The sequence below is a fragment of the Nelumbo lutea genome, chromosome 5 (assembly GCF_056320005.1).
Source record: "Nelumbo lutea isolate HS-2025 chromosome 5, American lotus-T2T, whole genome shotgun sequence".
Classification (NCBI taxonomy): domain Eukaryota; kingdom Viridiplantae; phylum Streptophyta; class Magnoliopsida; order Proteales; family Nelumbonaceae; genus Nelumbo; species Nelumbo lutea.
In genome coordinates this window covers 36,044,410-36,175,000 of record NC_142688.1, presented here as the reverse complement: position 1 = coordinate 36,175,000, position 130,591 = coordinate 36,044,410, and the positions used below count along the sequence as shown (strand labels likewise).

Genomic DNA, 130,591 nt, shown 5'->3' with positions numbered 1-130,591 from the left:
TCAGTCAGTAGTGTTACAAATTCCTTGAACTGTTCTGTGACTTTTTTCCCTACCCATTGTGTGATTCAGGATCTGGCCTCGGGGAGGACGATTGGTAGGGGATGTATGGTTGATGGACTCTACATGCTGGAGAATACGGATGGCCTTCATGTTCCAGAGTCTATGAGTCAGTTCAAAAAGAGTAAAATGTATTTGTGGCACTGTCATCTGGGTCATTTGTCTTTTGAGACCTTGAAATTGGTTTTCCCATAACTGTGTAAGTTAATGTCTGTTTCTAATTTTTCTTGTCAAACGTGTCAATTAAGCAAGCATTGTAGAACTCAATTTCCTCAAAGAAATAGCAAATCTGAGTTTCCTTTTCACATTGTGCATTCTGATGTGTGGGGCCCTGTTACTTTACCTTCTGAGAGTGGCTACAAGTACTTCATTACCTTCACTGACAATTATTCCAGATACACTTGGGTATATCCAATGTGAACCCGTGAGGAAATACCAAAAATTATCCAAGATTTTCAGTGGATGGTCTTCACCCAATTTCAGACCGAGATTCAAATATTCCAGTCAAACAATACAAAAGAGTTTTTTCATAGTGACCTCACAAAGTTCTTTGCTTCACATGGCTCTCTTCATCGGAGCTCTTGTGCCCGTACGCCACAACAAAATGGTGTGGCTGAACGAAAGAAACAACACCCCCTTGAAGTGGCACGGGTTTTACTACTCCACATGAATGTTCCCAAACGATTTTGGCTTGAGGCTGTCCTTTGTTCTACATTCCTCATTAACCGAATGCCCTCTCATTGGTTAGAGTACAAAGCCCCATATCAACTTCTCTTTCCTAAGGCCCCTCTTCTTTCTATCCCTCCTCGTGTTTTTGGTTGTCGGTGCTTTGTCCAAAACCTATCTCCCACCCGGGGGGGAAATTGGACTCTCATACTATCCCGTGTATATTTCTTGGCTACTCATTCTCTCAGAAAGGGTATCGTTGCTTTGATCCTGTTTCTCGGAGATTATATGTTTCCATGGATGTTACCTTCTTTGAAGATGAGCCCTTCTTTCCTGTTTCTCCTCAGGGGGAGTGTAGGCATGAGGAGAAACTAGTTCAGCTTCCTCCTCTTCCTAATCCTTCTCCTTCTCCCCCTTCTCTTCCTGATCCTCCACCTTTCCGTGTTTTTTCTCGCCATCATAAAGGCCAACCAAGTTCAAGAGCTGTGGAAAATCCAGAAGTTGTACCTCAAGTGCCATCAAACTCCTTGGGGGAAGATCATACTCTCTCAAGTAACTTGACTCCCAATGATAGTCCTGACCTTCCCGTTGCTAATGATTGTGACCTTCCTATTGCTCACAGGAAATGTGTTAGGTTGTGCACCACAAAACACCCCATTTCCAACTTTGTCTCCTATGAGAACATCTCACCTTCATTTCGTGCCTTCCTTACCTCCATTGATAGTATCACTATTCCCAAGAATGTGGCAAAAGCTCTCTCAATACCATAATGGACAAATGCCATGAAAGAAGAAATTGATGCTCTTCATGAGAATGGCACTTGGGAACTTGTTGATCTCCCTAAGGGTAAGGTTCCAGTTGGATGTAAATGGGTGTTCACTATTAAGCATGGGGCTGATGGAACTGTGCAGAGGTATAAAGCTCGTTTAGTGGCAAAGAGTTTTACTCAAGTATATGGAGTTGATTATGCAGAAACCTTTAACCCTGTTGCCAATCTGAATTGGGATCTACATCAGCTCAACATCAAGAATGCCTTCTTGAATGGTGACCTTGAAGAGAAAGTTTATATGGCTCAACCCCCCGGTTTTTTGGCTCAAGGAAGTGAACAGAAAGTGTGCAAGTTAAAGAAGTTTTTATATGAGCTGAAGCAATCACCAAAAGCTTGGTTTAGCAGATTTCATACGACAGTTCAGCAAAGGGGATACAAGCAATGTCAGTCAGATCACACACTGTTTGTAAAAAGGGTAGAAGGTAAAATGGCTGCCCTAATAGTATATGTGGATGACATAATTGTTACTGGTGACTGGAAGGATGAAATTCAAAGTTTGAAGGGCTTCCTTGCCACTCAGTTCGAAGTGAAAGATCTAGGACCTCCCAAATACTTCCTTGGAATTGAGGTTGCCCGATCAAAAAATGATATCTTCATCTTCCAAAGGAAATATGTCCTAGACTTGCTTAAGGACACTAGAAAGATTGGGGTTAAACTAGCTGACTCTCCCATTGACCCCAACCATAAGTTAAGTGACAGCCAAGGTGAACCTCTTAAGGATGTGAAGCAATTTCAGAGGCTTGTAGAAAGATTGTTATACCTCTCTATGACTCGTCCAAACATAGCATATGTTGTTGGTGTCCTCAGTCAGTTCATGCATGCACCTAGGTCCACCCATCTTGAAGCAATAGAGAGAGTACTTTGGTATCTTAAGAAGTTCCCAGGTGCTGGTTTATTATTCCAGAAACATGGACATTTGAGGGTTGAAATTTACACAGATGCGGATTGGGCTGGATCTCAAAGTGACAGAAGGTCTACTAGTGGTTACTGCACCTTTGTAGGAGGGAACCTTGTTACTTGGAGGAGTAAGAAGCAAACTGTGGTAGCTAGATCTAGTGCTGAAGCTGAGTACCGTGCAATGGCACACGAGTAGCCGAAGGTATGTGGATAAAGAGTCTATTGGGAGAGTTGGGTTTTCCAGTTGGTAAACCCATGACTCTACTCTATGACAACAAGGCAGCTATCAGTATCGTTGCCAACCCGGTACTGCATGATAGAACAAAGCACATTGAAGCTGACAAGCATTTTATCAGAGAGAAAATCATCACAAGCGAAGTATGCACTCCATACATCAGCTCTGAAGACCAACTAACAAACTTATTTACAAAAGGGCTAAACCATTTCAGACATCAAGGTCTCTGTGACAAGTTGGGCATGATTGATGTCTATTCCCCAACTTGAGGGGGAGTGTTAACAGATGTATTATATGTACTATTCATAGACTTAGTACCTACAGGGGTATTTTTGTAATTCTGTAGACATATTGTTATGTACGGCAAGAATAGTATAAATGCAAGGCTTCACTCGACTGAAGCTAAGTTTTGTTGAGGCCTTAACTCTGTAGCCTCTTCTTCTTCTTCTTCTTCTTCTCCTCCTCCTGCTCAACATATATTGTACAGAATTTTTTTGATTGTTGTATATCGTACAGAATATTACTATAAACACATTGCAGGTACTATAATTTTCATTAAATTTTGAATCAAACAAAGACAACTATTTTCATCAATAATGTGAAGAAAATTATTTATCTCTACATTTTGTAAAATCTAGAACTAAAAGGATACTAATAGAATATCAAATAGTTGAACATTTAGTAAATTACAGATGGGATTAAAATGTCAGATAGAATTTTCATTGCCAATTGTCCTATTTGCACTCCCCCAGGGACTGAAATTATCCTATTTATCAGCATGGAGCAGGTAGTGATACTGATCCCAAGAAAAAAAAAGGAAAAAAAAAAGATAATTATTGAAAACAAGTGTTAAGACTGACAGTTAGGGTTGATAATATCAGCTTAAGAAGGACAATGGACTCTTAGAGTGAAGAGACAAAGGCTCTTGCATCCCTTCTGACTAGCTAATTCAGGTGGGTCACCAGATCATCCAATACAGCAGCAAACATTTTAGCTAGAGAAGGGGTGGGCAGATTAAAACTAGTTTCAGATTATTCACGGTCTGGCATACTGCAGACTACTTGATATGTAAATCAAAAAATTGCTATTAGCCATTTCTATAACAGGGGTCTTTTTGATAGATCATTAAATTCCTTTTAATCAAGTTACTGATTCAAATTTTCAAAAACTAAAAAAAAAAAAAAAAACTCCAGCCCTTATCTTTCAACAATACTTTTATTTTTGACTTCTTACTGAAAGAATTCAAAGCACAGATACATCTTATTTTTAGGTCAATGCAGTACACAACAAAATAGCCCACTTCAGCAAAACAAACACTATCTAGTAATCTGTCAAAATTTCAACACAAAAAATTCCTTATCCACTTAAATGTTTAAAACCACAGAAAATGGAAGAAAACAAACCTTATCTGGGAATTGCTTTGCAAGCTCTATCAATTGGAGACGGCCAACCTTTCCCTGAGCTCGACCCAAGAAGTTTGCCAAGTATTTTCTCTTTGATAAGGGCAAGGGTTTGACTAGGGTAGCACCATTTCTTGTCATCCCATCATCAACATTTCCAGGAATTATGATATCCTTCCATGTATTAAAAGCACTTGTGTCTCGCTTGTCTGTACGGTCACCCTATAGTAACACAGAAAAGAACAAAATTTGTTAAATGTGAACCATTTGATTTGATACAATGTAAGGTAGTTGATTTCATTTAGGCCTATTCTTCAATTCAAATGTTCAGGGCTACATTAGCCACATTGAGTACTATACCTTTCCCAGTCTGTTGGGGTATGCAAGGAACTATCCAGCTTTTTAAGGAAAGATTCATTTTACAAGGAATGAAGTGGTTGACATTTGTTCAATACTCATGGAGCACCTTTTTCTTTGGTTCCACAATCCACAGGGCTACACAACCAGTGGGTAGCCCATCCCCCAAACCCATAACCCCCCACCCTGGGGAAAGCAGGATTCAATCCAAATCTCCACTACAGAATCTCATGGTTCACATTTATAGGAGTCCTTGGTCACTATAATATCCAATGATTGGGCTGTCAACGGACTCCGAAAGCCCAAAACCCAATCTGAAATCCTATCTGATAATCTCAGATTCAGATGATCTGTTTACATAATTGGTACAGGTTCAGATTTTACAATCTGCATCAGATTAATAATCAGATCAGATGCAGATTTAACTCCATCCAATCCAATTAAAATGCAAGCAATTATTTTATAATATTATTGATTTAATATATAAAATTGATATAATTATATATAAATATAAAAATATTATTTTATATATTATTTTATATTATATAAATTTATATATAATAAATTAAATATTTTTATTTATATTAATTTATTATGTATAAGTTAAAAAGTAATTAAACTTTTATTTTTAAAGTTTTTTCTTTATTTTTTAAAAAATGAAGCAGAGTCAGATTAAATCCGAATCTGATCCAAGTCCAATGGGATTCCAATCCAATCCAAGATCCCCAAATCAGATCAGATTTGGATTTCAGTTTCCATTAATTGTGTTGGATTCGGATGTTGCTGAATCCAATCCGATTACAGCCTTATCTGATGATTAAGACTTTTTAGGTTCATTCAAGTTTATTGAAAATGTGTTTCCATTTCATATCTGGTGAAATCTCTTCATCCTCTCTTATAATCCCTCTCTTTTTAATGAAACTTTACCTTACTATATGATATATATACACACACATACTGAAGATCCAATTAGTTCAAACTCATCCAAATGTCCAAATTAGAAGTATGAAGTATCCATGCTAGTAACACTACTATAATATTCAAAACTAGTAAACAACACCTTGATATTTCAATACATACCAAGAGAAATTAATGATTATGCGATAGAATCTCCAGAATAATGTCAAAGTCTTCACTAAAGAAATAAGAAAGTGGCAATAATCTCTCTCCCTCTCTCCAGATATGCTCAAGAATTTCAACTACCTGTTCATCCTCTTGATTCCCATCTGAGTAACTGGGTTCTCAACCTCTATTTGCAATGAAATCATCTTCTTGTTGCCTTCAAGAAAGATATGAGATGCCTTAACTTTTAGCACGGAAAAAGATATCATCCTTCAGCCTCCAGGTGTATATAATTGATAAAGCATAACCATGGAACTACTGTGTCAGTCCTTGAATGACAACCTATTGCAAGTTTAGCATCACCTTCAATCAAAACCTTCCTCCAGCCTTAATATCTCATTAAAATGGGAGCTTCATCTTGGCTTAGGTTTCTCTTTCTATATTTCTTTTTAAACAACTTTCTGATGTGGAGCATCCAGACCATTCCAGAATCCCAGGAACCAAAGGAAAGGCTGCCACAAATCCTAGGAATACCTTCAAACATTCGCCTTGCTAGTAAACTCATAAAATTCTGCAACTTTCTAAATCCAACACGGCACATTGTTTGCAGCCAAAATAGGGAATCACAGTTTACATTTCTGTCCCATCTTTCCTTTTCAATCGTAATACAGACAGGCTCAAGGAATCATAAGTTTTTACATCAGTTAAAAGTTGCATGTTTGTTACATTTTTTGCAGCTTGATTTTTTTATTTTTTGAAACAGGTGAAGTATCATTATATTAATTTTTTGAAGATAAATAAAGAAAAAAAAAATATTAGAAAGAGACAAGAAAGGAGATTACAATGGGTGATAAGGCATCACTCCCAAAAAGAAAAAAACATCCTGCCACCACAAAATTTCCAAAACTTTAATCACAAATCGACCTAATCAAAACTCTTGAACCACCCAATTAAAGCCCAATATTGTCCATACCTAAACTCCTTCCTGAGCTCCCTCTCATATTGCTCGAACACCTAACAAGCAGACAGCCCAAAACTCCCCTTCCACCTACCGAGCAAAAACAAAATCACTTCAGGCCTTTGTCAGTTGGAACAACAACCTCTTTTCTTCTCTTCAAAGCTGTTTTTGTCTTCATAGTCCTCTTGTTAATTCCCACTCAAAATAAACCTCCCCTTAGCCTTGCAAAAGCCTTTGAAACTGGCACAACTCAAAATGTTTTATGTTCAAATCTTTTAACTGCATTGGGCATATCCTTAGCACTCTGCCCTTTCTCCAGCCTTTCATTAACTCTTTCAAGCTCTAGAACTGCATTCAGCTAAAACACTTGCTCTGCTGTTAAAATGGTGCTCATCTCCTCTGTAACCTTAGACCTCTCCTCGGTAGTTTCAATGTCCTTCTCAACATTCTTCCAAAAACCAACAGGAATTTATTCTATTTCCTCGAAGGATTTTCTTGCAAATTCCTCTCCTCCCAAGAAGAAAAGCCCCAGCTTTTTACCCATCCCCACCTCAATGTTAACAATCATTTCCAGATCAGCTTTCTTCTTTTTTTTTTTTTTTGGATCAGCAACACAGAAAAATTTTCATTAATTATGAGAGAAACATGATTACTACAAGAGGTCGTGAAAGGAACCAGCTATAGAAGCTGTCCCAAATCAGTACTACATTTGAGCCATTTCACTCAGGCTAACATGTCTTGTGACAGCCATTTGAATTTTCTGAATTCATTCCTCAAGTGCCATGCCACCCCCTCCCCTTTAACCAGCCACTTAACCACAGTTTTAGAATCTCCCTCAATAATCAGCCTACCAATACCCAGTTATTTTGCCTTCTCAACCCCAAAAACTGCAGCCAAAAACTCTGATCTTGCCACATCACCCTGCTCCACAGGGCCTATAAAGCAATTATGTTCCCCTTTTCATCCCTAATGACTCCCCCAATACCTGAGGCTCCTACATTACCCAAACAGCTCCCGTCAAAATTCAGTTTCTTCCAACAATTTATTGGAGAAGACCAAACCTCAACAGATCTATGTCTTGTAGTTGAGGATGCAGCGATGATACCCCAAGCTCTGAAGAAATCTTCAATCTTGAAGTCCGAAAACAGCTTCAAACTTTTTGCCCAATGAGCTACCCTCAATGTTATAGTTTCAACCAAGGTTTCCTTGCTTCGTTCCTTCTCTTCAAATATTCTTGCATTTCTTTCCTCCCGCACAGTCCAAATTAGTGCTGCTCTAGTGCATCTCCACAAGGTCCTACCCCTCCTTTTTGTACAGCTAATGCTAGTAGGGCTAAACAAACCTTCCAACCTATCAGGAGAAGACTAACTGCATCCAAAGAAAGAAGTAAACCAATCCCAAAGAAAGCTAATAAAAGGGAAAGAGATAAGAAGATGAATCGCAGTCTCACCATTCAACTTGCAAAGAACACACCAGTTGGGGGACAAACACCGATTTGGTCTCTTCCTTTGAAGTAGATCATAGGTATTAATGCTTCCATGAAACACTTCCCAACAGAAAGCGCTAATTTTAGGGGGAATGGGAGTACACCAGATTTCCATGACTGGGAAAGAATAGGAAGAAGAGGTGGCAACCAGAGAACGAAAGGACTTGCAAGAGAACTCCCCATCAGAATTAGGACCCCATACTTTAGAATCCGCGCCACCTTCACACAAGAAAACTGAATTCAGCAAGCTCAAAAGATCAATCATAATAGAAAGTTCAGATTCTCTAAGGTTTCTAATGAAACCAAAATTCCAATTCAATCCTGTAGAGAAGTGATGCTGAGTAAGTCAGTCAGAGAAGGGCCTACCTTTAAACCTGGAAATATCAAAGAGAGAAGGGAATCTAATACCCAAAGGGGTATCCCCAATCTACACATCCTCCCAAAACCTGATTTTTTTACCATAGGCCAAGTCATACCTGATATGATGTAAGAAGGTAGGAAGAAAATCATGGATGGCCTTCCATGGGGCAGCCAAGGTAGCCCTACGGAGACATCCAGCATCCCACCCATTGCTTGATATGCCATGAATACTCGCCACAACCTTGTGCCATAACCTCTCATTTTCATTAGGAAACCTCCATAACCATTTGCTGAGTAAAGCTTGATTCTTCATCTTAATATTACCAATAGATCAGCTTTCTTTTCAATTTCGTGAACTTCATCCAGCATAATCACCTCTTCGTTTTCAACTTCCAAATCTCCATCACAAGGTTTAGTTCTCTAGGTCCTTTTCCTTTGATAGACCTTAGTTCCTTCAGCCCCACACCTTTCCAGCTCATCCCTTCCTTCCATTCCATTATTAAATCCTTCATTTTTCTGCTTCTTCCCCAACCTGTTCTGATTGCTTATTTTCTTCCTTAATGTCTTCTCCACCCCTTCCTTTCCCGTTCCTTTCATCCTAGCCGTATCGCTTTCCTCTTCACAAGTACCAGTTGTACAAGAATCTCTTCTGTCTTCTTTACTTTCCTGTTGACATCCGTTACCACCAAGAAAAACCTGTGTTTCGTCTAGGACCTCCACTGTAATCCCCTTGTTGCTTTCAATCTCAAACCCCTGAATCTCAACTAACCTGATTGCAGGATTTCCCATAGCCTCCCATCCGTTCCCTCGCTGTCTAGTCAAAGAGGAAGACAATGGACCAGAAGAATCATCCATCAACACCCTCCCAAAATGACCACTGGATCACTTAAAATCCCATGTGCCTCCTTTATGTTCAGCCAATCCTCTATGGCTCCATATTTAACCCAACATCTTTGTCCAGCCCACCCTCTATGGGCTCCATTTTAGTAGAACCAACTAAATCAAGAAAAGTATAGGGTATACACGGTTCTGTACAAAAAGAGTTTGTACAGTATACACAGCATCGAAACCCCCAAAAAAGTGTATTTAGAAAAAAAAAATGAAGTACAACCCTCTCCACTAAAACTCTCAAGAGAAGATAACCAGCTTTTAATCATTACTACTGAAAATTTGATCACAGCTTCCTCTGGATTTGCCCTCTGCTCAAAGATTCTGCTATTTCTTTCTATCCATATTGCCCAAAGCACTGCCATGGGTACAGCTGCCCAACATGACTCCCTCTCTTGGACATTCCTTTAACCTGCCATCCTGTTAACAGATCCCCAACCATATTGCTGAGAAGCACCAAAGCGTAGGGATGATTTTGCAAAAGTGAATCCATATTCTGTAAGAGAAATTGCTAAAAAGAAAGAGGTGATTAGAAGATTCAATCTCCTTATTTCATAGAGGGCATCTTATGTCCTGCATGTTAACTCCTTTTCCAGAAAGCATCTCCTTTGTCAGACATCTCTCTTTTACCACCACCCAGGCAAAAAAACTTCATTTTTGATGGAGCTTCTGCTCCCCATATAGCCTTGTACGGAAAAGATTGGTCCTGCTCACCATACAAACCATGGAAATGGCCTGACTTTGTCCATTTCCACTTTCTTCTACCTGAGGCTTGCATATTGAAATGCCAATTGTGCAGTAATGCTAACAGATAAGAACTGCAACACCCAATTATTGAAGTTTCTTCTAAAAGCAGGAGACCAAGATATGGCTGACCCTTCCATAAAAGAAGTCTCTGCTACTAATGCACAGATCTGGAAATCTCTTCACACCAAGGATCTTTCCAGGTCTTCTCCAGATGACCTGATTTTGGCACTACTATGAAAAATTTTTAACTACCTATCTAATAAGACCTATGTTTGGAGGGCATGGCTCCAAAATGTGGACAGAAACAGGGGTCTGGAAACACCCTACTGTGTGTTGCACTAAAAGCATGCACTTAAACAATCACATGCATACTAAAGCTTCCATGTTTTTCTTTTCATTTGATACGTCAGCTTGTTCCTATAGTTTCGCCTTTTTTTTTGTGATTGTAAGGGGCTCTTAAATCTTTATTATACTAATAAAGCACTTTTGATAATTATTGCTGATTAAAAACGAAAGTAAATTTGATGGCATGTCTACTTGTAAAAGACAAGTGTACTTAGAAGAATTGCTGCATGTACTCTACAAATGGATGAAGTGACCAAGTCTGACATGCATCAGATTGTGACACTCAATGGATTCTTGAGGGACACTTCTATGTAACATTTTCCTTTGTTTATTTGCTTATTTGAAATAAATGAATAACTAAAGTATACAATGAATGCTATTTCCCCATAAAATGTTATTAAGTAAAAAAAAATTATGAATTTTTTAACTTTTTCCTATAGGTATAAAATGCCAGAGTTCAAAAAAGGTGGGCTATTTTAATAGATTGTACTTTTCTTTAGACATGTCTGTGAGTCCTTGATTTTTCATCTAGTTAAATCAGACTCATATATGAAGTCCTCTACCTTAGGGCCAATAAGGGATTGATCTTTTACCTTTATACTAGTGTAAGTTCACATGCTATGCACATGTGCAAGGTAAGGATATAAGCTAATAATATGTTGTCAAATTTAACTTTTATGACCTGCACCCAAATCAAGGCAAGTACCTGCTTTATAATAGCATAGATAATTGAATATTGCTTTTGCACTAGGATTCAACCACTCAAAATTGAAATACCTAAAACCTGAACAAACTTTCAAACAAAAAAGTTTAAATGCTTGGTTGTATTTATATTTCTTTCAATTCCTTTTATTTGTTATTTCTCTTTTTCGTCTTATATCTTCTCCATTTTAACCAATTTGCAGATCTGTAAGTATGTATTTCATTCCCATTATCCTTGAAACAGGAAAGAAATTTCAGAACTTCAGGAGTAAGAATGTTAAAATACAGTTTTATTTTTTTTATGAATAATGTTAAAAGAAAGTATTAAATGCAGTATCTGTTTCCAAAGAGATTACAGATGAACAAAAAGCGACAAATTCAAAATACCTCAGGAGTAAGAATGATGGATCGGTTCAAATATGTTGCCCAAGACCGAAACAAGTGACCACCAGCACCACTGCATCATAGTGAAAGAAGACAGCCGTGTATAAATAATGAAAAGTTCACAAATAAACAAGTGGAGTGCATAGATACAGTAATAATAGCTAAAATTGAAATATACCCCCCTATTCTAGCATTCTGGTCTGTTGTGATTTCGCATTATCCTGCCACGGATATTAGTCACAAAGCTTTTTGCAATGGAACCATGAAATAAAGAAAATTTTTTCCTAGACCCCTGAAAACAGTATGAGTGCATTTTATCAAAATATTCAATAACCACTTACAACTTAAATCAGTGTCAAATTGGTATTGTAGAAAAGTTTTGAGACTTGACTACTGATGATGTTATGAGAGGATTGTTTCATGGTGTATCATCATTGACTAGTAGAGCAATGCTACCACAGAAATCATGTCCTCCTACCCAAGGAGTTATGTTTCATTGATAAAACCATATCGTTTTATTAAATTGGATAAAGAATGGAACACGTACAAGTATGCCAAAGCATCCCTCCACTTAGGCTGTAAAAGCCACCTACACCATTTTCTTGCTCATTATATTCAGGTTGACCCAAAAATAAATGTTCCCTATTCTGCTATTCACCCTCATTCACCAGTGCTCCAAGACCCCCCCCCCATTAATGTTGTTTTTTTTTTTTTGATAAATAACATCGATTCCATTAAAATAATGAATAGATACAAGAAGATCCCCTTAGAGGCGCGAGGAGCAGCCTCTCCAAACAGAAAATAAACAAACTACAAAAGAGAAAGCATGAATGTTGAAATTAAAACAATAGTTACAATTGTGCCCAGAACAATGTTTCCCTATTTATCCCTTGTTTTGCCAAGACATCAGCAAAAGTATTAGCTGATCTCCCAACCCATTGTACTGTTATAGACATATTTCTTGTCAGCCACTTGAATTTCTCTAACTCATTTTCGTAGCCCCAAGTGACATCCTCCGGATTATTTAACCAGTCCACCACTGTCTTAGAGTCTCCTTCAATCAGAAGCTGCTCCATGCCCACTTCTTTTGCAAGAAGTATTCCTTGTATTGCAGCTAGCAGTTCTGCCCGGATAGAGTTCCCAACTCCTAAAGGGCCAGAGTAGATCAAGACAACCTCTCTAGCCTCATTCCTCAGTACACCTCCCATCCCAGAGAGACCCGGGTTACCCTGGCTACTCCCATCAAAATTCAGCTTCAAAGAACCAAGAGGAGGGGGGACCCATCTAGTCACTGCCCTTCCCTTGTAGGAGGAACAGCTTGCTACCAACTTCTAATCCTTCCAACAATCAGTAAAAGTAAAATGGTTAAATAATTCTAGAGTCCTTAACCAATGTAAAGACCTGGACAAAATGCAGTCCTTTAAGGTTTGACTGTTTCTTCCTTTTTCTTGGAAGATTTTAGCAATCCTTTCTTCCCATACTGTCCATAACAAGGCTGCTCGTGAGCATCTCCACATTTTCCTTCCTCTTTTATGGGGCCAAGAGAAGAAAGAAGGGTTAAAGATTGTGCTATTTCTGCTGGCATATCCCAACTAGACCCAAACAAAGATAGAAGCCAAGCCCCGAGATCTACAATGACACTACAAGTAGATGATTACAATCCTCACCATGAGATCTGCAAAGAATGCACCAATTTGGTGAAATACAAAGGGCGGATCTTCTCTTTTGTAGGTTGCCATCGTGTTTACTTTACCATGCCACACTTCCCAACACAAAGCCATAACCTTGGGGGGGACCGGCCTACACCAAACTTCTTTGAAAGGGAAACTCTGATGAGAGGGAGATTGGCAGAGGAACTTGAAAAAGGAACCACAAGAAAAATACCTTTTGGGGTGAATGGCCCAAATCCTTTTATCAGGTTTCGAGGAATCAAACCAAACCTTATCAAGGAGACATAGAAGAGTAGACAAACATTTAATTTCCTCATCCCTTAATCCTCCACGGAAACCAAAATCCCAAGACAAAATTGATAAGGATAAATTCGACGGAAGGAATTTTGAGATCATCTCATTTTTATACAAGGAAACTGAGTACAATGAAGGAAAAAGGTCTTTCAAAGGGAGATCTCCAACCCAAATGTCCTCCCAAAACCAAATAGAATTACCTAAACAAGCATCATACCTGACACAACTAAGGAACTGCGGAAGAACTTTGTGAATTGCTTTCCAAGGTGTGGCTAGGTTAGCCCTCCTTGATGCACCAGCATCCCAACCACTCTCTAAACATCCTAGAATACTCTTCACTACTTCGTGCCAGAGTCTATCCCGCTCCAAAGGCCATCTCCACAACCACTTCCCTAACAGAGTTGAGTTCTTTTTAAGCACATTCCCGAGCCCTAATCCTCCCTCCTCTTTGCTTCTACCCACAACCCCCCACTTAATTAAATGGTCTTTTTTACCTTCTCCCGGTTCCCATAGAAAATCTATCATCAATTTTTCCAACTTCTTCGCTTCCCTAGACAGTATCCTAAAGACAAAGAGATAATAGGTAGGTAGATTCATGAGGGTAGCTTTTATCAAAGTGATCCTCACACCCTAAGAGATATAATTTTTCTTCCAAACAGCTAGTCTCTTATCTAACTTCTCCAAGACTGGGGTCCAGAACCTACTCTCCCTAGGGTTTGCTCCCAATGGAAGACCTAAGTAAGACAAAGGCCAGGAGGAAATGGAGCACTCAAGACAGCCTACAATCGCCTCAACCTCCTCAAAAACTAAATTTACTCCAACTATGCAGCTTTTTCCTAGATTAATTTTCAAATTAGAGACTCCTTCAAAAACTGTAATCAATTCTTTCAAATTTTCCACCTTCTCACCGAAACCTCCCTCACAAAAGATCATCAAGTCATCTGCAAACTGAAGGTGAGTGACTGGAATTCAGTTTGTGCCTACTCTCCAACCCCTTATCACATTTTCCCTATCAGCCCTAGTGATAATTCAACTAAACACATCAGCTACCAAGGTAAAGAGGAAGGGTGAAAGTGGGTCCCCTTGTCTAATTCTCCTACTAGCTGGAAAAAAATCCCTCACCACCCCGTTTACTAGGATGGAATAGTGACAAGAGCTAACACAACCAGTCATCCAACTATACCATCTATCCCCAAACCCACACTTCCTCAAAACCTCTAGTAGGAACTACCAGTCCACCAAATCATAGGCTTTCTCCATATCAAGCTTACAAACAAAGCCTCTCTACTTGAACCTCTTCATCTCTACCACACATTCATTGGCAATCAGAATCTGATCAATTATCTGACGCCCTTGGATGAAAGCCCCTTGAGCCTGACTAATAATGGAGGGGAGGATTTATTTAATCCTTAAAGACAAGACCTTGGCCAAGATTTTATAAATACTAGTCACCAAACTGATTGGCCTAAAATCTTTAGGATGGAGAGCATCAGCTTTCTTTGGAACTAGGGCCAAGAATGTGGAATTAATGCCTCGACTGACCATATGCTTCTCTGTGAACTCATTAAAAACCTCACAAAGATCATCTTTTATCACCTCCCAACAATCCTGGTAAAAAGCCATTGTAAAACCATCTGGTCCTAGAGCTTTGGACCCATCCATCAAAAACACCACCTTCCAAATCTCTTCTTCTTCAAAGTTTCTTTCCAACCACCTAACCTGATCTTCCTCCAACCTTGACCAATCAATCCCTTCGATTTCCCTCCTCTCTTCCAAGGGTCTTCTGTAAATCAATTTGAAATGTTTCACAAACTTCTAGCAATATCATCCTAGTTAGTGAATTCCTCCCCTATCTCTAACTTAGACACAAAATTTTTTCTCCTCCTCCCATTTGCTACATCATGAAAAAACTTAGTATTCCCATCACCTTCCTTAATCCATTTATGCCTCGATTTCTATCTCCAACTTATTTCTTCCCTTAGTAGGACCTCTTCTAGGTCCTTCTTCAACTGTCCCCTCAGAACTCTCTCCCCCTCCTCCATTCTAGATTGGGCCTCTCTTTCATCCAACTCTTCTATCCTAGAGATTAGATTCACTTTTTGCTCCTCAAGTCTTCCAAAATGTTCCTTATTCCAAACTTTTATGTTGGCTCTTATTCTCTGTAGTTTCTTGTGAAATCTTACCCCTTTCCATTTTGTCCCCCTCAATTCCTCATTCCACTAGAATTTTACCTTATTCACAATATCCGGGTGGGTTAGCCACATGTTTTCAAACCTAAAGGGTCTAAGTCCACTGATAAAATCTTCCACACCTATTTTTATAGCACGATGATCCGAGGTCACCCTAGGCAAAGCTCTAGACACCAAGTTTCCCCATAGTTCTCCCAATCAACATTAAAGATAAATCTATCCAACTTTTACCACAAGGGCACTTCCTGTAAGTTAGAGCAAGTAAATCGAGCTTGCACTAGTGGGATCTCCTTTAACTCACAATCAACAATAAAGCTATTAAACTTTCTCATGCTAGTTGTGATGGATTGTGGAGAGTTATTAGTTTCTTCAGAAAATCTTATCACATTAAAATCCCCTCCCAAACACCATGGACCTTCCCATAAACCTTGAATTGCATACAGTTCCTCCCACATATCATTCATTTCTCTATAATTATTGGGACCGTAGACATTAGTTAACACCCAAGTGAAGTCATTCTTTACATTCTTAAATTTGATGGAAACCGAGAATCTCCCTATTAACTCCTCCACTACCTCTACTACATCATCTTTCCAAAGTGTGACAATCCCCCCTGAGGCTCCCCAAGATGGGGCTGAAATCCATCCTACTCCTCTAGACCTCCACACACTCCTCACCCATCTTCTATCCAGCCCTGACAACTTTGTTTCTTGCAACATAACAATGTCAGGCCTTTCCCTTTTAAGTAAGTCCTTAATCACCCTCCTTTCCCTTGCACTCCCTAAACCCCTAACATTCCAGCTAACTATCCTCATAGGCACAAACCAATAGAACACCCTCAACCTTAAACCACAACCCCTTACCTCAATCCCTTTCTCTATCTCATCTACCACTAAACTCTAAGTTCCCTTCTATGTCACAAATTAATCTTTCCACCTCTGACCTTTTTTTTCTTTTCTTTTTTCTTTTTTTCCTCCCTCCTCTTATTGAATGTTTCCACATGTTCACTCCTTTCAGCCCTTGCATCAGCCTGATTCCCCTCACCAAAAACCTCCACTAATGAGGTCTGAAGTTCTCCTCTAACAGGGTCATCCCCTTCCTTTCCCCTACCCATGACCACTTCATTGAACCCATCCATATATTCTTCATTTTGTTTGAGTAACTCAAACTCTGTGCAAATCAGTCTCTGAGCTTCATCTAATTCTTTACTCTTTTCTTCAAGATTGCCTTCCCCAACTCTCCCTTCTTCTACCTCTAAGCATACTTTTGTCGTACATTCTGGATGGGATGCTGGTACATCTGTTTCAGGCATACCATACTGGTTAGTATCCACAAATAAACTGACAATCATACCTGATTGGTTAGGGAGAGCATTCGAGAAGCTAGGACTGAACTGTTTGCCAAAGACGACCGAGTCTGGTGTCATTTCCTTGCAAGGGAACTTTTGTAAAGTGTTCATGGTAAAGTTAACAGCAACATCTAACTTACTCCCTTGAAGACCCAACTCCAGTACTCCCCTTTCTGGTTCATCATTTACCAAGTTCAATAGAGAGGGTTGAGTTTTTCCATTTAAATCCCGAGAGCCCTGAGAGATTGCATTGACTTCCTCAGCTTGAGATAGACGGAGTTGTCCAGCATTTACAGCGCCTCATGTACTTCTTTCTTCCTCCTGTTAATGTTGTTCATTTATTCTTTGTAATATAAGACAATTTTTAAGTAGGGAATTATAAATTTGTTTCTTGATGGATATTATCCACCTTGCTGTAATACCTGAGTTTAGGGGTGAGCATAGTTCGGTTGAAACCGAATAACCGAACCGAATGTTCGGTTTTGGTTTGGTCAGTTCAGTTAGTTTGGGTAAACAGTTTGGTTCAGTTTTAAGTATGGTTTTGTTAATATTGGGTTTCGGTTTCGGTTGTGCTATTTAGAGGTTCGGTTAACTGAAATAACCGAACTTTTAGGGGTAAATGAGTAACTATGTTGGCCATTAGGCCAAAACCCTCGAGTCCTCAACATGTTTGTTGTTTGAATTTTGAGTTTTGACTGTTTGAGACTTTGAGTTTTGTATTTTCTTCGTCTTCTACTCTTTTCTTCGCCTTCTACTCAGTCTGGCAGACTGGCACCTCACCAGCGGTAGCGCAAGTGATACTCCGACAACAGCGACTCTGCGACTCAGGTGCTTTTTTTTTTTGTTCTTTTCCCCTTTTATTCGTCATTAACTATTTAACCAGTCCCCCTTTATCCTTCATTTACCAGATTGTGGATTCCAAATTTCCAATCTGGTTCAGTTTAGTTCTTTTTTTTTTTCCCCTTTGTTACCTACCCCAGTTGCAGCGGTGACCGGTGAGCTAGCTATTCAACAAATCATCCGGCACAGGTGAGTTTGAAGCAATTGGGTGTTTGGGCCTGTACAGCTGTTTAATCCCATTTCATGATTTGGTGGTTTAGTTTGCTTTGAGTTGTTTAATCCCTTTTCATGATTTGGGTTATATATTTCCATACAATATGTCCAGGTTCTTCAAAATAATAAAATATGGCCACGTTGGGTATTGGCTAATCTGTTAGAAACCCTAAAATGCAATCTAATGACAAATAAAAGAAAGAGGAAAATATTATGGTCGGGGCACTGTTTCTCAGTTTGATACAGAATTGTTTTTGCAGGAAGTCATAGCACAGTCAATGGATTTCGGTTTTAACCGAAATAACTGGAAAAAAAAAAAAACTCAGTTCGGTTTGTTCGGCATTGTATAAGTTCGGTTCCGTTCGGTTTTCAAAAATGTTAATCGGTTTTAAAAGTTTGGTTTGTTCGGTTCGGTTTTTAACCAAACAAACCGAATGCTCACCCGTACCTGAGTTTGATTTTAATAAAATTTCTCTTTATTGATCAAAAAAAGATGTAGGGAATTATAATTAAAATTATAGAACCATTTTTTATGTACAAATTAAGAATTTAAGATTAAGACAATAAGACCCTAACATGGGCTTGTTTGGGCTTGCCTCAAGAGGTTTAGTACAAATCAGCTTATGGAACTAGAGTAATGCGATTAGAAAAGAAATAAAGAGATTGGAAGTTCCACATGCTTGCATTGTTGAGTGCTTGAATATGTGCTATATGTTATGTTTAATTTTATTTTTTACATTTTTACTTTGCATACATTTTATACGTTATATTTATATATTTTATTTTGAGCTAATATGATTTTTAAAACATTTAGTTTTAAATTTAAGTATACATTTTCAATTAATATTATTTTTAATCTTTTTACAAATTTTCTGATTTTCTTTTTGAATTTTTGTACATTTTTTTGAAAATTTTGCCTCTTGCTTCCAAAAGACAGGTGCCCCACCTTGCACTTTTAAAACACTGATTTTTGGAAATTCAAATACATTTTTCGGGGGGGTGACAAAAGAAACATGATTGAAAGCATATGCATCACTGCACGGAGAAGTGAGGACATAACCATTGCATGAGTAGAGAAGAAAGGACAATCCACTGGAGAGAGACAGAGATAGTGAAATAGGATGAGGATAGTGGGGACCCATGGTTTAGGCAGGTAAGGATATAAAACCAGGTAATGGGAAAGATGACAGTAGATGCAATACTTTGGAGGTGAACTTAGGCAGTGGCATCAACCGGTTCCAAGATCTCATAGGCCAAAAAAAATATCCATGAAATTTTGCTTATTTGGCAATTTTCCATCTTTCAACAGACAGAACAGACATGTCATGGACCACATGGTTATGTGGGCCACACATAGACTCAATATTGTTCTTCATGGTTAGAAAATAATCTTTATATATCAGAGTTCAACTTTAGCCAGTTTAACAATATCGAAGGGTGGCAATTTAATAATTGGCAACTTACTTGATGGATAAATGGTTACCAATTGGTTGGTGTCAATTGAGATATATTGTACAGAATTCCTAGATAAATTGTTGTTGATCCTTTGATATCTAGGAAGAGTATAATTTGGAATATGTGCTTTCTTTGCAAGAACCATGATGAATAGATCTCTTATTTATTGTTTTATTGCCACTAGTTTCCAATCAAATTTGGCATAATTTCATCAACTTATTTGGTCATGCATGGGTTAGTTACCAAAATGTAAGGAACTAATATAGGCATGTCCAAATAAAGGTTTTAGCAAATGTCTTGTTTTCTAAGCAATTGCATTTGCAGTAGGATGGAGAATATGGAAAAAGGAGAACTAGAGAAGTTTTTAGAATATGGATTGTTTATCTATTCAGCTTTCAGGTAAAACTGAAAGAACAATATTTCTATGGGAATAATGCCTTAAGGAGTTCAAAGGTCTGAAGTTTGGAACTTTAGCAGGTACCTGCAGCAGTCCTGTCACATTCTTTTTTATTTTTATAGCACAAAGATTGCAATTATCAGACATAGTATAGTACAAAAACATCCTTCAAACGCACCTCTGATATAGTTTCAGAATAAAACCACACTTTTTATCAACAGAGAGAGAGAAATGTGTTCTACCTTGGAAAGATGAATACATGGTTGCGCCCACCTGATAGTCGGAAATATGGCAATTGACTTAGAACCTGAAAGTAAAAGCTGAAGAGGCAATCAAAACCAAAGCAATCTCCTTATGCCATCAAAAGGCGTTCTCAAAAGGACTGATAGTGAAACTACAAAATTTGTCAACAAATACCAAACAGAATAACCACATTTCAACTATGCGAGCTCCAACTTCCATTTAATGTTGCATAACATCTAAAAGAGGATAATCATTAACCATTAGTGTGTATGTGAAATCTAGTTGTTCTGGTTATGATACAGACCCCCTTGATCCACTTTAATGAGATATACACATCCGGTGTTTGTATAAAGAGGACGGTTTACCTTCACATACGTCTGGTTTATCTCCTTATCGTTGAGACCCCCCATCATCCGAACACATTTGACATAAGCAGGAACAAAAAACAGATCCGCTTCTTCTTTCTTCAATGTCCGAAACCTTGACTTCAGAAGCAGCCTGTGAATTTTGACCTAAAAATCAGGAAAATAGCGTTTTAAAGAAAACTAAACAAGTTCCCTTAAATACATCTTAGCAAGGGAGAATTTTTCTTGAGCAGGAACGAGGCAACTATTAAAGATAAATAACAAAAAACGATGCACTCGAATTTTGCCGAAAATGAAACTACTTTCTCAAGAAATACAAAAAATCAAATGAAACCCAAAACCTTGTACAAACTTTGATCAAACAAAATACTCAAACAATCACCTGCGTTCCCCACTGCCCTTTCACACAGGAATCCGCAGAGATCTTACCATCTCTTCCAAACATCAATTCCTTCAACCCATCAATCTCGTTCTCATCATATACGTAGATCTTAAGATCGAGGTGTGACCCACAACCATGACCAGGCCAGGAAACGAAACCGCCATTACCAGGCAAGAAGAGATCGTGGGACCGCTTCAGCTCAAAGGGGGAGTAATTGCATGAATTGAATGTTTGATCGAATATCCTTGTAACGAAGAACGTCGTCACAACCAAAGCTAGTGCTCCAATCTGGTGAGTTCTCGTGCATAGAGATTGAGAGGCCAAGACTCTGTTTTTGTTGGTTAAGCTTCCCATCGACTAAGCCGAAAAAACAAAATATACAGTTCAAGTGGAAGAGTTCGTTGAGTTCATGTCGTGATTGCTAGCGACTAGCGAGTGAAAGTTGGATATTACGCTCTTGGGTTCTGATAGCGCAATTTCGCAGAGCAATACTATCGGCCTTCGGGCTGAGCGTGCTACAGTAACCCATAGCCCCAGCGTTCTTTTTGCAGACAAGACTCGGACCGAGCCGAGTAGCCCTTTTGTCACAAGTGATTCTTTCGCCGCGCCATGAAGCACCTACCTTCATGCCATCAAGTGCCTATCGTGTGCTTTCATATTGTCAACATGTGTCATGGGTGGATTATGCATGTATCTGGACCGCCAATGACTTTATTGTAATTATATAGTATGATTTTTTATCATTTTAATTATCTTTATGTTACTCTCCCAAAAGCTTAACGTACTCTTTGAGGGGATATAGGTAGTCAAGTGAATGAAGAGCATGTAAAGGTTGAGCATGAGATCCCCTCGACATTGAACTGTGTGTTTATATTTACCATCCATTAATACAATACAAGTTGCATTTTGTCTAATTTGTATGCCATCTTTGTTGTCTTTTCTTTGTTGTTGCTTGTTGCTTAGCTTACTCATCGCAATCAAGTGCCACACGGGACCCCAACCACTAGCCCCGTGACAGTTGGTATCAGAGCAGGAGCTCCTACACATATTGGACCCTATCTTCGCCCCTACTTCAGCACAATGAAAAGCAATCGGGACATTGCCGATGACGCACCACACGGGCGGCACCAAGCCCATGACACTGATGAGGCTCCACTCAACGAACCTACCAAAACACAAGCCCTAAAGGGCCACACAACTAAATCTAGCAAGCGCAACAAAGTAGTCGATCAACTAGCCAACATGGACATGCGCATCCTATGTTGTGAGGCGACAATGGGAGAAACCCGAGATCGAGTCGATGAACTCCACCTCAACCTAGAGATTGTTGAGAATGCAGTGGTGGAACTAAAAAGACGTTTCAATGGCACCTTCAAAGACATGCACACCACCATACAAAATTTGGGAGCAGGGTCTTCCCAAAGTAGCCTGCAGGGCTTGCTAGACACATTTCAAGCGCAATTGGACAAGATGAGAGACGAGATGACTCTCCTAAAGAGGGCGGTGGCCAACTCATCTAGCACTCCCTCCACCCTAGCTTCCATGCACATCAAGATTTGTGAGCCAACACCTTACTCAAGTGCTTAGGATGCTAGGGAGCTTGACAACTTCTTGTGGAAAAAGCCATCCAGCCCACGTACCATGAGTTTGAGTGGGGTAGATCGACAATCAACCTCAACAAAGGAAAAGCTAGTGCGCACCGACAATCCCCTCAATCACCAACAAGGGAAGAAGCCACAAGGAGCCCAAAGCCATCAGGGCAACCAATACACTAGGAGACCAACTACTCCTCCCGCACCTTGTTACATTTGCAATGGAAAGCAATGGACTAGCAATTGTCTTGTGCAGAAGAAAATCAATGCCCTCATTGCCAAACTCAGTGATGATGAAGACAGTAATGAGGAGAAAACACAGCGGCGCCAAGAATATGCGCCCTTCAACTTATCAACGCTATGATTAAGAAAGAGGCCGCATCCAAGCGGCCCACTAAAGCCCACAAGGGGCTGAATTATGTAGACATCACCCATGGCAAGATGCCAATCCAAGCCTTTGTGGACATTGGGGCCACCCACAACTTCATTTCGCTTGCAGAGGCAAAGCGACTCGGCTTGACCACCACCAAACAAACAAGGTGGGTCAAGGCCGTCAACTCAGGGGCCAAAGCAGTAGAGGGCATGGCTCGTGGAGAAGAACTCCAAGTTGGACCATGGAAATGACCCATCAATCTATCTGTGATACCTTTGGATGATTTTTAGGTTGTTCTTGGAATAGAATTCCTCACACAGGCGGAAGCAGCATTTATGCCACACATTAGCAGCTTATTTATCTTGGATGAACACTCTCCTTGCATGGTTCCTGTATCATCAGCCCTGCAAATACATGGGAAGCAGCTTTCAGCCTTACAGTTGTACCAAGAAACAAGCAACCATGAAGCCAGCACCGTGTCAACAAGGAAGACCCCCTATCAATCATCTCACATCAACACTGGAACTGGTTGGGAAGTCATCACCAAGAAGAAGTCTCCCCCAAAACCGTTCCATTTCCAGCACCAACGCCAATGCCAGTGCCCGCGCCAACACCAACATCGACATCAACATCAGCAGAAGCCGACTTCGCAACAGAAGCTACAAGCGCCTACAATTGATGGGCCCAACAGAAAACCCAAGGCCATGTCCGATTTTGCCCACATCTACTACCACAACCACCGGGGAGAGCAAGTGCCACCCAAGCCATTTAGGGACCACATTCACATCATCCCTCAAGCTAAATCCCATAGTAGTCCCGTGAGTCACCCTTGGGGAAAAATGCATAGGAACCAACACCCTAACAATCCAAAATACCATTTTGACCCTTACTTGGCCCAAACCTTCCCCATAGCCAAGCTGAATCAGCCACTAACATACCTGGCCCAAACCTTCCCCATAGCCAAAATATACACCTCGGCCTTGGATGACAGTTGGTTCATGGAGCAGCAAAAGAACCTTCCTTCCGCAATAGTGACTCTAACCAACTAGCCGAAGCCAATCTCCGAGGACGTAGATCAAATTGAGTGGGGGAGATTGTCACAGGTGACTCCTTCGCCGCACCATCAAGCACCTACCGTCATACCATCAAAGTGCCTACCGCGTGCCTTCATGGTGTCAATATATGTGTCATGAGTGGGCTATGCATGTATCATGTAAGGGGGAACTGCCAATGGCATTATTGTAATTACATAATATGATTTTTTATCCTTTTGATGTATCTTTGTCACTCCCCCAAAAACTTAATATACTCTTTGAGGGGAGGTAGATAGTCGAGTGAATCAAGAGCATGTAAAGGTTAAGCATGAGATCCCCTCAACACTGAAGTGTGTGCTTATATGCTTGCCATCTATTAATGCAATACAAGTTGTCTTTTGTCTACTTTGTGTGCAATTTTTGTTGCCTTTTCTTGTGTTGTTGCTTGTTGCTTAGGCTTACTCGTCGCATTCGAGTGCCACATGGGGCCACAACCATTAGCCCCGTGACACTTTGTCATAAGTGAGCTTTTCACCGCACCTTCAAAGTGCCATCCACCGTGACTACTGCGTGCCAATCGTGCGTCATTGTTTATGTATTAGATGTGGCAATACATCTATTTTATATGTGGAATGCGGATGGAATTATTATAATTACTTTATTTTTCGCAATCATGATGTATATTGTACGGGGCAATACATGTATTTTTTATGGGGAATGCCAATGGTAATTAATACAATACAAATATCATTTTGACTAATTCGTGTACTATTTTGTTGTTTTTTCTTGTGTTGTATTTTGTCACTTAGGTTTATTCGATGCATTCGAGTGTTGCACGGTTGCACGGGGTCACAACCATTATCCTCGTGATAGTTGGTATCATAACAGGAGCTCCTCTACACAAATTGGACTATGTCGGCTGTCCCACATTCAGCATAATGAAGAGCAAGTGCAACATCACTAATGACATATTACATGGGTTGTCTCAAGCCACGACACCGACGAGGCACCACTCAATGAACCCACCAAAACACAAGCCCCAAAGGGCCACACAACAAAAACTAGCAAGCGTGACAAATCAGTTGACCAACTAGCAAACATGGACATGTGTATCCTACATTATGAGGTGACGATAGGCGAGGCCCAAAACTGGGTTAATGAACTCCACCTCAACTTGGAGACTATTGGTAATATGGTGGTGGAGCTAGAAGGACAACTCAATGGCACCTTCAAAGATATGCATTCCACCTTACAATACTTGAAAGTGGGGCCTTCCAAACTAGCCTTCAGGGCATGCTAGACAAGTTTCAAGCACAACTAGACGAGATGATTCTTCTAAAAAGAACGGTGGCCAACTCTACTAGCACTTCATCTACCCCAGCTCCCATGCACATCAATATTCATGATCCAACACCCTACTCGGGTGCTCAGGATGCTAGGGAGCTTGACAATTTCTTGTGGCAATTAGAGCAATATTTCTCTACCACTAGCATTATTGACAACAAAACTCAAGTACGTACAACCGCTATGAATTTGACTAACATTGCAATGTTATGATGGCGTAGGTGTTGCCAAGACATTAAACGTGGCACACAAGCCATTGACACTTGGGTTGGATTCAAGCATAAGATCAAGCGACAGTTCTATCCTAAAAATGTGGAGTACCTGGTGCATAGAAGAATAAAGAACCTTATACATCAAGAATTGCTACATGATTATGTCAAGAAATTCTCAACCTTGATGCTTGAGATATCCAACATGTCAGACAAAGATCTCCTGTTCAATTTCATGGATAGTTTCAAGTCATGGGCTAAGCTTGAGCTTCAATTAATGGTGCGGGGTAAAGTACCTAACCATAGCCATGGCCATACCTGAGTAGTTTGTTGATCTGAGGACACTTGACAAAGAAGACCAAAAGCCATCCAACCCATGTACCATGAGTCTGAGTGGGAGAGACCAACAATCAACCACCACACAGGAGAAACAAATGCACACCAGCAAGCCTAACAATTACCAGCAAGGAAAGAAGCCACAAGGAGCCCAAATTTATTAAGGCCACCGGTACATTAGGAGACTTACAACTCCTTCAACACATTATTACATTTGCAATGAAAGGCACTAGACTAATGACTATCCTGTGCGGAAGAAAATCAATGCCCTCATAGCCAAATTCAGTGATGATGAAAATATTAATGAGGAGAAGCCCATACAAGCGCCAAGAATAGATTCTCTCCAACTTATAAATGCCACGGTAAATAAAGAAGTTGCATCTAAGCGGCCCAAAAAAGCCCACAAGGGGCTGAAATATGTAGACATCACCCTTGGTGGGAGGCTGGTACAAGCCTTGGTGGACACCAGGGCCACTCACAACTTCATCTCCCTTGCGGAGGCAAAGTGACTCGACTTGACCACTACCAAACAATCAAGGTGGATCAAGGCCGTCAACTTGGGGCCAAGGTAGTAAAAGGCATGGCCCATGGAATAGACCTACAAGTGGGACCATGGAAAGGCAAAATCAAGTTATCTGTGGTTCTCTTGGATGATTTTCAAGTTGTCCTTAGAGTGGAGTTTTTGACACAAGTGGAAGCAACTCTCATGCCACACCTCAACAACTTACTCATCCTAGACGAGCATTCTTCGTGCATGATCCCAGTGACAACAACCCTCAAAGTACATTGGAAGTAGCTTTCAACCTTGCAGTTGTACCAAGAAGCAGGCAACCACGGAGCAAGTGCCAAGCCAACAATAGAGAAGACCCCCACACCAACACCTAACATCAGTGAAGGAATGGGTGACGAAGACATTACAAAGAATACATCAAAGCCAATCCAGCACCAATGTCAACCTCAACATCAATGCCAGCACTAGTACCAGCATCAGCACCACAAGCATCCAACACAGAAGATACCCAAAAGACCCAAGGCAGTCTCTAACCATAACCACTTACACTACCACCATCACCGGGGAGAGCGAGTGCCACCCAATCCACCTATGTATCCTTTCCACAGCCTTCCTCAAGCCAGCCTTTGTAGGGGCCATGTGAGGAAACCCCTTTGGGAGAAAAAACAAGTGAACCAATGTCTCCTTAGTCCAAAAACTCATTTTGACCTAAACTTGGCTCCAACATCTCCCTTGACCAAACTGAAAACATCAATGCCTTTACCTTGAAGCAACCAGGAAGGGACTTAACTTAAGACATGGTCATAAGCCTTCCCAACACAAAGAGCACCTTCAATCCTTCCACCCAACTAGACACTCAAGCCTTGGAAGAGACGAAGTTCATGGAGCAGTTGAAGAATCCTCCTCCAGCAACAATAGAACCAAATAGCAAGTAGAAGCCAACCTTTAAGAATGAAGACTGAATAGATTGGGGGAGACTATCACAAGTGAGCTCTTCACTGCGCCACCAAAGTGCCATCCACTGTTCCCACAGCATGCCAACCACGTGCGTCTTTGTCTATGTCTTGGATAGAGCAATACATGTATTTTGTATGGGGGATGCCGATGGCATTATTCTAATTATAAATATGATTTTTCACAATCATGATGTATCTTTCTATCACTCCCCCAAAAGCTTAACTTACTCATTGAGGGGAGGTAGGTAGTTTTCCAATACCGTGTAAAGGTTAAGCATGAGGTCCCCTTGACACAAACTCATGTGTTTGTGCTTGCCATCAATTAATGCAATACAAATAAACTTTTGACTAATTTGTGTGTCACTTTGTTGCCTTTTTGTGCTTCGTCGCTTAGGCTTACTTGATGCATTCGAGTGCCGCATAGGGCCCCAACAACTAGCCCCGTGACACTTTAGTAGCTTGAGCTTGGCCAAAGCTCAGCCCAATCCTAACCTTATCCGAGCCCATCCAAATTGCAATTTTGGTTTCATTGGGCTATGAGTTGCACAGTGGTCAACGGGGTATCCCATCCCCAAATCCGTAAGTCCTTCAGCATCACCCCAACCCTAGTGCAGGCGATGAATCAATCCCAAATCTCCACTACAACCTAATTGCATTTGCATGCACATAGTTAGGACTTGTGTAAATGCATCGACTTTATTTGTAAGCAAAATTAAAGATGAAGCTCTATGACATTTTTAACCAAATGGTGTTCATCTAAAATATTTCAAATATTATTGTTTGGGGTTATGTCTAGTTTATCCAATCACATCTAAGTTTTGTTTTAGTGAGAGTGGCCAATTTCCTATTGTCTAGATAAATTTGTTTTTTGTATTAATGATAATTTTTATTATTTAAAAGAAATATTAATTTTTATTGGTTTATTATTATTTTTATGTAAAATTATTAAAAAACATCATCTTATAAAAATTCTATAAACCACATTTGTGTTTTGAGTTTTAACCCTAACATAGGCTTCCTCTATTGTTTTGAGAAAAAAAAAAGTGCAAATGCCTCCTTTCACTTGGCTTTTAAGTAACAAAGACATTGAAGTTATTCAAATACCACTCATCATTACTAATACACTATTGATAACTCTATCTTTTAATACTTTAAGGGCATCATTTTAGGGGTATTTTAAACCTTAGATTGACCAATCTGTATCATTTTTCCTGTTAAATACAATGTTGTGACTTTTGAGGGCACCTATGCAAATTCTGGGTAAAAACTGGAAAACTTGTAGAGTTTTCAGTAGATTTGGGAAGCTTGTGAGAATTCCAATTGAGTGAGGGGGTGTTTCTGTGAAAAAACTGAGCACAGGAGAGTGCCTTCTATTTGCTAAACCTAGAATGATGCCCCTCTTACTGTATTAGCATACTCCCCTCTCCTTAGCAAACCCTAAGGCGCCTCCCCACTCATTCTTTTCATCTCTAACAAACCCTAGCCGCCCCTAACTGCTAAATCTTCACCTTCCACTCCTCCCTAACATATAATCTCCACCCTCCATTCTAGGGTACCCTCTTTTTAACATTCTAACCCTAGGGCACCACCTAACTCCTAATCCCCACCATTCAGCCTTTAGCCACTAGATCTCAGCTCTCTATTTCACTCTCTATCTCAGCCATTTACTCTAGGGTGCCACCCACTACTTTTAATCTCCACCTTTCAGCCCTAAGTGCCCAAATCTCCATTATCCAATTTTGGGCGCCCAAATCTCAGCCCTACATAATATTGGGCACCCTCTCCTTCTTGTCTCAACCTTAAGATCACCTTAGAACAATCCTAACCCTCAATTCTCAACCCTAGGGTACCCATATTTCTACAAAAAATAGTTGTCGCCCCCATTTTTCTCTCTAATCCCAGTTTTATCCACCCTTCTCTATAAAAAGGACCCCAAGGGCCTTGGAGAAGGGGTTGGTCAATTCACCCAATTCACAAGGCTAAGGTTTCTTAAGGAGTTAAAGGGTTGTAGAAGGGAAGGACGCCCAGATCTTGTCAGGAGGGGTTCCTGCAAATATTCCAACCAATCTACAACTACCGCCATTGGATTTAATCAACCATCCCTTTTTGTTTTCTTTATTTTCTTTTATGCTATTTTTATTTCAATAATATTTTAGATTTAATTTCTGTTTGTTTGTGTGTTTTGTAGATCTAAATTCGTCCGGTTCAAGGCTAAGGTGTCTCGAGGGGTTCGAGGGCTGAACGGAGGGAGAAAGCTTGTATTTCGTCTTCCTAGACAGCCACCGCCACTGGATCCAAATTTTGGATCACTTTTATTTGTTTCTTTTGTTGATTTCAGTATTCTTTAATTTATGAATTTTAATTATTGTCTTGTTTAATTTCGAACCTTTAATTTCAGCATTAATAAATTCCATTTTCTTATTTTCTGCAAATCCCAAATCAATTTTCTTTTTATCTATCCAGAACAAAAAATAATAATATTTATTCTTGCTTCCCTATGGGTTCAACCCCTTTCTCACCACACATTACGTTGTTTAAGGTTACATGAAGATTGGAAAATTTTATAAATCTCTAAACTAGTGTTCTAAAGTGGTTAACAACACGCTTCCGCCAAAACCAACTACCACACATAATTTAAAGTTTTAACTTTACCCTCCATTAATTTATTTTGCCAAACCATTTTCAAAGAATAATTCTCCTTACTCTTCTTGGACAAAGTAAGGTAAAAAAGGTGAAGTGAAGTAAACTTAATGCATTACATCAATAATTTTTGTTTGGAATGCTAATGAAAGGAAGGTATTCACATCATTTTTCAAAACAATAGGGGTGGTTTTTGTTAAGTTCAAAACCCCAGGGAAATTCACAGGATTGCTAAAAAACCTAAAGAGGTTTTTTATATTTTTTTTCATATTTTTAAATGGAATTTAAATTTATTTTAAAATAATTAAACTATATTTAAAATTAATATTTTTTTATTAATTTTTAAAGTTAGTAAAAATTGAATTTATTTAGGTCTGTTAAAATTTTATAAAATTTAAATCCCTTAAGAAATTTAATGAACTATATAAATTTTTACTTTTCATTGAAACATAAGTTGGTTTTAAATTAATAAAATTTAATTATAAACCTAATAATTGTTTGATAATTTTGTATTGGTTTTATAATAATTTTAAATTTATATTAGTTTTTAATTTATCTTATTCCTTTTATTATATTAATAAAAGTATTTTTATCAATAATAATAATTAATAATTATTTTTATTTTATTTAACTTATTAATTTATTTTTGTTATGGTTAATTAATTTTTATTATTTTAAAATGGATTATAATTTTAAATGGAAGTAGATTATTTAGTGCAATAATATATCATTGAATATTATAATTTTCAATATAGTTAATCTCTTTAGTAATAATTACAGCTTAGTGTGTGTATATATATATATATAGTGGCATGAGTCATTGAATGAGAGAGTTAATGGCATAATTAATGATGAGAGCTTATTAAAAAAGTTAATGGGAAAGAGAAGAGAGAGAAAGAGAGAGAGAGAGAGAGAGAGTTAATGGTGTGTTAATGAGAAGTGCTAAAAATGTTAAAGGTGATTGGTCACTTGAGTTATTTTATTAAATATTAAAATTAAGAAATAAAAAAAACACCAAAAATAAAATATAGGTGCAGAATAAGCGAGAAAGCGGAAAAGTATTAGTTTGACACATTCCATTTTAATATATAGATATAGAAGATATAGGTAGTACATACCATGATTTTTTTTTTAATTATTAATTCTCTACCGTGTCAGATATCAACCTAGCTTCCAAAAAATTAATATGCATTTGATAGTATCAGTTGATACACATTGATTAGACCTAACAAAAAGTTACCCAACTGCCCAACCTAGAAAAAAAAGGGGGGTTAGGATCCCCTATCTAGTGACCTGAACTATAAGGTGAGTAGGTCCATGGGTTGGGTTATAAGCGACTTATTTTTAAAAATACCATTGGTTTGGTCAAAGACCAATTGACCCATGTGGTTGAATCATTGACCCATTTGACGTAGACCAACCTTAACCTGAATATTTAGGATTAGGATCTAGTCTTTTGTCAACTGAACCCAAAATGACCCAAACATGCCTTGACCCAATTCAAACCCAACCCATCCCGATCCAATAGCAATGTCCAAGTCTTTTATATACACCTTGATTTCAATCTTCTTTATAATATACCATAGCTACAATCTAACAAGTAAGACCTCAAATCAACCGTAAATACAGGTGCTTCCACATCTACACCATATTATAAAGTGACTAGGTCCCATGTTAGCACCCTTCTCATTCTCCCATTCCCCCTTCTCTCTTCTCCTCTTAAACCTCTCTCCTTTCTCCCTTACCCTTTCCTAACTCTCTCTTTCCTCCCCTTTCCCAACCCAAGCCTCCTAATAGGCCATGTAGCAAGAGAGCTTTCTTTTGTTTTTTTTTAAGGGAGGTCTCTATTTTCCAATTTACCTAACCTATTGGGAAACCAAACGGTAAGGTTTCAAAAGTAACCATAGACATTAAAATTTTCATAAGCACTTAAAAGGGCCTTATCCCCATAAACTTAAATTTTCTCATGGACCTTAATATGAGTCCTTCTATTTGGACCATGCCCTATACTCTCAAGTATGTGCATGGACCTTAACATTTGGGGTTTGCTGTTGTAAATCTATTAGAATAAAGAAATGGTCCATGTGAGACCCACTATGAAGTTAAGTTTAAATTCAAATGTGAATTACAAATCTTGTTGGTTTATGAAAATACTCCAATTAGAACCCATCTCAAGTCCTAAAGATGGAAATATGGTCAATAATTAAAAAAAAAGAATAATAATCCATTATTTTCTCTATAATTGGGAAATTACAAACCCTATTCTTTATGAAAGATAACTAAAGTCAATCAAAGCACATCTTCCCATAGACGGAAACTAGTCAATGATTAAAGATGGAATATTGGATGATAAATTATTCTCTTCAAGAATGACAATAATTACAAACTTTTACTCTCTAAAAAGGGCAAGAAGAGCTAACCAAATCCTTACTCTCTAATAAGGGTCCTTATCAAGAAGGAGGGGACTTTTGGTCAAAGAGAAAACCTAAGTAAGAAGGCTTTAGGGAAAAAGGAAGCACATACACCATTTTCTTAAGAGCAAAGCCACAACACTCTTGAAGTCTCGTAGAGTCCTTCTTTTGATCAAGAATTCCAAACCCAATTGAGGAAGTAATCTATACTATTGTTTAAAGTATAAGAGTATGCTTCATCCGACCCTCGGCTTCAACTCAAATTCAAATCCTCAAGTTACGAGAAGCACTATCGAGAGAATTAGAGATTCCATCTCTTAAAAGAGTTTAAAATCCAAAGAATTTGTACCTCCATTTATTTTAAATATATAAAAAATTAATTTATTTGAATTTGTCTTCATTTTTCTTGTATTTGGATTTATACACGAAATTTATATTGACACTTACCAAAACAAATTTTCTTCTCTTCTCAATAATCCCTGTGTAAATCCATATCCTAAATTTTTGCTATACCTTCTCACTCTACCTCCATTACCTAATCCCAACCCAACCTTATAGGTTTAGGTCAATACGAGTTTACCATTTCGACCCATTGGAATGGACAAAGATAGAAATCCATTAGGAAGATTTCGCAATAATGGACAAAGGTAGATGTTCCCAATGCACAGCTGGCTGCAGTGACCATTGGAACGCTGTATTGAGACGTGATCCCAACTCTGTTTTTTTCTTAGAGATGAACGAACTAGACATTAAAGCAATACAGGGACTTGCATTAAGCATGACCATTTCTTGTTTTTTTTCCTTTTTACAATTTTATTCTCTCAACTACTCAAACCATGAATTGGTATTTTGGTTAATTTACCACTCACCATAACATTAGTTAATGGAATGTAGATCCTATCTGAATCCAACCGGTTTATAGCAATACTTAAAATAAATGTAGATCGATCTCATCTGAATCCAATAGGTTTATAGCAACACTTGGCCATGTATCCACACTTGAGATGGTCTACCATCTTCATGAAATCAGCTTCAGTCAATGCAAGACCCATTCAAACACTGTTCGAACAGTCTTTACAGCCTTGCATTGGGAATATCTCCATACTCTGTATTTTATTTCATAGGAAGATATTTTCAATGCAAGGCTGTAAAGGTTGTTGGAACGGACCTTACATACACTGACTGAATCCAGTCTGTGTGTAACAACAGATCGACCATGGACCCATATGCATGTTCTTCCAACAAAATAAATGAAATACAAGCTCCAATATACATGTTTTTCCTTTACATGTTCTTCAAGGTTGATGTTGATATGACCATATTGCTTCCTTAACGCATAATACAGGTTCCAATACAAATCAAATATTATGACTTGCCAATCTTATTTTTCATCTTCCCATAATAAATGGACCTAGAAAATATCTTCACCATACAATAGCTACAAAAACAATCACCACACAAAATAATTATAATGAATTAATTCTACTCTAGCTGATATCCCAAAATGCTAAGTAAGACTTAAAAATGTAGAAAATGTATAAATAGCTGGTTTTAATGATTCACCACTTAAGGGCCATTAGCTAATTACTGAAGTGGCAAAAGCTTATTGCTTTGTCTTTTAGAGAATATGTTTTTAAGAGGTTGTGGGCTCCTTAATTGCTGAAGCTGAAGTTAGATAGATTATTATACCTTTGATTTTTTAATTATTTTAATAATTTTATTCACCGAAAGACTAACTAATAAGTTTTTCAGTTCAGAGCTTCAGCAGTTATATATAAAATGGCCTCTAAAACACACAATAACTAAATATAGTTGGTTGCTTTTTTATCCATCACCCATCAAATCTATTATTTGGGGAGTGTATTGATCTTGTTTGTGACTCCAAGATTTGTAATATTTGACCTTGCATGTCCATTCAAGATGACCATAGGAAACAATACAAATTAAGTTATAGCAATGATATTCTTATGGCCCGTTAATGGGTTCAACTTGTCATGATACCCGAAATACATCATATGGGATAACCTTAGGCCCCATTTGGTTCTGGGAATAGGGGTTTGAAATTGGAATTAGAATGGACTATTCTGATTCCAACTGTTTGGTTGGATAGAATCGAAATCTCATTCCCATTTTTGTTGGAATGACATTCCCCCATTTGAGGGAATGGACATTCCCTGCCTCTCCCTTAGAAATGAAAACCCATATCCCTGCTGACTTCAATTCCCATTCTCATTCTTATCTTAACCAAATAAACTATGAGAATAGATAATTCTGATTTCAATTCCAATTCCAATTATAAACCAAATGGGCCCATATAAACAATCAACCAATATGTCATAAAAAAGGTGCCAAAACAAATGGTATTCATCAAATTCATGGGATGCTTTAATTGGTCAAATATCTTATGATACCATGTTTTTCGGATATGAAGAAATTCTTTTTAAGGCTGTGTTTTATTTGCACCATAATACATGCGTGAAATGCAAATTCTGATTTACCATTGCGACCAAACTCAGCCTAAAGAAAATTGTCATGAATAAAATTATTTCAGGAATTAAATATACATCATAATAGGCATACAGTCATAGACATATTCCAGCCATTGCTTTTACATGTATCTATGAGGTCTGGACACGTTAGGTAAAAATAATGAGTGAACACATAATAGTTGTGTAACACATGTCCTAATTAATGTGCTTTTCATCCAAACGTTTTTGTTCCATTAAATAGAAATTATCAATAATTTTATTATCTTTATCAAAATAATTAAAAATAAAAACAATAAAAAAAAATTAAATGTATTTTTACATTTTCTTTTTCATTATTTTTTATTTTTAGTTATTTTGATAAAGATAATAAGATAATGAATAATTTCTGTCTAACGGAACAAAAAACATTTAGATGAAAGGCACATTAATCAGTACATATGTCACACAACTATTCCTTATTCACTCATTATGCTTACCTAACGTGCCTACTATACATCCGGACCCCTATCTATGATTGATGCATATGAACAATCAGTGGCAAAATAAAAAATTAATTAACATTCTTCTTTTGGTATATTCCTGTTATATATCCATCTTATTAAACCCACGATTTTATTACTCGACTTCGTTTCATATGAATTTCCATATAATATATGATAAATCATTGATGAAAATTAGAAAACTTGTCAGTCTATGAGAAAATAGTTATAACTGCTTATTTTGTTAACAAATCAATTGAATTAAATGACTCTCAGTCAGAATCAAACCGTAGGTATCGTGTGGAACCCATTGTACCAACAGAGAGAGCATTCTTTTGAAATGACACAAATATTATTTCAGATTCGTGGCAAGTAACGCATCTGTAAGAAGTACACCCTAACGAATTTGTAAGCTGGTAAAACGACCTGCAATCGAAACCGTACGTTCTGACCATCGGTTTCCGAATTAACAGTTAGATCATTCAGCTCGAATGGACAGTTCATTTTGATAAAATAAATTAAAAAAATAATTAAAATTTAAAAATGGCTAAAAACTGTTAAACATTTCAAATGCAGAGAGGGTTCAACCACTCAAGTCAATAGTTGGTTGATCAATTTAACGATTTTTTGTCAGATATCAAATTTAAAATGAAATAGAACCAATTATTTGAACGGTTCTTGAGCCAAATGGTCCGACCGTTCGAATCATTGGCGGTTCAAAAACCATGCCTAGTAGTGCGCATCTGCACTACTTTTTTTACTAGCACTTTTTTATTAGGCTTGTCGTGCACTTCTTTCTATTCAGTCTGTGTCAATGGGATACCTATCACAGACTGAATGAAAGTGAAAGTGCAGTAAAGAAATTAATGAGTGCTGGTTCAATCCTCAGATATTATGATGCCCTGGCGCCCGGCCGTCCCCAACCTACAAAAATCCTAGAATTTGGTGAATAAAGTTCAATCAGTAATTAGAGAAATTTTCACTTCAGTATTTTGAATTTTGGAGGTAGTATCAAATTAGTACTTCAACTTTATTCAAGATATATAATAAAGTGAAAATTTCCCCGAGTAGTGGTTGAACTATTTAAGTGGCGTTGATAAATTTGAAATTTAAATTCAAAAAGTAAAAAATATACTTTTTAGAAGCTCTAAATCCATAAGTTTATTTGTTTTGGATCAACCCTTTATCATAATGTACTGATTTTACTATTTTACCTCTAGAACATATTATTTGGAAATATTGAGTTCAATTTGCATCATCTCATAAAAATAATTTTGAACTTTAAAATAATATTGAAACAATACAAATAATAAATAATTAATAAATAAAATGATTACAATTTAAAAAACAATTAATGACTATAAAAATATTAAAATAATTTATAATTAATAATAATTATTATTCTATTATTACTTGTTGAACCGCTGCTGCAAATTGCAACGGCGGTGGTGGAAAATGCATTTGAATGCGTTAAGTGGCAGGCCCGAGTCTTAAAACTTCAAATCATACATAAAACAAACATTTCAGATCATGCTTCATATGTAACACCAAATAAAGGTGGCGTCCCAAAACCAACATTTTCAGATTCAGGCATCTGAAAAATATAATCAAAAGCCACCTAAGTCCTCTTTTGAATATTGTTCATCTATCATCTAATTTTCCCTAAATAGTGGTTCAAGTTAGTACCTGAATCTTATACTTCAATTGATTCACGTTTAAAAGTTAATATCTAATTTTCAAAAATTTTAAATTGCACACGTCAGATGATGGAATAACTGACGGTGACACACGTTTAGAAAATTCGGACACTAACTTGACACTACCCCCAAAGCTCAGGGTAATAAAATAGAATTTTGGCAAAAAAAAGAAAAGTTTAACCGCTACTTTTAGGAAATAAATATATACTCTACTTCCTACTTCCGGTTCTCTCCGTATCGTCCAAGCTCTAAAATGACAATCTCTTCTCTATTTTGATAAGAACTGTTCTCCTTATCTTCTTTGACCCCACTAGAACTAGAAATATCATATTTGTGCTTATCCATTTCCTTGGTGGCATCAACCAATTAGAGGTGGAAGGTGAAGCATGTTGTATGCAACTGGATCGATGAGACAATTCACTTTGGAGAATTGAACACTAAAACCAAACACGTTGAGGTTGTCGTGTACCCTCTACCCAGTTGGTAACTAAATCCCAGCATTTCCAGCCATTAATGGCCGCCCCATGACCAACTTGTTATGCACCAGAATAATTAACAAGCCACCAATATTAATTACTGATGTTCAGACAATGGTGATTTATCTTCCTCATTTAAGATTCCCAAACAAGAAGCTCCAACAAGTGAAATTGCAGTTTTACATCTACATATAACTTTCTATTATATATATCTGCAGAGACAATAACACGTACAGTATGTTGTACGAAGAACTAACTAGGTACCCAGAAGGTGCATGATTCCATATAATTTCATCAATTGAAAGACCTGCAGGACCGCCTGATCTCTCCGCGAGAACCAGTCTTGACACCAATCTGGCCCATTTTCACAATCGAATTAACAAAATCGGTCTCAAAAGATGGACCCAGAACGGAGCTCAGCAAGCCAAAATAGGAGTCAACTACGCGGCTCGTGGCTTCATCTTGATAAAGCTTGGCATCGGATTCCAATACAGCGAACCCATCTCTGATGTTGCTGAGGATACTGTTGTCGAATGTTAGCTCACTCCCGCGATCCAGCGCTAACCGGACAGTATTCTCTCCGTTCTGGGGGCACGTAGCTTGTAGCTCCGGAAGGAAATCAGGGTTAATCGACGGGTCAGAGCCACCGCCGGGGAAGAAGTTGTAGAGCCGATCTGTCATGAAGAAACATGCAGTGGTTCCAATGGTATGTGCAGCTGAAAATTAATCAAATCAATCGCATTAATCATATCATTATCAATCATAATACCAATATGACAAACATATATATGGGTAGTTAATTGATCCAGACGTTCAACGACAGACTACTGTTTCGTTCATGGAGTCCACTTTCAGCTCTGGAGCCTCATCATCAGAGTATTAAGGCCACATGTTTTGACATGAAACAAGTTATGTGGCTTCTTTTAGCATGTGTCATGCACGGGTCATTAATTTCTACCAACCAGAAACTCAACTACGTACACCAAGCAAAACCAGCTGGTTGTGCGTGGAGGAGGTAAGAGAGTTAGTTATGTACCACTGAGAACCACAAGGTCTTTGTGTGAAAGCCCCTTCTGCCTGAATTTGGCTTTAAGTTGCTCAACGGAGTCACTCACGTCCGGCATGTTATCGGCAAGCGTTGAATTGGATACTCGGCCGTCCCGGCGACCGGTCGGAACATCATAGGACGGCCCATTGCTCTGAACCATCGAACAAATTAACAGTAGTCCCTTATCAATTATTATCATCTTAATTGTGGAGAACAAATGAAAGAATAGAAAAGAAAGAGATCACAAGCGTTGTACCAGGGCTATAGAGTCTCGGGCAGCCAAGGCCACAATATCTGCACAAGAAACCACGCCGCGGCACTCTGCTTCTAATTGGGCCTTCGCTCTATCTATTACTTCGTAGCCCCTAACGCCTTGATGGCCAAATGCTTGTCTCTCTGAACCTTGACCGTTATCAATTAATATCGACCCATCACACCCCTGACAAAAGCATCAACCAGCATATGTGTTTGTGAGAGAGATAAGCAAACGAAAAGAGAAGAGGCACATGAGAGAGAGAGAGAGAGACCTCGACAAAGCAATCATGGAATTGGAGCCTAAGCAAGGCGGCAGCCATGGTGGGGTCAGAAGCGACGGCTTCTCGAACCACAGAACTGACGATTTCTTCAGCGTTGGGGCATTTCTGAGAGTAGAAGCCAACTCTTAGTTGCCCTTGTGTTAACCCTATAAAACAACTGAGAATAAGAGCAAAAACCAGAGCCATTAATGAAGTGGAGTTGCACTCCTTGAGAGACAAAATGTATGTCTTGAAGAAGAAGATGTGAGAATTAGGACTAGAATCGGATGAACACTTGAGAAAGAGAGAAGCTCAAGTTTATAGCTTCTATGATCGAGGTTGGCAAGTGTCAAAGAGAGACGTATCTGTATTTTTTTGTTTCCCAACTTTTTTTTTTTTTCTTTTGTCATTTTCACTCACAACAATTTCTAAATCATACAACTCATTAAACAACTATTACACATATGAAGAAAGAACTTCTTTTCTGAAAACTTCTGATCGCCCATAGAATAAAATGACTTTTTTGGCTACGCACCAAAAGAACAATCTGTCTCGAACATCATCTCAAAGGCTATTTTATGACATAAAAGTCTAGCTATATCTACTTACATCGAGCAAAGGAAAGCGTCCCATGACTGATAAATGGTAAAAGCTTAGGAAACCTGATGCTTAGTTGCTTACCACTTGTTTTCAATTTTTCATTTTAACGTGGCAGTCACCAGCCAAGTTTAGACAGGACAAATAGTCAACTCTTTTGGGAAATTCAACAAACACATGTAGCGGAAACATCACTCGAATAGTAAAACAATCCTCGCTCGGACAACTGGGTCTCATCATACCGTTGCTTATATTAAGAATCACCGACATCCCATGATGTCAACCCAATTAATATCTGCATCAACTTTAAAGCTCCACTGAATTTTAGTATCACTCTTTTCCATTGTGACGATAGAAACACTGAAACAGCACAATGTCAGAGAAGAATGATTTTACGCTTGGATATCTTTCTGGCAGGGCACAAGGATTAAAGTATTTGGACAATTTGAATTATGAATACATTTGGCAACCTAATAGATAGGGACAAAAAAATATGGAAATGTTTGGATACATTAAAGAAATATATATAAATTTAATAGTTATATTAATAAATTTAATTTTAATGTTAAAATATTTATAAATAATGTATAAATACATACAAATTGTATATTTTTAAGAGTATATCTGAAGAAATGTTATTATTATTATTATTATTAATATAATGGGATGTATAGATATTATACAATTTTATTGATTATGTATCAATTTTTATTTTTATTAAAATCCAAGGTACAAAAAATATGCAACCATTATATTTGAATTATTATATCAATTATTTTTAATTTACTACTTTCAATTTTTAACATCAACAAATAAAATCAACTAAGAATTAATTTGTAAATGTTAAGTAAATAATACTTTCACTTTTGTAAACAATAAATATGTTTATAGAAAATGTAAATGAAATTTTGAATATGCATATCATATGAAAATTCATAAATTTTAATTACTAAAATAATTATTCATTATTATTATTTTTATTTTTATGAATTTTTAAATAAAATTAATTTTTATTTAAATTCAAATTAGTGGATTTGATATTCAATTTATATTATATTATCAAATATTTTGTAAACAATATTTTATCTCTGTAATAATAAATACATTATCATTTAATGAAAATTAAAAATTAATTAATAATTTATAAAATAACTATTATAATTTATCAAGTCTATATAAATAATTCTAAGTATTAAAATAATTATTCTATTAAAATATTTTTATTTGTATAAATTTAGTAAAATTAAAAATCACGTATATATATATGGGTTTGATAAATTATTTATTTTATTGGTTTATAAAATAATAATTTTGAATATTATTCTTGTTAATTTGTACTTGGAGTTATTGAATATACTATTTGTTTAGATTAAATGTAAGAATTAATTTTAATAAAAGATAATTTATTTCATTTGTTATCATGAAATGGAGGGTGGTTTGATGGTTAAGATCTTTGTGCTCTTTGATGTTACACAACTTGCGTCTCAAGGATCAAATCACATTAAAACCCTTTTTCTAGTGAAGCACTTTTTTGTGTGGCATACACGCCTTTAATCTTTGGGCATATGGCGAACCCAGTTAATTCTAGCACGGTCTAAGCCATGTTGGACTCTATAACCCACAAAATGCATCAATCTAGATATGAACTAGCTTATTTTTCAATTTTGTTAATTTATAAAAAGTTAATATTTATTATAATAAATTGAAAAAATTAAAATACCAATAAAACATTTTAGACTTCATATAACTCATGATACATGTAGTTAAAACTAATGTGGGCAAATATATAAATATTATAATTTATAAAGGCACTTATATTTAAATGGATCTCACGCCCAAACACCCATAACTGACCCAAATAAAATATTAAAATCCATGAAAATTTGGTGAGATTTGATATGTCTTTTTAGGAACATCTTCCAAAAGCCCATATGTTCAAAAGATGTGTTGAAATTTGGGGTTTTGTCTTCAAAGATCAAGACCGTTTCATTTTTTCAATGAAAGATTTTGGTTACATAAAGATGAGAAACTTCCTAATTTTTGGGAATTTTGAACTTCCATGAGTTTTATGGGGAATGAGTTTTTTGTACTTCCCATCTTTCATTGTTAAACATAAAAAGACCAAATTTTGGTCTTCCAAACTAAGAAAAATCCGAAAGACTACATGGGAAGACTTGCCAAATGCCCTGACCTAGTTTAACATGCATGCGCATGCATGTGTCTAAGCACCCAACACCCCCCCCCCCACACACACACACACAATTTTGTGAACACAATATATAGTATATTCTTCTCCAATAAATTGTATCTTATATACTAAGCTCCACCTCTTTTCCTAAGTGGTATGTAACAAGATGTTTTCACATCTTTCAAAAAATAAGAAAAAATAAAGCAATAAAGACAAATTTTTTCAAAGGAACACAAGGAAAATTTCATGTATTTTAAATTTTTCCTCCAAAATAGCTAAAGCCAACAAGTAACCTATTGGGTTCAGATTATTAGAAATGTAGCATTTATATGGACCAAGATATTGCTGTTGATTTTCTTTATACATATCTACTATGGGAAAGAATAAGAAAAATATCTTTCTCTTCTTTGTACACATGCATATAAATGAATAAAGAGCAGTTGGTCACTCAAACTAGGTAAATATTAATTTATCGATGATCATCCGAATTTTGGGTGGATGTGTTGAACGTGGGGCCTCAAAGAAAAAGGATTCCAAATTCCGTGATTGCGACTCCACACGGATTTTTGCTGAATGAAGTCACATCGATCTAAGTCTTCTTTTCCCTTTTATTGTTCACAAACTTACAAAAGGAGACTGATTTTTGCCGTGTATCAACACCAGCAGGGAGGTAAAACACCGTGTGCTTGCCATTTTTCCAAGAAGAACAAGAGACCCAGCAGAAGTTGCTTTGAAAAACTGAGCAAAGTAAAACTTTACGATGGGAAAGCAACTTCTGCTTTAATAAGTTCTGATTTACAGCCAGTTTTTTATGAAGTGCTTTCAAGAAAAGCTTAATTTTCTTGCCACATCAAGCTTTCACACCATTCATTTTCTAGACTATCACGTTAATGTTACTACTAAAAGAAGGTACTCTCTAATTCAAGTATTTTGCAAGGTGGTAAGCAAACTTGGCAGAGAAAGAACCAGATCCTTCATATTTCCACTAGAGCTTATCTTCATAGTGAGATTGAGGAATGTAAACTCTTTGGATGACTTGCCAATAATCGACTGTTGCTGTGAAACAATTGATTTATGGTATGAAGGGTTCAACAATTAGGCTATGTTTGGTTCAAAGGAAAAGGTAGGAAAACGATTTTGGAAAATTTTTCCTTCCTTTCCCTTCTTTTTCCTTCAAACCAAACACAGCCTTAAAAATTTGTAGATTCTATTGGGTCCAATAAGTTAGTTGAAATTTTAGCACATTACTTGGATGACCAAGACTATTTCTTTACTCTTAGAAAACGTTTTGATTGTCTAGATTTTTGCATTGATTTGGTATACTTTTTGATGGCCTAAATTGGTTGAATCTTAGAATCTGTTCGGTTTGCACTTTGCAATCAGAATCAGAATCAAAATATGTTGTAATCGAAATCGGAATGGTGTATTCACATAGTTTGTTTGGTTTAGACAGAAATCTGAATGGGAATTGAAATAAGATGGAATAGGATTTCATTCCCAACGGGTGGAGCATGTCATTCTCTCGAAGGAGGGAATAGGGGTGGATTTGAGTCGAACTGAGCCGAATAGCTTGCTATTCGAGCTCGGCTACCCAAGGTAGTACAAGGCTCGAACTCGAGCTCAACTTGAGAAAAATATTTTATATAAATATATAAATATATATATATATATATATAAATAATATTTGTTTATTTGATATTTAAAAATTAATAATTATAATAATAATTTTATCATTATTATTATTATTATTATTATTTTTATGTGGAGTGTTAGCCGAGCTTTATTAGGTTCAAGCTCGACTCAAAGCTCAATTGAAACCGAGCCAAACCGAGCTTGAATAGCTTGTGGCCACCCCTATGGGGGAATGAGATTCTAATTCGACCCAATCAAACAGTTGTAATCAAAATGGGCCATTCTGATTCCAATTCCAAACCCCTCTTCCTATGAACTAAACGGTCTCTACATTTATCATTTGGATTGTTGAGATTAACACACTTATTTTGAGACACTATTTCATCAGTCGAAATCTCTAGGTTAATATGATACACCATTCTCTATACCATTTTCATGGCCTCGATTACTTAAAATCATAAAACATCCCTTGAATTTTTTAGATTATATATAAGTTTATTGATCTTGAGTCATGAGCTCAATGGCCTTGATCTTTAGTTAGAAAATCATGATTAGAAATGTCTTTTTCAGCAGTGTCAAATGGGTAAGGAGCAAAATTATCTTAAAAAGTAAGACAAGGGCATTTTGGGATTTTAGAAATATTTGGCAATACAAATGGCATGGCTTGGACATGGGTATAAACTACAAGGGGGTTACTATAATTTATCCCATCTAGAACATGTGACATGTGGCAAGTTCTAAACCCGATTCTAGACTAAAACTATTATGTATCCCAATATCATTCTAGATAATAGTACTGTGAGAGAAGTGATTCGGAGGGTTTCATGTTCTTAGTACTCTTTAAGAAACTATATAATCACGTAGGAGGTGTTTGACAACATGGTTGGTTTGTACATTTGTCCAAAGAAAAAGAAAAAGAAAAAAAACTGTTTTTTACTCACAAACAGTAAAAGAAATGGATTTATATGGATCCATATTTATTGACCTACATTGTAGGGATCAAGACGGTTGCTTTTTGAATGGTTTGGATGGGGATTGCCATTTGTATTTGGGTTGTAATTGCATGTTTTTTCTTTGTCCATCTAGGATGATGGGTTCTACTTCATGGGCTTTTTTATGATTTGAGCGTTGGCCAGTTTGGCCCATCTTGTCATCTTAACTTACTCATGGTAGCAAACGATCACATTTTGACCCAGTTCTTTGGTTATGGTTTTTCGGAATTTATCATGTTCAGTTTGTGTGAGAACTTGCTTGTTGAGATTCAATCTCTATTAGGGGAGGACTTCTCCCTCCTTTTTTGCAGTTCAGAAATTCATCATCATCGTTCAGAAACCCATTGCTCAGATTTACGTGTTTACTTGCTTCAGCGAATTGGTCTATTCATCAAGTAAATGGACTAGTTTTATGTTTTTTTTTTCTATTTTTGACTTAAGTTGCATTCGATAAATTTGAAGTACGAAGTCTTTAAAAAAAACTCTAAGAAAAGCTCTGAAAACATTCAGTAGAAAATTTGCTTTTCTGCTTTTGAAAACATATAACTACACTGGAGTTGTCCAATAATATAAAATTATAAGATGATAATGTAGAAAATATTATAAAATAATAAAAAAGGTAAAATATTGTGAATATTGATACAATAAAATATAAAAATAATAATAAATATATTTAAAAGAGTAATAAAAAGACTAATATTATAAAAATAATAAGTAATAAATAATATCTTTAATAATTAAAAAATAAAGTTAAGAAAGATAAAATAGTAAAAATTATTATAAATGTAATAAAATGCAAAAAGCAAAAGGTATTGATAAAATAAAAGTAATAAAATTTAAAAATATAGAAAGGATAATATAATATTACTAAAAACATAAAATAAGTATAAAATACCATAAAATAAATACAAAATATTAAAATGGCAAATCAATAAATGAAAATGATATTAAATTTTAAAAACAATAAAATAAATTAAATAAACCATCTTAATTTTTAGTTTTTTATATAAGAGAGAAAGAGAATGAAAACATAAAAAATTAAAATACGGTCAAATTTTTTGTCTAAGAACGGGCGGGAAGATGTTGAAGGGGCACGTCCACCATGCTTCACGAGCAACAACTGATGGAGGGTGATTTGACCCAAACCCTTGAGACGGTTACACATGGACATGACTCGGCACAAGTAACAGCTCAGCACAACAGCCTCACCGCGACTAAGTAACGAGCCCATAGGACAGCTCGCTACGTCACAGCTCGCCATAGGGTGAGCTCGCTACAACGCGAGCTCGAGGACCCCCAATGTATTGAAAGGGAACACTCCAAGACAAGTCTATCCCAGCTCGCGAGCTAGGATAACCAGCTCGCTCCAACACTTAGGTAGAAAAATTGCCCTAAAGGCAATCTCAAGAGGAATCACCTCGAAGTACCCCTAGAAGCTCGCTACAAGGTAGCTTGCAATAAGATAGATCGCTACTAATTGACACGATAATTTCAGGAAGCTTCTATCTGACTAGACCATACCCGTCAAACTGCGCCACGTCTCCTGACTGACGGCGCAGTCCCTACCAGCCCGACAGATTGCACCCACATCTCTTGACAGATGGTGGCGTATCTGTCCTTCCGAGACGTGTCACTTATCCAATTAGGTAGTACTCTGCAACAGTTACTTGCGTAGCCTTGGCAAATAATGGCTACGGCAGATGTTCAGTGGCGGTTACGCCCGATTTGACAAGTACGCCCATATTTAAGAGCCCCATGGTCGAAGGGGAAAATGTATCTTGAATATCTCTTGAACATCTTGAACATATATGATATTTATCTCGAGCTAATCTTGGACATTCAGTTATCTAGCATGACTTGCACTCTTAGCCTTCTTTACACTCTTTACTATTTTCTCCAGCGTTCTAACTTAAGCATCGGAGTATTCCCACCGAGCAAGTCCCCCAGGAATCCTTCACCGTCTTCTTCTCAGGTACCGTCTGTCGCCAACGAGGAGCCAGTTAGCTGCTAGCTAGGAGTGCTCAAATTGCGAAGCATCATTTGGCGTTGTTTGTGGGAAATGCTTCAGAAAAGCCTTCCTCTAAGTTTCTACATTTTCCTTTAAGGCAGTATTACATGTAACTACTGGGTAGACCACGAGTCATTCTCAAAGCCTAAGGGCCAAAGCGTTGAGCTAACATTGACCTTGGCGCGATAAGACTCAATCGCCTCTATGGCATGGGTGAACTACTGAGTAGACCATGAGTCACTCTCTAAGCCTAAGGGCCAAAATGCCGAGCAAACGTAGACATCAGCGCAATAAGACCCAGCCGCCTCCATGGCATGGGCAAACTCCAAAAGTGGACTATAAGTCACTCCCTCAACCTAAGGGCTAAAACGCCAAACGGATCTGACGGTTCGCAGTCAAGGTGACAAAACACCTCCTGAAACTGAAACGTGATTGGCTGCACGTCTCCCATGATTAAAGTAATGACGGCTATACGTCTTCCGAAACTGAGAGCCCCTTCTGCACGTTCTTTTTGGCATTCAAAAGGTCCAGAGACCCCATGACTTTTGCGCGCACATTTAATGCGATCAGTCAATCAAGTTTGAACTTCGGGTCAAATCCACCCGTCACACTTCATGAACTCCTCACGCTAAGGTAGCACCCTTCGCCCGAGTAGTGGGGGGCAATTGATGGAGGCTGATTTGACCCGACCCCTTGAGATGGTGACACATGGACATGATTCGGCACAAGTAGCAGCTTAGCACAATAGCCTCACCATGACTAAGTAACGAGCCTGTAGGACAGCTCGCCATAAGGTGAGCTCGCTACAGTGTGAGCTCGAGGACCCCTGATGTACTGAAAGGGAATACTCCAAGACAAGTCTATCCCAGCTCGCGAGCTAGGATAACCAACTCGCTCCAACACTTAGGCAGAAAAACTGCCCTAAAGGCAATCTCAAGAGGAATCACCTCGAAGTACCACTAGAATCTCGCTACTAATCGACGCGATGTTTTCAGGAAGGTTCTATCTGACTAGACCGTACCCATCAGACTGTGCCATGTCTCCTGACTGACGGCGCAATCCCTGCCAGCCCGACAGACTGCACCCATGTCTCTCAACAGATGGTGGCGTGTCTGTCCTTTCGGATGTGTCACTCATCCGATTGAACATATTGAACATATATGATATTTATCTCGAGCTAATCTCGGACATTCAGTTATCTAGTGCGACTTGCACTCTTAGCCTTCTTTACACTCTTTACTATTTTCTCCAACGTTCTAACTTAAGCATTGGAGTATTTCCGCCAGGCAAATCCCCCGGGAATCCTTTACCATCTTCTTCTCAGGTACCGTCCGTCGCCAATGAAGAGCCAGTCAACTGCCTGCACTCTTAGCCGGGTATCGCAGCATCATATGATAAAGAGTCGGGACTACATGCTACTCCTCCCCATCTTCCCATCTCTCCTTCCCCCTCTTCCTCGTTCTTTTTCTTCTTTTTGCATTTTTTTCTCCTCCAAAAACAATGAGATATAATCAGCGATCCTAGTTCGTTGACTCTATTCACCACAGTGAAGAAGAAGAAGAAAGAAGAAAAAATAGATGGTGAGGACAGTTGGAAAAAACACATAATAACTTTTTCTTTCCAAAAGGGTAGAACATAATAGCTGGTTTGTCCCTTACTTTGGTGGCAAAAAACGCATTCAGGAGAGACTAGAAGGGCAATGTTGGGTTTTTTAAGGCACGATTGGAATCAATGTTTCGTTCACTACCTCAGAATGCGCTGTGAGACAACTCAAACGCTGAACAATTCGGAGATGTTTTCGGCTTTTGGAGAGGCGATTCAAAGGTGGCACCGAATGACCTCCAACCATTGAAAAAGCAACATTTTCAGCGTTCATTGCTACCAAACACCACCTTACTTGGTTGTTTGGCCTTTGTTGATTGTACCTTCTTGATGTGTATTTGAGTGTTGTAGCTAAAGGAAATTTTCCTTTTTGGGCTTAAAAATGCTACATTGTAGGAAGGCGTTAGGAACTAATAAGCACTTGCTGTCTTTATTTATTGAGATTTCCATAGATATTACATAATAAAATCCGAAAACAATTACCACAAAATTAGATCTACAATAAATATGATAAGAAATAAGGCAAATAGAGGAGTTAGGACAACCAACTAAAATAAATTAGAATGCAGTAATTATAAATGACAATAACGTGATAATATATAGAACGCATCTTGAGAAGAGAAGATGGTTGGATCAATAGCATGATGGTAAGAGCAATAGATCAATGTGGGTGGAAGTAATACTAGTAAAAGAAGCTAAACTACCTGCTCAAGTGAAGTAATTCCAAAAATGTGGAATTACTTGGCAAACATTAGACATGAAAAATGAGAAAGTAAGCTCAAAGAACAAGAAAGGCATGAACTTGAATATGTTGTATATATATTTTTTTGGTAAATTCGTTCCAGTATATTATGGAAGTTCATTGTGAAAGTCAGAAAATAGTTTACTTAAGTTGAAAATGGAGTTATCACCCACCAGATTAGAAAGTGAAAGTGATGGGACCTCCAGAAATCATATCAAAATTCATTTGGATTCAATAGTGATTCTAGTGACCCAAAGCACCCACTAAACCAATCCAAGTAAGACTTATGGGAGAAAGAAGGGATTAGGCACCCCTCTCCGGGCTCCAATAGATGAGGCCCACATGGAAGCTCAAGCAGAATAATAAGAAAACACAACAAATAGCATCAAAGAAAAACCGCCCCAAAATCAAACAAATACTCAACGTATATTCAAATAACTAGAAGCACAGAAACCACAATCTAAACTAGGTAGGGCAAATAGCAAGTTAAGATTCAAATTTCATTAGCTTTAACCAACTAGAATCTAATCTATCGGCGATGATCAAGAGAAGAAAACAAATTAAGATAAATCAAAGGAAAACATCGATTCAAATTCCTAAATAACTAAATTGTAATGAGATTGAGTGGGAGTCGAGCTTACAAGAGCTGGTTCAGTGGAACTTCATCATCGGTTCCATCGGCTTTCCTTCTCCTCAGATCCATACAACAGCAAGAACAAAAGTCAATGAAATCCAGAAAATAAGAACAAAATCATGGGGGAGCAATGACAGAGTTACCTGGTTGGGTTTTGGTTTGAACACAGTTGATGGAGCAGGGGAAACTTGTCGTACCTCCTTGATTTCTCACTCTTCGAACAGCTACAGTGGTCAGTACTGGTGGATAGGGTCTTGATGGGATTACTCAGAAACAATCGCCTATGGTGGAGAATTCACTTGAGATAAAAGGAAGCGAATCTGAGTGGCGTCCACTATAGTCGTTTAGATCAGTCATAATCGAAAGTGAGGAATGCGACAACGGTTGTGAACATTACAGTAGCAAACAGAGGGACTCGATCGATGAGAGAGAACGAGGGAAAATGACGAGAGAATAGAAAATGGGAGAGGATGAGAGAGAAGAGTGATTGAGTGATGAATACCGCCGCTTCTAGGAGTTGTAGCGGCAGTTTGGTTGGAGTGAAAGTGGCAAAGGAGGGGATTAACAAGGGGGGAATGAGAATGGTAAAGGAGAAGAGAGGGACGGTGAGATCGTCGTTGCCAAGAGTTGCAACGACGACCGAAAACGTACAACGGATTCAGATTAGAAAAATAAGGAGAATAAGGAGAATAAGAATAGGAAGAAATGAGAGAGAGATAAATGTCAAAGGGAAAAGGGATTGCCGCCGTCGCTCATTGCAGCGGTGGTGATGAACAAGGGAAGGGAAAGAGAGAAAACTAAGGGGAAGAAAAAGAAGAAGAAAAAGGAGAGAAAGAGATAGAAAAGGGAGAGGAAAGAGATTCCAGAAGGGAAAATGAGGATAGATCGGGTTCCTTCTCACCGTCGTCGCTGGTTCGCTGTCGAGAACTCATAGACGATGAACAATATATCAACAGTGAATTTTGTAGGATTACAATGGATTAGAAAACATAATTTTGGGGCATTTTTATAATTTTAAGGGGTTAAGTGTAATTTCATAATTTTGGGGCTTTTAAGGGAATTTTTGTAATTTCAAAATATTTTGGTCAAACCGGGTCTAGGGGTAACCATGATTCTTTGATGGATGGCTGGAATTTTGGGTCAAAATGTGAAGGATTGAGATAGGTCTCAGTGTTGTTTTGCATATACATGTTGTTTTGCATATACATGCCAATGAAATTTACCAAAATGAAAATCTTTTTGAATGAAAGAGCAAATAAAGGTATTTTCATTTGAAATTTGGCAGGGTGGGGTTTTTGGATGTTCTTAGTTGATTGGTAGGGTTGGATTGGCCCAACAAGACCCGGATTGGGCAAATCTAGAAAGGTAGTGTTTCGATCAGGGGCTTCGAAATGAAATCTTGATGCGATGAAGGGGCAAACAAAGGTATTTTGGTTGAAATTTTATAGGTGGGTATTTTAGATGGTATGGGATTCGGTAGTAATATCCGATTAGCTAAGGGAGGTCAAGATCGTATGAATTTGGGTCAACAAGAAGATCTGGAATGAAATCTTTGTTTGATTGAAGGATAAATGTGGGAGTCTTGGATTGAAACTTTATGGGTAGGTGTTTTTGGGTGTTTAGGGCTTGTTTGTATGGTCTGATCGACTCAGATGCGTTTGGATCAAGGGGATTTGGGTTATGTGTGTTTTAGGCTAAGGAGAGGGGTTGAAGCGGAATCTTCACTTGATGAAAGGGTAAAAGAGGGAATTTTGAGTTGAGCTTTGTTGGGTAGGTCTTGAGCCAAATGGTGGTGTCTGATCAAAGGGTTGAGGTATAAGTGGGGGTTGATTGGGGCAATTGGATTGGTTTAATGGTGGATTTGAAGACATTTTGGCTGAAAGTTGGGTTTTTTTTGGGGTATTTTGGTGTTTCAGATGGATTGGAAAGGTCTGATTAGAAATTTTGGGTCAAGTGGCGAACCGAGCAAACATCGGGTGCTGACATTCATAAAATTTTTCAAACCAACCAAATCAGACCAACTTGACCTAAGATGATAAATTTAAAAAGGCAATTGATTAGTTTTTAGTAAATATTATAAAACCCTACAACTTGGTTTGGTTGTTAGTTACTTGTATAAAACCAACTAAAACTCAATCACCAACATATGTACATTAATAAGAATTTGTAAGATGTGCCAAGTTATGACACTACCACAAATCTCAAAAATAGATCTAATAACATTAGTGACATTATTTTATAGTTCAAGACCTAGCCCTCCAGGTGCCAATCCTCTCTCTCTCTCTCCCTCCTTAATCAAATCCAATGATATCTTTAGATACATTTATGATACTTTTATTAATCAAATTAAAAAAGTGTAACAAGAATAATTATTTTTTTTTTATAATGAAAATGAAATACATACTTTAGAATTGATAAAAAAATGAAATTATTTTACTATTTGGCAAAGATCAATAGTTCAACCTTTGGGTCAAGTGTATTAACATTTAATGTCATAAATAAATAATAAAAATTAATAAAATATAAAAACACAAAAATAAAAAATACATAAATGTTGCAAAAAAACATTTACACATGTATAATATTAATTAATTATCATATTAAACAAAAAATAAGTGTGACATATCAGAATTATTTTTACATAGAATTATAAAACAAATATAAAAAAATGAACACATCTATAATTCTATATTTACACTACTATTAAAAATAAAAATAAGATTGTGAAAATTTCTTTTGACTAAAATCAATGTTTTAAAAACGGGCCTAAAATCATAATCGCTTTGGCTTCTAGTTTTTGATTCAGCGATTCAATTGTCACTACAACACTTGCCCTTTTCTTACATCTCTCTAAATTTCTCTCAAATCCTAGATCATTTGATTCATTGGTATCTCTCAGATTTTAATATAAGATCAGTGTTTGATCTCTCATCTCTTGCATCAACTTTTCAATTTCTTTATTGGAGTTTCAATTTGTTTGTTGTTACAACTTAAAAAGAGTCATGGAAAAGAGAAAACTCAATTTCAAAATGGAATAACTAAAAACCCTAACTAATTTTGGCCATTGGGAATAATCGAACATGATTTTTAGATATGAAAGTTTCTTTTATCATTTTTTTTTTATTTTTTAATTTCTATTTTTAAAATAAATAAAAATTTTAAAAATAGTTTGAAAGCAACCTGAGAACTGTTAACCGAGTCGAACATTTAACGGTTAAACTGTCTGGATTAGTAGTTCTCTAACCATTTCAATGTTTCTTTCTTTTTTCTTTTTTTGTAAAATAGCAGTTCATGGCCAAAACAAAACCGATGACCTGACCAAAATACTCATTGTTGAATATAGTCTCTATTTAATTGTAAGGTTTAAATTGTAAATTGAATTGCTACTTTTCACCTCATTCAATTCCTCTATTTAAATCTTACATTTTTTTGATAAACGAGCAAAAGAAAAAAAATATCTATATCTATAATATATATAGAAGTGTGGATGTAGAGTGAAAGTTTTTTTGGACTAAAATTACCCTCTATTTATTTGTTTGCTAAAGGGTATAAAAGTCATTTTATTACAACTTTAATGCTAACTTTTGATGGCTACTAAAATACCCTCTATTTCAGTTATTACTTACCAACTCATTTAATCCCCTTTCATTAAGCCTTAAACTTACAGGTATTAACTTCCATTTTCTCTTATTAAATCCTATATTTAAGTTATTTCCACCAATAAATGGTACTAGTTAGATTTATGTCAATATATTTATTAATATAAATCCACATATTTTAAAACAGGCTAAAAACAAAAACATTCGCTATCCAAGTTATGGCTAAGCAATTCAACCATTCGAATCAAATTAATAAACCTATGAAGTGATAGTTAGGTAATAAAATTTTTAAAATAGAAATAAATATAGAAAATTACAAACATGTTGAAAAATTAAACACATTTATGATACTTTTATTAAATGTAGAAAATTACAAACATTCGGCAAGTACGAATGTCAAGCAAATCTCCCTGCAGTCTATCGAGCTACTATGCACCGAACCACCTGGGGCAGGTTTGCCTTGCACCGAGGTGCCCGCACTGGAGGTGAGCCTTAAGCAAGTACGAACAGAAGTCTCAATGGTGCTGTCCCGAGGTGTTTCTCCCTCAGGACAACCAAAAGTTGGGGTGCTTCCTTCTTAGGAAGGGAGAGCTCGGGTCTCAAGAGGAGAACAGGTCCCTTTGCATGGGGGAGCTTGGGGTGCTCCACCCTTAGGTTCGGGGCAAGCTCGGCCTTGCTTCTTGATGAGTTGTCACACCCGCCGAGTCGTTTGGCCAGGCCTCGGCGAGTTCGTTGCGCCGAGTGGTGGCCAGGCTGTCAAGTTGAATTGTCACTTATGCCAGGTCATGTCCACGTGTCCCCGTGCTACAAGGTCAGGCCAAATCACCCTACATCAATTGCCCTCCACTCCCCGTGGTAGGGGTGTTGATCTAGCATGGGGAGTCCCCAGTCTACAGGGTGGATTTGGCTCAGAGTCCAAGCTTTCTTGTCTGCCAGCTCATAGGTTGGACCGATCTTCTACTCGGTTCTGTCAGGTGCAGCTCGGGTCGCGTACGGTCTACGCGCAGATGTCACGTGACTTATAGACTCTACGGATGTCAAAAAATGCATTAAACTGATTTTGCCTCGAAGGTTGCGCAACCAGTTTTCATAAGGGCCGTCAGATTGCTTCGATCTCAATCATTGATGCTCGCTGATAGTGGCTATAAATAGTGGGGGTCCTGGTCATTTTCCTTTGCACAAGCCTTCAGCTGTAGTCTTGAGCTCGCGTCCAAATCCTCCAGCTTGGGTCAGTTCCTTCCCAATCTGGTCTTTTTTTCTTTGGTGAGTCACCCTAGCTCTTCCTTAGTTTTAATTATGTCTTCTTTTGATAGTCTTTTAGACGAGCCCGAGGTGGGTACCTCGGCTCAGGGTAACCCTACCGAAGTCCAATTTCCTGAGGTGTGGGAGGCCTTGGTCACTAGGCATTCACCTCTCACTGAGTTCGGATACCGGATAGGTTCGGACCCTCCACCATGACCTTGGAGAGGCTCCGCCAACTCATTCGACAATATAACTTGCCAAGGGAGTATACCTACAGTTTACCTACGGGGAACTTCCCGTGGGAGCACGACCCTGACGAGGTCGTGATCTTCCGAGAGCAGCTCATAGTCGGGTTGCGCCTTCCCTTCCACCCACTCTTAGTGGAGGTCCTGAAACACTTCAACGTTACAATAGACCAGCTTCACCCAAACTCGGTCCGTAACGTGATTGGAACCATCTCTCTTTGTTATGAGTATGGCATGCCCCTTAACTTGGACATACTCTGTTCCATTCTCACCATCAAGAAGAGCGCTTCATGTGTTCTCCCCGAGCACAGGAGGGCTTACTACTTGTCCTCCCACCCGGGCTTTAAGCTAATGCACAAGCTTCCTAATAAGGTCCCGGCCTGAAAGCAGGACTACTTCGTAGTCTGGAATCCCACGGCGTGGCCCTTCCCTACTCATTGGAGGGCGGCTATCCAAGACCCTGGCATCATACTCGACAAGAAGACCAGGGAGGCATTCCAGTCGTGGGCTGAGGTTGGCTGCGATTTCAGAGACTATATCAAAGAAGGTATGCTCTTCCAGGCTAGCTTGAGCCCGGGTAGGTAGTTAGTACCTTAATTGTTTGGGCTGCTCTTCTTTTCCTTCTTTTACTCGAATACTAATGCCGAACTCTTTTGCAGGTCCTATGGAGGCAGGCAAACTCAAGGGAGACCGGCACTTTAAGCATATGAAGGGGAGGAAGGAGCGGGCTGCCAAGAGAGCTCGGATCGAGTCACCGCCTACCCCCACTCCCGAGCCCCAACTTCCACTGGCTCCAGCCTCTGAGCCCGAGCTCCCTGGGCTCCTCCGATCATCGACTTAGAGGAGTCTCTTCCACTTAGGGAGCCTGAGGCCTCGGCTGAGGCCATTGTGAGGTTGGTAGTCAAGGCCGAGGTTGCCATCAGAGTTGCTAATGTTGCAACTGAAGTCTCTACCGAGCCCATTCACACAGCCGAGATGGTTGTCTCCAGCTCGGGGAGCCCGAATGGGGGCCGAAGCATCTTGCTCCCCCAATGCGGTCTTCAGAAGAGCAAGGGGGCCACTTACTCCGAGGAGATTTTGGTTTGGGTTGATATGCTCAACCCTTCTCAGCTTGGAGCTCGGGCTGCCACCCACACTATGGTGGTAAGTTTTCTTCTCTTTTCTTTTCCTTTTGTATTTGTGCTTCTTCGGTACTAACCAACCTCTTTGTCAGGTGAACTCTATCGTGCATGCCCTTACTCTTCAGTTTGAGAGGATCCTAAAGCGGGATTTGACTGCTGAGGAGTCTTCCCGCTCTGCCCATACCGAACTAAGGATAGCTCGTGAGCAGATCCACTGGTTGGAGTGTGGTGCTATGGCCCAGAGGGGAGTCATCACGATGCTTACGACAGAGAAGGACGAGCTGAGGGGCGAGATGGAGGCCTTCAAAGCAAAGCTAACATGTGAGAAGGTCGAGCTGAAGGGCGAGTTGGATGCCCTTAGAGCAGAGGCAGAAGGCCTTAAGGAAAATAAGAAGGTTCTTCTACACGAGGTGGAGTACATCAAGGCGGACATCACAGAGAAGACTAAGATCTTCACTCAGACGATAGAGGAGACGAAGGTCAAAGTCGTTGCTGAGTATATTCAGTCGAATAAGTTTGATGCTGTTCTGGGGGAGGCCTACCACAAGGGCTTCAAGTTCAGCAGGTGGCTGATAAGGAATACATACCCCGAGCTCGACAAAAGTACCATCACCACCTCATGAATCATGAGTGAGATAGCTCATCAAGCCGTGGAGAACCCAGACTCAGAGGAGGAGGGTAGTGACGAAGAAGCGGATACCCCTGACCAGCCTGAAGCTCTTGAGGAGGTCTCACGCGGGAGTGGAGAGCCTCTGAAGTAATCACCTTTGTACTCCGAGCCTGTGAGCTTAGTCCTTGTATTTTGTTGTTTTCCTTTCTGTTGAGCTCGTTGTATAAACTTTACCTGTTAATGAAATTGACCTTTTTCCAAGTGTTCTTTCCAAGTATTGCTTTATCCGAGCTTATCATGGTTGAGTGTGCGGAGTGGTTTGACACAGTAGGGCATAGTAGGGCGTATGCCCAAACTGCCCCGCGGCGTACATCGAGGTGATTTGACATAGTAAGGCATAGTAAGGTGTATGCCTGAACTGCCTTATGGCATACACAGAGGTGATTAACATAGTAAGGCATAGTAAGGCGTATGCCCAAACTGCCTTGTGATGTACACCGAGGTGGGCTTAGCGTCGTAGGGCTATGGTGTGCTATGGTGTTGGGCTCCTTGGTTAGCTCGGTGTTTTAGCCCTTTGAGTTCATTCACGTCATAAAGGTGGCTACTTGAGCCCAAACTGCCTGAACTGCCTTTTGGCCCTTGAGCCTTGAGAGTGACTCACGGTCTACTCAGTTACTCATAGGTAATTCTGCCTTAGGTTGACAATAGTCCATGCCTGAGGTACTTGTTTCCCTTCTAGGGTTTCGAGCTCGTATGTTCCTTCCCCGAGTACTCATTTTACTCGGTAGGGTCCTTCCCAGTTCGGACCCAGCTTGCCAACGCCGGGCTCAGGCACCATAACCTTATGGAGAACTAGGTTGCCAACGCGGAGAGTCTGCCTTTTAACCCTGGCGTTATAGTACCGAGCTACCCTTTGTTGGTAGGTCGCGGTCCTGATGTATGCGAGGTCTCATACTTCATCAAGAAGGTCGAGGTTGGTATGTAGCTCATCTTCGTTCTCACCCATAACCTGATTTACCACGACCTGAGAGTCACTGCAGACGACAATGTGCTTGGCTTTCACTTCCTTTGCCAGGTCCAGCCCGGCTATCAGTGCCTCATACTCTGCTTCATTGTTGGATGTCGGGAACTCAAAGCATAGTGCGTATTCCAGTTTCACTCCGCTTGGCCCGCACAAAACGATCCTAGCTCCGCTGCCCTGCCGGTTTGACGAGCCATCTAGGTGAAGGATCCAAGGTTCTTCATCCCAATTCGAGCTTGGCCTAACTAGGAGAGATACCGCACTGGTTGCTACTTCACGGAGCTCGAGTTCAACCGGCCCGGGAACCCTGGGCTCTCCCGTACTGGGGGCCTCGTGTTTCATCGGCCTAGGGACCTCAGAACTGAAGGTACACTCTGTGATGAAATCTGCTAAGGCTTGGGCTTTGATAGCAGTTCACGGTTTATATTGAAGTTCGTACTCGCTGAGCTCGATGGCCCACTTCGTTAGCCTTCCTGAGACCTCGGGCTTGAGCAAGACTTGTTTCATAGGTTTGTTGGTAAGGACAACAATGGTGTGAGCTTGGAAGTACAGGCGGAGCTTTCGGGCTGCTATCACCAGTGCATAAGCTAACTTCTCTATCTTGGGATACCTCGTTTCTACTCCCTACAACAATTTACTAACATAATAGATGGGTCATAGGACTCGATCTACTTCTCTTATTAGTATCGAGTTGACCACCTCGTCACTCGCCGAGAGGTACAACTCTAAAACATCACCCTCTTCGGGTCGGGTTAAGACTGGGATGCTTGCCAGGTGCCTTTTAAGCTTGTCAAACATGAGCTGGCACTCTTTAATCCATTCAAAACCTTCATTTTTTATGGACTTAAAGAAGGGTAAGCAGCGGTGTACTGACTTGGACATGAAGCGGCTCAAGCCGGCCAGCCGGCCGTTCAACTTTTGAACCTCCTTTTAACTTTCGTGGTGGTCTCATTTCTAGGATGGCTTTGATTTTGTCCGGGTTGGCCTCGATGCCTTGCCGGTTAACGATGTACCTTAGGAATTTACCCGAGGTGACACCGAAGACACACTTATTCGGATTTAACTTCATATTAAATCTACGCAAGATTTCAAAGATTGAGTGTAAATCTTGTATTAATTCATGTGAAAATTGGGTTTTCACGACCATGTCGTTGACATAACACTCTACTTTTTTGCCAATAAGTGGCTTAAATAGCTTATTTACAAGTCTTTGGAAAGTAGCCCCAGCGTTCTTCAATCCAAAGGGCATGACCTTGTAACAGTACATGTCGAACTTGGTTATGAAGGCAGTTTTCTCCTCATCAACTAGGTCCATTTTGATTTGGTTATAGCCCGAGTAGGCATCCAAGAAACTCAGCAACTCATTTCCTGAGGTCGCATCCACTAGACGGTCGATCCTGGGGAGGGGGAAGCAGTCCTTTGGGAAAACTCGGTTTAGGTTAGTGTAGTCGACGCACATGCACCACTTACCATTAGCCTTTTTCACCAGAACGGGGTTGGCCACCCAGCTCGGGTAATGGACTTCCCTGATAAAATCGGTTGCAAGGAGTTTCCCGACCTCCTCGTCGATTGCCCTCCATCGCTCTGGGGCTAGGTTGCGTTTCTTTTGTCTAACGGGCCTAACTACAGGATCAATATTAAGTCTGTGAGTGATAATGTTGTGGTCTATGCCGGGCATTTCTGCCACTGACCATGCAAAAACATCTAAATTTTTGAGTAAGAAGCTTACCAGTTGAGACCGCAAGGGCTCCTCAATAGAAGCGTCGATCTGAAGTACCCGAGCTGGGTCTTTTGTTGAAGCTGAGATGGGGATGGTCTCCTTGGTAGGTGTAGCTTGCTCCGTGAACTGCTCTGCATGTCGTCTTAGCTCGAGGTCGTCAACTACCTTGGCCTTTCCTTTGAGGGTGGCTACGTAGCATTTGTGGGACTCGAGCTGATCGCTTCATGCCACTCCGACTCCAAAGTCTGTAGGGAACTTCATCACCAGGTGGTAGGTGGAGACTACCGTTCACAGGACATGGGTGATGGGTCAATCTACTATCGCATTGTATGGAGAGGGGGTTGCGACCACCAAGAACTCGTGATTGAGCCTTACCACATTAGGCCAAGTACCGACCTCCACCGGTACAGTGACCTTCCCCAAAGGCCTGACCTCCTCGTCGCTGAATCCCACCTGTGGAGTGCTTGCGGGCTTCAAGTCACTTTCTAGGAGTTGAAGTTGATCAAAGGCTGCTTTGAAGAGGATATCCGCTGAGCTGCTCGAGTCTACTAGGATGCATTTGACCTCGAAGCCGTTGATTTTGATCTTAATGACAAGCGCATCATCATGGGGGTAACGGACCCCTCGCGCATCATCTTTAGTGAAGATCAGTTCCTCCACACTTGGCCGCTTTGGGGGGTTTAATTCTTCTCTAGCGGCTTCGCGGGCTGATGACCGAGCTGCTGCCGAAGTGCAGCCCGTGATAATCGATCCTCCGACGATTATATGGATGGTCCCCCAAACTGGTCTCTCGTCTGGAGGTTGCCTTTGCGGCTGCTCTGCTGAACTCAGGGGCTTCTTTATTTTGCTCCCCGTGCCGACCTGCTTTATTATTATTATTGATATAATATACAAAATTTTTCAAATATCTGCGATGATTGAATTCTTCTATCTCAACGCGGAGATTCTTACAGTTTTCGGTACTTTGACCGTAATCTCTATGGAAACTACAATACAAGTTTTTGTTCCTAACATTAGGATCGGCCTTGAGCCGAGGTGGCCACTTTCATATGGAGCATCCTTGATCGCCATGAGGATCTCGACCCATTTTGTGTTGAGGGGCGTAAACACCCTTTATGCTACTGGAGCTCGAAAAGGCTGGACTGGCTTTGCCCCCCGAGCTTGGTTCTTCTTCTTGTAGTCACTTGGAGCTGGGGCTCTAGTTCCCTTTTTCTTTTTTCGAGGATGTGCTCGCCCTTCTGGTTGATCTCCTCCTTTGTTCCTATGAACCGATCTGTGAGCTCGAGGAACTCAGTCACGGTCTTGGGTTGGTCGACAACCATGTGCCTTTTAAACTCTTTGTGGGTGATGCCCCGTTTGCCCGCAGTGAGCCAAACTCTAGGGTCTAGGTTGAGTATCTGCAGGCAAGCGTCACTGAACCACTTGATGTAGTTCCGGATAGACTCCCCATCCCTCTGGACTATGTTGAGGAGGCTTTCTTGAGTCTTTGGGCACTTCTTGCTGGTGACGAAATGGGAGGTGAAGACTTGCACGAACTGTGCCCAGCTCCTTATTGAACCCGACGCGAGGTTTCGATACCAGGTGTGGACTACTCCCTTGAATGTAGTGGAGAAGGCCACGCACATGCAAGATTCACTCGCCCTGGCTAGATGCATCTGGGACTGGAAGGTGTCGACGTGGTCGAAGGACCCATAGTACTTGTCCAACGGAGGAGCTTGAAGTCCCTAGGCATGGGGACAACGAGGAGCTCAAGAGACAGAGGAGAGGGGACTGAGAGAAGTGGTGCAACTCTTACCTCTCCCAAACTTATTTCTATTTTGCCCTTGAGCTCGAGCAGATTGTGGGTGGTGGCAGTTCGGCGAGCCCGACGACGTCTCCGCTGCTTTTTGTCCAGCTCGACGTTGGTGCTACTGGCCTCAGTATTGTTGAGCTCGATGGGCCTAGGGGAGGCAGGGATGGTTGTCGGTAGCTGTGGACAGAAGGACCTTGTTCCAGGTCATCGGTTAGCAGTTCGAACATGTTCTCCGCAAGCAGAGGCTCGAACTGCAAATGCTGAGGTGATGCCAACCTAACCAGCTGAGAAGCCCCGACCTGACTGCGGGCCGCGTGGCAGGGGTAGGAAGTCTTCCCTTCCTTCCATGAGATGACGCCAAAGTCTCTCCCCGACGGGAAGGGAATTCACTATGGCGATGAGGCTTAGTTGGTTGTGTAGCCAGATGCCGGGGAGGGAGTGTTGGGAATTGTTGTTGCTACTGATACTGGGACACTTGGTGCAGCACTTGCTGCTGGTGGAACTGAAGTTGTTGTTGAAACTGTTGCATCTGGGCCTGCATGGCCTGTATGCACTGTGTCAGGTCTTCAAGTTAACATTGGCTAGCCACTAGAGGGAGGATGGTGGGTTCAGCGAAGGTCCTCCCGACTGCAGGGGCAGTGGAACAGTCACAGGTGCCACTGTCGTAGGCACGTTTAGGCTAGGAACCCCGTCCACGGTGGGCAGTTGGAGTTGCTCCTCTGGGGTGTTCTGGCGTCCGGGGTTGCAGGAAGAAGCCATGGATATCGGTGGTGCCGATGAGTTAATGAGAGGGGAGTTTCACATAAGTTAGAGGGAGGCTTTTTGATGTGTTTCCCACAAACGGCGCCAAATGATGCTGCACAATCTGGGCACTCCTAGCTGGCTATGACTTGGCTTCTAGCTGGGACGAGCAACACCTGAGAGGAAGAAGAAGGTGAAGGATTCCCGGGGAGCTCTCCCGGTGGGAACACTTCGATGGATAAGTTAGAACTGGAGAAATCTCAAAGGAAGAACAAAGAGTAAGAGTGCTGAAAGTGTTTAAGCTTCAATACCTTTGCTTTGTGAGGGTTAGGGTCCTTTTATACCGAAGCTTGGTCACATCAGGCATAACTGCCACTTCCCTAGCCGTTACTAACAGGGCAGGGGTGGCGGGTGCGGGCTGCTGCTGCAGGCTGCTACTGTAGGGCACAGACTTGTCAGGCGTGCCATGCCTTTCAGAGACGGCAGACAGAGCTCCGCTTGGCAAGGGATTCGAGCACTGCCACCGAATCCGGTAGGTACAGATGTCAGGTAGATCTCCTTGTAGTTTGCCGAGCTACTGTGCATCGAACTACCTGGGGCAAGTTTGCCTTGCACCGAGGTGCTTGCACTGGAGGCGAGCCTTAAGCAAGTACAAGCAGGAGTCTCGATGGTACTGTCCCGAGGTGTTTCTCCCTCAGGACAACTAAAAGTTGGGGTGCTTCCTTCTTAGGAAGGGATAGCTCGGAATCCCTTAGGAGGAGCTCAGGTCTCAAGAGGAGCTTGGGTCCCTTTGCATGGGGGAGCTCGAGGTGCTCCACCCTTAGGTTTGGGGCGAGCTGGGCCTTGCTTCTCAACGAGTTGTCACACCCGCCAAATCATTTGGCCGGGCCTCAGCGAGCTTACTGCACCGAGTGGTGGCCAAGTTGTCACGCTAAATTATCACTTATGCCAAGTCATGTCCACGTATCCCCGTACTACAAGGTTGGGCCAAATCACTCTACATCAAATGGTATTTCGTATCTTGAAACACCCAATGCACATTTCATGCATATCAAATGTATCATCTGGAATATCAAATGGTATTTCGTATCTTGAAACACCCAATGCACATTTCATGCATATCAAATGTATCATCTGGAATATCAAATGGTATTTCGTATCTTGAAACACCCAATGCACATTTCATGCATATCAAATGTATCATCTGGAATAAGAGATGAGGTCATTGAGGTATCATGCTTAACAACATATTGAGTAAGCAATTGGGCTGCTAAGGGGCCATTTAATAACAACTAAGATGGTTTAATTGAATGTTTTATTGCTTTATTTTTTAGCAAATATATTAATAAATAGGTTGTGAGCTCTTTATTAATACAAGTTAAAATTTGTTGATCAATCTCAAATATTCTATACTTTAATTATTTTATCCACTAAATGACAAAGTAGTAAGTCGTTACGTGCTTATAGATGTTATAAAACACTCCTAAAAGATACGAGACAACTTTTTTATCTAATTATCCTTTTTTTTTTTCTTGATAGGAGCTAGTCATGTTTTTTAAGTGAAATGCCTTTTTGTTTGAAGTCATTTATTTAAGGACATATATGATGATATGTGTAACGATGTGATGTTATTAAAATACATTGATTTAATTTTATAGTTTATAGAGAAACCAAAATAGGTATTGACACTATAGAGTGCATGTATTATAGATTTATACTTTATCTTGTGTTTAATGTTTGACGATTCTAATCTTGTCCCCATGGTTTGGTAGGTTAATTGGCTATGTTTATAGCCTATTTGATTGGTGCGACTGAGAAGAGAAAATGGGAATATTTTTCTTATATTTTCATTTTCATTCATTTATTTTGTGAGACGGATTGAGAAATAGAGTGACGCCGTTTCCCATAACTTGGAACGCGGGGTCGCACCAGTGAGAAAGGAAACCACATGTGCAGCGGCCTCCTCCGGTTTCTTTTCCAGACCCTCTTTTCTTCATATTTCCTCTCGCATTTCTTTCTCATTTTTCACATGCAGCAAAATTTTTCTGGTCACAACGGTCCATGCCGGAGTGAAACCCTCTGCCAAACAATAGCTGAGCCTTGTGAGGGTTTTAGTAAAAGAGTATTCATGTCATAGCAAGCTTTTTCTCTTTCAACTTGCTTTTCCAATCATGCTTGTTCATGGGATTTGTTATCTTCTTCGCATTCACGCCAGTTGCTAGTTCAAGTAGCAGTGGCAAGCAAAGAAAAAGATGAAGAAGAAGATGGAAAAAATAAGAAAGAGGGATAGGAGGAAAAAAAAGAGAGAGATGAGGGGAGATTGAAACTCACCTCGTCCATGCCACTGGTTTGAGTTCGAATGAAGATGATGTACAGTAATTTCCTTTCTCAGCAATCAAACACCAGAATGTCAAAATGAGAAAATAAAATTTCCCTTCTCACCCCATCCCTTCTTAGCAACCAAATGGACTGTTAATGTTTAATGGCGCGAATCCCTTTCCCATGGATTGGTAGGTCAATTGGTTTATTCGAACCATACTTTTTGCCCTTTCATCCCTTCCCAAAGCTCCACTTGTTGGTTTGAGAATGCTACACCTGAATTTGGATTTATTGATATTGATCAAACATCTATGTATATATTCTACCTCTATATATTAAAATGGAATGTGCCAATCTATCACTTCCTTGTTTTTTGTTTTATTCTTAAAGGCATTTATCTTTTTTCCCCTAGTTTCTTTTCAAAGGCACTTATACTTTTGTTCGGTTTTTTTTTTTTTGCATTTTTTAAATTTAAAATTGAACAAAATAACTCAAGTAACCATTCATCTTCAAGATTTTTAGCATTCACCATTATCTTTCTCTCTCTCTCTCCCCCATTAACTCTTTTAATAATCTCTCCTTATTAATTGTTCCATTAATTCTCTCCTTCAATAACTCATTAAATTGCATAAAATTCATTAACCTTATCTATATCTATGTCCATTTCATTTTAACTATAATATATATATATATATATATATATATATATATATATATATATATGTATGTATTAGATATATTTGTATAGTAATTATTAGTAAATATTAATTATATTGAAATCGAGATATTCAATGACATATTATTGCATTAAATAATCTACTTCCATTTAAAATTACAATCCATTTAAAAATATTAAAAATTAATTAACCATAATAAAATAATTTAATAAGTTACATAAATAAAATAAAAAATATTAATTATTTTTATTGATAAAAATATTTTTATTAATTTAATAGAAATAAGTGGTTTTTACCATCCACTCCTCGTAACTTCAATGTATTTGTTACTGAAAAGCCAAGCGAAATGAGGTATTTGCACTTCTTTCTCAAAACTTAAGAGAGGCCTTTGTTAGGGTCAAAGCACAATGGTGGTTTATATAATTGTTTATAAGATGATGCGCTTTTATAATTACATATAAATAATACAATAATAATAATCCAATAAAAAAATATAAATTTATCTAGAGAATCGGAAATTTGCCACTCTCACTAAAGCCAACTTAGATTGTGATTGGATAAACTAGAAATAACCCAAAAGATCATACTTGAATTGAACTTATATGGGCACCACTTAATTGGAAATGTCATAAAACCCCATCTTCAATTTTGCTTATAAATAAAGCCCGTGCATCACACGGGTCCTGACTAGTACTATTATAAAGTGGATACTTACCTTTTTGGTGCATGTGATAAAAACTATATTTGATAGCATATTGTTAACATATATTTACCCAAATTTGCATGTACATGCCCTCACATTAGTTGAAATCATGAAAAATCGATTGAATGGTAGAAAAATATTATTTAACTTATAAAATTTTAGAAATACCCTTAAGATTCGAACTTAATAAAAATTTACAAAAAGAAATCAGAAAATTTTTAATCTTTTAATGAAAAACTTATGTTTAACCTAACAATAATGGTTTCTTTTACATATGGTATTCTCTAATATTTATTTTGTAAAATGTTGAGGATACCCTTAAAGGGTTGAATTGTACATTTCCAATCTGAAGCTTTTCTTAATCCATTAATGCCTTTGTATGGAGATTTGTAATGGGTTCTCAAGGGATTTTGAATGGTTTCTAAGGCTCAGTTTGGAAAGAGTACAAATGTAAATATGTAGAGTGCAAAACTTTATATTTCGTATTATTTTATATGCATTTGTACTATATTTATTTGTATTTATACTCTTTCCAAACTAAGCATAAAGGTTTTAAGAGCAATGCTAGATATGATCATATGAATCAATTTGAAGGCAAAATATAAGATGATTTGTTAACTCTAGGAGGCTGTATCTGCTTACCAAAAAAAAAAAAAAGAAAAGGTACCAATACATGATCTGTGTTCATTCCGGTTCTCGTTCCAACTGAACACTGCGACTGTGTATTGAGAACACCTTCCATGAATGAAATGGAGATACTCCATTGCACGCTTATAATGTTTTGTGGGTAGATATGGGAAGAGTTTGATTGGTAGAAGACGAACTCATTTGCGGACAAAGATCATGGTGAGTCATGTTGGTACAACTTTTGTTGTGAGCAGATCTAACTCCTTAATTAGTAGAACTAGAACTTATAACATCACCTTCTGTCAAGACTCAAGAGTAGGTTTGTTTATGGGCTTTAACAGTTAATTGTTGGCTGAGATAATCCTTATAATTCAGCCCATTAATAATATTTGGGCTTGGGCTAATTTTAGCTGACGGGTTAAGCTTGGGCTAAACTCGGCCCTCTGGAAAGACCGATCCTCTTCAGCCCTACGTTTAAACACCTACCCTTTCTCTCTCCACCTTCTTCCTTCTCCTTTTGACGGGAGATGAAACTGATCCAAATTAGGGTTCAAGTGTTCGAATCTGCAGAAAAATTTCAGATTAGTTTTCTTGGTTATTGAAAAGCTCTGTTCTTTGTGCATCTCTCGTAGTCTATAAATTTCTTGGGTTTCTCAATTGAGAAAACCCTAAACACCCTAATCTCCTCGCTGAGCTTCCTCTTCGAATTTGTTCTTTTCCGGTTGGTTTTGGCGAAACTGCGGATAAACATAGCGGAACCAAGCTTGAGATTAGGCCTAGAGGTTAGAAGTCCTAGAAAAGCTCTCTGCAACCATGCCTCGCAGGCGTGATGATGACGATGAACTAGACCCAGAGGACGAGCAGGAAGACGAAGAAGAACTAGAAGATGAGGAAGATTACGACGATGGAGGAGGTCGTGGTGGTTCTAGCAAAAAGCGCCGACGATCCGAGTTTATTGACGATGTAACCGAGGAAGACGACGAAGAGGAGGATGAGGATGACGAAGAGGATGACTTCGATGGTGGTCATCGTAGCCACAAGCAAAGGAGACGGACTGGCTCTGAGTTCTTCGAGCTTGAAGCTGCAGTCGATAGTGACGAGGAAGAGGAGGAGGAAGAAGGCGAAGATGGTATGTTGAATTTGTTGCATCGTTTATAAACTTTTCTGGTTCGACTTGAGTTCTGTTTGCAACTGAATTTGTTAAAGAAGGTGAAGATGGTATGATGAATTTGTTGCACCGTTTATAAGCTTTTCTGATTTGACTTGGGTTCGATTTGTAAATTGAATTTGTTATTTTACTTTTTCTTTTGTTGTGGTTTCTATTGCATTTATCAATTTGACAAAACTGAAGGTTATACTATCATTTTTTTCGTGAATTCGTTGGTTTTAGGGCTAAGAAGGTTAGGACTTGGTGCACTTTAGATGTGTAACTGAATTCAACTAGGCTTGAAACTCTGTTAATTTCTTTTTTCCCCCAAGATATTCACGTTAGTTGAGTCTATCCACATTTATACACTTGCATTTTATTTGTGTTAGAGGATCCTTCATCTTTCCATTAATTTCATTTGAGAGAATCCGATTTTATTCTTGCTAAATTTTAGAGAGCGAACTTGCATTTCTGGTTCAGCGTGACACAAAAAAGGGAATTCTCTTGGCAATTCTTAACTGCATGCTTATAGAATCTCAAAGCCTCGGACTAGCCAGATCTCTTGTTAGATCCAGGATTAGAAAGTGTTTTATTTACATAAAGTGTGGTTTTCCTAATGAGTATATCTAATATTTTTTGATCAAAAAGTATATCTAACGTTTTATTGGAAAAAAGAAAAGAAAAACCAAATTATCTTCCTTCATTTGGATGAGCTCCCCTTTTAGAGAAATTTAATCAATTCATTTCTTTTAAAACTTGATAGTTTCCTACTTCACATGGCTTAGTAGTCAATTCTTTTGGTGTCCCATTGGCTCAGAACTTCATATAGAATACTTCAAATAGAGTTTATACTGATAAGGTAGAAAGTGGTTAACTTTCTTTGGGATCTGATACTACATAGTTACTCAATTTCTTAGTTAGTTGATTCTATTACAGTAGTGGGCATCTAAGTTCTAACTTGTATATCAGTGAAATAAATAGCAAACTTGACTATGGAAGTTTTGGAGTTTAAATTGAGTTTTTAAAATGTTGTGATGAAAATTTTATTTTCCAGTCATCTTTTCTTGGTGCTTTGGTTTTTATTTTAGGTTATTGGTTTGATGGGAAGTTAAAAGAAACTGCATTGTGTGTCTTAATTTGAAGTCGGCAGTGTTTACCAAGATAATTTGCCAATTTGAAATTTTTATTCCTTGCGCTAGGTACTTCACAAATAACTTAACTTCTTCATCATAATGTAAGAATGGGATTCTTGTAGCTTTTCTTTGTCCACCATATTTCCTTTTCCCATCTTTTCTTCTATACATTCAGAACTTGAGCTATGGTGATTGGTTCTTGAGGATTGGTTTGTGCTTATTGCAAATACCATGGCATATAAAATTTTGTTTGATTTGTGCCTTTTCATTTATAATTTTGGTTTGAATGGTGGCTATCACCATTGATTATAATTGGTTGCTATCACTATTGGTTATAATTATCTCACTTGCAGGTTGGCCCCTAACCTGCATTTTTCATGCGTTGCTGATGGATTATGAACTTGACATGCAGACTTTATAGTTGAAACTGGTGCTGAGTTACAAGATGAAGAGGAGGGAAGAAGGATGCGTCGGCGCCCTTTACTACCACGAGAAGATGACCAAGAGGATTTTGAAGCTCTTGAAAGAAGAATTCAGGAACGATATGCAAGATCAAGCCACACAGAATATGATGAAGAGACGACAGATGTTGAACAACAAGCTCTTTTGCCATCAGTTAAGGATCCCAAATTGTGGATGGTTAAATGCGCGGTATGTTGGTTTCCCATAATGTGTTCTTGATGCTGTATTTTAATGAGAAATACTTCTTCTAATGACATTTTCTTGTTTATATCAGATTGGTCGTGAGCGGGAGGTTGCTGTTTGCTTAATGCAGAAGTTCATTGATAAAGGATCTGAGTTGCAGATTAGGTCAGCAATTGCACTTGATCATCTAAAGAACTACATATATATTGAAGCAGACAAAGAAGCCCATGTCCGAGAGGTATAGAATAACCACTACATGCATGTCTGAATTCAGAAATGATTGTTCAAGATTCAAGAACTTGTTTCTCAGCTACTTATTTATTTCTCTGCTTCAGGCTTGCAAGGGTATGCGTAATATATATTCTGCAAAAGTAATGCTTGTTCCAATTAAGGAAATGACTGATGTTCTTTCAGTCGAAAGCAAAGCAATTGATCTTTCTAGAGATACATGGGTCCGGATGAAGATCGGGACTTATAAAGGAGATCTTGCAAAGGTATTGTATTTCAACTTTGACACATTTTATCATACAGTTGGACTTACATGCAACTTTTTCTTTCTAATTTCCTAACTTAAATTACTTCTTCTGCATAGGTCGTAGATGTGGATAATGTACGGCAGAGGGTTACAGTGAAGCTAGTCCCAAGAATAGATTTACAGGCCATTGCTAATAAATTGGTATATTCCATTTTAAGCTTGTTCTCATTAATCAAAGTTTATTGAATTCCTCATTTTTGTTCCTCTTATATTGCTTTCCTTTTGTCTTGGTTTCGGTAAAAGACATGACTTGGGTGCTTTTAGCACTATAATCCATTAGCTTAGAAGTTTTGAACACATATGGCAACTTTTAGCATAGTTGTCAAGGTGATGCCTAGGTGACAAGGCGCCCTTGGAGGCTCGCCTCGCCTAATTGCCAAACATTTTTCTATAGCGTGTTATAAAAAACTTTTGTATTCTTAAATTTTTGAGGTTATTATTATAAAATAGAGTAATAGACGTTTTTAAACTAAATTATTCATTTTGTGTCTTTATATACTAATTTCTTTTTATTATTTTCTTATTTGTTAGGGTTTAACCAGTACAAACATTGCTAAATGCTGTATTGAACCCTCAAAGGCTTCAAAACCTGAATCAATAAATAAGGAAGAACATAAAATGTTGTCCAATCAACACATTTTCTTCTTTTTCTTTGCTAATTTTGTGTGTTTATATCTAATTTCTTCTTCTTCTTCCACTTTTTCTTTTCTTCTTTTCCTATAGCAGAAATAGGGGTTCAGTTCCTATATTTTTTGAATTTTCTTTTTTTTCTTCCTTTTCTTCTCATGAATGTTGATTTTCTGTACTTCAACATGAAGTTTATACTTTTCTTATGAAAATTATGGATATTTATTAAGGAAATATGATTATGGAACCTAGGGAACTACCCTAGGATACATGTTTTTACTTCTAGGCGACTAGACGACAAGGCGCCCCCCTGTTGCCTAGCCTCGCCTTGGTGCCTTGAAAACTATGCTTTTTAGGAAGAGAAACAATGAATGGCTTTCTCTGTTTGCTGTAACCAAGGTTTAAAATGTTGGTGCCAGTGGAAATATCATTCATCGAAACCCGTTTAAATTATTCCCACTTGGCGTCCGTGGGAATACGTTGAAAATGCTGGAAATGTTGTATGGAAATATTGTAATAATCATACACATTGTGGAAACATTGTGAAATATGTGAGAAGATAGAATGGTATTTTATGAAATGATAAAAGAATCATGGGTATACCCTTTCAAATTATTATCTTGTTTCAAACCATCAAAAAATGCTAAGAAAGTAGGGTTAATTGATAATTTATATGTTGCAAAGTTGTCCTGTACTCCTGTAAATTTTAAGAGTGAAAACTACATGATAGAATGAGTTGAACGAAAAGTTGAACTCATAGAAAGTGCAAATGATTCTAATAGATCAAACAAATAATCTATTACACAAACAAAGACTAAAATTTAACTTATTGCTTTGTCTTTTAGTTGTTAAAATAATTAAATAATAAAATTTTCGAAGATATAGTGGTCTACCCAACTTCAGTTTTGGCCATTTTGGAGCCCACAACCTTCTTAAGATCTTATTCACTAATCACTAAAAGGCAAAGTGGTAAGCTTTTCAGTTAAGCATCTTCAGCTTTTATCAGTGACACCCTTAATGCTTGTAAAGACTTTTGAGCTAGCTCAACGTTGTAATAATGCTCTTTAGGCAGGCAATAATATAACAATTACTGCTACTACACATATCTATAATATTGTTACCAACTTATGTTATAATACTATCTCTTTTACTCATAGTGCCAATAGTTTTCATTGGGGAATATTTATTTTTCAATGATATTTTCTGTACCTACAGAAATGATGGAAATGTTAGGAAATATGTGTACGTTTTAAACCATGGTAACAACCAATTGTACTAGGCAAAAAAGTGATGCTTAGAATTTTGATTTGATTCCCCCTTTTTGATAGGCTTCCTTCCTCAGTGATTTAAAAGGCGTTCCTAGGCACACAGTCGAGGCACATGAAATAGAAATATTAGTCAATAAGTGTACTAGTCAAAGAAGTGATTCGTAGAATTCTGATTTGATTCTCCTTTTTGATAGGTCTTCCTCGGTGAGTTAAAAGACACACTTAGGCGCACAGGCGAGGCACATTTCAAGGCATGTGCCTCGCCTAGGCCTTTGGACCCCCCCAACCAAACAAACCATGTTAGAATCTTAAATTCTTAACCTGTACATTGTAATTGTAATTATAATTCCTATCTTTTGAAAAATTTATCATATAAAAAATGAATGAACCATAATAGCATAAATAGGGGTTATAACCATATTAGCATAAAAGGTGCACCTAGGCGCACGGTCCATTCCTTGGTCCCCTCCCAAGTCTAAGGCACATTTCTTGAAAGTTTCACATGTCATGTTTGATAATGTTTTGTATGTCATGTTTTATTTTATTTTTACATTCTCACTTTGAATATATTTTATATGTTCTGTTTATGTATTTTAATTTAAGCCAATAGTTTTTTTTTTAAACATTTAGTTTAGAATAAGTTTGGTTTCCTAAACTAATACTATTTAATATATTTTTTTTTTGTAAAGGGAAGGTAAAAATTTTATTGATGAATGAGTAAAGTAGATTACAACAACATCCCGGCAGACTTAACTGGGAAAAAAACCCAGCTTACAAATTCCAACAGATTGAGAGTAAAGTAACTGGAACACATTTTGATGCTTAAACTCAGTGATTACAGATAACCAAGAGATCAGTTTGCTCTCAGCAAGCTGGATTTGATCATCTGTACTTTTCACTTTGTTGCAGAAGATTCAATTATATATTTCAGACAAGATCACTAGAACAGCCGCGGGAATGGTTTTCCAAACCAGCTTTCCTTTCATCTTCAGACCAGGCAGCTTCTAGCAATATAATAACTCTTTGACAGAACCTGGCATGACCAACCAAACTCCAGCTGCTTTGAGAAAATGCTCCCAAACCTTAGAAGAGATAGAGCAACAAATGCTTAGATGATCAACTGTCTCTGGCAGGAGCCCATAAAGACCAAACTTCAAATCCCAGGAGCTGCATCCCTCTCCTATACAGATCGGCTTTCAAAAGGCACTTATTCAGCACCAAAACTCAGGCCAGAAAATTTGACTTAGGAGGACTGGTTGGGTTCCAGACCTGTTTGCTAGGGAAACCGGTAATGTTGGCCTTGCTAAGCTTAGATGCCAAGGATTTAACTGAATAATAGCCATCTCCACTCCACTTCCATTTCCATTCATCCTCAAGATTTTTAGGAATAACTTGCCTAAGAGCTGTAACAGCTCCAACATCTCACCCAATTTCCAGTCAAAAAGATTTTATCTAAATTGAGGGCTCCAGGACACTAAATTCTCAGCCAAATCATATTAGTCAGCAACTGAAACATCTGGGTTAGCAGCACACCGAAGGAGAAGGGGGGAAAACCTCAGCTATGCAAGCACCATGTATCCGTGATTCCTTCCAGAATCTCAGCTTATCACCTCTTCCAATCTTGAAACCCATCTGAGAAGACAGGAAAAGACTTCATGATCCACCCCCCCTCCGGACATTTCCTCCTGCCCATCAACATCCTCATTCCATGCGTCTCCTCCTTCCCCTACTACACTCATTTTTTTTCAAACTCTCTTCCCTCCTTTCGAACTCCTTGATGGCTTTTCTAGCAAATGACTCAGCACCCAAGAACAGACCAAGACTTTTGCTCACCTCAGTATTCTTCTCAACAATTTTTTCGAAGTCAAACATCCTTCCTTCTCCACTTCTTCAACGAAGGTGCTATTGACAAATTTCCTCGTATTTGCATCCCAATCCCCATTTTTCTTTATCTTCTGAGACAAATTCACCAAACTAGAGTCTGAGCTGAAGGGGTCGAGAGACTCAACCCCATCCGATAAGAGGGAGAATAATTTGAAGGCCAGTAAAGGCAGCAGTAATTTGGGTCATCTGTGAAAAGAGAAATGGGAGAATCTTCAATGAAAAAATTGGATCATTGGAAGAGATAATTGACAGCATAATGATCAAGGTGGCGCATTGGGTAAAACTGGTGGAAAGCTTTCAGGGCTTCTTAGTGAATAAAATATTTAAGAGTCTGGCCATAGGTGGATTTGTCATCTGGAGAAAATGACAGAATTATAATGAATTGGAAGCAGTTAGAAGGTACTGGGCTTATGCTGAATTTCGATGGAATTTCTTTGGGCAAGGCAATCCGGGGTTGGCAGGAATAGGAGGTATCTTCATAATTTCAGAAGGCAGAGTTATGGCCTTGTATTCAGGACCTAATGGGGTTGGAAACTCTCTGAAAGCATAATTTTGTGCATTGCTGCAAGGACTTAGATTAGCAAAACAACTGAGGTTTCAACTGATGATTGGTGGAAGGGGATTCTAAAATAGTTATTTTGTTGAGCAAGATGTAGCAGTCATGTTCCTTGGAACTTTCAGGCAAGCCTTTAGGGAAGTGGAAAATGCAGAAATCAAGTGGGTTAAAAGAACTGCCAATGGGATGACTGAAAGTCTTGCTAAACAAGGGATCACAAGACAGCAACTGTTTTGGGATTCTTTGTAATTGTTTCTTGTTTGGGTTGGCTGTCTTTTTGTCATTATGTACTAATTTCTCTCTTTAAAATTAATAAATTATCTTTTATTGCTGATATAAAGAAAACAAGTTACATGAGTGCTTTCTCCCAAGGAGAAACCTAGTGTTATCTTTGATCTAGATAAATTAGTGGTTGATCTAGTTTTTGGGACAAGAAGGTGATCAGTTCCCTACCCAATAGTGGGCTAGAAGATGAGTTTGAAATAACAGGCTTGTTTTTCCTTGCAAATAAAAGGTATACTTTCTCTGCATATTATAATCAATTGCTAGTTTGAGGTGCTGACAAGAAACATGGACCTAAGAAAACAATGGGTGGGGAGATCAGCAAATGCTATGGCGGACTGTCTAGCCAAGTGAGGGGCAGCTAGGGAAGTTTTGTATTGGGCACAATTGTAACTTATTACTTTTGTTTTCTTCTTTAGTGGAGAGATTGCAGCTTGCGCCTCTCCAAGGGCTACTTGTATGTGCTAATTTTTCCAAATTAAAAGTTCATTTATTTATCAAAAAAAAATCAATTGCTAGTTTGGTTTTGTTTGATATTCATCTCAATTTGTTAACTTTAATTTTACTTTGAACATGATCCTGAATTATTGTTTATATTTATTATTCATAGTCTCATAATTTAACAGTGGGTGTATCACTAAACAGAACATAATGGCAAAACAGGATTCATGTAGCAGATCCCGTTTTGTTGGTGTTTATATCTCCATTGAATTCAGTTTTTGGAAGTGGGAGGTTTGTTTGGTCAGATTGTGGATAAGGGAAGGAAGTTATGGCTGTTGTTTATTCCTACTATTAGGTTTTTCTTTTTTCCTTATTTTTTATGTGCGCTTTATTTTGAGAAGGTTCTGTTTGAAATGTGGAGTTGGTCAGTTAGATTAGTTCTGATTGTAATGCCTTGTCATCTGTGGTTGAACCTTTTGCTTTTTCCTTAATAAAATTTCTCTTTTACTATAAAAAATTCAAATTTTCGAAGATGTGTTTGGTCATCTGGAAGTATTGCTTTCTTGCTGCTGTAGGAAGGTAGGGAAGTTGTGAAGAAGAAGGCATTTGTACCCCCTCCACGTTTCATGAACATAGATGAAGCAAGGTAACTTTGTTTCTTATGTCCCTTAATGCAGTGCAATACCATTTAGTTTTTATGTACACAGTACTACAGAGTTTTAATTCTTTCTGGCCTTATTTGTCTCTTATTCTTTGTTCAGGGAGATGCATATCCGGGTTGAGCGAAGACGAGATCCAATTACTGGTGATTACTTTGAGAATATTGGTGGCATGATGTTCAAAGATGGCTTTTTATATAAAACAGTATCAATGAAATCAATTAGTGCTCAAAACATACAACCAACTTTTGATGAGCTTGAGAAATTCCGGAAGCCTGGAGAAGATGGAGCCGGTGATATAGCTAGTTTGTCTACCTTATTTGCTAACAGGAAGAAAGGCCATTTTATGAAAGGAGATGCAGTTATTGTTGTCAAGGGAGACCTCAAGAATTTGATGGGTTGGGTTGAGAAAGTAGAGGAAGAGAATGTCCATATTAGACCAAAAATGAAGGGCTTACCGGTAAATGCTGGTTGAATTTTCTATTCACATTTGATATCCATATAATATGTCTATAGATGCACAGAAGAAATGTTATTTATAAGTAAATTTTATATAAAGATTCTGATGGTTCACATTCTTCAGGCAACTCTAGCGGTGAATGAAAAAGAACTTTGTAAGTACTTCAAACCTGGGGATCATGTGAAAGTTGTTTCTGGTGCTCAGGAGGGTGCAACTGGTATGGTTGTTAAGGTTGAGGGCCATGTGCTCATCATTGTGTCTGACACTACAAAAGAAGATGTAAGTAATGCATGCTTTCTAATAGCAAGTTCCAAGTCTTGAAGTTAGTTTCTTAAATGGTCATATTTCTGTCCTCTGTCTCTCTCTTGCTTTCAGATTCGTGTATTTGCAGACAATGTGGTGGAAAGTTCTGAAGTAACTTCTGGTGTTACCAAGATTGGAGACTACGAGTTACATGATCTTGTGCTGCTTGAGTAAGCTTTTGATATTTCTTTTGATATGCTATACTTATTACTTTTCATGTGGTTTTATTTGATCATTGTTTCCTTCTTTGTTTATTGGATTTGATGCAGTAATATGAGTTTTGGTGTAATTATACGTGTAGAAAGTGAAGCTTTCCAGGTTAGTGGGGGAAAATTAGGTCATATAATTGGGTTGAGTCATCCTTTTAAATCTCAATGCATACTCAATATGTTTTATCTTGACCAGGTGCTCAAGGGAGTTCCTGATAGACCTGAAGTTGTGCTTGTTAAATTAAGGGAGATAAAAAGCAAGATTGAGAGGAGGGTCAATGCCCAAGATCAATCTAAGAATACAGTTTCTGTAAAAGATGTTGTAAAGATTCTTGAGGGCCCATGCAAAGTGAGATCCACTATTTCCAATCATATTTACCTTATTATATCTACTTGCTACATTGCCAATTAATAACTCTTTTTATCTTCATTATTAGGGAAAGCAAGGTCCTGTTGAACACATATATAGAGGAATATTGTTCATCTATGACAGACATCACCTCGAGCATGCTGGGTACATTTGTGCTAAGGCTCAGTCTTGTGTACTTGTAGGTGGATCACGTGCCAACAGTGATAGAAATGTAAGATCTTTTGGTTCCCTTGTTATGTATTTTCCAGTTCCCTCACCTTCATTCATGTGTATTTTTTCTTATCCTTCTGGTTCATTTAGCTAATCTTTACATGAATACTTCTGTAGGGAGATTCCCTGGCCTCAAGGTTTCCTAATCTGAGAGCTTCACCCCATATCACCCAGTCACCGAGAAGACCGCCCAGAGGACCCCCAATGGACTGTATGTTGCTGAGACCTTGCTTATTTTGTACCTAAATTTGTTTTCTGGATTATTTAGTTTATGATTTTTTGTTGGCATAAAAATCTGTTGTTATTTTATATATCCATTTCAAAAAAGCTTTGTTATTGATGCCTTCAAACCATGTGCAGCTGGTGGAAGACATAGAGGTGGAAGAGGACATGATTCTTTAGTTGGTAGCACCATAAAAATTCGCCTTGGTCCCTTTAAGGGATACCGTGGGCGTGTTGTAGACGTTAATGGTCAATCTGTCCGGGTTGAATTAGAGTCCCAAATGAAGGTTGTCACAGGCAAGTACTGTTTCATCACAAGTTATATGATATTATGATGTATATTATTATCATGTTTTCCATGAATATGGTTGGTATATGTGCAGTTAACCGCAATCAGATCTCTGATAATGTGGCAGTTGCAACTCCATACCGGTACATAATTATTTATGGCTTTTGTTTAGATGGAACTGATATTTCATATTTCTACTTTCTAACTGTTTCCATTTTACCAGTGACACACCTAGATATGGTATGGGAAGTGAGACACCAATGCATCCTTCACGGACACCAATGCATCCATATATGACTCCTATGAGAGATCCAGGAGGTATTTCTTATTTACCTAGGTGCCGTTTGGCAAGTCTTTTTTGAAAGATCTTCTGGCAGACCTGACAGCCAGAAGACTGTGAGCTTTTGCATTAAAATCTTAGCAGCCTGAAGACTTTGGTTAAGGCGTCTACCCGTGCATCTCTCCACGTGAAGATGCAATGAGAAAAAGTCGAAAAACTCCATTTGGAGCTTCCCGAAAATAGCCCAAAATGGGCTTTGCACATCTTTTCGGGGTGTCATCTTTTGGTGGTTAGATCTTTTTCCAACCAAGCGGGAAAAGACCAAAGCCTGGGCTGCTGGGCTTCTAAACAACTGACAGCCCACACAGAAAGACATGCCAAACAGGGCTCTAGTTTCTTCCTTGTTCTCTTTCAACTGTTGTAATATATTGTCTGGCATCTATTTATTACTTTGTACTGTTGCATGTTTTTTTTTCCCAGCAACACCTATTCATGATGGTATGAGGACTCCTATGAGGGATCGTGCTTGGAACCCCTATGCACCAATGAGTCCACCAAGGTCTGTATTCTGACTATTAAAAGGTTCACACTTTCTTTTTTAATTGAAAAATAATGTTAGTGGATATGACTGAAGATAATATGTTATTGGATATGTATCTAATCCTTAATGAATTAAGGTATCTAAGGTTAATGAAGTAACCTGTAGACTTCAAATTGATTCCAGAGATTAATAGGTTCCTAGTTGATCTCCATGACTCCATGTTGAAGCCCTTTATTTCACATATGCACTTAGATATGGCATAAACGTTTACTTTTGCTTTCTGGCTATTGTATGTAAATAGTATTAAAGGGAAACAAAGGAATTATCTAAAATTATCTTAAATAATCATTTCTATACTTCCATGGAGCTGCTTCATAATTCATAAATCATCCTATAGTTTTGAATCCCCTTCTGTGATTGGTTTCTGCATATTCATATCTATTGCTCTCTCACACCTTCCACTACAGCCATGACTTCTGCCCTCAATGAATCCCAATACCAATTGTCCCTGAAAATATGACAACTATTTGATCTTTTTATCCTTAAACACCATGATTGCACCTAATTTCCATGGGTTTCCCAAGAATGGCTTTTCCAGATAAAGTGTTGGTATGCACTGGAAATGTATATGCAGAATAGTTAAAATTTAGATCATGGAGTGTAAAGTTGTGATATCCTTCTGTCCTTTTCTTTATACTTTGTGATTCTTTTACTCCATTTCATTTTTACTTAACCATCATTATTAATATAAATGTTTTTGTACTTTTAATTGGAGATGAGAATAAGCGGAAATAAACCATTGCATGATAAATATGGTTTGTTTTTTACAATGCTAATGTATTATATTTACTCCATTTCATTTTTACTTATCCATCATTATTAATATAAATGTTTTTGTACTTTTAATTGGAGATGAGAATAAGCGGAAATAAACCATTGTATGATAAATATGGTTTGTTTTTTACATTGCTAATGTATTATATTTAGTGGCACTTAATGTATTTACGTATTCCATATGTCTCTTGTTTCTTGTTTCCCTAATATACTGTTGTTTGTTTCTAACATAAGCGATGTTTCTTGAAATTTGATAATGGTAATCCGTGCTTAACTAATAATTGTCTTCTGTATTTTTTAATCAGAGATAATTGGGATGATGCAAACCCTTCCTCCTGGGGCACCAGTCCACAGTATCAGGTCAGTAATCTCACTTCAGCAGTTGGTCCAAATATGTTTGCATTGGTTGTTTTGGAACATTTAATATATTGGATTTCATATATTAATTTCTGTGAACTTCTTTGTGTTCAGCCCGGAAGTCCTCCTTCCCGGCCTTATGAAGCCCCTACTCCTGGTTCAGGTTGGGCAAACACCCCTGCTGGAAATTATAGTGAAGCTGGAACTCCAAGGGAAAACAGCCCAGCCTATGGTAGTTTAATAGAAAGTTGCACAAAAATTTCTTTCAAGAAATTCTTTTAATGCTATTGTAACCCTATTAATTCATGTTTTCCGTTTCAGCAAGTGCTCCGAGTCCTTATTTGCCAACAACTCCTGGTGGGCAGCCTATGACACCAAGTTCTGCATCGTATCTGCCTGGTACTCCTGGTGGACAGCCAATGACCCCTGGAAGTGGTGGCCTTGATGTCATGTCACCCACGATAGGTCTAATTCTTACTGTTGCATTTGTTGCTTCTAACATGAAGGAATAGGTGGCATTTACTTGAGTTTCTTTTTATTAGCAAAGTAGATCACTTTTCACTGACATATAAAGAAAGAAAAATACAGGATGTGCATAGGTACTTTGTTTGTTAATTGAATTTATTTAATATTACATACTGGAAGCTTTACTGACATATAAAAATGAGAAACAAGACTTGGTGAATGGATGGAAAAATCTTAGTATACTATCTACTTTATTTTAGAAGACAATTTTAAGAAACATTCATATCACAGTGGTGGCCTGACTTCAAATGCTAGTTAAAAATTGAAATTAAATTATTTATTGTTTGATTTTCTGTAGAAATGATGTAATGAATGTGTACTTTTCTGTTTGATGAAAAATGAAGGGGAGGATCAGATTTGGAACTGTCAAGTGATTTTCTTACTCACATTTGAAAATAAAGATCGGAATCTGATTCAATTTACAACTAAGTAATTATCCAGGAAAAGGCGATATCTGAAGAGATGCAATTACTCATATAATTTTAAGAAAAAACTACTATTTTATTTGAAGGACAAATAGTGTAAGTATTAATCAAGTCTTTAGATAACAAATTCTGACACCCTAATCATCCTGATGTAGCTTTCCAGATTATACCTACTTTGGGGGGGGGGGCAGTTTGTTGTGCTGACACTTCAGGTTTGAGGCATGTGGAATCTGGCTCTGCTTGGCCCTTTTTCATTTGTGGCCCAATTTCCATCCCTACAGACTGCACCGTCTCTTTACTGATTCTAACACAGTGCATGCTAGGGTGTACAGTCAGTTAAAAAAAGAGTATTGGCTATTCAGCCCACCCTCTCAACAAACTTACAAAGGTATAGAGATTTTTCTTTATAAATATACCCTCCCTGCGCCTGATATTTCTTGACAATGACTATAGAGTTGAGTTCTCTTGGATTACTTCTTAACTGAACATGAATCAAAGAAAATATTCCCGCAACTTCACTGGGATAATATGCTAATCTCCAATGGTATCTATCTTCTATTCTATACTTCAATATGACATTGGCTAGATCTTCCTCCATTACTACGATTGAGATTCTTAGTCTTTTGGCTTTAGAGGCTCCATAAGGAGGCCTATAAGCTTTTCTATGTTAGAGGCAACAGTCTAAATAATGCTTTCTATCTAATCTGAGGTTCTCCCATTTCTGCGTGACCGAGGATTACTAATATGGCTGCTGCCATCAAACCACACGGTTTGCATCCTTGTTATCCACTCAACAATTGGTAAGGACTTGACCCTAGCCAATTGAGTACCTAAGAGAAGAAAGGATTGCCTTCAAACTCCTTACTAGACCATTCCAATCCAAAGTGTGAGTGGACTTGAGAGCTGAGGCTTTCTCTTCTGTGTAAGTTGATCTGAAATTTGGTATGGTACTTAGGTAGGGTATTTCAAAATTTTGCTCACAAGTTGCTTAAAAGTATAATTAGAATGTAAAAAGCAGAAATTGAACTTTGATGGCTACTGTCTTGGGAGTCAAGGGGCCTCAGGTGTTGGAGGAGCACTGGTACGGTTGGCTATTCATCCCTGAATATCTCATTCATCTGGGTTCCTATGATTATCTTGTTTGGGGTTTCTCTGGGTTGGGCTGTAACTAAAAGCTGCTCCATTTTTTTTGTGTTTTCCTGTGCAGTTGCAGTTCTCTAGATTGTACTTCTTGACCTACTGCCTTTTTTTTTTTGGAGGGGGGGGGGCAGTTTGGTGTTTCTTTTCTAATGAAATCTAATCTCTTATTATCAAAAGAAAAAAGAATGTAAAAGTAGAAAAGCTAGTAGAGAGTATAAAACTGAACTGGTTGCCGAATCTTCCAGGGTGCAACCAGTGCTTTAAAAGCACAGGTGGTGGTGACCGTGGTGTAATAAGCCTGGAGACGCACCTCAACATGAGTTACTGGGAAAATGCACTGAGACACTTAATGAAGTGTTGGACTCCTTGATGCATATGCCTTCTTTATGGAGGCATGTGAAAGTTTTGCAACTTAGGCTCAGTTTGGAAGAAGTACAAATACAACTATGTACAGTGCAAATACATACAAAATACAAGGTTTTCCACTCTACATATTTGTATTTGTACTCCTTCCAAACTGAGCCTTAAGCCTATTTTATGCTAATGCAAATTATATTGTGCTCCATGGAGTGTACAACTCCATATCTTTCTGGTATCATAGATTTTCCCATGAATAATGTGAAGTGAAAGTGAGCTGCCATTTTACCTGCTATGGGTTCCATATTATCATATGAAAAATAGCAAAACAAAAGATCTCATATTCTTTTGCAAAATGGTGGGGGGGGGGGTTGTTAGCTAGGGATTGTTAAAGGAGAGGTGAGGATGAAGCGGAAAAAGAGAAGTACAATCAACTCATTTTGATCTTTTGCAGTGTTGAAAACTTTAGACTGCAAAAAGGACTGATTGTCTTCTCTCTTACTATCTACACAGGAGTCATGAGATCATCTTTCATTATTTTTACAGTAAAAAGGGGGATTTCCCTCTTCCTCAGTATCTCTATTTGAAAAGAAATCACTTCCATATTCCTTTGTTCACTCCTGCATTTTTCTGTGTTTATGTGAAAAACGGCAGCTTTGCCTTTTCTTCTTCATTTCAATAGTCACAGTCAAGGTCAAACTTCAAATTTTATTGAAAAAAGCTATTAAGTTAAAGCCTTATTTATGAAATTGGGAAAAATACATGATTTATGGTTTGATTATAATTGCAGTTCTTTGTTGCTCTAATCATTTAGGTACAAGTCATATAAATGGAAAATTAACACTTTTAAATTATAATTTATGTTCTACCTAAAATTGAAAGGATATATACATGCTTTCTCCAATTACTTTGAGAAAATTCTGTTAATTGCTTTGATTTCTGTTAAATTCTTCAAGCATAACACCAGACATTTTTCAATTGTACCGTGAAATCATGAATTTACTACCAAGTATCCGTTTTGTTACTTCTTTTTGAGTTGCCATGCGATTGATAGTACTGATAAGTGATGTCTGCAAGCGATTGTACCATGTTTTGCTTTACACTTGATTGTTTTATTATTAGAAATTGCACAAATGAATTTCCTTTTTTTTTTGTATTTTGGAAGGTTTCTTATTTGTTTTATTTTTAATTATTTATTTATTTATTAAAAAGGTATATTCTTGGGTGGTTTTTCTTCTTTCCTTTGATTGATGCCTCTTGCCTTGGTGTTGTGGAGTGCCTAGCCTCATGCCTATTTGAAAAAGTGTGTGGAATGATATCTGTAAAGTATTATCATGCAAATTGTAGTTATAGCTGGAGCACCCAACAAAATTAACAATTAAACATGCTAGAAAAAGTATCAACTTAATTCCATCAATTATTTTTCAGCGGTTGTAGGTAGAAAATGTGTTGATACTGTATCTGCCTTTCTGGCTCTTACACCGTTACACGGAAGCAAAGCTTTGAGACTTCAATTGTTTCTTTTATATATCCTAGTTTGGTTTATAAGAAATTCCCTGCCTCACATTTCATAATATGGCAGGTGGTGAAAGTGAAGGGCCTTGGTTTATACCAGATATATTAGTAAATGTAAGGAAGTCCGGGGAGGAATCTGGTGTCGGGGTCGTTCGAGAGGTGCTTCCGGTATGTATGACCACAACTTATTATGAATGCATGATGCAGTGTGAGATGTTCCTTAGTGAATGATTTGTACTTTTTGCATTCCCTTTGCGGTTGGGTTGATTGTGGGACCATGTTTTTCGTTTGTTTATCTATTCACTGCGTCATACTAATATTCGTTTGTCCAGGACGGGTCTTGTAAGGTTGCTCTTGGATCAACCGGCAATGGGGAGACGATTACAGTTTCTCAGAATGAAATGGAGATAGTGATACCAAGGAAATCAGACAAGATCAAGATTATGAGTGGGGCGCATCGTGGTGCCACCGGGAAGCTGATTGGTATTGATGGAACAGATGGCATCGTTAAAGTAGATGATACACTTGATGTTAAGATTTTGGACATGGTCATTCTAGCTAAATTAGCACAAGTATAATATTCAATAATGTTGTTTGAATGAAATGTTAATGTATCTATTGATTTTGAGCATCCCTCCCTCCCTCTCTCTCTCTCTCTGAATTGCCCAGTTATTTGCTCGTTATATCTCGTCTTGTGGGCTGATTAACGCAGAGACTCCACAACCAGATCTGAGTGCTTTCATATAAAAATTTAGACTACTTTTTTCCGTTAGTGGAAGCTACAGAATTACAGATCGATGCATCTGGCTTGTCTTGGGGGCCGTTTGATAACGGCCAGAGTGGCTTTTTCGAGCGACTTATTGTACCGTCTCACTGGATAAATTGATTAAATGGTGAAATGTGAGGTAGAGGAATCTAAAAAAGCCCCTTTTAGGAACAGTGATGTGTGTACAATACTCCAGTCTAACACAATATAAGGGCCATTTAGCATAGGTTGGTAAAGGGTATTTAGCATTGGTTGGGGTTTGAGACTAAATTTGGAAAGCTAACGGAAATTTGTGAGGGGAATAAAGCATAAATTTTCCTAAAGTGATGCAATCCAGCCACTTTGGTGGTATTCCATACAGTTTTTATATATTTTGAAATGTGAATATTAGGGGATGCGTGGTCATATTTCATTCTCATATCATAATGTTTCACATATTAGTATTTGCTTATTTTGAAATATATGAATATTTGAAGCTTTCATTGTCTATCATGTTATTTTTTTGGTAAGAGTGTACACCTTTGTTGTTGCTGCTGCCGCTTTTTGTCCAATTAATTGATTAAAGTTAGTGTAAATAATCTCAAATAATCCTTCTGGCCGGTAAAAAAAAGGTCTAAATATTCGTTGTTTAGATGGGTTTTTAAAAGATTTTTTTGGTGGTGCGTTTTAGCTTATTATGCATCAATGCGTGCATGTCATAGTGATCGGATCCTACTATTACCGTTAGATGTGGTCCAATATTCATTTGCTTTATGAAATGCAAAAATCCTGCAAACAAGTTAAAAGCATGGCTTATGAAATGAACCCGGATATCCTCAAAGCAGAAATCATACAAACATGTTGGGAGCATGGCATCCAAATGCACCCCAAGAATGTTATCCATACTTGTATTAAATTTATGGGGAGATGTTATGGATGTGTGGTTGGATTCTTTCTCTCATATTCGCATGTCGTATTTTATAAAACATAGGTTTGAAATTTGATTTTTTATTTTTGTTACATAATATTGAATTTAAATCCATGTCACATTGGAATTCAATAAACCCGCATAAAGTCAACATAATCCACAAATATGTTGTCCGAGTTGAGGTGTGTTGAACCGATGTGTGTCAAACTGAATACGCAACAGATAATCCTACCATTGGACGAAGCCGAGGTGGAAGAACGATGTTGTGCATCAAGGAGATCTGCAAATAAGACAAAGTCAAAGGCCTAGGGATGAGGTCCCTAGGAAGGCACTTTGACGCTCAAGCCAATAATGGGGTGATGTAGTCAGTTGGGTTGAGCTTTGCCGAGGCCAAGTAGGCCAAGATAGAGGAGACTAAAGGTGAGGTCGAGGTTGAGGAGACCAAAGGTGGGGTTGTGTTGGCCGAGGTCGAAGAGTTCGAAGGTGAGGTCAAGTCGGTCAAGGCCTAAATTGAGGCCAAGGAGGCCGAAGGTGAGGCAAAGTTGGTCGAGGTTGAAGAGACCAAATGTGGGGTAGAGTTGGCCAAGGCCGAGATGCTCGAAGGTGAGGTCAAGTCACCCGAGGCCAAGGTCAAAGAAACTAGAGGGGCCGAGGTCCTTAGGGAACCGACTTCGATCATTGTTTGGAATTGATTCTTCTAGGTTGGTTGAAGTCTTAGGCTAGTTGGGGTTGTAGACTTAATGACTAGGTGGCCTTTGGTCTTATGCTGATCGAGGTCTAAGGCTTGATGGTTAGTGGTCGGAGTCTTAGATAGTTGAAGTCGCAGACTTAATAGCTAGGTGGCCTTTGGTCTTATGTTGATCGAGGTCTCGAGCTTGATGGTTAAGTGGTCTTTGGTCTTATATTGATTGAGGTCTCAGGCTTGATGGTTAGGTGGTCAAAGTCTTAGAACGGCCATGGTCATGGACTTAATGGTTAGGTGGCCGAAGTCTTAGGGTGGCCAAGGCTGTGGACTTAACGGATAGATGGCCTTAGTCTTATGTTGACCGAGGTCTCGAACTTGGTGGCTAGGTGGCCTCCAAGTCTATTTGGCCAAGGCATTTCCAAGTTCTCATATTTCTTTGGAAGCTTAGTGGAGCCTGGTCATTTTGGAGCTGATTGGCTACTTCTTATCAGGTTGGCCATGGTACTTGGCCGACTCTTCCCTCAACACTAGGTCAAGGGGCTTGCCATGGTTCTTTGGCTCCTTAAGGCCATTATGAGTGGCGGGGATTCCATTCCCACTTCACCTAGTCCGAGCTAGGAATCTTAAGTGTCTGTGCTTGGCCGTCAGGGAACGACCGAGTCACCGTGAGGGGGGGGCATTTGGTGTGTGCAGTATGACGCATGTATATTATCAAAAATTATCTTTTATTGCTCAAATATCAGTTACAAGGAGTTCAGTTGGTTTTAGCGGTAATCACCCTGCCCATGGGGCTTTCCTCTCTGAGCATCGCCTACCTGAGAGACGACGATGATTCTAGCCGAAGGCCGGACTCAATCGATAGGCACGTTGGTGCAGCTTGAGCTGTCTTTGTTGGGAGATTGACAATTGTCCCCAAAACCCCCAAGGTACCTTCTTTGGGCGAGGTCTTCTATGTGGTTGCTGAGGTCTCAAAAATCTTTAGTGTCATGGCCATGGTCTCGGTGAAATTTGCAATTAATACTCGTCTCTGGTCCTCCTGTTTCTTTGAGACTTCAACTTCTTCGGCCACCATACAAACCTATGGTCACAAATCTGTACTAGCACCTCGATTTGGTTGAGTGGAGTGAACTTCCTAAAGGCCGAGGGTGGAGTTCTCGGCCTACGACTTCTGCTGTGGTCACGATTGTGGACAGCTCAATTGTCGCTCTAGTCCTTGCACTTCTTGCCTTGTTGGACTTCTTCTTCTTGTTGGCATTGTGCTTGTGCCTCTTCGACGTTGTTGTATTTTTAGGTGTGTGCCATGAGATGGGTCAGTCCAGCAGGGAGATTCTTTTGTAGCGAAAAACTAAACCGAGATGTCTGCAACCCATTCATGATGGTGGCCATTGCCATAGACTGGGTCAGACTTTGGACTTGGATGGACTCGACATTAAACTTCGCTAAGTACTCTTGTAGGGATTCACCTTCCTTATGTCGGACCAGCATGAGGCTGGCCAATGTCTTCCTGTATCGATGGTTGTTGGTGAATTGTTCTAGGAATTGCTTCTCGAGCTATTCCTAAGCAACTATCGATCAAGGAGGTAGTGCGACATACCACTATTGAGCTACTCCATAGAGTGTAGAGACAAAGGCCTTGCACATTAAGGCCTTGGAAGAGATCTATAGGAACATGAGGGCCTTGAATCCTTCCAAGTGGTCGGCAAGGTTTAAGGTCCCATCATATTTCTCCAATTGAGGGGGATGCAACTCTTTTGGAGGATGAGTTGTCGTGGCGGCCACGCTCTAACTCGTTCAATCGCTCCCGCATGTCTCCAATCTCAATGTCAAAGTCTATGAGGTGTGCTGTTCAATTGTTATGGTTGTTGGTGTCGCACATGTGGACAAGGTATGCCGAGTTGAGGTGTGTTGAACCGAGGTAATCCTTGTCAAGAAGGCGATCTCCTCCAGAGTGATTTGATTGGGAGTGAGTGTTATGGGCTCGGGTCAAGCTTGGGACTCAGATTTCTCAGGTCGCTGGGGCCTTTTACACTCAATCTTGGGTCTCAAAGGATCCATTGGGTGCCTTTTGGGGTCCTTGGCATGAAGGTCAATGATCGTTGGCACCAGTGGGTTGGTTGCACTGTCGTAGGGTGTGTGTCCTTGCTGCCACAATGCTTCCATCATTAGGATGAGGCAATCGACCTTCTTCTGTAGCACGTTGAACTCTTTATGATTCACCTGATCCTGCGGCCAAGTCTCACAGGGGGGAGCTATGTTGAGAATGGGGTCCCTAAGATGGAGAGTGAGCACTAGAGCAGTCGGAGGTATTTTTGTGATGCATGATGGCTTTCAATACACGAGGATAGAGAAGATTAGAAGTAGACTTTATGTGCCCATTCCCATAGATGGTGTCAATTTAATGTTGCTTGATAAGGTGTGTTGAATTGAGGTGTGTCGAACCAAACACGCAATAGATAATCCTACCATTAGACGAAGCCGAGGTGGAAGGACGAGGTAGTGCACCAAGGAGATATGCGAATAGGACAAAGTTAGAGCCCTAAGGATGATGTCCCTGGGAAGGCACTCTGATGCTCAAGTCAATAATGGGGTGATGTAGTCGGTCGGGCTGATCTTGGCCGAGTCGAGGAGAACAGTAAGTGAGCAAGAGAGCTAGAGCACTTAGAGAGTCCCGAGAGAGTTGAAACCCCTTTACCTTGAGGAGAGATGCCTTTAAATAATTGAGTGTCCAACTTCTACCTAGACACGCTCCTTACGGGGTCATTAGGATGAGGTCGTCCACCAAGATTTTTGGGGAGCTTTTCCTTTTTTAGAAAGGGCGCTTATCCTTGGGTGGTGGTGTTTTTCTTTGTCTGTACAGGACTTTGCTAGTCTTTGGTGATGTAGTTATCCACACTTGTAGGTGAGTAGTGCGCTGATGTGGTCCGAAGGCGTCAGCCACGGAGGAGCCCACGTGGTAGCTCTATCCAACTAGGGCATCACCTGGATAGTAAACAATTAGAAAAAAAAAGAAAGAAAAAGATGCTTCCCAAGAAAGAAATGGGCTCTTCATGATTTTAGGTCTTTGGTTCTCTTAAGTGTTCTATACTTCTATTTAGGGACTCAATGAATAGTCACTATAGGTGCAAGTTAGGCCCAGTTAGGTTGGGCTCAGGTCATTTCTATCTCAACCTGGGTTGTTTAACCCAATCATAATCCAAAACTTTAGGTTGGGTTGGGTTTACATTGGGTTTTGTTTTAAGTTGGTAAATTATCTATTTTTAGAATCTTTTTGGTAAACTTACCTTTCATTGAACAAGAGCAACAAATAATGACAAAGACATGAAACAAAAGAAACTAAAAGCAAAAGAAAATGAAAAACAAAGGAAAGAAAACATGGAGCCAACAACCCAATCATCCACTAAAGCTCAAGAAAACCACAAAGGGAAACTATCATCCATTCCCAAAGACAAACTGAGACCATGCATAGCTAACTTGGGAGTAGCAACATTAGTTTCAAGAGGAGCCCCAAAGAATATAGTAGACTTGCCTTTGCATAAAGCTTTAATATCTTTTAACATAAATAGAATATCTTGGTGACAAATATCCAAAACTGAGTTTAAGTAGTTCACTAAATAGAGATTATTTAATTCAACCAAAATATGCACAAGGTTCTTAGAAGACACCATTTTTAAAGCTTCAAAAAAGGTTGCCGCTTCGACTATTAAAGGTGAGGTAGCAAAAGTAGGGCTGCAACCTGTGCCATTCCTATCATGGGCCAAAACACCACAGGCAACTTTATCTGGGGCAACAAAACCACCATTCATGTTGATCTTTAAAACCCCCAAGTCCATGGCAACCAAAAAGAGGGAGAAATATTAGCCTTGAGAGAGTTTTCTGATTTCTAAAGTGAGCTCAGAGATACATCTATTGTCAACGTATTGTAAGCATCCATAATGATAGTAGGATCAGAATCAATATCCTCAAAAAAAAAAAAAAGAATTTCTATCCTTCCATATTGTCCAAAGCAGGTTAGGCATTTTAGAAACTAAAGTGGAATCACGGTATCCATTAATACAAGTGGAGCTAAAAAACTAATCACCAAACGAACTTTGATCCATCGTATTTGTTTTTAAATTTTAACCCAAAATCAAAGTAGAACTAATTGCATCTAGCTTTGCAAAAGCACACTAAAGCATAAAGAATAGTTTCATTTCCATTCTCAAATCTCAGACAATCTAGGGATTGAGAAATCTTTCTTTTGACAAAATTTCCTTTACTAGGAGGGCATCAAACAACACTTCCATAGGAAGTGCTTGACTTTTGTCTCTAAAGGGAGCTTCTAGAGGAGAGATTGACATATGGGATTTAATAGCTAGGTGATATGCAAATTTCACTATGAAAATCCCACATGGGTTTTGAGCCCACATAACCTAATATTCACTCATTGGAAGCTAGCCTAATATTAAGGATCTTTTGATTAACTGAATTTGGGAAGAAATGTTTTAACTCTACTTTCATTATAGGATCTACTCCTATTGTTGATTTGACTAGCCACAATCAATCTAAGGCCCCATTTGGGTCACTATAATAGGGGTTTGGAATCGGAATCAGAATGGGTCATTTCGATTCCAACTATTTGGTTGGACATAATCAAAATCCCATTTTCATTTCTACTGGAATGACATTCCCCCATTTGAGAGAATGGTCATTCCATGTCCTTCCCTTGGGAATGAAATCTCATTCCTGCTAATTCCAATTCCCATTCCCATTGGAACCAAATAGACTATGGGAATGGACCATTCCGGTTCCCATTGTGAACCAAATAAAATCTAAGAGATTCTTGGGTCTCGGATCCTATTGGCTTGAAATATTCTATTCCTCGAATCCAAGGGTTAGAGACTAAGTCAACTTTTGACCCCTTATTGCCCCAAGATTTTCTTCCTTTCAACCAATCGAGGGTTGGCTCATTGGTGTGTTAGCTGGTTTGTTCTAGCATTGACGTATAATCAAATCTCGCAACTAGCACTTTGGGGAAAAAAGGGGTCAGGGCAAAGTTATTGATTACAAAAAAACAAAAGATTTTATTCCATTCCATCACACTTTTCCACCCTTAAGACTGAGCTTTTTTTTTTCGTAAGCATGAAGAAAATGGCAGTTAAGAAAACACTTTGCTTTTAAGGTTTTAGCCCACAAACTCTATTTTTAGAATTCAGCTTTAGATCAAACGATCTCTATATTAAGATATAAGAAAATGACAAATTTCTGAAGTTCTTTCGTTTAAAGCTTTTTGCTTTTTAGACTTTCAAGCAATAAAATGGCACCTAAATCTAATCCATTTATTTTCCATTTTATCTTCTCTCTCTCTCTCTCATATGCTCTTCTATTGGTGTTTCTTGAGTCTCATTAACTGTTGACTCAAGATCTACTATCCACAAGCCTACCCACAAAACACTTCAGCCTCACATCTGGAACATCACCATTATCATTTATTGAAGATGTTCATAGTGTGCAGCTGTGTGTGTGTGCATAACTTCTTTGTGGGTTGCATATCTAAGTATTTAACGGTTTGGGTGAATCCAGATTTCCTCACACCCACCTCATAGCACTTGCAGTTGTGCATTGAGAACATCTCCCATGAACGAAAACATACAAGTATATAAGATGTTCCCTATCTTTCTTTTCTTTTTTTTAACCAAAGAAAACCTTAAAGAAATGATTGAAACCCATTTGATGAATGGTTTCTTTATTACTTATTATTGGAACCAAGGTTAGGTTTTCTCCTACCTATTTGGGATGGGTCTACCTTGGCCCAATCCAAATCCATTCAACAACCTATCAACAATTCAAGAAGTGTCTTTTTAACAAGGGATATTATCTAAAAATTCATTGTGGCTTTTTGACATTTCTCTTAAACTTATCATGACTTTTCAAAACCTCTAAATAACCCTTTGTCATTAAGTTTTATTGTTCAAAACTCACCTTCCTTTAGAATGCCATTGGATCATCATTAATAATCATTAATAAAAGTTTTCCACATAAGCATTTAAGTTTTACATGACCAAACTACCCCTGGATGACCCTATCAAATAATTGTTATGATAAGGGGTGTCAACGGTATTCGAAAATCTGATTTTGAATTCAATATTCGACATAATCAAATCGAATTCGGATAATTCGAATATTTAATTGGTCAAATTCAGATATCCTATTTGTACCGAATATATAATCGGATTCAAATTTGGATATGGCTTGATTCAATTCGATAAATATCCGAATTCAACTGATTATTTAATTCTTATATAATATAAAATATTTTATATAATTTATATATAATAATTAAGTTAATAAATAATTTATATATTTATATACTCTATATCAATAAAATATTTATTAATTATCTAAAATAATTAATTAGTCAAATTCAAATCGAATCAGATTCAAATTAAGATATTATTTTTTAACATCTGTCTCAGATATTGAATCGAATTCGGGTATTGCCTGATCCAATTCGAATTTGATCCATTTACACCTCTAATTATAGCTAATTTGGGCCCACACCAGGCCTAACTCACATATATTTAACAAATATATATATATATATATTTAACAAGTTTGACCGACGATTCAGGAGTTGTTTTGTCCGTAAACTAATTAAATGATTTTAAATCTCACGTTGTATTTGATTGTATGCAAAGCGAGAAAAACTAATGATATTCTTGGAATTTATTTGGAAATTTGAAAATATCATGGGTATATTGCTGCGAAATAATTAATAATTTAAAACCCTACCTAGAAAATTTACTTTACCACAAATAAAGTGTCCAGACCAGTGATTTAGATTTGTCGACATTTCCCTACCTTTCCTTACCAAAGAAAAGACTAAAGAGTATTCATGAAAAACAGACATAGTGATGATAATAGTCAGCGCACTCTCAGTGGATATATTATTCCCTACCTGTTCACCGCTCATTGATTCCAAAAGAGCAGCGCTCATGCGCCATTGGGCAATTTATTTTCCACGTGGCATCAATAGATAGGTAGAGAGTAACATATACATTTATTTGGACATTTACTTCTTAAAAAATAGAAAAAAAAAAAGAAAGAAAATCTACCCCTGTTTTTGGTTACCACTTCTTCTTACATATTCCGGCATCCGGGCAGTCCCGCGTATGTTCGTCGGAGAAGTATTGTTTTAACTTTCCCGGCAAAAAACTAACTTGCGCGGCTGAGCTACCTGCACCACACTGTTGGGAACATCGTCATTGAATTCTGTCAGCGATTCTTCTGCCTCCACTCTCCATCTAGCACGGATTCGCAGTGATTTCTGTCTTTTCGCTTCAAATTCTCAAAACCCTAATAGAGAGCAATGTCATTTGCTGCTCAATCTCAGTTGACCAATTCGCGCTCTCATATCTGCCTCTTCTGTTCGATGAATGTGGTTCACGGTGGCGATCCTCTGAAACACCTTGCCACTTCCACACTCCCATTCTCCTCCAGGCACGGTGGAAGCTCAAGTTCCCTGCATTTCGGAATTCTCAGGCGGAGACCTCCTTGGCTGCGTAACCAACTACAGAACTTTGAGGCGGGTGGTCAATGGCGTGTCAGAGTTTTTGAGTCCTCCCACGACGCTCTGCAGAGAGAGGGGCTCGATAGTAAGCTGAATTTGGAGGCTTTCCTTTCGATTGTAGAAGTGTTGTGTATCGTTCCTTCAGCTGTTCTTTCTGTCGGATGTGCTGTGAATTGGGCGTTTTTCTCGAGCCCCTTGCAAAAATCGCTTCAGGTGTCTTTGGTGAACCGTATTTTTGTCTGGCAGTTTGTTTTGTTGGTTGGTGCTGTTGCTGCCGGGGCTTTGATTAGAAGAAGGCAGTGGAGGAGGATTTGTAGAGATACGATAAAGACGGATGCTGGTGGTTCGAGTGTTAACCTTATCGAGAGAATTGAGAAGATAGAGGAGGATCTTCGAAGCTCTGCAACTATCATAAGAGTTCTGTCTAGGCAGCTGGAGAAATTGGGGACTAGATTTAGGGTTACAAGGAAAGCTTTGAAAGAACCAATTACGCAGGTGAGCTCATGTTTCCTAGAAAAGTACTTTTAATTTATTTTTTGCTGCATTACTTCCGAGGCTCTGTTTAAAGAATCATGCTTGGTTGGAGTAGGATAGAATAAACAAATAAATCAAATATCCCAAAATGCACGATTTGAATGAAGAAAAAAAAAAAAAAGAGAATGTCATGAGCTAACTTTCTCCAACATTGTAGCAGAAAGAATGTCATGAATTTTATTACATTGGATTCTAATACTAAGACCAAATAGCTGATTCAAAAGAGCGTTGATTGTGTTGTAACCAGGAGAACCCCAGTAGCATGGATAAGAATTTTTTTTTAATTAAAGTTTGAGGTTATTAATTGCCATTATTATCTAACAGATGAAATATTTTACAGTAACCATATTGACCTATAAAAATCATGATTGACAACCTTGTTTCGAACTTCATCACGGAGGTGAAAGAATTGGATAAGTTAAGATCATATTTTTCACAGTATTTAATTGAGAGATATCTTCTCTTGTTCTTATTTCTCTGTTTGGTGACAATATACGTTTGGAGCAATACTAACTTCACAGGCTGTGTTTCCACAGAGTCATTGAAATCACAGGACAGAATGCAAGACGTGAGTCTTTGCACATACTTGGGATTTCACAGACTTTTACATCTTGTGTTGTTTTTTTTTTTTTTTTTTTTTTGATTTAAGGCTTCTGTGCACTCACTTGTAGCAGTGACCCACAATTTATGATCTTCAATTGCCCATGGAAAATGCCCTTGTAGGAAATTTGGCTTTACTTATGTATCACATTTAGCTACATTTTACTGCTGGGGGAGTGGTGTGGGAGATCTACATGCACCCTAAAACATTTAGCTACATTTTAAAGTAAAAAATGGGAATTTTTTTTTTATGTCAGAGAAGAGTGCAATTAATAGTTATTCAACACAATTTGGTAGAGAGAGAAAGTTCCTTTTTTTTAAAAAAAATCAATTGAAAGATGAATAACTATCTCTCACCATCAGCTATCATGACCATGTGTTACTGATCCCCAGAAAATATGCCACTACCTTTTACTCTCTTTTCCAAATTCCAAATTTTCTTTTTTGGAAAAGGTAAAGTAATATTTATTGAGAAGAAATTACACACAGGAGGCTGAGATCAGTCCCAGAAAAGGCTGACTGATCAAATCAGCAATTACAATTTCTGAAATCCGCAGACACAGACACCCAAAACATCAGCTTGCGCACTGTTTTCTGAATTAGCTCTTCCGGACTTGAGTCTTGTTACTGGAAATCTATTCCTCTCAGTCCAGATGGACCAAATTACAGCAATTGGAATCATCTTCCAAACAGTCTTCTTTTTCTTGCTCAAACCCATAAGCTGCCAGCAACACAACAGCTCCTTAACCAACCTCGGTATCACCCAACTTAACTTCATGGAGCTGAGGAAATGGCTCCACAACTGAGCAGAAAACGGACAGTGGATGCACAAATGGTCAGCGGATTCAGCACTACTCCCACACAGACTGGAAGACAGGTCCAACATCTGAATGCCCCTTCTCACTAGGTTATCTCTAGTAAGACACTTATTAAGAGCCATAGTCCAAACTAGGAAGTTGGCTTTAGTTGGGCTGGTTGGATTCCACACTTGCCGATCAGGGAAATCAGGAATACCCCTCCTATAGAGGTTAGAAGCCAGAGACTTGACAGAGAACACCCCATCTGAGTTCCACTTCCATTGCCACTTATCCTCCACACTGTAATCCAGCTCATGGTTCTGAAGACAGGTCAACAGATTCAAAACCTCATCCACTTCCCAAACAAAAAGGTTCCTTCGAAATGAAGGAGACCAAAGAACTGAACCACCAGATACACTAAAGCACTCTGCAACTGAAGCCTCTTGATCCAAAGCACACTGGAAGAGGAGAGGGAAGGAATCAGCAAGGGGTTCATCTGAGCACCAAGGGTCCTTCCAGAATTTGGTCCTGCTACCATTGCCGACTTTAATTGAGACCCCAGCAACCAGAGTTGAAAAATTCATCAATATCCCTTTCCACAGAGAGTTACCCCAATTGAGAGGAGGGTCCCTTGTTCTCCAATTACCCCAATCCACACCATATTTGCTAGCAATGAGAGATCTCCACCAGGCATCATTTTCTGCTGCAAATCTCCAATTTCACTTGCAGAGGAGAGCAGAAGTAAAAGTATGCCTAACCCCCCTTCAACTTTGGGGAGGCAAATTTGCTCCCGAATTCCAAAATTGCTATATAAAATTTTCTAGGTTGGTACATAATTAGTTGTTAGTATTATTTTAAATCAAAGAAAATAAACTTGATTCTGTATATGATAGATAGTTGTAAACTACTTGACCGAGATTCTGTTTTGGGATCTCTCTTACATTTTTTTAAATATTTTATGATTTTCAAATAGCTTGCCCTTTATCTAGTTCTACTACCATAAGTAAGCCAGCTTTTCTTTGTTTTCTTTTTTTTTGGTACTAAATTCGGCAGCTTATACTCAAGAACTTCCTTCCTCCTTTCTCTCTCTCTCCTCTCTCTTCAATAGCTAATTATTTCTTAGTGTTTGCACTTTGAAGACTGCAGCTTTGGCTCAGAAGAATTCCGAGGCCACTCGATCTCTGGCAGTGCAAGAAGATAATCTCGAAAAGGAACTTGTTGAAATTCAAAAGGTTTTGTTGGCAATGCAGGTATGACCAAATTACTACTTGACTACTTAAGTAGTAACTATGTTTCTGTTAATTGGAATCTTATGATGGTTAAAAATGCCCAATGGGCAGAGTAGGGGGTTGTTGAAATGTTGATTTTTATATATATATATATATATATATATATTATATTTAATTTAAGGGATTCTGTAAGCTTTGAGAACCTTATCTGTTCCATCATATTATGGTTTTCAAGATTGTTAATTTCCTCTTAGGGCCATTTTAATTTGTTTTTTGTATCATTTAGGTGGTAGTTTACATTTATATGATGATAAAATTATGTGGTTGTTTCTCTTGTGATTTATACCTTGAAAACCAGAAGCATGTCCTGTTTCCAACTTGGAGTTTGCACTGGCTTAGTTGGCTGCCTTGAGGTTCCCTTTAACTTGGTTCCTTCTATATAGATGATATTATGCCAGTTGCCACTGGTATTAAAGGACCTATCCTTCACTGGAATTGCTCTTATTATCTTAGTCAATGAGAGACTGCCCAGTAGCTGTAAAATGAAAAATATATCATGTTCTCGAGATAATATTTAATCATCGAATAAGCTTTAAGTTCATTATTTATGGTTGCCTTCAAAGCACTTGTATTTATGGATTCTTTGGGTTCATTGAAGGAGTACTAGTAAATATTCTGTAACTTCGAAATCTGTTTTGTAATGTTTAGGCCGAAATTACACTATTTTCTCTCTAATGCTTATGGGAAGGTATTCTCAAAACTTACCATCATTTTTTTCCATATTTGGAGTGGGTAACAGTCAGAAAATCAAAATTCTACTGACTTACGGTGGGGTAACTTTCCTCTTAGCTGCTTCTTTTTCTCTATATTTCAGCCCTCCTTGTATAAGGAATTCGTAATCTTGAATTTTCTATATCATGTTGTACATGGTTTAGATTGGAACTTGCATTTAAGACAATCCTTAGAAATGTGTAGATAGAAGAAGTTGCCTGCTTCTCTATTCAACAATCTTAAGGATGGTTAAATCTCTTTATTTACACTTTATGCTAGAATTTGGTGCCCCAATCATCAGGTTCCTTCACCACAAAATCATTTTTTCCAAGCATTTATTTGTAGTCTTGGTGAGCATTTTATTCATGAAAAAAAGGACTTTGGCAGTTTGGCTATATATTTTTTTTTCCACCCAGAGTATATGCTTCTTTTGTAGGAGGTGAAAAAAGGAGAGATCAATGCTTTTGACATGCTGGCTCATAAAAGAAAGTGATGTCCCTCTGGTCTCCTTATTTCTCCTTAAGTTTATTATGTATTTAAAGGAGGCAGAATCAACGCCAAAGTTACTCTAGTTCTTTTTGTATGCCTATGACCGTCTTGTCAGACCACATTTTATTTGCTTCATCATGTGTATAGTTTTCTGCCACATATTGAGATTGCATTAGACGAAATCATAGATTGTTGCGTCTCATTTATTATGTTGTAGCTCTTGAGTGCACAATCTGTTCAAAGTGTGTGTTACAATATTCAGATACTATGTCTAATTGAAATCAGATTCAGTTATGTTCTGGACTCCAGAGAGTTTCCGTTTTTGTTTTTTTTTTGATCAATGCTCCAGAGAGTTTTTTGTTACTCCTGTAGTCCTGTGTCAGTTACTTCTGTGTTCTCATTTTAAGCAGAAAGATTTAAGAATCTTTCCATATATTCTTCAAATTTAATTATATCTTATATGGAAAAATAGAATAAAATATTTTTTGAGCCGTAGACCCGTAGTGCATTTTAGTTATTAGTTTGCTTTCTTCTATCCTTATTTTTTGATGTTTTCCTTTTCTAAGTTTTTTTTTTTTGAGAAAAGGTAGAGTATAATTATATTTTTGATGAATGGTAAAGTATAATTATATTAATCAGCGGTTCTTTGTACAAAGAGAAACTGTACAAAACATAAGCAAAAGGACCTCAAAAAAAGGCCACCTTCAAAAAATTACAGTCAGATGTATCTTCTTTAAAACCTGTATGTATAGACAACCAGCTCCTAAGCAGTTCAATAGTCTTGTTAATGATCTCAGCTTCAGTAGAAGCTTTGTGATCAAAAGTCTTGCTGTTCCTTTCAGTCCATACTGCCCACAAGATATCCAGAGGTAAAGAGGACCAGCACAACTTCCCCTTCTTTGTCATCCCCGTTATATGCCAAGCCTCCAAGCATTCTTTAACTGAGGCAGGCATACTCCAGATGACCTCTAAGCACTTTAGAAAATAGTTCCATCTCTCCTATGAACTTGCAATGTAAAAACAGATGATTAACTGATTCCATCTTCCCACTGCACAGGCTGCAGTTCAAGTCAATGCATGGAAAACTTTTCTTCAACAGAATTTCTTTTGTTAGGCACTTCTCTAAAACTGCCACCCAAGCAAAAAATTTAACTTTCATGGGTGTCACTGTCCCCCAAATGACCCGGCTGGGAAAACATGTACCATTTCTACCTACTAAATATCTGTAGAAGGATTTAACTGAGAATACTCCTGAATTCTCCCATTTCCACACTCTTGAATCCTGGCTTTTCAAGTTCGGAATCTGATCTTGAAGCAGAGTTAGAAGATCCCCTATCTGTTGAATCTCCCAGTCATTAAAATCCCTTCTGAAGGATGGGTTCCAGCAAATGTTCCCTCCCCTCTTTACGAAAGAATCGGCTACCAGCACCTCTTTGTCAGCTGCCAGGTTGAACAAAGTAGGAAACATCTCTTTAAGGGACCTCTCCCCAGTCCAAGGGTCTAGCCAAAATCTGATCCTTTTGCCATCTCCTATTTTGAACCTGATACCCTGTCTGAAGTTGGTGTTAGCTCTACAAATTCCTTTCCAAAGGCTGCAACCATAAGTTGAAGGAGGGGGACTGCACTCCCAACCATTACTGTCCAGCCCAAATTTCTCAGCTATTACCTTCCTCCACAGGTTATCCGGTTCTGCATAAAACCATCAGTGCCAGCTGCCTAACAAAGCTAAGTTGAAGGATTTTTAGATCTATTATCCCCAAGCCTCCTTTGGAAAGATACATAGCTTTCCATTTAGCCAGTTTTTGATCCATCCTCTCCAAAATTGGGTTCCAAATGGATTTTGATGTTCACTTGGCACCCAGAGGCAGCCTCAAGTAGCTTGTGGGTAAAAGTCCTACTTTGCAGCCCCATAACTCAGCCAAATTCTGAATGTTCGACACTTCCCCCACTGCTATCATTTCACTTTTTGCTAAGTTCACCTTTAACCCAGAAACAATTTCAAATCAAAACAGGAGGTGCTTTAAATTCAGAATTTGATCCTCTGAGGCCTTGCAGAAAAAAAGTGTCATCAGCATACTGCAAGATTGGAATGGAAGTACCATTTGGGCTGACTTCAAAACCTTCCAACAGTTTCAACTCCACAGCCTTGTCCACCATTCCGCTCCTTCCATTACTACTAAAAATAGGAGAGGAGATAAGGGATCTCCTTGTCTCAAACCTCTTGAACTTCTGAAATTGCCTCTAGAGTACAGGGAATCTTGGAATGGATATGCAAACTTTCATCCAGCTCCTCCACTTTGATCCGAAGTGCATTCTTTCGATCAAATAATCCAGAAATGACCAATTGATATGATGATATGCCTTTTCTAAATCTATTTTACAGACCAAACCATTCCTCCCAACTCTCTTTCTTGAGTCAACTAGCTCATTTGCTATGAGAACCACGTCATGAATATGCTTGTTATGAACAAAAGCTCCTTGGTACTTTGATATCAAAGAATCTAATACCTTCCTAACCGAGTAGCTAAAATCTTGGCCAAGATTGTATTCATACTCCCAACCAGACTTATTGGTCTAAAGTCCTTCAGCTTGGAAGCCCCTTTCTTTTTTGGAATCAAGGAAATGAAAGTTGCATTCAAGCTTCTTTCCAAGGCTGCAGAATTATGAAATTCTTCAAGAACTTTTAAGATATCGGCCTTAAGAAGCTCCCAAAATTTCATAAAGAATAATAAGGTGAAACCATCGGGCCCGGAGCCTTTTCCCCTTCCAACCAAGTCAACTAAAGCCTTCTTTGCCTCCTCTTCTGAAAAAGGCTTCTCCAAATCTGATGTCTGTTGGTCTGTCAAAACATCAAACCTTAAGCCATCCAGCTTTGGTCTTCTCTTGAGGAATTCAGGGCTTTCCGGGATTGGGGGAGTGTTCATGAATGAGGATGGGGTTATCACTGCCATGTTCTCGGGCCCAATTGGAGAAGGAGACTCTCTTAGGGCTGAGATTCTTGCAGCCCTGGAAGGTATCCAAAGAGCAAGAGATTTGAGCATTAGATGTTTGGTCCTTGAAGGTGACTCGGAGGTGTGATTAGGTGGCTAAAGGAAGAAGACAGCGGATTGTGGAGTTATAACAATGAGGAGAAAAAATTCAAATGGCTGAGTAGGGATATTGTGTTGCATTACAGCTGGGTGAAGAGGACTGTTAACTCATTTGCTGATGGGTTAGCCAAGCAAGGGGTGAATAGGGAATCTATATTTTGGACTAACTTTCGACTTTTTTCCAATGTATTCTGTTGGTGGGGAGTTAAGACATTTTATCTCCCCCTTTTGTACTTAAAGTTTCAAATAGTTTCATATCATTAACAAAGTTTCTTGTTACTGATAAAAAAAAGGTTTTTGTAAAAGTCAACAAAAGAGTCGGCTAAGTCTTCCTTTTGGTCCACCACTCGACCTTCAATTTCCAAGCTTTTTATGGAGTTTACTCTTTTTCTTGCATTGGCAGTCTTGTGGAAACAAGCAGTATTGTTGTCACCCGCTTTTAGCCACACAGCTCTTGACCTCTGTCTCCATTTTACTTCCTCTTGGAGAGGTTGCATCTCGTGCCTCTCCGTGGGGACATTGTACTATTTATCGTTGCTGATTAATAAATTTCTTTCAATTATCAAAAAAAATTTTTTTTCTTATCTAAAAACCTCTTCTTTCTTTTCTCATCATCCAAGCGACCTCCTTCCTCCTCCCTGTCTAAATCAGCAATAATTTTTAGATACTCTTTCTTTTTTTCCCCATCACTCTTCCACTTCTCTTTTTGTCAAGCCTTTATCTTTTCTTTAAGCCCTTTGACTTTTAAAAAAAATACATGGTTAGCTGATCCTTCAACTGAAAGTTCGGACCACCACCTCTTTACATTTGCCTCTAACTCCTCTGAATCCAGCCAACAGTGTTCCAATCTGAAGGGGTGTGACATCTTTTTCAGCCCGTGCTTAGTAGGAGAGGTATATGATCCAACACCACCCTTTGCAGAGCTACCTGACTAGAATTGGGAAAAATCTCTTCCCATTCAGTAGAAATCCGGAATCTGTCCAGTCTTACCAAGGTTGGCTCTTCCTGATTGTTAGTCCAAGTGTACCTTGCACCGGAAAGAGGCAAGTTTATCAAATTCCACCTTTGGATAAAATCCACCAAAGATTTCATGGTTCTATTTACCCTATTACAACCTTTTATCTAGAGGACTGACTATAGCATTGAAGTTGCCCCCTAACACCCAAGGTGATGGGGATCGGTCCATGCATTATAAGACCTATTCTTGTAAGAAGAAGGCCAACAAACAGGTTCTGATTTGGCATGGAGAAGACTCTTGGGACTTGGACTGATCTGGTCAGGGGTATTTTCGTCATTTTGACCAGTCCAATGTGGACTTGGGTTATAGCATCTTGTTCCTATAGCTTAGCAGTGCTTGTCTTTCAATTTTTAGTTTATTTGCATTAGTAGATAGAAAGTTGCGTTTCTTGATGCATAAGACAGTGGCACTTTTGGTAATTATGGTGAACAGTGTTCCGGGCCACTCAAGTTACTCTATAAATAGATGTATTCTTTTCCTTTTGGGGCTAATGAATGAATGAATGAAGATTTCTTAAGAGCTCTCTTGCTGTATGGAGTGATTCCTACAAACCCTAGAGTGATTCTAGGACCCCTTGGAGTGATTCCTTGGGATTTCTCTCTCTTTTCTCTTTCTCTACCCTTCCTACTCTTTCTTCCTCACTCTTTCTGTCTTGTGTTAGTTTGTTCCAGCCCTACTGCATCAGTTTTTGTATCAGAGCATCATGTTTCAAATGGCTCATTACCATGGTAGAAACATGAGAGGAAGATTAAGTGAACAAGCTAAGGAAGAGTTGTTGCTTGCACTTATTAATAGTGTGGACATCCTAGAAGCTCAAGTCAAAGTGTTGATGAAAGAACAAGAAGAGAAAAACAGCACTGGTGTTCCACATGGAGGAGCTGAAGCAGAGGTTTTTTTTTTTTTTTTGTTTTGATTAATAACACCAGCTTCATTAAATTAAGAGAAAAGAGGGAATATGGATACAAGAGGGGAGATGAAATATCTTAGCTCTCCAAAAACAAAAAACAAAGGGAGTGCAAAGAGAAAAGATTAAAAACTAGCCCAAAATACAGACTTCCTATTCACTCCTTGCTTGGCCAACCCATCTGCAAATGAGTTGGCACTCCTCTTCACCCAGCTGTACTGAATGTCAATGTCTCTACCCAGCCATAAGAATTGTTTTTTTTTTCATTGTTAAAGTTCCACAAAAAACCACTGTCCTCTGTCTTCAACCAACTAGCCACCACCTTTGAATCACCTTCCAAGATCAAACGGCTGATATTTAATTTCCTTTACTCTTCGAATTCCTTCAAGCGCTGCAAGGATCTCAGCCCTAAGAGAGTCACCTTCTCCAATAGGCCAGAGAATAAAGCAATAACAATCCCTTCTTCATTCCTGAAAACTCCTCCAATCCCAGAGGGCCCTGGATTCCTTACACTGCTGCCATCAAAATTCAGTTTTATAAAGCCCGAGGGGGGAGGGGACCAAAACGGACAAAGAATCCTCTTGCATCTAGCAATGGAAGCAATCTCTTTCCAGTTTCTTAGCAAGTCATCCACAGGAAAATTTGAAAACAACTCCAAAGATTTTAGCTAGTGGACAACCCTTAAAAGGATTTGTTCTAACAATTCTTCCAATGTTCTTTCCTTGTCGGAAAAAATACGTGAGTTTCTTTCTTCCCACAATGACCAGCATACCGCTGCCCTAATACACCTCCACATAGTCTTCCCTTGCTTCTTAGGCCAACTGAAAAAAGAAGGAGAAAACAAACCTTGGACAGTCTCCGGAGGATATCAAGAACACACAAAGCGGGAGAAAACCCACTCCCATACAGTTTTAGCAGCCTTACAAGAGACCATGAGGTGGTAGCCAGATTCCCCATCAGCTTTACAAAGAGCACATCTATTAGGAAGTAAACAATAGTTGGGTCTCTTTCTCTGAAGTAAGTCTAAAGTGTTGATTCTTTCTAGGAAAATTTCCCAACAAAAAAACCAACCCGAGGAGGAATAGCCCTGCTCCAAATTTCCTTAACGGAAAAGGACAACCCAAAGGGGATAGGAGGCTGAGTTAAGGTTTGAAAGAATGAAGCACAAGAAAAGGTACCAGAGCTAGAAGGGGTCCAAAATCTAGTGTCTTCCTTAGTAAGGTTTAGGAAGACAATCTTAAGGGAGGCTAGCAAAGTTACCAAGCTATCCATGTCTGTATCCCTAATTGCCCTATGTAGGCCTAAGCTCCACCCAAAGTCAGAAGTGGAGGTTGAAGGGACCAAGAAAGAACATATGGATTCATATTTCAAGTCTGATAGAGCATACAAGGAAGGAAACTGGTCCTTCAGAGGAGAATCCCCGACCCAAAGTTTTTCCCAAAATTTTATTCGGTTACCAAAGTTTAGACCATACTTAATCAAAGGGGAGAAAAATGGAAGCAGATTGTGAATGGATTTCCAAGGAGAAGCAGCTGAGGCCCTTGCCAAGATTTCAGGATCCCAATCATCGTCTTCCAGCCCATGTATGATAGCTACAATCTTGGCCCACAATTTATCCCTTTCCAATGAAAACCTCCACAACCATTTCCCTAGCAGAGCCATATTCTTTTTCTTGAAATTACCAATCCCAAGACCTAGTTTTTTACACCTAGCGACCACCTCCCAACTCACCCTATGATCTCCCTTCTCCTCTCCAAGCTCCCACAGAAAGTTCCTTATAATTTTTTCGAAAAGATTGGAAACCTTTGAGGGGATCTTAAACACTGACAGATAGTAGACATGAAGGTTAGCTAGGGTAGACCTAATGAGAGTGACTCTCCCACCTAAAGAATGGTAATTTCTTTTCCAGGCCACCAGCCTCTTCTCAAACCTCTCCACTACCAGAGTCCAAAAGCTGATACTATTAGGATTATCTCCTAAAGGGAGGCCCAAGTATGTCAGGGGCCAGTCCAAAATTGCACAACCTAGCTCACCTGCAAATTCCCTTAGGTTCTTTAATTCACATTCACTCCCGCCACACAACTCTTATCATAGTTCACCTTGAGGTTAGATATCTGTTCAAAGAGTTGTATTGTCAACTTTAGATTCCAGATCCAATTGGAGTTCCTTCTTTCATAGAACATTGACAGATAGTAGACATGAAGGTTAGCTAGGGTAGACCCAATGAGAGTGACTCTCCCACCTAAAGAAAGGTAATTTCTCTTCCAGGCCACCGGCCTCTTCTCAAACCTCTCCACTACCGGAGTCCAAAAGCTAATACTATTAGGATTATCTCCTAAAGGGAGGCCCAAGTATGTCAGGGGCCAGTCCAAAATTGCACAACCTAGCTCACCTGCAAATTCCCTTAGGTCCCTTTAATTCACATTCACTCCCGCCACACAACTCTTATCAAAGTTCACCTTGAGGTTAGATATCTGCTAAAAGAGTTGTATTGTCAACTTTAGATTCCAGATCCAATTGAAGTTCCCTCTTTCATAGAACAAGATAGTATCATCTACAAACTGTAGAAGTGTTAAGGGAACTTCCTCTCTTCCTACTCTCCACCCTCTTATCAAATTCCTCGAGTCTGCTCTATGGATCAATCTCCTAAACACATCAAATTCCTTGTCTTAGACCTCTCAACGCAGGAAAGAAGTCAACCATAGTCCTGTTCACCAGGATAGAATAATGACAAGTCCTAACACAACCCCAAATCCACTTACACCACCTGTCTCCAAAACCAAAACTCCTCAACACCTCCATCAAGAAAGACCAATCAACCAAGTCATAAGCCTTCTCCAAATCCAATTTGTAAACCACTCCCTTCTTCGACTTCCTAAAGCTTTCCAAGCTCTCATTTGCAATGAGAATCTAATCGGTGATCTGTCTTCCCTCCACAAAAGCACCTTGGTTGGGTGCAATAATAGAGGGAAGCACCTTCTTTATCCCGAGAGACAACACCTTTGCAATGATTTTGTACAAGCTAGTCACCAGATTGATAGGTCTAAAATCCTTTGGTTGTGATGCATCTTTCTTCTTTGGGACCAAAGCAATGAAAGTTGAGTTCAAGCCCGAATTTATTACTCCCCTTTTGTGGAACTCCTCAAAAACTAATCTAAGATTATTCTCCAAAATATCTCAGCAGTCCTGGTAGAAGGCCATTGTGAAACCATTTGGACCCGGAGCTTTTGTTTTATCTATTGAGAATACTGCTTCCTTTATCTCCTTCATATCAAAACATTTTTCTAACCACTCTCTCTTCTCTGCACTTAGAGTCGGCCAATCCAAACCCTCCAACCACACTCTCCAACCACACTCTCCCATTGAACTTCCAAATTAGAGGTTAAATTCTTCTTCTCTTCCCATTTGCCACTGAATGGAAAAACCTTGTGTTTTTCTGTCTCCCTCCTTTAGCCACTTACACCTGGATTTTTGCCTCCAACTGATTTTCTCCTTAACCAAGATGTCCTCCATCTGCCTCCTCAAAACCCATCTCAACTTCCTTTCTTCCTCTCCAAAGGAACCTCTCTCTTCCTTCAGGTCCAAATCCTCGATTTGCTCCACCAGAACTTGTTTTCTCTCTTCTAATATGCCAAACTTCAGCCTATTCCACTCCTTTAATTGTGATTTTAAGTATTGGAGTTTCTTGTGAAACCTCATTCCCTCCCAATCAATTAGTGGATTATCTTGCTCCCACCACTCTGATATTCTCAGTGACATCCGGATGAGTCAACCACATGTTTTCAAAACCTGAAAGGGGTGGGCCCAACTCCTCTTATTTCCTCCTTGACCAACACTATAGGCCAGTGGTCTAAAGTAAGTCTTGGGAGAGCCCTAGAAGTAATATTGTCCCAATGTTCCTCCCAATCTGTTGAGAACAAAAATCTGTCCAACTTAGAGCAAATTGGCCTTGATTGAAGGTTGGACCAAGTGAAATTATTATTTAGGAAAGGAAGTTCTTTAAGTTCAAAAGATTCCACATATTGGTTGAACTTCCTCATACTTGTTGTCACTCTCTGTTTGGGGTTGTTGGTTTCCTCTGTAAATCTCTCTACATTAAAATCCCCTCCCACACACCAAGGTCCATCCCAGAGGCCTCTAATGTCACTCAATTCTTCCCATAATTTCTCCCTCTGCCTATAGTCATTTGGGCCATACACATTTCTTAGTACCCATTCATACCCATCGTCCACCTGTCTGAACTTTAGGGAGATAAAATGATCTCTAATTAGCTCCTCCACACGTATGAGCAATTCTTCTTTCCACAAGGTCACAATCCCTCCTGAGGAACCCCATGAGGGAGCAACCACCCACTTTATACCCCTAGGACTCCACACACTCCTTGCCCATTTGCAATGAAAATCCATTCTTTTGAACTCCTGAAGCTTTATCACATTCGGATTAAACTTCTTAATTACCTCTTTAATTGTCGCTCTCTTCCTAATGCTGCCCAACCCCCTCACATTCCAACCTAGGATTCTCATAGGAAACTCTTAGCCTTAACCCTAACTTCTCCAAGATCTATTTAGACCCTTTTCTTCTATCCCATTTCACCTCAAACTTCTTGTCCCCCTCAATATCTCTTTTCAATCTCTCCACTTCACTTAGCTTTCTCTTCTTCATCTTGCTGTCCTCTTTTTTTTGCATGTAGGCTTTTAGATCATTCGGGTTCTTTAGCTTGCACCCCAACTTTTTCACAAACTCTGCAACTGACTCTTCCCCACTAGTTTCCTCTTTTTCTAAAGTTGCACTTTCCTCACTTCTAGTAAACTTCTCATTCATTCTCACATTACCTCAAACAACAACCCTTTTTGTCCCCTCCATGCTCCCTCTCTGCATTTCCTTCATCTCCACTTCACCCAAAAGGCTCTCTATGATTTTTCGTATTTTTTTTCTCTTTGCAAGTTTTCTCACCTACTTCCCCCCTTGTGGACGCATTGTGGCTTTCAGATCAAGGGCTTCCGACTCTTGGTTGGGAGGAGAATCTGGAACAAGGGACACAGAGCGCTCATTAGTAGCCAAAACTGAATTGACAGAGTTGAGGGATTTACCTGAGGCAGAGATGTGAGGAGAGAGCATAGGCGAAGGAGTGGTAGTCACTTCCGTTTTTGAGAAATTATAGCACTCTGTCTCCCCGAGTTGGGGGAAGAAAATCCCTGTCGCTGTATCAACACAAAGACCCCTTTTTGTAACCAAGTATGTACCTCTCTGTGAGGTACCCTTGTTCAGCTCTAAGATGACCCGAGCTATCTCCTTTTCAGCCTTTTGCAAAGCGCTAGAACTAGGGAAGGGCTCAGCCAAATTTAGGTTAAGATCATTCACCAGCTCCTCCCCCACCGAAATCCCCTATGAACAAACAATCCAGGTTGAAAGAATCCCTGTTCTGTTCTTCAGATAGAGCTTTGTCTGCCGCACTGCCTAAACTCCCACAGGCTTCCGATCTTTCATCATAGTCAGAATCTAAGCCACAACTTATCCAACCTTGGTTAGCCTCTTCCTTCTCTTTTGTTCTAACTCTCAAATAGTGTGGATTCGGGCGATCAGAAATGTTGTGTTTTTGTGCGTTGCTGGCCGGTCGTTGGACCCAGCATAGAGGATGGCGTCCTTCTGCCTTGCTCGCCATCTGAGCCCCTCCATAGTCGAGAGGGCGAGACCTAGATGATGATAGATGAATGTTGCCATCTATCATCGCCCCATGCCTGCCCCGTCCTATGTTATGACTTAAGTTGTCACGTGGGCTTTTAAAAAACCACCCGATGCTTGCCCCACCCCATGTGAAGGCTCACCCATTGACCCGTCCGACCCAGCCTTCCTTAAAACCGATTTAGACAATGACTTTGAGCTCATCCGAACCTTAGCCCTTTAGCCACATCAGCATAGGACGGGCCAGCCTCTTTAAGCAACCCAACTTCAACAAAATTTGAAGTTCATCCACACGCACCAACCCCTTTTACTCCTTGCGAATGTTCCCCTTCCTCTGTAGTTCACCCACACACACCAAGCTTTCCTACCAGCCCCTGAAGGCCACATGTACACCAACCTGTAGACTCGTCAGTTCCTTCAACCTTTGTTTGTCTTCCCCAGAGTGACGCTTCATCTTCTGAAGCTAACCAGACCTTGTACCAGGCATCTTCTGAGAGAACTTCGAAGGCGTGAGGCAAGTACTCTGGCTTGATCCCAACAACCTTAAGTTCCACAGCTCTCAAGTTTCTTAAGTTAACCTCCAACAGAATTCCACCCAATGCTCTGACAATTTTTCTTAGTATTTGATCGTTCCAAAGGTTGAAAGGAAGACTGAGAAGTTTGATCCAGAAGCTGCCGACTCTAGATTCAACTTCGTTACAAACTGGAGTCTAGTTCTGGACCTGAATCAAACTTCCCTTTACAAGGAATGTATGGAAATTTAGTTTCTTATTGCTAGTATCTAATAAAGCTTTCTTTTCAGCAAAAGGCAACAACACTACATCTTCATCTAAGCCCAACCTCTCTGCAACTACTTCTAAAACCTTCGTCCAATCTTCTATCACCCTATCTGCCACTAGGACCATCCTCTTCTCCTAGCTCTCACTCCCTTCTTTCAAAGCTACTCGTCGGAGGACATTCGAGCTAGACACGAAAACTTAAGGGTAATGCTTAAAGCAAGGCACCTTTAAGCCAGAGACTTCTTCCACTCACCCTTTGACCTCCAAAAGAAAAGCCTGAAGATTAAAAGCGAAGGAAGCCCACCCTCTCCGCTTCTGGCCTTCCGGAATACACAACATTTGCCTTTTGTTATTACCAAAGAGTTCGGTAACCATTATAAACCACCCATTTCCATTCCTCTTTAGCACAGTTTCGAACCTCTTACTCCCACAGGTTAACGAGTTTCTCCAACCTTCTTCCCGTAAAGAAATAACAGTTCCATCTACAAAACCTTTCAACTACACACGCGCCTCCTCCGGTAGGAGAATCGTTGCCCTGCTCCCTTCTCTGATTTTCAAGTGAACCTTCTCCTTTGTCCTTCCCTGCTCGAACAAGAAAGATTTGGCTCCATTTCCCCGCCAGCTTGAACTTCCTCTCCTCTCCCATGGTATTCTACGGAACTGTTGAAGCAGAGGGTTCTAACACCAATAACCCTACTGGTCCACATGTGAACCACCCACTAAGGACTGCCATCAAGTCCCTAAGGTCTTGAACTCTACAAACTCAAGGTACTTTAAATGATTTATATGATGAGTTGGTGGAGCATTCTAAGGCTAATATAGATGACTATTAGGATGACATTACTAGTAAAGTGAAGATAGAAGTTCCTAGTTTTAGAGGTGATATCAATCCACGAGTTTTCTCCAATTGGTTGGCAGAACTAGAGGAATACTTTGATTAGTTTGATATGTCAGATGAAAGACGGGTTAGATTTGCTAAACTTAAACTTGTAGACCATGCAAAAGTATGGTGGAGTTTGGAGAATAGATTACAGAATATGGGTAAGCGTCCTATCACTCGTTGGGAAGATATGAAGCATTACTTGGAGGAGGAATATTTGCCTAATGACTTCCAAGATGCTCTTCATGATGAGATGATGGCATTGAGACAAGACATGTTATCTGTGCTGAGTACATGCAGAAGTTTGATGAGCTTACTATTAGATGCCAGTTTACAGAAAGTGAGAATAAAAAATTAGCCCGATTTTAGAATGGTTTAAGGGCTGATATTCAAAGGGAAATGATGACTACACTAGTTTATGATGTAGATGATGCTTTTCAGATGGTTCTTAAAATAGAGAAGAGCTTGAAGCAAGTGACTAGTAGGAGGTTTGGTATTCAAGATGGGGAGACAACAGCAAGTAAGAGTTTAGATGAGGGTAGAGTCACTAGACCTGCATTTCATAATGCGGTTCCAGTAAGGTCTAATGGTTCCAAGTATCAGGGAGCTGATAACAAGGGGAAGAACATCATGATTGATGCTAATAAAAGGGAAATAACAGAAAATACTTGTTTCAAGTGTGGTGGAAAGGGCCACTATGCATTTCAATGCCCTAATAAAAATCTACACATAGGGTGTGAGAAGGAAGGACAAGTGGAAGATGATGAAGGCGGCCTTGGTGAAGAGGAGTATAATGGGTCTGAACATGAAAAAGAAGATGACAGCAATCTTGTTGGAGTTGTTAGATGCATTTTAGCATCCTATAAAGAAGAAAAGAAAGAAGATTGGCTTCGTACAATGATCTCCCTCACCTTTATCAAGAGCGGAGACAAACTTTGGCTTCGTACAACAATCTAGTTGCACATCCTCATCCTCAACTATACAAGATTGCTTGGTTAAACAAGATGACACTTCAGGTAGAACAAAGAGCTCTTGTTTCTATTTCCTATGGGTCTTATATTGATGATATTTGGTGTGATGTTGTTCCTATGAATGTTACACATATTCTATTAGGCCGACCATGGCTTTACGATAGGGATGTATACCATTGTGGGAAAGAGAATACATACTACTTTCTATTTAATGGAAAGCGAATTGTTATGAAACCTATGCCACCTGATGAGATCAAGAAGCGAACTAAGACTCCTCAAAAGGCAGCTCCAGCCCCAAAACAAGTAGTTGAACAAAAGAAGCAGCCTCTCTTGCTGTACAAGAAGCAATTTGAGGAGGAAAGCAAAGAATTAGGCCTTGTTTAGGCCTAATAGTGAAAGAAGTGAAGAAACCAACACATGCCCCTATTTCAAAGGTGCCAAAAGAGGTTGAAGACTTGTTGGCTGATTTTTCAGATTTGATCCCAGAAGAGTTGCCTGATGAATTACCACCTCTACGTGATGTCCAACATGCAATAGACTTGATTCCCGGGTCTCAACTACCTAATTTGCCTGCACATCGAATGAATCCCATAGAACATGGTGAGTTGAAGAGGCAAGTGGATGATCTACTGAAAAAGGGCTTCATTAGAGAGAGTCTCAGCCCATGTGTTGTACCGGCTTTACTCACTCCCAAGAAGGATGGCTCATGGAGGATGTGCATTGATAGCAGAGCAATCAACAGGATTACAATCAAGTACCGGTTCCCTATTCCACGCTTAGATGACATGTTGGATATGATGAGCGGAGCTACAATTTTCTCTAAAATTGATCTTAGAAGTGGATATCACCAAATTAGGGTTCGACTTGGAGATGAATGGAAAACTGCTTTTAAGACAAAGGATGGCCTCTATGAGTGGCTGGTTATGCCTTTTGGCTTAACTAATGCTCTTAGCACTTTCATGAGAGTTATGACTCAGGTACTTCGTCCTTTTATTGGCCGTTTCTTGGTTGTTTACTTTGATGACATTCTTATATACAATCATACTCCTGATGATCAACTTGACCATTTATGTCAAGTGATGAGAGTTTTACGCCAAGAAAGGCTCTACATCAACTTAAAGAAGTGCTCTTTTATGACGCCTACTGTTATCTTTTTAGGATTTGCTATATCCCCTGAAGGTGTCAAGGCTGATCCTGACAAGGTGCTTCTACTTGATTGGCCTACTCCCACTAACATCCATGAGGCACTCAAATATCTCAAATCTCAGAAGCATCTTAGTAGTCAACATCAGAAATGGGCTGAATTTTTAGCAGAATATAACTTTGTGATTAAGCATACAATTGGTGTCGATAACCGAGTAGCTGATGCATTGAGCTGAGTGGTGTATATACTTCATTCTATGTCTGTACAGGTTGTGGGGTTCAATCATTTGAAGCAAGATTATGATGGTTGCAAGGATTTCGGCATCATTTATGGTTCTTTACAACCTGGACAACAATCTGAATATCCTGGTTTTTCTATCCGTGATGGTTATTTGTTCAAGGGAACTTGCTTGTGTGTTCCTAACACCTCACTATGTGATTATGTTATATGGGAGTTACATGCAGGTGGAATTGCTGGGCATTTTGGGCGTGACAAGACCATCGCTATGGTAGAAGGTTGCTTTTATTGGCCTGGCCTTAACGTTGATGTTGATCGTGTGATCAAATAGTGCAGAATTTCATTTATCAAAAAAAAAATAGTGCAAAATTTGTCAATTGGAAAAAGGGAGAAAGAAAAATACAGGATTGTACACCCCTTTACCAATTCCACATGAGCCTTGGCAAGATCTCTCTATGGATTTTGTCCTAGGTCTGCCCAAGACAACAAGGGGTCATGATTCAATTTATGTTCTGGTAGATAGGTTCTCAAAAATGGTCTACTTTATTCCTTGCAGTAAGAAATCAGATGCCTCACATGTGGCAAGCCTATTCTTTAGGGAAATTGTTCGTTTACATGGTGTTCCTATTATTATTGTTTCTGATCGTGATGCTAAGTTTATGAGTTGCTTTTGGAAGACACTTTGGAAACTCCTCAATACAAAACTGAAGTTCTCATATTCTTTCCATCCTCAGACTGATGGCCAAACTGAGGTAGTTAATAGGAGCCTCAGTGATTTGCTACGTTGCTTAGTTGATGACCATACTTCTAGGTGGGATCTCATCCTACCTATGGCTGAATTTGCTTATAACAGTTCAGTTAACAGGTCAACTGGAAGAAGTCCCTTTGAGATAGTTACTGGAATTCAGCCTAAGAGGCCTATTGATTTAGTGTCTTTGCCACAAGAAGCCAGGACTAGCATAGAGGCTGAAGGCTTTGCTTGCCACATGAGAGAAATCCATGATGAAGTTAGGTGCAAGATTGCTCTTAGCAATGATGCATACAAAGCCATAGCTGATTTACATAGGCGCCTAGCTGATTTTCAGGAGGGTGATATGGTTATGGTGCGTATACATCTTGAACGCTTTCCTAAGGGCTTTTATAAGAAACTTCACTCCAAGAGTGCAGGTCCATATAAGATCACTAAGAAAATCAGTTCTAATGCTTATGTCCTAGAGCTGCCAAGCAAAATGGGGATTAGTCCAATCTTCAATGTTGAAGACCTAAGTGCATATCATGGCCATAGTGGTTGTCCCATAGTCCCATTGCCTAAGCTACCTTTGGTTCCACCTATTAATGTGCCTAAAGACATCCTTGATGAGAAGTTGATTTCTACAACAAGTGGGGGTTATCAAAAGTTTCTTGTAAAGTGGAAGAATCTACCTCTTTCAGAATGTTCATGGATTACAGTTGAAGATTTGTATCATCTTAACCCAGAACTTTATGAGCAACATCATGCCTTTAACTTGCTAGGGTCAAGTTCTTTCAAGCCGGGGAGAGATGATGGGGATCAGTCCGTGCATTATAAGACCTACTCTCGTAAGAAAAAGGCCAACAAACATGTTCTGATTTGGCATGGAGAAGACTCTTGGGACTTGGACTGATCTGGTCAGGGGTATTTTCGTCATTTTGACCAGCCCGATGTGGACTTGGGCTGCTCTCAATTTATTTGCATTAGTAGATAGAAAGTTATTTTGTTTCTTGATGCACAAGACAGAGTGGCACTTTTTGTAATTATGGTGAACAGTGTTCCGGGCCACTCAAGTCACTATATAAATAGATGTATTCTCTTCCTTTTGAGCTAATGAATGAATAAATGAAGATTTCTTAAGAGCTCTCTTGCTGTATGGAGTAATTCCTACAAACCCTAGAGTGATTCTAGGACCTCTTGGAGTGATTCCTTGGGATTTCTCTCTCTTTTCTCTTTCTCTACCCTTTCTATTCTCTCTTCCTCTCTCTTTCTGTCTTGTGTTAGTTTTTTCCAGCCCTACTGCATCACAAGGTCTTCCCCACCTTCCTCTAACTGAGTCTAACTCTTCCTAGAAATCTTCCTTTAAATTTGACTCCACCGGCCCATAGATCCCTGTCACAGTGAACTACAAATTAGTTGCTTCCCACATGAACTTCGCTGAGATGGAGAAATCTTCCACCTGTTTATCTAGCATTTTGAAAGAGCTGTTATTCCAGATAAGTGCCACTCCTCCTGCCGTGTTTATAGCTAGGATTTCAATCCAGTCGCACAAATCAAAACCCCTTATGGTCCTAACAACTCGAAAGGTTAACTTTTGTAGTTTTGTTTCTTGTAATAACAAGGAATCTGGCTTCTTATCCCTTAAGAAGCCCCCAATTACCATCCTCCTATCTGACCCTAGGCCCCTGGCATTCCAAGTGATTAATTTTAAAGATTCCATTATTGATATTTTGACGAATTTAAACTCTTTTTCGCGCCTCCCGCACAGTCATTTAATCCCCAGGCTAACCTCAATAGCTCCTTAGATTGCTTCCTATTTTTCTTTCCTTTTTCTACTAGAAATCTATTTTCGACGGCCACCAACAAGGCTTTTGTTTCCTCTTCAAGCCCTTTAAAGGACACCCCTAGGAATTCCCCAAAATTGAAAAATTTGGAAAGAGCCCAATTTGAGATTTCGTTTTCTGTTACGTACCTCAAATTCACATGTTGAGGTCGGGTTGTTGGACCTTGCCGGCTGGGAGGATAACCGCTAGTGGTTCTGGTGCTATTTGCATTTGAGCTTCAGCTAAAGTTGGAAAACCGTCAAACTCACATGAATCTTCAAGTGTTGCAACAACTATCGCCAAGGTATCATGCTTCTCTGCACTCTGGGAAGAGAGAGCAGCTATAACTTTTGCGAAACTCCCTCTTTCCAAGAAATCTGTCTTTGGGATTAACTCCTTAGAAGCCGAGATTGCCACCTCTCCTTCAATTGAACCCCCAACTAGCTGACTAGCAATGTGGGGATGCTCGTCTCCTAAGGTACCTTCTGCTGGGAAGTCTCTTTGATGTGTCTCGTTCTCTGAACAAAACTTCTCCTTCTCTCTCCTGCCTTCCATCTTCACTCCACAGATTAGAAAAGCTCAACCCTTCCCCAAACTCAGATCCCTCATACTTTGAAGAAGAAGGTGTTGAAACTTCTAACTGGGCTTTACCTTTCCCTTTTCCCTCCCCGTACGAACGCCTTGAACCTACCTTGGGGTTCTTCTCTGGGCTTTTGATTCGCAGTGGGCTGGGGTCTCGATGGGCTAACAAAGAGACTTTACTGTTTCCTTGAGCACATCCAAGGCCCAGTTGGCCCAAAGATTGTTCAACTGTTTTGAAGTGGGCTACTACTGCCACTGCTAACTTATCCAGGATGTCCATATTGACCCCATTAGGGAGCGGGGCATTTGAATTTTGAACATAACTTGTCTTTTGACCGGCTTTCCCCGACTAAGGCCCCCTATATCCATTGGATTTCCTTTTTGGTTCTACGACTATGATTTCGTTTCTTTCCTTTCCTTCGTTCTACCACTGTCCAACCCTCCTCCTTAGAGACTCTAGTGACCGCTATGGGTTCTTGTAGATCCCCTCTTTGATCCGTCCAGGTTCCCCCCATGTTTGCCCCTTTTCTTGAGTACCATCACCAACCTCACTTCCTCTTCAATCGGCTTCCTAGCAAAAGCCTTCTGGGCTAGCTCCACACCTATCGGAACCGTTGACTTAAAGTCCACCAACCTTGTCATATCTCTATTCTATTTTCCGACTAGATGATGACAACGCACATCTCCTCTTTAACCACCAAATTTATGGACCGAGGGATTCCGTTCTAGTGCACCTTGAGTCTTATGCATTCGAATGATTCTTTGTATGCTTTGCCTTCATCAACTTCCACAAAACCTCCACACATGTCTCCTATTTATTGGGCAACTTCATTGCACCACAAGTGTAGCGGCAAACCGAACACTCTTACCCATTTGTGACCTTTGATAACTTCTGCCCTTTGCTAAACCCCTTCGTTCTTAGACTAAGGCTCTAAATGGAGCAAGGCTCTTCTACAACGTCTTGAGTCCATGTTTAGCGCCCTTCGAGCATCGCCCTTGGAAGAGAAAGCAAACAACTATCTTTTTGCGTCTAGCCGCATCACGTCAACCCCTCGCAAACCTCTCCAAGCTCTGTTAACCCACACTTGGATTTCATCTACCTCAAAGCCCTTCTAATCGAAAGAACCCATCAGGTATGCTTCTAGGAAGTTCAACCCTTCCTTCACTGTCCCCTCCGTCCACTTCTAGGAAATCTGAAGCGAGGTTTGCCTTAACTTTTACTCTCCCCCCACTGGCCATCTTTGTAGGTTCGAGGGCCCTTCTTTTCTTCCCTTGGGTCCGAAACTATGTGAAAAAGGAAGATGATGCCGTTGGTTTTTGCCATTCATCCCTTCCGACTGCTGTCGGTTGCTGCCGGGTTAACCCTCCGACTTTCTTCTGAAGCCGCCGGTCATGTCACCTTGCCGCTGGTCATCTTCCATGACTGGCTTTTCTAAGGTTTTAGTACTAGTTCTATACCTGATGTAAATGGGTTCTCCTGTTGTATCTGTCATGCTTCCTCTTTTGGTCATCAATAAGTTCTTTTATTATTGAAGAAAAAGCTATCAAGCTCTCCTTGAAATTGTAGCTGTGAAGCTTCCTGAATGTAATATTCATTGGACATTTGTTTATTGTATCTGATATTGATCATAGATGAATTGACTAAACATATTCAAGAGGAGGTTCCATGGTGCATTTTGTCTGTTGATGACATTGTTTTAATTGATGAAGCTAATGAAGGATTAAATGCAAAATTAAGCTTTTGGACAAGTGCCTTAGAAACAAGAGATTTTAAAATATATTGGACTAAAACAGAATATATGATATGTAATTTTAATAATAATAGGAGCATAAATAAAGATATGCTTAGGATTGGAGATGAAGAGATAACTCAATGTGACCTTTTGTAGTACCTTGGTTTGATAATTTATAATCAGGGAGAGATTGATGAGGACGTTGCCCCTAGAATTAGATTAAGATGAACAAAATGGGGGACTATAACTAGAGTTTTATGTGATAGGCAAATACCACTTAGATTAAAAGGGAAAATTTATAAAACAATTCTAAGTCCATTTATGATACATAAAGCAGGGTGTTGGGTGGTCAAGAAACAACATGTCCAAAAAATGAGTGCAGCAGAAATGCTACGCTAAGATGGATGAGTGGAATCAGGATTGTTGGGAAATTTTGAAAGATGAATTAATGGATGTATTTGTGGAGTTCTATCGAGAAGGAAAATTATCACCTGGAGCAAATGCAACTTTTGTTGCTTTAATGCCAAAAAAGAAGGAGGCCAAAACCCCTAAGGATTACAGACCGATAAGTCTTGTGGGTAGCCTGTATAAAATCATTACTAAAGTCCTGGCTGGTAGGTTGAAGACTGTACTACCCTATATTTTCTCTCAGAATCAAGGAGCTTTTGTAGAGGGGAGACAAATTGTGGATCAAATTTTAGTGGCAAATGAGTGTGTGGCAGCTAAGAGAAAACAAGGTGACAAAGGTTTGATTCGTAAATTTGACCTTGAAAAAGCTTATGATATGGTGGATTGGTCCTTCTTGTTGAATTTAATGGAAAATATGGGGCTAGGTGAAAGATGGAGGATGTGGTTAAAGAATGTATTAGCTCAGCACATTTTTCTATTCTGATGAATGGGGTAGCAAAGGATTTCTTCCAGGCTAAAAGAGGACTAAGACAGGGTGACCTTTTATCTCCATTCTTATTCACCTTTGTGGCTGAGGTTTTGAGTAGACAAATCACCAAAGCTGATCAAGAAAACCAGTTTAAAGGTTGGAGGATGGGTAGATCAGAAGTGGTGGTGTCTCATTTGCAATTTGCTGATGACATAATTATTTTCTGTGAAAGCTATGATGAAGCCAGTTTAAGGAATCTGAAAAGATTGGTGGATGAATTTCAGTAGGCCTCCAAATTGAAAAGTCAATTGGGGAAAAAGCTGTGTAGCCGGAATCAACATTGAAGGGGGGGATATCCAAGCCATGGAAAATCTACTAGGTTGTGAAGTGAAAAATTGGCCTCTAGAATACTTAGGAATGCCCTTGGGTGGGAGTCCAAAAGCTGAAAGCTTCTGGAAACCGGTGGTAGAGAGGTTCATGAAGAAGTTGGCAATGTGGAAGAGAAATTATATTTCCTTGGGGGGAAGAATCACCTTGATAAGATTAACCTTTGCAAGCCTTCCCACTTATTTCCTTTCCACCTTTTATGATCCCAGTGAAAATAGCTAGGAAATTGGAAAAGATTATGAGGGACTTTTTGTGGGAGCTAGATGAAGAAAAGAAAGATCATTTTGTGAATGGGAGCAAGTTTGTTACCCTAAGGACCAGGGTGGATTAGGTATAGGGAGCCTAATAAAGAGAAACAAGGCCCTCCTAGGGAAATGGCTATGGAGATTCCCTTGTGAGGAAGAAAGGTTGTGGCACAGGGTCATTAAAAGCTTACATTGGTGATGCAGATAATGGTTGGGATGCAAAATTAGCACCCAATGCAGCTCCATCCTCTCCCTGGAATGCAATCTTTGAGGTATATCCAACTTTTCTTCAATTTATCAGGTTTGATGTTGGTTGTGGCAACAATGTTTTATACTGGGAAGACCTTTGGGTTGGGGATGTGCCTCTTATGTTCAATTTCCCAGACCTCTACTCTTTATCAAACTATAAAAACAAACCTGTTGCTAGGTTTGGTGTGCTTTCAGAATCAAGGATCTCTTGGGATTTTGGCTTTAGAAGAGGGTTGAGGGAAAATGACTGTGAGTCTCTAGTGCTGGTGATTTCAACACTTGAGAGGGCCTACTTGGACCAATCTATAGCTGATTGTAGAGTGTGGTCCCCAACTTCTGATGGTTTATTTTCCTGTGCATCTTTCTTTGGTTTGCTCACTCATATTAACCCTATGGGGGTGAGCTTCCAAGTGAGAGAAATTTGGACTAAACCGATCCTTCCAAAAGTACAAGCTTTCTGTTCGGAAGTGTTCATAGGGAAAGTTAACACTTGTGATGTGCTACAGAAAAGGAGGCCAAACAATTGCCTCTCTCGTCATGTGTGTGTCCTTTGTTTGGGATGCGGTGAAACTCTAACCCACTTACTATTATCCTGCTCTTTTGCTTCTGGTATTTGGAATGTTGTTTGTTCTCTCTTTGGATGCAGATGGGCTCCCCCACAGGATGTGGTAAGTCTATTCAGCCCCTCTTTCCTGTGTCAACAGAAGAAAAGGGGAAAATGTATATGGAAGGCAGTGAGATTAGCTACAGTATGGACTATTTGGGAGGAAAGAAACCTAAGAATCTTTTCAGGAAAAAGCAAAACAGTGAAGGAATTTATTGAAGCCATAAAAATCAGAACTGCACATTGGGTGAAGACCATGGAGATATTGAGAAACTACTCCACGAATGAGATACTAAGGAATTGGGCTGAAATAGCACAAACAGATGTACCCAAAGTTCTTGTAAGCATGGAATGGAAGCAACTAGCACGGAACAAACTAAAACTGAATTTTGATGAGAGTTCTCTTGGCAACCCTGGAAGGGCAGGCATAGGGGGTGTGTTTAGAAATTATCTGGGTGTGGCGGTGGCACTCTACTATGGATCAATAGGTTATGGTGACTCAATACAGGCCGAATCTCTAGCCCTACTTCAAGGTCTAAAGATGGATGAGCAGATAGAAACAACAGACTTAGAAATTGAAGGAGACTCTCTATTAATCATCTCTTGGGCGAAAAACATTACATCAGCACCTTGGAAGCTCAAGTTTATTTTCAGAGAAATTGACACACTTGCGAGGAAATTCAACTCTCAGTTTGGTTGGGTTAAAAGGGATGTAAATGGGATGGCAGATACCCTAGCAAAACAAGGGGCAAATAGATCTTCATTGTATTGGGCAGAATTGTAACTGATTGCTGGAGATTGCAATTTCCTATGCAATCTTTAGCTATTGTATTTTAATCTCTCTGTTATTAATGAAAGATTTTTACTGATTAAAAAAAAATAGAAAGAATTGGATCAGAAATGAAGTCATTCTTAGAAACTTAGAAGTAGCTCCAATAGGTGATAAATTGAGAGAAAGTAGACTCAAATGGTTGGTTACATGCCTGAAAGACCATCAACAACACCTGTAAGAAGAAGTGGTTTGTTGCAAGTTCAAGGGGTTAGAAGGGCTAGGGGTAGTAAGAAATGCTTTAAGCACCAATAATTTAATAATGGCTATGGCTTTAAACATAATGGAATGGTGAAGCAAGATTAGTGTAGCTGACCCCATATGGTTGGGATGAGGCTTGAATGATGATTGTGATGATATTTGGCCTAAATGGTGTATTAGTTCTTACTTTGTTCTCTCCATGCCTTTGGTGTGTTTAATAAATAAACTTAATAAGATTCTTCCAAATTGCAATAAGAAAACTTTCTTTCAAAAAAAATCTTGTTTGCATGATGTTTCTGCTCAGTAATCTTTTGCATATAGGGACCATTGCTTGGTTTAGTGATACAATGTCTGACTGGCAAGTATAAGAATGCAGGTTTCAGTCTTAGATTGGCCTTTTTTGTGCTGAAAAAAAGGAAAAGCTTAGGTCTGTATCCAGTATACCCTTCCCAAGACCCCAGATAGTTGGGACCAATATTGGGTAATGACCTTTTTATTGGTTGCATTTTATCTCATTCTTTTCCTAAATATCAACAACAATGAATTATTCAAATACAAAAAAAGGTGCCATGAGCATCAAGCCCTTAAGGAAGTAAAAAAAACAAAGGCATCTCAATATAGAATGTTCCTTATAGTACTTACATCCCCCTGCCCCAACTTCACCAGGACTGTCTGACATCTAACAGTAACACACTGGTCTTGGAATCAATTCCAATGAGGTGTTCAATCTGGATTCCAAGGTTATAACTTTCCTGATAAAGTGTCCAGGGCCTAGGGGTTGGTGGACCCATCCATATCATCTAAATTTTAGCAAGGAGGTCAATCTGAGTCTCAAATCCCAGCAATCATCCATCAGTCTCTAACTGAGCATGTTGGATTACCTCTGGATTTCTCTAACTGAAACCTAAAATACATCTATGATGCAAATGGGGTCAATGATGGTCGCAGCAGATTAATGTTTTTTTCTTATTTTACTTTTTTTGGGGGGGTGGGTGGGTTTGTTGGAGAAGATTAGCTGAACAGGTCCCAGCTGCATTATCCTCTTGGTTTGTCATTTGTTATTTTTTCCATGTTAGTTTGATGGATTTTGTATTCAGAAATCAGATATAAGAATTTTTTTTGGACATGCGGTGTCTCTTCCATAACAATATTCTATTGAGACAGAATGAACACCAAAGGTCTAAATATTATTAATATTAGTAACTGTGCTAGGTTTTAGTATCTCCTAAAGCTGAATTTCAAGGCTTTTGCTGCATTTCTTTGATTGACATACTATAGTTGTGTTTGGTACCATTGCTGTTTCTACCTTAAACGTTTTTGGTTGATCAATACATATTGGTGAGAGATATGTGTTGTCACATCACATATGAGAATCACTTCATCTAGAATGGTTAGACTTAACTGCTCTGGAGCAAGAAATGTCAATTTGATGTTTCAACTATAAACATCAATTGTAAGTCCCACACAAGGTTCAAGGTATTGCAAATGCAAGAATTGGAAAGGCAATGTTAAGAGACGTGTGGGATACACTTTGGATATGGACGAAAAATAAAGATATGCATGGATACACTAGGAAACATAGATCAATCCTAAAAAAAATATATTAACAACTATAAATTAAGTGTTACATGACTATAATTAAGTAATTTAAATATAAAAAACCATACTTTAATGGTTTATATAAATGTGACATATCTGGACACAATTGGTAACCATTGAAAAATGATGGAAAAACTAAAATGTGTACTTATATACCTTAATTTTGAGAAAATCAATACAATCTTTGTTAATAATTATTAGTATATAAATTTTAATAATCAAATTTAGCATTTATTCACAAACATCCACTAAGAAGAGTAAGTTTAAGAATCAAAATGCATATTATTATGACAAGCACTTAGAGTATGTTGTAGTGGTTGACTTATGGTTATTAGTTATTACAAACTAATGACTAGGGTTCAAATCTTTCTACTTCTAGTTTTTATACCAAAAATTATAGGCTAGTTTAGTGTTGTGTCAAATTCGAGTAGACTAGTTTAGTGGCATGCCAAATTTGAATTTGAATATTGAAAAGCGAGACAAATGACTCAAATGAAAACTTCGAATTTGAATATTGCTTTAAATGTAGGAGTTAATTAAAAGCGAGACAAATTTGAATTTGAACAGTTGCCTTGGATACAGGGGGTTATTGAGTAGGGTTATTTAGGAATTAATGAGTAAAAATAGGAATGACACAAATTTGAATTTGAAAAGTTGTTTTAAATATAGGAGTTATTAGAGGGAGAGAGGGTGTGGGGTTATAATATTAAAAATCGTAATGTATTGGCTGGAAATTGGTCAATATGGCCCTATACATTGTGAAATTTTAAACCTTGGTTCCACTCATGCATTTTTTAGATATGATTTTTTCAACTATAAACAGGCTCAAATAACGGTTGAATGCCAATTTGTTTAGAAACAGCATTGTTCCAAACACAACCTATGTTTCTTATTGTAAAGGTTTATTTTAATAGCAACCACATGGTTATGAGAACTGTCTTCTCATTTTCCTTCATTTAAGTTTTTTTTCTTTGTTTTGTCCTTTGTTTTTTTAATAATGCAACTTATCCATGACTGGTAGTTACAGTTGCGAATTCTGACCTTTACTCCATTTCTTACTGGAAGTGAACCTGGCCTGTGGTGATTCTACTACTATACTTTCTTGGTATGGATTGTCCATCCTGGTTTATGATTTTATTTCCTGTTCAGTGTATTAAGTAGGTTAGGAGCACTGTTTTGCTTTAACCATCTTTAGTTCAAGTGAGTTCAACATAGCTGTGCTGCTAGATAGTCATATAAATTTCTTAGTGTGGTATATGCTGAGATACAGACATCTACACCTGACTCTCATGGCTGTTTATTGACTTTATTCAATATTGCAGTGTCAATCAGTTAGTATGCAATATTTATAGGAAAATGTTACTTGAATACTGTTGAAACCATTCTTGGCTTTTGGCTCAGAACCATGAAACTCATACTAGTCGAAATTGAAACTCAATTTTATTTCTATTACCAGTATCAGTCTAAACCCAGTAAGGTCAGGAAAACATTTTTCCGTTTGTTCTGTTAAACGTCACCTCCACTTTGATTAATAGCATCAATAACCAGTGACCAATGTGTCATGGTATAATTTATTGTCTAATTTCTTATCTGAGGGATGCCCATGCACATGGTGACATGAAATCATCTAATAGTAGGAGTGATCATTTCTAGCCCAGCCTAGAATTTTGTAGGCCAGATTCTTAGCTCTCATAATTTAACAATCAATATGGAATTGAACATAACAGATTGGCAAAATAGGACATATGTTGCCGACCCTATATAGTTGAGACAAAGCTTAGACAATGATGATTATGACATTATATATTATATAATATTTTATATTTATACTGTATAAAGTATAACATATATTGTGTGTTATATAATATAAAATATTATAACATAAAGTCATAGCTCTGGGCTGGGATCAGACCATGATCAGTCCTATCTAATGGCTTCTTGTCTTAGATGTATTTATATCAGGAGTTCTTAACTAACCGAGTTAACCCTCTATTTTTTACACGGAAAGACACAAACATCCCTAAAAAGGTGTATGTCTCAGTCTGAGCAGTAGCTGCTTTCCTTTAATATGTTTTAACTAGAACTTTGAAGCATGAAATCTGGAAGTTCAAAATAAAGATCTTGGTTTTGATTCTTCACCTTGGTGCTTTTATAGGACCAACAACAAAAACAGCTTAAGCTGATTCTTGCAATTGGCAAAGTTGGGAAGCTGAGGGAAAGCAAGCATGACACTGTTACAGAACAAGAGACAATTGAACCAAGCAATTCATTTTTTAAAGAGGATTTACAACAGATCGAGAACCAAACTCAAATGAGTATGGAACACAAGGGAACCAGCAACGACAGAGCTTAGGACTCAATATTCCAAATGGGAGTCTTATTTCATGCAGCCACCTGAAGTTGCGTCCATTCATGGTATCTGGCTGATGATGATCACTGGTCTGTGGATAAGCAATGCAGTCAACTTGTATCTAACCATTTTCATCAACTGGGAAACTTCAAAGATTTGATAAATGAGATTACTAAAGAGAAAAGGTTGGGAGTTTATCCATTGGATCGTTTAATTTAGAATAGTAGGCTCCCCTCTCTCATACATCAACAATTCTTGTAGTTCCAACCCTGTATCTTATCCATATTCATCTTGTATCGAGGTGTATGGCATGTTTTTTGTCATCAGGCAAACTTGCACACGTGCAAAGGAGTGGCTTCAGTGGTTATAATGTTTTTTTTTCATTCTCTTGAACAAAGAAAAAAAAATCCTTTCCATATTCTCTGGTAGACTAATACAATTTGATAGTTTAGTGACCCGAATAACCAAACTGTGGAGAAAAGATTGGAGCCAGAACCGGGGCAGAACATGTGGGATCCCATGAGTATGTAATGGATTCTGGAACCCATCAACTGAAAGGGTGTTTGAGGATATGTATGATTTGGTTTTTCAAAAAACACCATACACATTGGCGAAACACCGCTTCAATCTTCTCAAATATTCCTTCGGCCCAAGGTAAGCTTTGGAGTGGAGGGAAGAGCTTTGTTGGGTCTGTGATCACTCAAAGGGGGAAGAACCTTGGAGTTGCATTAACAGAGTTGATAATTGGCCGTGGTAACTTTTCTAGATGCTCCGTGAGATTGAAAACCATTTTGTCAAAAGTTGTATGATATTGTGAGATCACATTTGCTGTGACCATGATCGCAGGATAATCCGGAGATTCTCAATGTTTGAAAGAACAACAAAATCACATCAACTGGTGTTTAGTTTAAAACACTAATGTGTTCACATTTCATTGGGTTGCAGGAAATTTTCTTCTTAGTAGTTGTTTTGTTCTCTCCTGCTAGCTTGTGAATTTTCCTTCTTTCTTACCTTCAATTTTTTTTTTGAAGAGCTTCTGCATGATGATGCTAGTAGATAATTAATATTTTGTCTGTTTCTCCTTGTTTTCTTTTGAATAAGGTTTCAAGCTTTATTAGAAAGAAAAAGACAGCCATGTGGACATTTTTCCTCTTAATAGATAATAGATTGATAGACAACCACATAACGACTATCTGCAAAAAGTAGTTTTTTTGTTTTCTTTTTCTTTTTTCTTTTTTTTGGATAGCAAAAAGAAAGTAGGTAAAAAAAATACAGCATAGGTAGGTTATCTGCAGTAACCCAAAAGATTTGCTTCCTTAAATTATTTTTTATCCCACATCTTTATTTCAATTAAGGGTCCAGTACTCGGTAAATTGATGAAAATGTCTGAATGCAGTCACTCTGCAAAAATGCCAAAGGTTGGACATGCCCAGTCTACCTTCCTATTCCTACAACCCAAGACAGCTGAGAGCCTGAGATCAATATTGGCTAATGACCTTTTTATTTTCTTTATTTCAATTTTATGTGAGATCACTTTATTCAGATGCGGGCCTGTACTCCATTTTAACCATCCATACGGATGATGCATCGGAGACCTTCTCCCTTGAGCATGTAGTCAAAAGCCTTGTTGATTTCTGAGAATGAGACTTGATGGGTGATGAACTTCTCCACTTCAAGTTCCTAGAGTCACAAAAATGACAAGGAGTCTCACTTGCACGGATGTGAACAAATTGATGGATGTATAGGTATAGAATATTGAAATAATTAATTAATAGTGAGCATTAACAAACTTACCTTGTTCATGTATTTTTCTACAAGAGAAGGAAGATCTGAGCGTGGCTTGTAGTTTCCAAAGAAGGTACCCTTGAGAGTCCTTTCATTCAGTAAGTTCATTGGATGGGTCTTGAAGACAGCATCTTTGTGAGGCACACCCACTAGAACAGCAACGCCCCAACCCTGAGAGAATTATTTTATGTTTTTAATTAAGACAACTAATACCATAGATATATTAGATCTCTTGGCAATTGGCATTGAGTAACACTCATCAAGGGAAATAGATAAAAAGGAAGGAAATGAGAGATTGGTTGGAACTTGCACACACATCATGAACACTTTCAAATGCAGAGATCATGGCATCAACGTTTCCAGTACACTCAACGCTCCGATCTACTCCTCCATCAGCCATCTCAGCAAGAACCTGAATAGAGCATCCAATAAACACAAATACTGAGTTAGAACAGTTCACCTTACATCAGTTAAAATTACATGTAAATTGTAATTAAATCAGAAACAGGGTATTTATCACCATAAATTTGGATAAACAGAAAAGCTTTAGAGCTTTATATACAAACCTCTTGAACTGGCCTGTTGTGGTCTTTTGGGTTCACAAACTCCGTGCATCCAAATTTTTTAGCTGTTGAAATGACAAGCAAAGAAAAACCCATTTACGTTTTCAACTTTCATTGTAGAACATGGGAGCAATGGTGCTCAAATACAAAATTCTTCATAGGACTGGACCATTTACCTTCCTCAAATCTCTTGGGGTTCACATCAACACCGATAATTCTAGATGCCCCAGAGAGCCTAGCCCCTTCTGCAGCCTATTCACGATAGCATCAAAAGAAGTCAGTTCTTCATTAAAGCAATTTGAAGGACAAACACAAACAGTTCCCCCTATGAAAGGAACAGAGACTTACAGCGAGTCCTACAGCGCCCAATCCAAAGACAGCCACCGTTGAACCTTTTGGAGGTTTTGCAACATTCAAGGTAGCACCGAGACCTTTAAGAAAAAAAAAAAAAACCAGTTAGATCACAGAAATGCAGAGTTAAAACATAAATTTGAATTGGATTAATATCTCCTCAGTCCTCACCTGTGGAGATACCACAGCTAAGGACACAAACTTTTTCTAGAGGGGCCAAAGGATTGATCTTGGCCACACAGCCAACATGGACAACAGTGTACTCGCTGAAGGTGGAGGTGCCCAAGAAATGGTAAATAGGCTTGCCATTAATGGAGAACCTGGATTTTCCATCATTAAGCATCACACCTCTGTCGGTGTTGATCCTGAGGAGGCTGCACATGTTGCTCTCTTCTGACTTGCAGTGGACACATTCCTTGCATTCTCCAGTGAACACTGGAAGGACATGATCTCCCGGGGCAAGATCTGTCACACCCTCTCCAACACTCTCCACAATCCTAAACAGAGAACACAAATAGAAAAACCAATTAGATAACAATCAAATTGGAGAAAGGAATATTACCAACCCATTAATAAACAATTCTGTAAGAACTGGATTTGTTTGACCAGAATAATACATACCCTCCTGCCTCATGGCCATAGATCCGAGGAAACAGAGGAGTTTGTCCCTGCAAAATTGAAAACCACCCCCATTTTGATTTGATCATATCATCTGATGAAGCATCATTAATGATAAGTTGAACTGTTACAAGCAGATATACTACTCTGAAAGAAGTTACCTTAGCTTCCCAGAAGTAGACGTCAGAATGGCAGAGGGAAGTATAGAGGATCTTCAAACGAACTTCATTCGCCTGTGGTGGTGCGACTTCCACTTCTTCGATCACTAGCGGTTTGCCAGCTTCCCATGCCACAGCAGCTGCAGATAATACAAGCAATCAATCAATCAGCAAATGAGACGAATAAATTTGCTGCCACCTTCTATTTTCCTCTTTTCAAAGCAAAAGTGTTTAAACTAATTGGAAAAGCTAATAGTTCGGCTTGCGAAATAAACAACTCCACTAGATTATGGATTTTAAACCTCCGAGTTAATGGAAACCGAGTACATTTTTCAGGACTCAATTCACTAAAGACCTCAACAAACTCCAAATTTATGAGAAATGAATCAACAAAACAACACTAGATCGGTGACCCAAATTTCAAGTGACCCAACAGACGGATTTCTAATCAACAAAGTATAATAGAAATAAATCCAGGAACAGGAGACCCAAGGGGACCCAACAAATAAATAGCTGAATGAAGGGTTTGCAGAAAGCGAGATCAAATAAAAACTACTGGGTTGCGATAGTACCTCTGCAACGTATAACCTGACCAGCAGTCGACATGTTTTATTTCAAAAGCTTTCACTCTCAAATATGCTCTACTATGCTACAAGATTTGGGAGTATATTGTTGGTGTGTCCTGAGCCAGTTTTGTGGGGTATTTATACGAGGAGGGAAACAGAGATAACCTTAATTCTATTTCAGTAATTATTCTTCCAAACAAGTTATCTTTAGAAAACAGCCTTTAATCAACATACAAATACAACGGCGTTCACTAAAACCATTCCTTGGTTTTTATTTCTGGTTTTCTGTCATCAAACGTGGTGAGAGATGAAATTCAACTCTAGAGACAAAGTCAAGAACCAGGACACTGTGATTGTCCTCCGCTTCCATGTTATTAGACAAAATATCTAGTGCTTGGGGACCCATTATCAATAGGTTCTCTGAAAGCCTTATGTGAGACCCTTTTTCTTGGGATAAGTAGACTGTACTCCCCCTACATCACAGGCTCACAGCCACTTCCTAATCTATTAGTAGCCCCTACTTTTTTCGGCTTTCTGATGAACTATAGACAGTGATGGAATGGACCACCTATAGCAGAAGCCATCAGATTGCATAAATCTTATCCGCAGAATAAAATGCAATGCAAACACTGCTACAGGCCTACTGCCCATTAGTTATAGAGTAAGACTCTCCTTAAACAAGGTAAGCATTCCAATTAAATGGCTTTTTTAACAGATGTACAATCCTGGAATCCTGTCTCCAGAATCCGGCCCCATTTCATCACATTTGAACTAGAATATTTTAGTTCCAAGGATTTGGAGATCTGAATAAAAAATATTCTTAATTAAGTTTTTCTTCTCACAAGAGTGTATTGTTGAGAAGGAAAAAGCCCTCTAAGAGAAATTTGTAAAAGTTAATCTAGGGTGATTGGTAAAGTCTGATTGGTTTAATTGGGCTCAGATAAGATCGGATAGATTTGGATTTCAGTCAATTTGGAGCCTTGAAATGGAATCTTAACACGATAAAGTGGTAAATTGAAGTATTTTGGGCTGAAATTTGATATGTAGAGGCTTTTTGTTATCCTAGGGTGATTGGCAAGGTCTGATTAGTTTAACTAGCCTAGATCACCTTGGATTTAGAATCCGATTAATCTAGAGCCTTGATATGGAATCTTAGCATGAGGAAAGGGTAAAATGGAAGTATTTTTGGCTGAAATTTCATATGTGGGTATTTTAAGGTATTTGGGGTTTGGCGGTAATGTCTAATCGGTTCAGGAGGATCAAGATCATAAGAATTTGGGTCAACGAAAGGATCCAAAAGGGAATCTTGGGTTGAAACATTATGGGTAGTTGTTTTGATGTATCTAGAGTTTAATGGTGCGGTTTGATTGGTTTGGATGTGTTAAGATCAAGGGAATCTAAGTTCCAAGTGTTTAGGCTAACGAGAGGTGTTAGAATAGAATCTTTGCTTGGTGAAAGGGTAACTAGAGGAATCTTGAGCCGAAATTTAATGGAAAGGTATTTTAGAATGTTTGGGGTCTAATGGTATTGTCTTATAGGAGGGTCAAAGCATAGGCGGGGGTTGATTGGGGCCACCGGATTGGTATTAGATAGATTTAATGGTGGATTTGAGGAATTTTGGGATGAAATTTAGGTTTCTTGGGTTTTTAGGTGTTTCAAAAGGATCAGAAAGGTCTGATCAGGAACTTAGGGTGAATTGGGGTTCAGGCGATGAACCGATAAAAAATTGGGTGCTGATAGGTGGTATCTATAAAATGGAGTAAGTTAATGGTGGCACACGAAATGAATAAAGACACAAGGGCCCTTTTTATAACTTTACCTGGCTCTTTAATGCACTAGGGCTCTCCAACTATTAATTCAAGAAGGAAAGAAATAAGGAGTTAATGATCAAAATGTCAACAAATAATGAGTACTAACTAATGTATATACAATTGTTTATTGATTTATTTTGTAATTAATTTTTCACATACCTTGTGGAGTATTTTTGGTGATTACGATATTTGAAGAAAGGACACCTACAAGTTATCAAATAAGAAAAAATTGTATTGTCCAGTTGACATTGATATAAATTTCACAATCATATCTTGTTTTTTGATTACCATATTGCACTTAAAATTTTACTAAGTTCATTCAATACCTTCAAGCCTTTTTCCGCCTAATTGATGTTACTTACAAAGCTAACAATAGGTGAGTTCTACCTTGGTGGTTCTACGATAAAATAAATGACTTCCAAAGGCATGGTAGAGAAAGGTCATTTAAGTCATCAGTTGAATTTTCCTAAGAAAATGGTAGGATATTATGTAAATTTAGGATAAATGGTAGTCTCATGAAAAAGGGGAAGAGTGTAAAGTATATTACATGAGAGAGCAACTTTTCAACATAAGAGACTGATTTTCTAAAAATAAACT

General features: G+C 38.8%; 5 protein-coding genes and 1 long non-coding RNA gene across 10 annotated transcripts in view; 2 read left to right on the top strand and 4 right to left on the bottom strand.

Annotated features, from left to right (window-relative positions):
- The window catches only part of LOC148851706 (putative glycosyltransferase At5g25310), a 30,925-nt gene extending 9,547 nt beyond the window's left edge, over positions 1–21,378 (bottom strand). For both annotated transcript variants that reach the window (XM_088946901.1, XM_088946902.1), the window contains exons 1-5: positions 20,770–21,378; positions 20,388–20,534; positions 20,022–20,086; positions 11,377–11,446; positions 4,088–4,306 (exon numbers count right to left, since the gene is read on the bottom strand). In XM_088946901.1, coding sequence (XP_088803027.1) covers positions 4,088–4,306; positions 11,377–11,446; positions 20,022–20,086; positions 20,388–20,534; positions 20,770–21,123 — 855 coding nt within the window. In that variant the 5' untranslated portion in view covers positions 21,124–21,378. The remainder of the gene's footprint in view (positions 1–4,087; positions 4,307–11,376; positions 11,447–20,021; positions 20,087–20,387; positions 20,535–20,769) is intronic.
- Positions 21,379–37,422: 16,044 nt separating this feature from the next.
- On the bottom strand, positions 37,423–39,491 carry LOC148851705 (peroxidase superfamily protein). The gene is made up of 4 exons (XM_088943938.1): positions 38,892–39,491; positions 38,621–38,803; positions 38,353–38,515; positions 37,423–38,032 (listed from the first exon to the last, which is right to left on the bottom strand). Exons 1-4 carry the CDS (start codon positions 39,084–39,086, stop codon positions 37,611–37,613), a joined length of 963 nt encoding a protein of 320 aa, XP_088800064.1. The 5' UTR covers positions 39,087–39,491; the 3' UTR covers positions 37,423–37,610.
- Positions 39,492–49,067: 9,576 nt separating this feature from the next.
- LOC148851704 (uncharacterized) lies at positions 49,068–50,230 on the bottom strand. The gene is made up of 2 exons (XR_016099076.1): positions 49,418–50,230; positions 49,068–49,329 (listed from the first exon to the last, which is right to left on the bottom strand). It is a non-coding gene; the product is annotated as an uncharacterized LOC148851704 (long non-coding RNA).
- Positions 50,231–66,075: 15,845 nt separating this feature from the next.
- GTA2 (global transcription factor group A2) lies at positions 66,076–83,536 on the top strand. Its single transcript, XM_088944972.1, has 22 exons — positions 66,076–66,820; positions 68,384–68,622; positions 68,708–68,854; positions 68,952–69,110; positions 69,209–69,292; positions 74,785–74,855; positions 74,971–75,328; positions 75,452–75,607; positions 75,704–75,801; positions 75,901–75,949; positions 76,037–76,189; positions 76,278–76,421; positions 76,538–76,631; positions 76,781–76,939; positions 77,026–77,074; positions 77,155–77,249; positions 77,692–77,770; positions 78,892–78,946; positions 79,058–79,175; positions 79,265–79,408; positions 82,973–83,073; positions 83,238–83,536. The coding sequence occupies exons 1-22, from the start codon at positions 66,505–66,507 to the stop codon at positions 83,481–83,483; spliced, it is 3,114 nt and encodes a 1,037-aa protein (XP_088801098.1). The 5' UTR covers positions 66,076–66,504; the 3' UTR covers positions 83,484–83,536.
- Positions 83,537–92,165: 8,629 nt separating this feature from the next.
- LOC148851702 (uncharacterized) lies at positions 92,166–124,558 on the top strand. 4 transcript variants are annotated; one of them, XM_088943684.1, is made up of 4 exons: positions 92,341–93,304; positions 95,880–95,990; positions 122,814–122,897; positions 123,948–124,558. In XM_088943684.1, exons 1-3 carry the CDS (start codon positions 92,609–92,611, stop codon positions 122,874–122,876), a joined length of 870 nt encoding a protein of 289 aa, XP_088799810.1. In that variant the 5' UTR covers positions 92,341–92,608; the 3' UTR covers positions 122,877–122,897; positions 123,948–124,558. The 4 variants fall into 4 exon arrangements, with proteins under 4 accessions (XP_088799809.1, XP_088799810.1, XP_088799812.1 ...); XM_088943686.1 differs by having other exon boundaries at positions 92,346–93,304; positions 122,858–122,897; XM_088943685.1 differs by having other exon boundaries at positions 92,363–93,304; positions 122,820–122,897.
- Positions 124,559–125,332: 774 nt separating this feature from the next.
- On the bottom strand, positions 125,333–128,604 carry LOC148851701 (alcohol dehydrogenase 1-like). Its single transcript, XM_088943682.1, has 10 exons — positions 128,190–128,604; positions 127,621–127,757; positions 127,463–127,509; positions 127,013–127,338; positions 126,839–126,921; positions 126,667–126,742; positions 126,494–126,555; positions 126,244–126,339; positions 125,937–126,098; positions 125,333–125,822 (listed from the first exon to the last, which is right to left on the bottom strand). Exons 1-10 carry the CDS (start codon positions 128,221–128,223, stop codon positions 125,706–125,708), a joined length of 1,140 nt encoding a protein of 379 aa, XP_088799808.1. The 5' UTR covers positions 128,224–128,604; the 3' UTR covers positions 125,333–125,705.
- Between the last annotated feature and the right edge of the window lie 1,987 nt (positions 128,605–130,591).

What these genes read in the sequence shown, in the direction of transcription:
- LOC148851705 (XM_088943938.1), bottom strand. Translation starts at nt 39,086, where the DNA reads ATGGCTCTGGTTTTTGCTCTTATTCTCAGTTGTTTTATAGGGTTAACA. An exon ending in TCCATGATTGCTTTGTCGAG is followed by an intron (nt 38,804 to 38,891) that starts GTCTCTCTCTCT and finishes TGCTTTTGTCAG; the next exon opens with GGGTGTGATGGGTCGATATT. An exon ending in CCCGAGACTCTATAGCCCTG is followed by an intron (nt 38,516 to 38,620) that starts GTACAACGCTTG and finishes TCGATGGTTCAG; the next exon opens with AGCAATGGGCCGTCCTATGA.
- GTA2 (XM_088944972.1), top strand. Translation starts at nt 66,505, where the DNA reads ATGCCTCGCAGGCGTGATGATGACGATGAACTAGACCCAGAGGACGAG. An exon ending in AGGCCATTGCTAATAAATTG is followed by an intron (nt 69,293 to 74,784) that starts GTATATTCCATT and finishes TTGCTGCTGTAG; the next exon opens with GAAGGTAGGGAAGTTGTGAA. An exon ending in TTCTTGAGGGCCCATGCAAA is followed by an intron (nt 76,190 to 76,277) that starts GTGAGATCCACT and finishes CTTCATTATTAG; the next exon opens with GGAAAGCAAGGTCCTGTTGA.
- LOC148851702 (XM_088943683.1), top strand. Translation starts at nt 92,609, where the DNA reads ATGTCATTTGCTGCTCAATCTCAGTTGACCAATTCGCGCTCTCATATC. An exon ending in TGAAAGAACCAATTACGCAG is followed by an intron (nt 93,305 to 95,879) that starts GTGAGCTCATGT and finishes TGCACTTTGAAG; the next exon opens with ACTGCAGCTTTGGCTCAGAA. An exon ending in AGGTTTTGTTGGCAATGCAG is followed by an intron (nt 95,991 to 123,947) that starts GTATGACCAAAT and finishes GTGCTTTTATAG; the next exon opens with GACCAACAACAAAAACAGCT.
- LOC148851701 (XM_088943682.1), bottom strand. Translation starts at nt 128,223, where the DNA reads ATGTCGACTGCTGGTCAGGTTATACGTTGCAGAG. An exon ending in CCCCAAGAGATTTGAGGAAG is followed by an intron (nt 126,556 to 126,666) that starts GTAAATGGTCCA and finishes TCATTTCAACAG; the next exon opens with CTAAAAAATTTGGATGCACG. An exon ending in TAGAAAAATACATGAACAAG is followed by an intron (nt 125,823 to 125,936) that starts GTAAGTTTGTTA and finishes TTGTGACTCTAG; the next exon opens with GAACTTGAAGTGGAGAAGTT.